General features: G+C 49.1%; 3 protein-coding genes and 1 pseudogene across 4 annotated transcripts in view; 1 reads left to right on the top strand and 3 right to left on the bottom strand.

Moving 5' to 3' along the window:
- ZNF185 (zinc finger protein 185 with LIM domain) overlaps positions 1–37,370 on the bottom strand; it is a 54,175-nt gene extending 16,805 nt beyond the window's left edge. Inside the window, exons 1-17 of the mRNA XM_063083270.1 lie at positions 37,337–37,370; positions 37,052–37,175; positions 36,623–36,688; positions 34,602–34,640; positions 34,443–34,520; positions 33,831–33,896; positions 33,223–33,315; positions 32,148–32,231; positions 31,790–31,831; positions 30,200–30,283; positions 29,640–29,729; positions 24,062–24,148; positions 21,803–21,907; positions 20,190–20,288; positions 17,932–18,027; positions 16,868–16,957; positions 11,822–12,019 (exon numbers count right to left, since the gene is read on the bottom strand). Coding sequence (XP_062939340.1) covers positions 11,822–12,019; positions 16,868–16,957; positions 17,932–18,027; positions 20,190–20,288; positions 21,803–21,907; positions 24,062–24,148; positions 29,640–29,729; positions 30,200–30,283; positions 31,790–31,831; positions 32,148–32,231; positions 33,223–33,315; positions 33,831–33,896; positions 34,443–34,520; positions 34,602–34,640; positions 36,623–36,688; positions 37,052–37,175; positions 37,337–37,370 — 1,475 coding nt within the window. The remainder of the gene's footprint in view (positions 1–11,821; positions 12,020–16,867; positions 16,958–17,931; positions 18,028–20,189; positions 20,289–21,802; positions 21,908–24,061; positions 24,149–29,639; positions 29,730–30,199; positions 30,284–31,789; positions 31,832–32,147; positions 32,232–33,222; positions 33,316–33,830; positions 33,897–34,442; positions 34,521–34,601; positions 34,641–36,622; positions 36,689–37,051; positions 37,176–37,336) is intronic.
- A 39,492-nt stretch (positions 37,371–76,862) lies between these two features.
- Positions 76,863–77,807, bottom strand: LOC134367581 (melanoma-associated antigen 10-like; annotated as a pseudogene).
- A 23,808-nt stretch (positions 77,808–101,615) lies between these two features.
- On the bottom strand, positions 101,616–130,249 carry NSDHL (NAD(P) dependent steroid dehydrogenase-like). Of its 2 annotated transcripts, none has more exons than XM_063083974.1 (8): positions 130,153–130,249; positions 122,498–122,607; positions 119,132–119,290; positions 111,688–111,834; positions 108,352–108,480; positions 105,755–105,897; positions 103,834–103,936; positions 101,616–103,031 (listed from the first exon to the last, which is right to left on the bottom strand). In XM_063083974.1, exons 2-8 carry the CDS (start codon positions 122,567–122,569, stop codon positions 102,699–102,701), a joined length of 1,086 nt encoding a protein of 361 aa, XP_062940044.1. In that variant the 5' UTR covers positions 122,570–122,607; positions 130,153–130,249; the 3' UTR covers positions 101,616–102,698. The 2 variants fall into 2 exon arrangements, with proteins under 2 accessions (XP_062940044.1, XP_062940046.1); XM_063083976.1 differs by lacking the exon at positions 130,153–130,249 and adding an exon at positions 124,278–124,340.
- Positions 130,250–130,487: 238 nt separating this feature from the next.
- On the top strand, positions 130,488–135,298 carry CETN2 (centrin 2). Its single transcript, XM_063084021.1, has 5 exons — positions 130,488–130,559; positions 131,507–131,665; positions 131,973–132,101; positions 133,956–134,093; positions 134,698–135,298. The coding sequence occupies exons 1-5, from the start codon at positions 130,557–130,559 to the stop codon at positions 134,785–134,787; spliced, it is 519 nt and encodes a 172-aa protein (XP_062940091.1). The 5' UTR covers positions 130,488–130,556; the 3' UTR covers positions 134,788–135,298.
- Positions 135,299–141,906: the final 6,608 nt, after the last annotated feature.

The following is a 141,906-nucleotide window of genomic DNA, read 5'->3' as shown; positions in this document are numbered from 1 at the left end:
TCATAGCATTCCCCTAAGCTTACTGAATATGCATGTGAACCTGATATTGAAGGCATAAATACCAGCCTTCCTCCTTTGTCCAGCAGAGTACTTATCTTCAGTCCTGCAGAGAGAGGTCTGTGCTCCCAGATCTGAACATTGCTTCTTTATGGAAAATAAAATCTCCCTGTTCTCTTCAGTGGACCCTGTGGTCCTCTTTTGTTAACACAAACGAAAAAGTCTCTTCCAACTTCAGTACCCCCACCTCGCCCCAGACACTTCCCTTCCAACAGCCAAACTCCTTAGAAAGAGCTGTGTACGTTCACTCTTGTCACTTTTCCATTCCCTTTTCACCATCAACATTACACAGAAGCTGTTAGTGCTTCTCAAACTGTGCTCAATTACCTCCCTTCCCTCATCTGTCTGGACCAACATGTGGTCTTATGGTGCAGCCCCCACACCATGTGACTTACCACAACAACCGAGCTTGTCTCTACCCTGTTCAGCAAGACAAGTCTACTGATGACAGGCTCGGATGTCCTAGCAATGTCGAAGATTATAAACATTTATAAATACTCTCAATTTCTGTACTTGTCATAGGTGATAACGAACTACTGGTGTGGGGGGGTATGTATGCAGGCTGCTTTATCACACAGATCACTCTGGGGATCATGTTCCTCTAGACATTCTTGCAGCTAAGTCCAGTTAACTTGTACAGTTGGCCATTCCCTCTCTTTTTTCTTCCACCGCAGCACACTGGTTGGCCTCCTACTTCTCTGGCAATTCCTCACTATCTCTTTGACAGACTCCTCTTGTTCCACCCTACCTATTGACAAGGAAAAGTGACATCAACCTACTCAAGGCACCTAAAATGGAGCCCAGATACCATCTCAGCTTGAGCTTCAGGCATGTCCTGACTGAGAACACTCTGAAACTTTTCACTCAGCCACATCACAAAGGTTATGACTTCCTGGATAAACAACTGCCACGAATCTACTGATCACTATTTTCTGATACTTCCTACTGAACTGGAAGGTCCCTGCCTAAAGTCCACCCTTACGGACACTACTGTTTGACATATACTAGTACTAGCCACAACTTGTGTAACTGCCCCCTCCTTTTCAAAGTCTTTATACTGTAAATACCCTGACCCTCTTTTGTCTTGGAGCACATGTCCAAGACTTCTTGAACTTATACCTCCTGGCTCTCAAATGAATCCTCTTTGTTTTTTATCTCAGCCAGGTGGTTTACTTTGGTTGACATCATAATATGGGTGCTCCTTTAGGGTTCCAACCTCTATGTCTTCTCTTCTCACTTTATGTGTGCTCCCAACATTACCCATTCCCATGGCTTCAGTTGCCACTGACGTAACAGAGGACTCCCAAATGTCTATATCCAGTCCAGACCTCGCCCCTAAGTTCCAGTCCCACTTGTCTATGTCTCTGCCTCCTGGACCTTCCTTCTTACATGTCGCATAGTAATACTACACTTAACATTCCCCAAACATATCTTCTTCCACTTCCCTGGGTGAGAGTCTGAGTGAATGGTGACGCCATTTTTCTGAGATGAGAACACAGTGGGAGATGCAGAATTTGTGCATTAATTAATTTGTTTTGTTTATTTGGTTCTTTTTGCCAAGAGATGGTGTGCTGGGGAAGACGGTTTGGACTACTGTGTTTTGGAAGGTGGCAGAAATCCACAAGGAAATATACATAGGTGAGCCTGCTGCTTCTACCAGCTATGCTTCCCCTTGTTCCTTGAGAGTCTTAGTCCAAAAACCCAGGATGGGTTATTGTCTGGAGGATGACCAAGTGTCCACAATTGTCTATTCCTTACCCTCTCCTTTGCCTTGACCAAACATTAGGCAGGCTTCTCTCCTCCCCAAAGGCCCCTGAATTTTGGCTTGCCCCTGTTTAAGCAAGCACTAAAAATGCAGAACATGCCACACTTATCAACTTAAACACAAGAATCAGCTGACCACAGGGAGACACATTTCCAGTTAGTGCCACTCAGGTTCACCCTTGCTTGCCCAACTACACCTTAAAAGTAGCTGCTAGCTCTGCTTACCTCTCCTATCAAAAAAAAAAAAAGTCATTATCTGTTTGATTTTGTGATGATTGCAAATCCTGAGGTTGCAAGGTTATTCCTATTGCAATAGTCTTTTAAAATAAAATCTCTCCTTATCTAAGTTCATATTTGTTTTTTTTTTTTTTTTTTTTTTGTCATTTTTTTTTTTTTTTTTTTTTTTCCGTGACCGGCACTCAGCCAGTGAGTGCACCGGTCAGTCCTATATAGGATCCGAACCCGCGGCGGGAGCGTCGCCGCGCTGCCAGCGCAGCACTCTACCAAGTGCGCCACGGGCTCGGCCCTCATATTTGTTTTTATTTGACACTTTTTCTGGTTCCATGACTCAGCTACTTCCCAGTTCTTTTCTGTTCGAGCAAGAAACATCATTGGACAGAAATTATCTTGGCTCTTTTTGAGTGGAGATTTAACCCCCGACTCTTTCTGTTGAGCAGGACTCTTCCCTGGCTCCTTTCAGTTTGAACAACAATCTTCTTGGACAGTTTTCTGGGCTCTCTTCCCTGACTCTCAAGTGGGAAATTCCTGGCTCTTCGTAAAGCCTTTTGCTTCTCCCGACTCCTTGTCTAGAGATTGCACAAGGCAAGCCCTTGAGCTCCTCAATGAGAATTGCACTGAGAAACCCCTTTTGGGATCCCACACAAGGACTGTGTGCAGAAATTCCTAGTGAGACTTCTTGTCCCACCGGGATCCTTGCTCTACTTGATCCTCCTCCTCCCATGGGTTACTCAGTCTACTGGCTGCCCCTCCTCCTCCTCTGTTGCTGACTATTTGCTCTGCCCCATGGCACTCATTCTGTCCAGTGTCTCCAGAAATGGCAATACTTCACAGAGAATCATTTGGAACTTCAATGGCCTCTTCAGGAAACTTGGGATCTCCACAAACTGGCTCCTCTAGAGTTTCTTCCTCTCCATCACCCTCCCCCACCCCTCTTTACTCCTTTTCATCACCTTGGACCTCCCCTTCAGCTCCCTTGAATCCTTTCACCCATCCCCCTTCAACACCTCTACCTCCTCCAGCCCTTTATTCACCCCCGCCAGACCTGTCCCTTCTAACTCCAGCCCCTCAACTGCATATAGTCATCAGAGCTTCAGGACCCCACCACCATGGAGGGCTCTTCAGGGACTCAGGGACCCCAAAAGCAGCCACCCAAGGCTGAAAAAGCCCACTGGAACCACTTTGGATATTGTATCCAGTCAGATAAGCTTTGGAGACACCCAGATGTCCACTTGATGTTTCTTTGGTCCCTCACCCAAAATTCAGTCCACATCCTCCTTAAGATTACACATCAGGGCAAAAGAAAAATCTGAAAAGTCTCCTCTACAAATATTACTGGAAAGCTTTAGCCTTCTTATTGAGCAGGTAACTTTAACTTGTCCCATCTGCCAGAAACACAATTCTGATAAAAATACAAAGTGAGGCAAAGATGAGAGCCAATGCTTTTATATAAAACAGTGAGCTTTGTATTTCTGTGCTTATGTCTGACTCATGGCTGAAAATTTAGAATGGAAGTCATAGGATCTCTGTGTCTGTTTGTATGTTTATGTATATATGTATTTTTATATGTGTAATATTTCCCTATCTCCAGATGGTATTACCAAATTAATGTACAAAATCCCTTATCCGTTATTCTAATTGACTTAGACATAGACAGGCACTTACATAAATTAAATATTCCTAAAACTCCCAGAAATTAAGGAAACAACTTACGATACTTCTAATGTAAACAAAAAATATTCTTATGAAAACTAACCCAAATGTTTCAAAATTCAAGTTCACAGATTTAGGTAAATCTTTGGCAAACAACTGGTTTAATATTGTTAGTTCAATAAAAAACAACTATGTTGTCTAAGTTATCAGCCTTACATATAATATAAGCACGTTTTTATTCTACTTGGGTATATTCTTCCCAGACAAAAATAGGTTTACTAGTCAAAAAAGCTAGGATTACATCTCCTAGATGTTTAAGATTATAAGAATATAAATGTGCTTGTAAACAAACTGAGTCATTATTCTGGAAAACTTTTTTTTTGACAGAAATTGTATTTTATAATATGTCAGCTCAAAGACAGTTTCCAAGATCTGTTTGGTAACTTAAACCTTAGATTTATGCTAAATTAAATTAGCTAAATATTCATTAAATACCTAGATCATTTCTAAGTAAGATAAAATACTTAGTTACTAAACTTAATTTTAAATTTATATATTTTTGCTTATCTTTTACGGTACAGAGAGGCTTTATTTGAATCTGTTAATAAACATGTTAATTTGTCCACACCAAAAAATTACACTTAAAAAATTATGTAACTATAGGGGCCGGCCTGTGGCTCACTCGGGAGAGTGTGGTGCTGATAACATCAAGGCCACGGGTTCGGATCCCTATATAGGGATGGCCAGTTAGCTCGCTTGGGAGAGCGTGGTGCTGACAACACCAAGTCAAGGGTTAAGATCCCCTTACCGGTCATCTTTAAAAAAAAAAAATTATGTAACTATAAAAAGTTATGAGGTGTATATTCATAAGTTTTACTAGTCTGCTACAAAACGCTGGTGTATGACAGTTCAAAATTACTTGGTTTTCTCTATAAAATAGAAGTTATTAATGGTTAGAAACTATAATCAACATACATAACTTAGACTACTAGAAGTAATAATGGCAAAGGGAAACAACTTTGTATGTAAGAAATGCAAAATATGTTTTCACTTAAAAAAAAAAAGAACAGTTTTATCCAAAATTTAAATAACTAATGGTTAAAGAAAATATGAAAGACGAAATGTAAATGGATATTTTAAAAATTATAGAAAGTTAACAGAAAGGAATTTTATTTGCTATGGCTAAAAATAACTAAAATTTAATGAATCTATAAGATTTTTTAAAAAGAGCTGTAGTATCAAATATTATACTGGTATAAAACTAAAATTTGGTTTTGTCTGTTAAAAGAAAAATTTTTTGGATCACTGGTCTGCTTTTAATTAAAGGTTATAAATGGTTTTTCCTTCCTTCTGAATAATCTACCTAAAAGGTAAAGATTTTATGTTTTATCAAAGGAATGCCCTATCCTTTATGTTAACTTTATCATGTCCTTAATTATTTTTAAAAAGTATTATCAATTTTAAAGAAGCTAAGATTCTTTACAATCATTTTACTTCCTATGTTTCCTTTAAAGTTTTTGTCACTTTGATTCAATAGATAACCAAATATTATTTCTCACTAACCCATAATTGTATTTAATCAAATGTTCAAGGCCTCCTGACAACTCCTGACATTTTGCCTTCCCCAAAATCAAATCTTAAATATATTTTACACCTATAACTGACATTGGAATTTCCCAGAGCATTCCTGGAAAACCCAAAAGGATTTGTTCTTTCACTTTGTAACAAGAAAGGTGCTAATTAATTAGGTATATTTAAATATTGTATAAATTGCATCGAATGCATTGTCAAATCGACAAAAATGTTGAGCCTTCCCCAAATTAATTTTAATGGGTAAATGTTATTAATATAAATATTTCAGAGAGTATATAAAATTCCTAGAGATTTGTCAGTGCCCTCACTGCCCATAATATGTTTCTACTTATCGCAGTCCTGATGCTGCTTTGAGTAATGTCAGACAACAATATAGTATTATCAGTCATAATTTCAACTATTTTTTTAAATGTTAACTTGGTCACGATTTTACTTCTTTAATTTTTATCCAGTGTATTCTAGGCCAGTGGTTTTCAATTGGAAATTTACGTCGCTTATCTATGAAATTTTGTTAATACATAGATGTTTAGGACCTTTCCTTCACTGATAATTTGATTTTATTCAGCTCTCAAATCTCATGGTTATAAATATGTTCTTACTACCACTTGTATGTTCTCTCAGTGGCTTGAAGATTTCCCTTATATAAAAGGGTCATTGCTACTATGATTGGTAAACTTTTGTTAGAACAAGTATTCCCCACATGGGGAATTCTACTGGTTCTTTCAAGTGACTGAGGAATTTCACTGGTAGTCATTCCAACAAGTTCTTCCTTTATCCCCGAAATTATACTGTCCGTATCATCCCCAATCACCTGAAATAACATAACTAATGGAGTATTAGAATTAAAGCTTGATAAACTCATGAAAAAGCTCAATCTCCAATGGCCTAAGGTTTTACTCTTAGCACTGATTGACCTTTGATCCTCTCCTGCCGGGTCACAGCAACTGTCGCCATTTGAAATAATAACTAGCTCACCCATGAGAACTCCCTATCCTGTCTGGGCTCTCCAGGATTCTAACCTGGTCAATTCAGACATTCTAAAATACTGACAAGGATTTTTCCTATTCTCCCTCACAATTTTGTTATCATCTACATCTCTGCAGGTTCACAACTCTGCTTCTCTCTGCCCTTCCTGGAATCCCAGTCTAGGAATCTGTGTCAACTAGGAAAGTGCACCCAGTGGCTTTCCCTCTGGTGCATGCCCAGACTTGGGCTGAGGGACTGCTTGCTACTACTAGCAGTAAGTGGTTCTTAATCCCCAGACTCACAGAGTCCAAGTGCTGCCCATCAGGTGCCACGGCACAGTTTACCCTTTCTGATGAACCTAGTCTACTGAGATGCCATGCCAGTGACCTGAAAATAGGGAACCCAGCAGGTCTGGAAAGGGGTCTTGTCTACAGCCACACACCAGAATGTTCCAGGACTTGGACCACTAGGAAGAAGAGAAGAAGGGCACTTGCAGAGTGCTGCTGTCACCTTGGAAACACAGCACTGTGTGCAAGGGCCTCCACCCAGGCCAGCCTAGGCAGGGCCTCCACCTGAAAGTCAGGCCTTGCTCCAGGCACCCTTGTCAGCTAATGTGTTTGAGCACACCGCCTTGGCTCAGCATCTGTGGACTGGGCGCATGCTCAATTGGCTCCAGGCAGCACAACGGCAGGCCGGAAGTACTTCATCCACCACCTGGGCCAGGAGACGTCGCACATTCCACCCAGTCACTTGACCCAGAAATGTGGCTTTCTAAATTGACACTTCCCTCTCTCTCACTGCTCCTCTAAGTCTCATCTGTCGCCCAGTTCTGTGTCCATCATGTTTATTTTACAGTCCTCTCTGTCCCCATCTCCACAACTGCCACCCTAGTCCAGGTGCCATCATCTCTTATGTGGAAGTATGGAACCCCTTCCTAGCTCTCCTCCCTTGCTCTGCTCTGTCTGCTTCCAGTCCACTCTTCTCACCGCCACTGGAGAGACCACTCCAGAGCACCAATCTGACCATATCACTCCCCTGCTTCAAACATTCCTAGCTCCTCTTTGTCCGCCAAGGAAAGTCTAAAGTTCTTATTATGGCATAAAAAGGTGACTCTGCCCATTTGTGTTGGGGGTTCCCAAGACTAGTCCTGGGTTTGGTGATTCACAAGGAGAACTCAGAGGACACAGCACATAGTTGTACTCAGGGCTATGGTTTATTACGGTTTATTACAGGGAAAGGATACAAAGCAAAAGCAGGGGAAAAGCACATGAAGCAAAGCTCTGAGGAAACAAGGCACAAGCTTCCAGAGTTCTCTTCCAGTGGGTCACACAGGACACACTTAATTCCCCCAGCAGTGAGTTGTGACAACACGTGTGAAATGTCATCAACCAGGGACGCTCATAAGAGGCTCAGAGTGCAAGGGTTTTATTGGGGGCTGGTCACGAAGGCACTCTCTGCGGAAGATGTGCGAAAAGCCCAGGCTCCCAGAGGCAAGCAGGTGTTCAGCATAAACCACATTGTTTATGCACACGATGTAGGCACAGTCAGTCTTATCTCTTCTCATTTAGAGAAAGTTCCATATTGAAGTAGAGAACAGTTTACTTTTCAAGTTCCTGAAGCCCAGCCAGGGCCCAATCTGTCCTTCCAGGGATAGTAATCTCAGGGCAGCTATGTTAACATTTTTCTGCACATCGTTTGTCCAACATCAACTCATCCACTCCTTCTCACCATACACTGTAGCCATATCAAGCCACAGGGTACTCCGCAAGCATATCACACTGTGACCTGTCTACTTTAGCACAGGAGACTCACTACACCTTCTGCACACCTCCTTCACCACTAGCAAACTGCTTTTTCAAGAAGATCTCCTGTCACTTCCGTGCAGCATTCCCTGATTCCACCAGGCCAGCCAACTTAGCTGCTCCTTCCTGCATGCTCCCATTGTGTCTTAGCAAAACTCCAGGTCAGCACTTCCCACTGTCAAGGGCTGTGACCTCCTTGAGGGCAAGGACCAAGTCTTATTTATTGGTATCCCTAGAGCTTAGCACGTAGCATAGCACAGGTAGTCACTAAGTACAATTTGGTTTAATTATGGAATGTGTGGCTTATTAATTCACAGGAAAAACCAAGGTGCACACGTTTTTCCGCTCACTCTTTCCCCTGCCTTCTCACCTACATCTGTCTCAGAAACAGTCTCCTCCTTCTTTCCCAAGGCTCTAGGACCCCACCATGGCCTCAATGACCCTTCTCCTTCAGGCTTGCTCACTTCTCTTTGAACAGGAACTCTCCTTATCCTGTGTGTATTTCTTCCCATGGGCACATAAACATGCCCACATTGCTCCCTCCCGTAGGAAACCCTCCACATTGTCCTAGAGCTGTGATTATTCACTCACCCCTGCCACATCCATCACACCCTCCTCAATGCACCGTGACCCAACCACAGCCTTTCCCACCCACAGCCTGCTGCCCTCAAAGCAGTTGTGAGTTCCATGGCGCCAAGTCTGATGGGCCTATTTCAGGGCCCTCCACAAACAGGAAAGTTAGCTCAGCCTGGCTTGATTTCCATGACTGCACTCTTTCCTGATTCTTCTATTTATCTAACGTTTTTCTTCTCAGTACCTCTTCACAGCTCCTTTTCCTTCTCAAGACCCTTTGATATTATTTTCCAGAATCCTGGCCCATATGCTTTATGCTTAAAACTCTTACTTTACCCCTTTTTATTTTATGGATTCAGGACTTCAGGGGGGTGATAATTCCATTTTTTTTTTCTTTTTCAGACAGAAGAAGAGCATGAAATGGAGATAAATGTCAGCTGATGAAGCAGGTAGCTTTAGATGTCCAGCCCAAAAGGAAGGCTCTGTGTCCCTGAACCACAGGGCCTTACCCAGCCGGCCCTGAGAGCTCGTGTAAAGGGGCAGAGACTGCATGCTTCACGCACACTAGCTTCCCAAGGCATGCCCCAGGCAGCCTCATCAACTCCTCTCAGTTCCAACCTGTGAGCCTCAGGTCAGATCCTCGCTCAACTCCAGTCCTGTCTACCTAATAGCCTACTGGGTATCGCTACCTGGATCCCATGTGGGCACTTCACCCTCAGCGTGGCTCCATAGCCTTATCATATCTCTGCATTGCAACACCCCCTACCTCCTTGCCACAAGCTGGTTCCTGTCACCACCCACCCAGTCGCCCAGCCCTGAAATCTGGGGAGCAGCCTTGGCTACCCCTTTTCCTTCACCTTTTCCTTCACCATTACCTTTAAGCCAACACCACCTGTAGCTGCATTTCGGCCTAAGTAAACTGGCCTCCTGCTTTGTTTTGCTGTACACCTCCTAGCTGATCTTCCTACAACTCAAGTCTGGCCATAACACTCACATGCATGAACACCACCAGTGGCCCCTGAGACCCTCAGGATGTGGTCACACTCCTCAGCCAAGCAGCAGGTACCTGCCCAGCCCTCTCTCGGTGCTTCCTGCCAAGACACCATTTAACCCTCCTTCACTGCAGCCACCCTGACTCCACATTCTCTTCGCACCTACACTTCTGCAAGCCCCACAGTTTCTCCACCGTGTCCATCTGGCAAAATCTTTCTCAGCTTTCCAAATGCAGCTCCAATCTCACCGACCTGTAAAGGAAGCCTTTCCTGACACTGCCCCTCTCTGCCCCCCCACCCCCAAAGAAGAAACCAGAACCAGTTACCTCCTCCTTCACCTATGGGCTGCACTTATTAAACCCTCTCACTACATGGCACACTGACCAGTGTAGGAAGCCATGTGATATGACAGGAAGTCCAAAGTTGTTTGCTCAGCGTCTTTGGACTGGGCCCCTACAAGGCCTGGGGCCAAGAAGTCAAAGATGGGTGAGATATTCTTAAGTGAGAAAATATGTTATCTAACAGGTGAGTCTGACCCTAAAAATAACCTCCTATCGAACTATAGTCAACCCTTGAATGTCACAGGTTTGAACTGCACAGGTCCACCTATACGCAGAAGCCATGTAAAAGGAGGGCCAACTTTTCTTCTGTGCAGGTTCCACAAGGCCAACTCTTTAAAGTACTTAATAAGGTATGTAAATGTAGAAAAAAAAACCCACACTTGTGTGTACATTACAGAGCTAACTCTGTTTTCCCTTTATAACGAGCCCTTAATGATTAACTGAGATTGTCACAAAAGCCGCTGTCCATCATGCTTGAAGACTCTACATCCTGTCTCCCCAATACATTTACCTACATAAACCCCAGCCCTCGGTTGATGGGGCAGGCAGTTGGGACTTTACTCTCTGTCTCCTGGTCAACATCTTCCAAAATAAAAAGGCTTTCAAGTTCTGCCTGGCTGGTGTGATTGGCGATGCCGTATAGCTGTGAGCACGCAGACCTACACGGGCTGGGGATCCCCCTGACTAAGTTGGCCTCTCACACAATGGCTGACAGTCAAGGAGAATCCCATGGGATTCATTCGTTACCACTTAAGTTACTTAACTACTCTTTTTGTATCTAAGTTACTTAACTACTGAAGTAATGACACGGGGAAAGTTATACTCAGATTTCTGACTGCATGGGAAGTCGGTGCCCAATCCTCTCATTATTCAAGTGTCAAATGTAATTATGGAATGTCTATGGTATAAGAAGCTCCAGAACCATGAGGGCGGATCAGTACTTTTTATTTTATCCCTGCAAGAGGAGCCACAGGCACCACCTACTCCACACAGCAGACTCCTTGCTAGACTCCACCATGGCCTGCCTGTCTTTTGGGGTGGTGAGAGTACTGGCTCTCTCCTTCTAGCATTTCTGCCTTGTGTAAAGAAATTGTTTGCTTTGACCTGCAGAAGGGGCATATGCTTTCGTGTGCACTCCTGGAAATCAATGAGCTGTTGACATGTTGGTGGCTGTGTGGGACATGTAGTATTGGGGCCAGCAGGCTAGATGCCTCCAGGAAAGCCTTCACTTAAAAACCTCACCCCCACACCACACAGTCACCTCCAGTCATGGTCATGCTTGCCCTCTCACTCGTGCACATGGACACACACCAACACATTACCAGTCACATCCCATGTCATGTTCTCTTGGGCCCACTGACACACACTCTCTTCCATTCACTCTGACCTTCTTTCTCTGCTTCACTCTGTTACTCTGTTTCACTTTTATTCTCTCTTTTTTTTCTCTCTCTCATGCTGTCATTGTCTGACATCACCATTTTACACACACAACAGCCCTCACCCTACCTGGGACCCCAACCTGTAGTACACATGTACTCTGGGAGACAGCCTTCATTCCTGCTCCATGCATTTGGAATTAGCCAGGACTTCTTACACCTGGGGACAGACACCTCCTCCTATCATAGCTGCATATCAGCTCCTTGAGCCACAGGAATTCCATTGATATTGCTCCAGGCCCAGGGAATCACTACCATGACCCCATTCACAGAGCAGGAGCCCGAGCACCTGGGTGTGCAATGTGCCAGGCATTGGCATGGGCGTGTAGCGGTTCCCACCTGGATTGTGGCCCCTGACAAAACTGCTGGCTCTGGCAGGCAGGAGCCCAGGGCGGCTCGAACCTTACCTGCCAGCACAGCATTCCAGGTCGATGAGTTGCTCAGGTCCATTGGGGCTGCTCCGCTGCTCTGGGGTGCTGGGATCTGCAGGTTGCTGAGTGGGTACAGCTGGGTCTCCTTGGCTACTTCTGGGTTCCCCAGGCCTTTCCTGCCAGGCCTCCCCGACCTTGGTGGCCACATTCTTCTCCTCACGATCAGCCGAGTCACTGAGGAAGAATGGACATCCTTATGAAGTGAGTGCCATGGACTAGGCCTCATTCGCCCATTGCAGCTGGCTGTCACCTCTCACGGACGTGGAGGGGCTCATCTCTTGGAGGATGGGTTAGAGAAGAGCCAGGCACAGCCCCCACCCCGGGGAGCAGGCAGGCTCCTCCTTGAGAGGACCCCAGCACCACTGCGCCCTTCTCGCTGACAAAGGCAACCTCCATGTGCAGTTGATGAAGCCAAAGCCTCCAATGCTTTTGCCACCCCTGAATTCAGCAAGGAGGGAGTGGCTTCTCCAGCTGTCCCAAGTAGCAAGCTCTTTGCGGGGGAGGGGGGTGCAGATGGGTCTTCCTTGGCCTCACATCACATCTGCACTGCACTCTCAAAGCTGGGTACCATGGGAAAGAGAGGAGAGGCTGCCAGCTGACCCTACACTTCCATCCCCCTCCCATCACCATCCCTGTCCCGAGATGCAAGGCACTGCTTCCAGGGCTTAGCAGGCCAGGGGAAAAGACTAAGTCAGGTTATTGATGGCATAAGCCCAGCATTCCAGAAAATGAAAATCCAGTTCACCATCACCTAAATCTTGGTTTCCTCTAAACTTGACTTTCCCAATATCATCAGCCTACATCCCATAGGTGGTGGGGCTACCCGAAGACAAGAAGACACTGCCAACTACCGCCAGCTGTGAGGCTCTTTATGAAAGTTAATCCCATACTAGGCAGGGTCCTTGCCTTCAAGCTGAAATAACAAGGGGGACGATGGCCATGCTTTTCGAAGAGTATGCCCTAAAAGCAATGGGATTCTTCAGCCTCAGGTGGGGGTAACTAAAATTCCCAAGCAGGGACAAGCTGATCACAACCTCCAGCTGCACCAAGCAATACCGCAGGCAAGTGGGTGTGACGCCACCCAATAACTATGGGGAAAACATCCCATTGGTACTGTGCCTCTCTGTGCTGCTTCCACCCTAATGGTCTGCTGCTGCCCATCCAGATACCAAACGTGGTCTGCACAGATAGTGCCAGTCCCAGGGATGCCAGCAGGATCCCCTGACACACCCACTCTACCTCTGCCTGTGACATACATGCTTGAGCCAAAAACAAACACAGAAGGCTTAAAGATCTTGCCTCCTAACTCTGGTAGCCCTGAGCTACCTTTACCACGGATTTAGTCAGAGTCTGTCCTGTCCCATGACTTCTGTAGAAACATGGTAATACAGGTTGTCCTTACCAAGTTTGTGAATAGAGCCAGGATTCTCCACAAAGAGCAATTTGGGATCCACTGCAACATACAAAGGAATGGACAAGGTTTCTTCATCGTAGGCCTTGGAGCAGGGCCACTGCGATTTTAGCACATGTAACCCATCTGGGTCATGAAAAGGAAATCTTAGTCAAACACTCACAGGAAGACTTGCTGAGCAACGTAACATTCCAAGGGTCTTATTGTCCAGGCTCCTAATGAACTGCCTGGAGTCAAGTGGTTAGAGACAGGCAAGGTAATACTGAGGGTGGCCACGAATGAGGCCTTGGATTTTTGATTAGTTGGTTTCTCTACAGTCCTTCCTTTTGCATGTAACTGAATCAAAGACCCAGTAGTCTAAAATGGCCACTGCCAACCCAACTCCTGACACAACCACACTCTTTACACAGAAGAGAATGTCCCCTTCTACTCTTGCACTACTTCCACTGGACTCCTCCACGGGTTGACAACACTTGTCAGTAGTGAGTATAAATGTGCCTAAAGTTCATCTGTTCCTCATACAGAAAACATAAACTTCAAAAGCCCACACTTGCAACATAAGGAGGAAAACAGCATGTTTTAGATGTAAAGCCTGATAACAAAAGTTTAGCGGGAAGGAGATGAGATCCTGTGTCTTATCAAATGTAATCAGACCTTAAAACTGATAAAGGGATGGGTCAGCTTTCCCACTTCCTTTGAATAGTTTTAGGGGAAGGAAGTATTCCTCTGGGGCTGACTCATTTAGCTTGAAGGCTTTATAAAACTAGCATTTGACATTTATACAGTACTTTGTGCCAGGAAATGTCCTACATGCTTTACATATACGAACCCATTTACCTTCCCTATACATGTGAGAAAACTGAGGCACAAAGGTGCTGGGTAATATGCCCAAGGCCACAGAGCTAGTAAGTGACAAAGCTCGGGTTTGAACTCATGCAGGACCAAGTTAGAATGTGGCAGAATCCCTAAAGTTTTAGACAACTGAAATTGCTTTGTAACCTAGGAAGGGAAGGCTCCATTGCTGTGCAGGACGTCACCGCCCCATCAGATCAGGAGGGAACGAAGCCCGTCCTCACTGAGCCCCACGGCGCGGCCGGCCGAGCACTGCCCGCGGGTCGGTGCTGGTTGGGGGGTCCGGCTGCGCTCCCCGCACGTCCGCAGCCCCCGCGCCCGGACAGCTCTGCCGTCCAGCGTCCGAGGCGATCGACGCTAGGGCCCCCCGCGAAACCAGCCCTGGCCGCGCGAGCCCCTCCTCCTCCGCCGGGGCCTGGGCGGCCGGCGACTGTCCACGCGTGGTCACCCGACGGCCACTCGGGCCCCGCTGCTGATCGCGCCACGGGGGGGGAGGGGGGAAGGGCAGCGAGAGCCCGGGGAGCCCAGGGCGGGGCCTGGGCAGCGGACGGGCCCATTTCTGATCCTCGCGCGCCACCAGGCGGCCGGCGTGGGCACGGCCCCAGGACAATGCCTGCCGTCGCCCATCTCGCCCCGGGCAGCCATTTCGCTGAGTGGAGCGTCGCATTTCCCGGCGGGCACCGCGCACTAGCGGCGGCTGCAGGAAATGGCGACGTGCGCAGGCGCACTTACGACGGCCACACGCCCGCCGAGACGCACATGCGCGCGCGCGTCACTACGCGCCGGTCGGGTACGTACACGCGCAGGCGCACACGTCCTGCGCCCTCTGCGCGGACCGCGGAAGGGTCGTCACACCCGTGTGCTACGTCCAGGCTTTCTTCTCCATCCCGCGTCTGTGTTCCAAAGAGATCGTGAACGCTCCAGAGCGGAGGTTGTCAACCTCAGCACATTTTGTGCCACATAATTCTATTGTATGTGTTCAGGGGTCTGGTGCTGTCTTGTGCACTGGGGGATGTTTTGCATCATCCCTGGTCTCTACCCATGAGAAGCCAATAGTAACTCCCATCCCCAGTTGTGACAACCAAAAATGTCTCCAGACACTGTTACATTTCCCCTAGGGGACGGGGAGGTCCGGGAGATGACCCTGGCCTAGAACCACTACCCTAGAACAATGGTTCTGGACTAGAGACGAGAATAAACAGGGGAGCTTTTAAAAAGACGTGGACGGTGGAGGCCCACCCTAGAAAAATTTAATCCAAGTCTCCACATGGGGCTCAGAAAGGTTTTGTTTTTTGACACTTCTCGGGTGATTCTCAAGTGCAGCCATAGTTGTGAAACACTGTGATCAAGAAAATTTGTATTGATTTTGCAAATTTTTAATCGTCAGAGGAAAGCAGTTCAGAGCCTCGGCTCTAGATCTGGCCAAATCTGGGCTCTGTTCCTAGCTCTGCTCCTCACAGGAGTACATCCCTCAGTTTCCTTCTCTGTCAAGTGATCCTTTCCCCGGTATGGGGAAGATTAGATGAGATCACACAGCATGCTTTACATGTTAACCACCTGGAAGTTACTGGTTCTGGGTCATGAGAATAGGATCCAAAAAACATTTTATAAACACTTTTGGTAGTTTCTCCTGAGGTTTTCCTTAGAGCCTCTTACCTTGGGACTCAGCTCTGCTACTTGTAAGGCCTAGGATAAGTCACTTAACCATTTTATGCTACAGCTTCCCCATCTTATCCATCTCACAGAGTTGCGGGGAAGACTGTAAAGCACCCAGCACTGGCTATACTCCAGCCATGCTATGCTTTGGAATTTGCTAAGCATGTTCCCAACAGAGGGTTATGAGGTTTGCAGTTCGTTATCTGCAGCTCTCTTCTCCATGCTTGTTCTAGAGTTGGTTCCTTCTCTTCAGAGGAGCTCACCTGAGACTCCCTCCTCCACCCACCTAAGTAGTAGCCCTCCTCACCACCATAATTATCTGAGCACTCTGGCTATTCTCTTCAGAACACTAGGTCCTTCCCAGGAGACACAGAGACCTGGATTCCAGACCTTTGTTCTTCATTCTAATTAGGCGTAAGCCTCGAGAGAATGTGGGGAGAGCAGTAGGAGACACTGTGAGTAGATGGCTGTGCACACAGTGGGCACCCCCAAATTAAGTAGCTGGTGTGATCATTAACAATATCGTAGTACAAAAAGCCAATCAGCCATAACTTCTTTGCCAAGCCTCCTCTTCCACCACTCCCCCACAAGGACCCTCATTGCTGGCCACACTCAGCTATGCACAGTGCCCAGAAAACACCAGGTTCTTTTGAGCCCTTTGTATATCCTGTTCCTTCTGCTTAGAGATCTCCTATTCACCTTTCAAGATTCAGCTCAGAAACCACCTCCCAACGAAGTGGTCCCAGGTGCCCCCTTCCCCTGCTATAGCACTGATGTGTTTTTCCAATCTGTGCGGAGTTTTACCCAATTCCCCTAGCCTGAGCGCTCCTTGAAGGCAGGGCCGTTTCTGTTTTGTCTGTGTGCTCCAGCTTCCAAGAAAGGGCAGGTGCCATCTATCCATCTGTCTTGAGTGGTCGCTGACTGAAAAAGGGTGGCCCCTTCCTGGCTGGGGGCAACAGGGCTCGGTGCAAAGCAGAGGCCAGAGGGTTCCAGGTGGGGCTTCTGCCCTTGCCGTGTGCCTCTCCTTCCCTGCCAAAGGCTGACACACATCCAAGCTGCCTCTCTCCACCCCAGAAGCTCAGCACTGTCTGCTGATGACTTACCCTTTTGGGTCTGCCTTTGTGTCCACCAGGTCTGCTGTGCTGTCACTCTTCCTATCAGCTGGGACAGCAGAGGCCAAAGTGGCACTGGAGCTGAGGGAGGAAGCACACAGGCCTGCTAAGGCCTCAGAGCAAAGGAGGCTCAGGGCCCAGGTCTTCCCTTTCCCAGCTGTCATCTCACAGGAAAGGGTGGAACTGTGTCTGCCAGGAAGGGCCAGCCTCTCAGTCCTGGCATCAGTGTAGCACAGATGTCCCTGCATCTGATATCACATCAGCCTGGCACGTGGCCTTAGCACCTAAGTTCAGGACCAAGCGCTGTCCCTGACCTACTCAGCGTCCCTGAGGAAGTCTCTTCCTGCTTTCGGGTTCCAATATCCTTGCCTGACCTACGTCTCCTGGGGATTTGTGGAAGTCAAGAAAGAGTGCTCCTTACAAAGGCTTGCCAAATGCTCCACATGCCCACAGCAAAATGGGCAGTCCCACTGGTGATGGGTAGATGAAAAGAGCTGAAGCCTACAGCCTGGAAATGCACACCCTCTTCCCTTTGCACTTGCTTGTCCCTGGAGCCACTTGCCCTTCCCAGCCACTTGGCACATGCTCCCTGGGACTGAGCCCTCTAGTGCTGGCTGGCTGACTGTCCCTGGGGTTCCTCTCCCTGATTCCCACTTGCTGGGCCAGGCTGCAGTCCCTACAGGAGAGGTTCACTGAGACCTCCAAGAAAGATCTCTTCCAAAGCTCTGCCTCCTGATACCCTCCCCTCTGCCACTGGTCCCCCCTCCACCTCAGCTTGGTGTAGGTTGGTGCTGGGCTGTCTGTGTCAGCAACTTATCACCTGTCCCTCTTCTCCCACTGCCCCTGGTGGGTGGCTCCAGCTCCAGGTTCGGGCCCCTCCCAGGCTTCCCTGTCCTCCTGTAATCACCCAATGTGAAGGTGGCATGGAGCTGAGAAGTGTGTGTGGGGTGTGTGTGTGTGTGTGGAGGAATCATGGGGTGCTGAAGCTGAGGCTGAACCCTGAAGGCTGTGTCTGGCAATGGGATTGGTCACTGGCACAGTCGCCCTGCCCTTACCTGATGGCCGCTGGTCCAGGCTTGCAGGACTGAGAATTGGCACCATGCACATCCCGATCATCCAGGAAAGGGGCGAAGGCAGCAGCTGGGCACAGCCTGTGGAAGGGAGGCCAAGCCCAGTCTGGGTTCAGGACTTTGTATGTCCACCCTTTCCTAAGAGGGTGGCTTCTGTCCCTGTGCTTGGGGCACAATACTCGCATATATCCAAAGGTAGCCTGACATCTGCAGTAGTGTCGCCTGGTGGTTAAGTGTGTGCTTCTTGGATTCAAATCACAACTTCACTACCTCCCAGCTGTGTGACCTTGGGCATGTTACCCAACCTCTTTAGGCCTGTTTTATCATCAGTGAAATAGGGATGATAATCATATTTGCCTCATAAGTATTTTTAGAAGAGTGAATGAATTCATAGATGCCAAGTACTTTGAATAATGCTCAGGCCGTAACATATGTTATTACTGGGCCCCGTGGCCGTTTGTCAAAGTAGTGCATCTTCTGAGTCCATCTGCATCCACCTACTTGATACAGATTTAGTGGGGCTCTCTTAACCAGCCTTCCCAGGGTTAAGCCATATTTTCTGTCTCTCTAAAACAGGCAGACTGATGCTCATAGCACGCTGAATGCTATGGTTTGAATGTGTCCCCCAAAAGTTCATGTGTTGGAAATTTAATCCTTCTGCCCTCATGAATGGATTGTCACTGTCACAGGAGTGGCTTTACTATTGTGCGAGTAGCTTTGTTATAAAAGTGAGCTCTCCCTGGATCTCCTGCTCTTTCTGGCGTTCTCTCACCACGTGGTGCCCTCACCAGATGCTGGTGCCATGCTCTTGGATTTCCCAAGCTCCAGAACTGTGAGCTAAATAAACTTCTTTTCCTTATAAATTATCCAGTCTGTGGTATTCTGTTATAGCAACAGAAAATGGACTAGGACACTGAGCAAGCATGCCTCACAGGGCACCCTGTTGCCTGTACAAGCTGTGCCCTCCACTTGAGTAGCACACTCACTTCAGTCCCTCTTGTTTGTTCCTGAACCTGTTCTGCCTGTTGTTCTTGCAACCATCTTCACTAAATTCCATTATTAAGTAAACTCATGAAAATGGATGGAAATGGAGAGTGACTGTTTCCATGAGAAACAACCTTTACTTTGGAAAGACAATAAAGGATTTTCTTACAAAGCATTGTGAAAAACTAAGTATAAGTAAGACGACTGTGAAAGACTGAGTTAGAAATGATCAAAATCTAGAAAATTCTTCAGATTATTTTGCAAGTTACTTCGAAGTTGGGCTTCACTGTAAGAAAACAGGGTGGAAAGCAGACTTCATTTTAAGAGGGTGCATAAGCAGGAAGGATGATATGGAATGAATATTTATAGATGAAGCAACCAAAAACCAGACCAAATCCCATTGGACTAGAAGTCTGACAGCCAACAGCAAATTGAGTCAATGTGCACCACCGTGGAGAGAGTGGCAGGAGGCAAGGCCGGATAGGAGACCAAAGTCCCCGCCATGCAGAACCCCGTGGGCCACGGAAAGGGGTTTGGGCTTTATTCTAAGGAAGGTGGGAAGCCAGCAGAAGGTTTAAGCAGGAGAGACACGGGATCTAATTTGTTTTAAGAAGGTCCTCCTGATGCCGCTCCAGACAGCACACAGGTGCAGGCTGTGCGGGGAAGGCTCTAGCACAGTTCTCATGTTAGTGGCACCTGAAGGAGCCAAGTCTCCGGCCCAGGGGCCTTTCCTTGGACCTGCTCAGAGCTGGCCAGGGAAGGGGGTGGGGTAGGACAAGGAGGCTTTAGAACTTCTGGAAGGGAAGGGATAAGGCAGGAACAAAGGGCTTCGTAGCTTATCCTCACAGTTCGGCCAAGAAATAAGAAGGCACTGATTGATCCATCATTCACTCAGTCATTAGTTGGTCCCTTCACACATTGCCCACACATTCTTCCTACCTGCCCAGTGCCAGCCCCAGGCAGGGGATGTGCCCTCAGCTGTGAATGGGGCCTTGTGTCTGCTCTAGAGGAGCTTGACAGCCAGTGGCAGAGCGTAGAAGAAGGAACAAGACTGTAGTACAGGTACTTCCAAGAAGAAGTGGAAAGCCCAAAGACAAAGAATGTTGTGGTGGGGCTGAGGAGGGCAGGAGAAGCAGTAGACAGGAGCCACAGAAAGTGCCCAGTATCCCACACCCAGCAACCTGAGCTGTTTGGCGGCTTGACCCTGGATGGTCGGTCACCAGGGACATGAGAGAACCTGCTTCCCCCAGACAGCTCACCCTTCTCTCTCAGAGCTGATGTCTGCTCCAGCCAAGCCTTCAGGTGAGGACCCCATAGCTCCGGATCCCACGCTGCCATCACTCAACTGTGCACTTGAGCTGTTATGGGAAGAAAAGCATTTGCTGACTCTGAGTGGGTTATGATCTTACCTAATGCAGATGTCCTGAGAGTTGGCCTCAAGGACCAGAAGCACAAGCCACCCGTGGCTGCCACCCTGCACTGTTCTGACTGGTGCTGAGCCAAGCCCACGTCAACTATAATAGCAAGTGTTTCTGCCTTTTTCAAGACTTGATGGGCTAGGAGCAAGAGTGGAGCAAAGAAACAGGGCAAGGCGGAAACTAAGGAGGAGGCTGGCACGTGGTGGGCTGATGGCCAGGAGAGCAAGGGGCAAGGCTTTCCCCACCATCCAGGGCCCCCTTGCCTCATTCTAAGGGCTCAGAGTGTCAACTTGGGGCTCCAGGTCCACACTGAGAAGGTAGGTCTGTGGGTTCTTATCCATTACTGGCTACCAGATTCCTACTGAGGAAATGCCCAATCAGTAGGCACTGTTCACCAGACCCGTTCTCCCCTGGTCTGGCCTGGGGACAGGTCAGTTGGATGGTTGTGTGATGACTAGGCACAACCATCCCCTCTGCAGTCATCATTCCCACCAGGGCTCCAACTTCCCATCCTTAACACCATCTCCCCAGTGTCTCTCTTTGTCCACAGGTCATCTTGGAAGTCCCTGCTAGAAGCTCTGTAGTGGACTTAATTGTGTCCCCCGAAGTCCATGTGTTAGAAACTTTACCCCCACTGTGACAGTCTTAAGAGAGTGGGAAATCCTATTGTGGTAGTTGAAAGGTGGAGCCTTGAAAAGGTGATTAGATTTTGAAGACCATGCCCTATTAAATAGATTCATCCATTGACAGTTTAACAGTCATGGGCATGGTTCTGAGGGCTTTAAAAGGAGAGCCAGTAAGGAGTTAGCTCTCCTGCATCCTCTCACCATGTGATCTGCTTGTACCCACTAGCTGCCTGCCACTTTCCGCCATGAGTAGAAGTGGCCTGAGGCCTGTACTAGATGCAGCTGTCCCAGAACTGTGAGCCAGATAAACCCCTGTACTGTATAAATGACTCAGTTTCAGCAACACAAAATGGACTGATGCATGCTTTATGGGGACCCACACATCTTTTGGTCACTGACTTCCCCAAACTGCCAGCCTGGTGGCCTGCCTTTGCCTGGCCGTGAGAAGGGCTGCTTTGCCCTGGAGTAAAGCACAGTGGAGTGGGGCAGCTTCAGGTGAGTGGAGGGGACCGGTGCAGGCCAATGGCTGGGGTGGGGGTGGGCTGGCCTGGAGTTTGGTCCTGCTGTGCAGCTGGCTCCCTGAGGGATCTTGGCAGGGGACTGCCCCTGTCCAGGATTCACTTATTTGTTCATTCCTTCATTCTTTCCACAGATATTCACTGAAGACCTGCACTACCCCAGGCACTGTGGACACAGTGGGAACAGCACAGTCCTGGTCCCAGCTCCATCCACTGACCTTGGACAGGGGCCACAGAGGCCCTCCAGCTGGGTGCCTGTGGGCTCCGTGTTCTGGGGATGAAGCTGGACACGGTCCCTGCAGTGAGTTACCTTTCAGAGTCCGTGTTGGGGCCTTTGAAGGCCTCCTCATCACCCAAGTCTCTCTGGAGCTTTCTGGAGTGGGGGACCTCCTTGTCTTTGTGGCCTGGGGAAGACCTATAGAGGAAGAAAAATGTAAGTGAACCCTGCGTCAGCCACCCAGTCTCAGGTGGGGGCAGTTAGCTCATTCTCAAATGCCAGCTGTCTCCAAGGAGCTTCAAACCTGCTATCGCAGGATTGGCTGACGCTTAAAACCTCGTTACTAATAGCTACTGTCGATTGAGGGCCAGACCCTGTTCTCATGGCTTTATATGCATGAATTGTCCACATCAGCCCCAGGATGTGGGTACTGTTTATCATCCATGCTTACTTTCCAGATGAGCAAACTAAGGCACAGAGAGCCTGCGTGACTTGCCCTAAGTCCCACACGTAATGAGAAGAGCTGGGACCTGAACCCAGGCAGTCTGACTTGAGCGTAAGACTGGTCCTGACCTCTTAACTCAACCCTCCCTCCATTCTTCTTGAGGTCACCAGGGAGCTCCATGTTGTCAAATCCAACAGATTGTCCCATCATTATCTCAGGTCGCCATCCAACACTACCAAGTCAGTACACCACTGCTGCCTTCTTGTCACCTCTCCTCCCTTGACCCTGTGACGCCACCTACTACTTCCCTGGCCACACCTTTGTGGTCTTCTTCACCTTTTTCCCCTCTCTTGCCCCTTAAATGTTGGTGTCCCCAGTGTTCTTCCCTGTCTGCATGCTCCATCACCTGCTGGGCTACCTCCTCTCCTCCCATGACATCAACTGCCACCCTGGCCCTCACCTGAGGCTTTGCTCACTCTCAACATGGCCACAAGTGGCCACCCTCTGCCAGCTGCTCTCAGAAGGAGTGGCCAGGCAGCTGCCACCTCCACACTGGGGTCTGTGCCCAGCCTGCCCACCCCTCTCCTCAATTCCCTCAACAAGAGCCCCATGTAAAGTTCACCTACCCCCAGCGTTTCAGCTGTATTCTGTCTGCATATAACATGGAAATCCCTTGAGCCCAGACCTCTCTCCCAAACCTCAATCACAAACGCTCAAAATGCCTCCTTCCTAGAAATTTTTACTTGGAGACCTACAAATAAACTCATCTCTTATTCACTCAGCAAATACTGAACATTTCTATCACCCCTCCTTGTCCTCCTGTCCCCCACCCCCAAAAGTAGAAGGTGGGAGTCAAGCAGGCTGGGCAAATCTGCCTGCTCTTGACTGTGACCTTGAGCAAGTTATTTAAACATTCAGGGTCTCGGTTTCTTCATCTGTAAAATGGGCATAGTTACTGCATCTATGCTGCCATGCAGAATCAACAAGTTCCGCCATGGGGAATCCTTGCCAGGCTGTCTGGGGCAGGGTGGGCCTTAATGAACTCCAGCTTTCCTTCTTTCTCCCTTCTCCAACTTCATTCTTCAGCTTAAAAGTGGGGGTGGGGCTCTCTAGGGTTTCTCAACAGGCCATTGTAGCTTTGCCACTCCTACATGAGCTGCTAGAGGCCTTGTCAGCTCTGGAGGTAGAGGACACAGCAGGAACTTTCTGCAGAAGCAGTCTTGCTTCCTTCTGCATCTCTCAGGGTCACTTTGCCCATCTCAGAGACTGGTCACCTTAGTGAAACCAAGGACGCAGCTTCCAATGTTGCCTTATTAGAGATATCACACTGGGTGATGCTGAGTCATTCCAGCAGCAAAGCCTCCTGCACGCCAGGCATGCACAGTTCTCAGGGAAGACCAATCTGTGCAACCTCTACGGGGAAAGCCCCTCAGATGCTGCCTCAGGAAGAAACACAGGCGAGGAAGGTGCCCCACCTTAGATGTTCCTGGGGGCTCCCCTCAGACAGGCAGGGCGACTGCTCCAGTGGACTAAGAGGGCTCCACAGACCCAGTGTCTCCATCTAGCATAGCCTGTCCCATCTTTAGGGCTCGGAAGCGCTGAGCTGTCACTTCCCAGGGGCTCCTAGTACGTGGCTCAGCCAGCACGGCGGACTGACCTTGCTCAGGCAGACAGCAACTCTGGCCAGGGAGTTCCATTCATCGCTGAGCCCAGGGCCAGGCCCGTAGCCTCCACAGACCAAGCGCTTGCCCCATAGGGATTGTTGAGTGAAAGAATGAGATAGGCGGAGATCCCAGGCTGAGCCCTACAGTGGCAGAACCAGCCCCCCCGGGCCCTATCACTTGCATCCTGCTGCTCCCTTCTCTGAGTGATGTGGAGGGAGCGAGGGCAGCAGCAGGGCCCCATACCTCATGCCTTCCAGGTCTGGGGCCACCAGGCGCAGTCCTGCCTTGGGGGTCATGATCTGCAGGCGGACAATCTCCTCGCCTCTTGAGCTGCAGACCAAAGGAGAGACCCAGGGAGCTGATGGGGAGAAAAGCCTCTCCCTTCCCTTCCCCATCTGTGTCACGAACGGATGTCCGAGGACATCCTCCCACCCCGCTTTTTTTTTTTTTGTCTGATCTCCTCTTTGGCCTTGAGCCTTCTCAGTGCTGCAGCTGAGCTTGGGCCACCAACCTGCAAACTCCAGAAGGGGTGAGAAGGGCCCCTTCACCAGTCTCCCACCTGACTTGAGCCCAGCCCTCCCTCAGGCACAGCAAGGGGCCTTCTGGGCAGAAATGGGCCCTCCCAGCCCTATCTGTAGCTGCCACCCGCCATGCTGCCAACCACTTGCAGGGGTGAGCCCAGCCTATGATCCCACTGGAGCACCTAAAGTGGCTATCTGCAAGGCCAGAGGGAACTCCGAGTTCATAGGCCAATGGGGACTGACAGGGGCGAGATGCTGAGAAAGCTACCAGCCCAAATTCGGAGTGAGAGCCAGGGGTGAGGGCAGGTGCCCAGTGCCTGTGAGCTACAGCCATGGAAGGCCGGAGTGAGCCCACCCTCAGAGGGCCCCTCTGAGGTTTTCCATTGCAGTTGTGCTCACAGCCTGGCCTGTGGGTGACTGCAGGTCACCAGGGACACCCATCCCTCTAAGTCTGATGTATTCTTTGGCCCCAGTGCAGGGCCTGACACCCAGCAGGTTTGGTCGTGGTGTTGGCCAGGGTCAGGGAGAATCTAGAGCTCCTTGGCTTTATGGGGGTGAACCCTTCACCCAAAAGCAGACCTGCCTAGGTCCATGGAACAATGCCTAAGCCAAGTAATGTCACAGCCACTCACTCCTTCCTACGGTTGTCCTGGGCTTGCCCTGATGAAGCTTCCAGCCCAGTGGCGGGGGGGGGGGGGCATTTTGGGAACTATGCTGTGGGTCCAGAACAAATCCAGTCCCAAGGGCACTTCCATGAGGGCAAGCTTCATGGAGATGTAGCTTGATCCAGGCCAGCTGAAGGGAGAGGCAGGAGGAGGAGATGGAGGCTGGTAGGGGGGTCTGACACCAGATCCAGTAAGGCAAAGGGAAGCCACAGGATGGGCTTGAAAAGGGGAGCTGACATGATCAGACTGGCACTTTAGAAAGGCCACTCAGGGATCCCAGGAGAGGAAGGATTGAAGAGGCCAAGGTGAAGGCAGGGAGACAGATAGTCCCCCACTTTAGGGGAGGCTGGGTGGCTCAGCCGCTCTCAGCTGGCCTTGGACTTGACCCTGGTGTCTAGCTCCAGCCTTGACTAGGAGCCTGTGGAAGGCTGGGCCAGCGGGGTGTTCATCTCTGTCCCTCCACCTCCACCCCAGGTGGAACCTGGAGTGCCAGAGGTGACCAGAGGGAAACAGAAGGGCTGCCAGGGACAAGGCCCATCCCGACCATGAAAGCTTGGAGGGGACCCAGTACACATGGGCAGCTCTGACTTCTGCCCATCTCCTGTCATGACAACACTGATGACATCGGTGTTGATGATGATGTCGTTTATGATGATGGCATAAAGCCCTTGGCTGCCAGCCCCATGCTGCCTCATTTAAAGCATGTGGCGCTGGGACATGCCTGACTTGGGGACGTCACAGGCAAGTAAAACATATTTTCTTACCAGCTCTCACTGGAGTTTCTTGTTATATCTGAGAGGGAATAGGAACAATGTGTCACCCTGTGCCTCTCCCTCACTGCCTTTCTTCTCCATCATCTTCCCCCTGAGCGATGCCTTCTTCAAGACTCAGCTCAAAAGCTGCTTTGTTCGGGGGGCTCTTATGGGATTGAATTGTGGCCTCCCTAAAAGATATACTCACGTTTGACTGCTGGTCCCTGTGAATATGAACTTAATTGGAAATTGGGTCTTTGCAGATGTGATCAAAGTAAGATGAGGTCATAATGGAGTAGGGTGGGTCCTAATTCGGTGACTGGTGTCCTTAAAAAATGAGGGAAATTTGGATACAGGCAGAGGGAAGGCAGCACGTGAGGATAGAGGCAGAGAGCGGAGTGATGCAGCCTCAAGCCAAGGAGCAGCAAGGACTGTCGGCAACAAAAGCTCTGAGAAAGGTGTGGAACAGATGCTCCCCTAGAGCCTTCAGAGGGAGCATGGCCCTGCCAACAACTTGATCTCTGACTTCTGGCCTCCAGAATCGTGAGAGGATGAATTTCTGTTGTTTTAAGCCACCCAGCTTCTGGGACCTTGTTATGGCAACTCCAGCAAACTAATACAGGGGCTTTCTAGCTTCTCCTCCCCCTGCAGACCCCTACCAGCCCCCCCACGGCCCCAGACCTTCCACCAAGAGAGCTCTAGTCCAATCTGAAGTCCTCAGCTGGGCTGAAGCCGGGAACACCCTGGAAGGCTGCACACCCTTGGAAGGCACTCAGGGAACACAGAGCCAGGCGTCTTCTAAAGCGCGAGGCTCAAACTGATAAGCCTACATCCAGTGTGGCCCCAGCCACCTGCAGGAATACTACAGGCAGTGGCCTGTACCGAAGAATGTGTGACTCATCCTGCCAGAAGAGGGGGATGTGGGGGAGGAGGAGGTACCACCTTTTCAGTGCCCTTAGCCGCACTTCCCTCAGGTGCCAGCAGGTGGCAATATTGGCCCCTTCCCGCATTCGCAGAAGGGCCCTGCAGATCAGCAGGAGCGTCATCAGGAGCACCCAAGGGCACCAGCGCCAGGCACTGTGCTAAGTACCTTACGTGCATTTTCCCATTTAGGATTTGGGACAGCCTTGGGAAGCAGGTATACTGAGGCGGGAATTATGAGGAGCTGACCTTTGGGTTGTGGCTAAGGGGGACAGGGCAGGGTCAGGGTCAGAAGGGGGCACCCCCAGTGGGGCTGTGCCTAGGGAAAAGGCTGTCATATTCTCCTCTCCCACTCTGCCATAAACCAGCCTTTTCTGAGGTGCTGCGAGACCTAAAGTTCAGTTGAGTGCCTGCTCCCCACAAGCTTCTCAGAGAACCAGGCAGACAGGATCCGGGTATGAAGGGACTGACAGTGGCTGCCTCGCCCAGGGCAGCACCTGATGGGGTGGGTCTGAGAAGGGTCTCCGGGACCAGGACCAGCCAGCAGCTCACCTGGAGACTGCCTGGGTGGGTTCCACATGTTTTGTGGCTGCAGAATCTGAGGGCAGAAGAACCATCTGAGGCATCAACCCAGGCCTCCTATTGGGAGCCTGGCCCCACGTCTCCAGCTTTCCTGGGCGGACCCATGCCTCCAACCTTCCTGCGCAGACTCACTGCACACTTCTGGAAAGGGGTCTCCTTCCCTCCTGACAGAGGCTGCCCTGTTGTAAGATAGTTCTGGTGTCTGGAACATTCCATATTCTGGTCCTAGTTCCATTTCTTGCCATACAGCAAGACACCTTTGTTCCCTCTCCCCATTACAGCTCTTCAGAGGCCCAAAGAAGGTGGCCATGGCCCCGAGTTTATTCTTTTCCAGGATGAGCACCCCAGGCCCTTCATCCAACCCCGATCCCCAAACTTTGGGTCGCTTTGCTAATTCCAGCGTTGTTTGCTTTTTGCCCTTCTCTCCCACTGCTGCTGATGGTTGGAGGTAGTTCCTTGGATGCCTGGAGCCACCTATCTACGGGCCACGGCCCCATGGGCAGGTCCTTCATGCAGCATGGCCTCTGCCCCAATCCCCAGTCTTCCCACCTCTGCAAATGGCACTTCCAGCCACCTGGTTGCTCCAGGCTGACATTTTAAAGTCTCTGCTTTCCTCAGCCCCTGCTGTGGATTGAATTGTGTGCCCCCAAAATTCATAGGTTGGAGTCCTAACCCCCAGCGCCTCAGGGTGTGACCTTATTTGGAGATCGGGTCTTACAGAGGCAATCAAGTTAGGATGAGGTCATTAGGGTGGGCCCAGATCCAACAGGACTGTGTCCTCACAGGAAGGGGATATTAGGACACACAGACACACACAGAAGGAAGACAATGTGAAGAGACACAGGGAGAAGAGAGCCAGCTACAAGCCGAGCAGAGAGGCCTGAGACACACCCTCCCCTCACAGCCGTCAGAAGGAATCAATCCTGCGGACATCTTGATGTCACACTTCTGTCCTCTGGAATGGTGACATGACACATCTCTGTTGCTTAAGGCCCCCGGTCTGGGGTATTTTGTTATGGCAGGCCATAGCCAATTAAGATGGCCACCTTGCTATGACAGCCAGATGATGGGCATTAAACATCCAAAGGAATTTTATGGAATATTTAAATGCCTCTCAAATCCATCATACAGCACAACGTAATTCTACTGCATTATCTTTTAAAAGCATCTGAAACCGTTCATTGCCTTTTTTACAAAAGAGAAATAAGGAAACACGATATATTTATACCATTATGGGCTGATTGGTGTCCCTGAATATTCATTTGTTGAAGTTCTAGCCCCCAGTAACTCAGAATGTGACTGTATTTGAAGATAGGGCCTTTAAAGAGGTGAATATGTTAAATAGAGTTGTTAGGGTGGGCCCTAATCCAATCTGACTGATGTCCTCATAAGAAGAGGAGATTGGGACACAGACATGTGCACAGGCATGACCACATGAAGACACAGCAAGAAGGTGGCCACCTACAAGCCAAGGAGAGAGGCCTCAGAAGGAACCAACCCACCCGACACCTTGGTCTCAGACTTCCAGCTTCTGGAACTGTGAGGAAAGAAGTTTCTGTGGTTTAAGCCCTCAGTCTGTGGCACCTTTTTTCAGCAGCCCTAGCCCCCATATCCTATCAATTGCCAATTTCCGTCGATACTGCCTTGTAAAGAGCGCTCAAATCTTCCTTTGCACATCTTCAAAGGGTCAGACAAACAGAGTTATCAGGAAAGGGAGGCAGTGAAGAAGGGGCGTCCTGGGCAGACGCACCCCAGGCCATGGTGGGAGCTGGCCTCGTGCTCCTGGCTCGCTCTGGGCAGACAAGGTCTGCAGCCTCGCGCCCAGCCGCCCTCCCCTGCTCTGTTCGTGCTGGTGCAGGTGCTTCTGTCTCCCTCCTGGCACAGAGGAGGTGGCCCCAAGAATGGGGGTCACATGTCTGTAAATGGTTGTGCAGCCTGAGTTGGTAAGGGGAGTTGGGGGTTACAGTGGCATGAGGAAAGCCAGAATGGCCCCTGGGGATCCCACGAAGGAACCTATAGGGACAGGCACTCTCCCCTTCTGGCCTCAGGGGTCTTCACGGGTACCAGGGATGTGTAGCTTTTAGCAGACCTGGATGTGTGCAAAGCTGTCAATCCAGGCAGGTGCTTTAAATAGCGACGACAGGGCGGTGGCGCTCCCTGCAGGACTTAGCACACTCGGTGCAAAGTACAAGGAGGTATTCACCGCTCTTCACCCGCAGACAAGAGAGCACCATTCTCTGCCTGAACACTCAGGGCTCAGAAAGCAGGGCAAATCATGACCCTGCCTGGAGTCAGATCAGCAGCGCTCAGCCTGCCACTACCCTGTCACCCCACTGCCATCTGACCAGCTCACAGGCTGGAGCCAGCTCGAGGCACCCACCTGGGCTCCCGGCTCCCGGCGGGGCTAGGCACGCCTGGCATGCGCTCGATCCAAATCACCTGAGACACTTTGCTTCTGCCTCCATCCGAACTGGCAAAGAAGGCGGCTGTGAGAGGCGCTGGGGACTGCAGAGCCTCCCTCCAGGGCAGGGGAGCCTGACGAGCTTACAGGAGTGCCACAAGCAAGCCTACCACTGGTAGGCTGCCGCTGCAGTGGCTGGCCCTCCCAAGCGCCCCCGAGCTTGGTACTTCCTCTCAGGGTATTGTGCCGCCACAGGACTCAGGGGTGCAGGGATTAAGGTGACACAGATAAGTACTAAACAGGCAAGGGCTAAGCGCTCTCCCCCTGGAGGCTGGGCTGTTTTGCTCTTTTCAGCCCTGGGACATCCAGCCAGATGGGCCCTTACTGATTTCTGTGCTTTATCCTGTCATTGGGCACATGGGGACACTGACCCTGAGGCTCAGCAGGGAGGTGACCTGGCAGAGGTTCCACAGTGACCAAGTGGCAGGCAGGCTGGCTGGGCAGTCACCAGCCATAGACAGAGATGCACGATTGATTACCTGCTGAAGCTGGGAGTGGACCTCGTCAGGGAAGGTGGGTCCTGGCTCCTCGCAGAAGGCCCGTCCTCATCCACCACCTCAACCCTTTGGGCAAGAAGAGAAGTGGCACTCATGGTCTTCTCAGCTGCCCTGGAGCTCGCTGGCCTCTGAAGGACACGCTTTCAATGGTCTCTAATTGGCCAGACCTTCAGGACCAGGGCCCAGCCTAGAGGCTCAGCAATTCCAGCTCAAGATAAGGACAACATACTGGGTTGAATAGTGTCCCCCTGGAACCTGTGACTGTGACCTTATCTGGAAATAGGGTCTTTGCAGATGTAATCAAGGTAAGATGAGGTCATACTGGATTAGGGTGAGTCAGAAATCCAATTACTGGTGTTGCTATAAGAAGAGGGAAATCTGGACAGACACACAGAGAAAGGAAGGCCATGTGAGGACAGAGGGACAGAAAATTGACGTGCTGCAGGTCCAAGCCAAGAATGCCCAGGATGGCCAGCAACCAGCAGAAGCTGGAACTCGCTGGGAAGGCTTCTCCCTCAGAGCACCCAGAAGGAACCAACCCTGCCAACACCTTGATCTCAGACTTCTGGTCTTCAGAACTGTAAGAGGGTCCATCTGTGCTGTTTCAAGCCACCCAGTCTGTGAGAACACACCACTCTCTGTCGCTTCCTTCGTGCTGCTGCCACCCCTGCTCTCTGCATTCCAGTCTGCCTTTCTGCTCTTCCAATGCAGCAAGCTCTTCCCACCTCCGGGCATTTGCACCAGCCGGGCCCTCCGCCTGGGACGCCTGGCATGCTGACTCCTCCTTGTTCAGTCCTCAGCTTCTTATGCCACCTCACCATGGAGGCCTTTCCTGTCCACCCAACCGAAGGTCCCTAAAATTCAACTTTCCAGAAGTTTCTTCCCTGCCCTTCCTCCAATATTTCCTGCCTAGAGGTACCCTGTCTCAACTAATGGTGTCACCCCTTCCTCACTCAGCTGGAGTGTCCTGACATCTTGATCATTCCCTGATGAACCCTGTTCACCTTTAGGGCCCATTTCCAATGTTACGGTCACCTCCCAGAGGAAGTTCTGGTGGCCCTATCCTGGTCCTGGGTGCGAGCAGAGGGAAGGGCAAGAGGCAGGAAGACTCTTGCTGGTGCCAGGGAGGATATCTCCTGATGCTTCCCAGCTGACAGAGGGAGTGAGGACACTTCCAAGGGCAGGCAAGCCAGGGGCTCCCAGTGACAAGCCTCTGGACCAGCCTGGCCTTAGTGTGGTGGAAGGGAGGGCAACCAAGTGGCTACTTCTGCCTCAAAATCCCCGAGGGCCTTGGAAATGCTACAGCTCTGTCTCAGGGGCCGACCCTGTTGGCCACTGGCAAATGGAAGAACTCGGCACAAGCTGTGCTCTCCCCACAGAATTGGCAGCTAGGGCCACACATGCCTTCACAGCCACCTAGATGGAAGCCAGCAGTCCCTCACAACTCCCCTGCTCAGGGACAGGACCCCACCCCCACACCCCATCTCCCAGTGCCCAAATGGCGCCCCTGCCGACAGGAGGCTTTGTCTATGGCCAGCAACAGGCCCCTGAGGCTTCCCTGATGACACTTACCTCTTCGCAATAACTGGGGCCTGCACCTCCTGGGGGGGACTGCTGGAAGGGAAGCAGAAAGGCAACATATTGGGCAGAGTCCATGGACAGGTGATATCACAAGAGGGTCCTGAACCTCTCTCCCATTCCTAGTACCTTACCTGCCCTGATGGCAGCAGCCAGAACCCCTCGGTTTTCTAGAAAGTGCATCGAGAATCTGAGAAGGTCCAGCTAGAAGGGCCCTTGGGGTGATCTGTCAACCCACTCTTTCACCATCCCCAGGAAGAATGTAGTCCTGAGGGAAGGGAACTGTTCCACAGCCCAGAGCCGGCTAGAGGCTAAGCCAGGCCCTGCGGGGCCTCCCTAACATGCAACTCACCCAGTGCTCTTCTTGGCCGCCGACAGGACGTAGGAGTGCTCCCGGGGGGCTGTCTTCCTCAGCACGCTGCTGGCAGCCTCTGACCTGGGACAGCACAGGTCAGGGGACAGCTGATGGGCATCGAGCTGGCCATGCTCTGGCAGCCTCGCCCAAGATGTCCTCGGGAGGACCAGGGCCAGCCCAGGGAGGTGAGGGGGAGAAGCCAGATTAGCACCTTCTCCAAGGACTATTCAAGAGAAATATGGAGACCGAGGGCAGGGCAGCCCATGTTTATCGAGTGTGTGGTGTGTGCTTGGTCCTGCCCTGGATGCTGACATCCCCACATTAGCTCACTGATGTTCCCGGCCCAGGAAGTAGGCGCTAGCATCCTCCACAATTTACAGATGAGGCAACTGAGGCTGGGGAGCTCTCTAGTGACTTGCCCAAGAGCACACCCCCGGCAGGTGGCGGAGCAGGCATTCTTTCACCCGTACCATCCAGGCCTGGGGACCCCTGCTGCTGTGGCCTCTTCACTTAGGATTGGCAGCTCTCCGGGGCCTTCAGCAAGGGGGCTTTGGGCAGAGGCCAGGGGAGAGAGAAGGGGTGACAGATGAGCCTTTCATCCCTTGCCCACGTGGGTCAGAGGGCAGGTTGGCACTAGGACGGGAGTGGGGCCACACTCCGCTGCTGCTTATGTCTGGGCCTCAGTTGGGGGTCAGGGACATTCGAAACTCTGGAGTCCACCCCTGCCCCCAGGTATGCAGGGCCTGCTGGAACCTGCACACACAGCACACATGTGCGGGTGGCTTCTGCCAGGGCACCCCACTCTGCCTATTTTGTCCGGTTTTCTCAGGACCTTTTCTAACAAGCTGATCTAACGTCTGAAAGAACTGACAAACGAGGTTTTTCCCAAGGCCGCACTACCTAGGTTTTCCCACCGACTCTCAGAATGGCACCTATTCCCTCACCCCATGGGCCACTGCTGATAACCTACATGCTGTGCATTTGGTCACCCCAACTGGTCCAATTCGTTTCCGCAGTCCGCAAACACTCAGGCCCCCGCCCCACCCACCAGGCTGCCCCAAGGCACCGCTACCTCCGCTTCTGCTCATCTGAAGAGAAGGGCGCCTCTTCCTCCTCCTCCTCGGCAGCCCCTGCTGTTGAGCTGCGCCTGACGTTGTAGGGTGCCCTGGGGGAGGGGAGGGCGGCTAGGGCTCTGTGTCCCCCTGCTCCGCGCCCTGCCACAGGCTGCCCCTCAGTGGCTTGGCTTTGGGCCCTTGCTCATGCCACTCTTCCTCTTCTTCCTCCCTGTTCCAATCCTAACTATCCCTTGAGACCCAGTTCAAGCCCCATCCCTCCCCCAGAAAGATTTCCCAGCTGCTCCATGTCACTGGACGATAGGGACAAGGGACAAACAATATAAAGATATGGGGCCCTGGAAACTACAGATGCAATCCACACCTCTGTCTGGGCATGTAGAGGAGTGGCCTTTGAGAAGGACCCCAAAAGAGCTCCAGGGGGAACCCCAGATATTTATATCCAAGAAGCAGGTCAGTTTTAGGCACATCCTGCGGCTCACCAGGCCCCCCACCCCAGGCTAAAGCCGTGCTCGGAGGCAAGGAGCCAGCTGCCCCCAGCAGGCCAGGGTGTGGGCTCTGCTTCTTGGAGGAGGGACCCAAGCTGGGTCTGGAACCGCACACTCACAGCTTCTTGTAATCCTCGGTGGTCATCCTGTAGCCGGCACCAGCTGCTCTCCCCAGACCAGCGGCACTAGAGAGGCAAGAAGTTTCTGTGTGCCCACCGCAGGCCCTCTCTTGCCTCCAGATTTGCCCAGCAGGCACATGACAGGTGAACCAGGGGCTGCTGGGAGCCTTTCCTCTACTTTCAGCCCTGCCACACACCCAGAACTACGCCACCCTGAGTAGGGCAGCCGCTCCTGCCATAGACAGAGCCAGCTGAGCCTTAGATGAACAGACTGCGGGCTCTCACTTATGTCTTTTCTTCTTGTCTCCCAGTCCCCTTGGCCTTTCCTTTGTGATGGAGCCCCAGGTTCAGCCTGATGCCGAGGTGCTTGTACAGTATGCCACCTCAGCCTGCTGGGCAAAGGGTGGACTAAAGCATGCAGCTCCATGCCATCAGCAAGTCAAGGGTGCCTATCTCCTCAGGTGGTCCCTGCACTGCTCTCCAGCGCCCTCCCCTACACACAGAGAGAGCTGCCAGCCCCCACCCCCAGACAGAGCACTCTTTCTGCCCTGAGCCTGGACCAGGCCCTTGCACCACCCCACTGGCTGACTGGCCAGCACCCCATGTACATACCTTTTGGGAGCTCCGTTGGCCTTGGGGAAGTGCTGCTGGGGCTGGGATGAGCTGTCTATGGGCTTGGTGAACACACCCCTAGAAAAGAGCCCAGAAGATGCTGGTGAGCTCCCTGCAGGGGCTGGAAGAAGTCAGGGGATGGTATGGGTGGTCTCTTACCGGATGATGTAGCCGGTGGGAGCCCTTGTGCTCGGAGGCCTGCCAGGGGAAAGGAGGCATGAAGTGAGGCCAGGCCTCACTGGAGGGTTCAGGCCGCCCTGCTTTACCCTGCCCCAACTACAGCAAGGGGGACAAGTTGGTGGCATCCCCACCCCCACCCCCTGCAGCCCTAGCCCAGGTGGCTGCTCTGCTCTGCCTGTTTCTCTCATGCTCCCCAGGAAAAGTGCCCATGGCTGGTTCCTGTGTGGCCAGATCTCGCACGGCCGAGACTCACGGCAGGTGCCCAGAAAGGCGTGCTCCATGGCGGGGCATTTGCTGCAGATGTGTCCCCTCCAAAGTCCGGCTGCTCCCTGGCTGGCCAGGGAGAGCTCTTCTCGGCTAGCTGACAGCCCTCCCACCCCTGACCTGACCGCCACCACAGCCACCACAGCGAGACTGTTCTTCCCTTCCCGCTCCTCTGAGGCCTCCCCACTCTGGCCCCTTACATGCCCACATCACAAATCTGCGTGGGTGCTTGAAGCCAGAGGGCATAGCCAGGGTGGGGTCAGTGGCTGGTAAACATTAGGCTCTGGGTGCTGGGTGCCTCCTGCTTGGCAGCCACCCAGGGAGCTCAGGGGACTCAGCAGGCAGGCCAAGGGGGCAAACCAGGAGCTGACAGTGAGGGGTGGTCAGAGTGTAGTTCTGGGCTCAGGGGAAGAGATGAAGCCCCTCTGTCCAGCAATGGAAGGGCTTGTGCTGCAGCAGTGGGAGTTGGGTCTAAGGGCAATGCAGAGCCCCAGCATTCTCCATCGCCAAAGACATTGTCTTTTTAGCAGGGGACAGCCTCCTGGAGGTGGCCAAGTTGCAGGAACACTTGGGGTGAGATCCAGGAAAAAAAGGTCACTTACCCCCATTCTAGCCACATAAGCATTTTTGATTGAAATACCTGCGGACTGGTGAGGCTAAGGCCGTGGCCCTTGGCTGGGCCCAGGCTGCCCCAGGAGAGGATGAGAGCCAAGGCTTTATGCAGATGTCGAGGTAGCCCTATTCTGGGTCGTGACTCAGAACACCCCAGGATTTGCTTTCCAAATGCACCACAATGCAAAGCGCATCCCCCGAAGATAAAGAAGCTTTGCAGCCAGGAGACTGTCTTTGGACCGTCCCAAAGCTCTTGCCAACCTCACCAACCGCATCTGTCATGATGCACAATTCCGTCTTTTGTATTAAGCTCTTTCTCGGGTCGTGCCTGTGTCCTTTGTTGAGACATCAGTTCCCTGAAGACAGAGCCTGTGTCTTGACCACTGCTGTATGCTCCGTGCCCAGCACAGCATGGTTACTGGGGGCAGCCCTGCGGGCCAGCAGTGAACTTGGCCCTCCCTTCCAGCTGCTGCCACCACCTCTACTGCCACCTGAGAAGCCCTCCGACTGCACTCACTGCCAAGTGCCAGCTACTTGGAGCAAGGAACAAGCCTTCTCTCTCAGCAGTTCCTCCAGATGCCAGCAGGAGGTGCCCATGCTTCAGAGCCCCCCCAGACACTGTTCTGGAAAGGTCCTCGAAATAGAGGCCAGTTCCCCTTGGCCACCTGTCAAAATATGTCATTCTGAACTTGGAAAACAGTTGGAGCAAACTTGTGAGTGTCCCCTGGCATACTGACTACCAGTGTACTCGGCAATCAGGGCGACCTGCAGGAGTGAGGCTCATGTGACTCTCATGGCCACCCAAAGCACTTCAGAGACATTGTCTCAGTGCCTGCGGGGGATGGGGGTTCAGAATACCAGTTTTCTTACTGAAAATTTCGATCCCAGTTGACAGCTGGAGCCATGGAGGCCCAGCAGGGAAGTCACACAGCAAGGCCAGGGCCTTCGTACGCTGCACAGCAGAAAAGCCCGTCCTTCCTGTGGTTTTTAAACCACTCGTTGCAGATCCTTCTTGTCCCTTCACAGCTCGGACTCTCTCCTTGTCCCCTGCGTGGACTGTCCCCCCCACCCCTCCCACTGCAGGGCTGGCTCCACGCTGTGGGAGTGTCTGGGGCCCATCTTACCTGGCCTTTGGAACGTCCCCAGCTGATGAAAAGGATACGGCACGACTCCGGCCTGAGGGCAGCTCTCTGGGGAAAGAGGGGTCCTGAAAGATTGGCTCCCAGGCTCCCTGCCACCTGCCAACTCCATCTTGCCGGGCTGCACCATTCCCGCCCCGCCTCCTCCTGCCCCTACCTACTTCCACTGGTGCACGTGCGCATGCACCCCCACCCCACCCCCAACCCCAACCCCACCCCCGCCCCTGGGGGCTGCCCCCTGCAAGAGTTTGCTCGGTCTTGCCCTGGGCTGGATTGCCTTTCCCATGCTCTGCCCTCCCTGGCAGGCCTGTGGCCACACGGCCGGCCAAGCTCTGAACGGTGCAAGCCGCTCAGCAGCCCCAGTTACGGCTGGTCCTCCGTGGATCGCACGTCCTCCCGGCCTCCTGGACTCACATGGTGCGGCCCTCCGACTCATCCCGCTTGGTGATCCAGCTCTTGTCCCCCTTCAGCGTGGTGCGCACTTTCATCTGCTTGAGGACGTTATTACGCTCCTCCTCGCCTGGTGGCAGAGGCTTCCCTGTTGGGAGCAAAGCCCAGCGCCTCAGCAAAGCCGCAGCCAGGCCCCTGGGGCCTGCTTTCCAGCCCTCCCCATACGCTCTCGCCTTGCTGACCAGGGGACAGGCCTGGAAGGACGCAGCCACATGCGGGACCTGGGGCCGGAGGGAGCCCAGCCCTCACCTTTGGTGCTGCCTCCGAGAGCCGAGATGCTCATGGTGTTTGCTCTGCACAGCCGTTCTCAGTTGATTCAAAGGGGTTCCTGGGGACAAAAGCAAGTGCACACCTGTCACTTCATGAATTTGTAATGGCTTGTGGGTCACCGTGTGGTCCCCAGGCACATCAACATCATCCAGACTCTGCTTTAGGCGTTGGGGGTGGCAAGCGTTGGTGGAGTCCTGGATGGAGGACAGAGGCCAGGGAGCAAGCACACCCACCAGGCTGCCCAGGACTGCTCACCTGGAGAACATGGAGCTCATGGGCTGCTGGGCACTGTCTGTATGAGGCACTACTGATAAGGGCAGGACCTAAACCCTCCTAGAGAACGCTAATGGCCACACTCCAGGCCAGGGGGAGTGTGGAGGAGAGAGCCGGCAGCAGGGGAGCCTCCAGAGTGCCACCTGTGCACTGCCTGGCACAGCAAAGATCACTGGGCAGTTGGACAGGAGCTGAGTAGCAATGACTCTCAACCCATCTTTGCTGGCAGGAGTGTCAGTGGTCCCCAGTCAGTAGAAGGATAGTCTTGGGGTGTGCAGCCCTATTTGGATCAGGTGTTGGCTCCACCTCCAATGGGAAAGCCAAGGGCCCCATTCTCAACTCATAGTGGCCCTTGGAACCAAGCGAGTGTGGAGATCTGGTAAGGGGGCCCTTTGTTCCCCCTGCCCACACCTGTCTTGCTCTCTGTTTTCTGTCTTCTTGCCCCGCTCTCCCTCTTTTCTCCCTCTCTCTTTGTGGGCACAGTCCCGAGGCAGAGCCACCTTCCCCTCCAGGGCCTGCCACCCTCTGGGCCCCTCCAGCTGGCAGAGCCTGGACATATTTCCATGGACGTCGGGGACACACCAACACAGGCAGGGCAGGGGACCAAGAGCAAACCAAATTAGCCACGTCAGCAAGAGCTGGTTCTCCCATAAACTGCAGCGAATGAGCAGCCCAGGCAGCCCAAGCCTGCTGCGTGCCAGGAACGGCTCCTCGTCACTGCAAGTGGGAGACCCGTGTGCCCAGGCCCTGCACCGAGGCCACCACGTCAGAGCTCTGTTGAGTGGAGCTCATTCCATAGGTGATCCTAGGACTGCACAGGCCCAATTGTCCCCTCCCAGCAGCCTGTGGAGTAGCCCCACAGAGCAAGGCACATGGGCAGAGTCAGTGCCTGTGGACAAGACTACGCAGCATGAGATCTTGTTCGCTCTGTCTCTTGGTGCCACTGAATGTGAGACCTTGGAAGAGTCCCTCACCTCCTCTGGGCCTCAGCTCCTCACCTGCAAGAGGGGGACCTCCTACTATCTGGTCTTCAGGTTCCTTCTAACCTTGCTGGGCCATACCCCCTAGTATAACTTATTTTGTGCAGGGCACCACAAAGACATACTCCTTTCCAGGGCCTCAGGGACTATGACCAACAGCCTCCACACATGAACTTGGCAAGGAGGTGGAGGCCATCCACAGCATTGGGAACCAACTCCATCCCAGGCCCGGTACGAAGCCCGGGAACTCATCAGCTTCCCTTGACAAACCTAATGGCCACGTTGCCTAGAAGTTTCCTGCCAAATCAGAACCAAATAAGCTGCTTCCAAAATTAGGGCGGACTCACACATGTGCAGAATGACAGAGGCAGAGGGGCCACTGGCAACTCCTGGGCCAAAGAGACAGAGACACAGGCAAGAGCCCACAGTGAAATCCCAGTCAGAAGGCACAGGGCTGCTGCCCTCCACCCTTGCCAGACAAGGACGGGGGCTGGTGACTTTTGCATTGGCTCCTTTCTTCAGGCCTGGCTGTGGCTCAGAAATCAAATTTCTTTTTGGATGGAACAACAAATCTGAAAGAGTTAGAGCCCTGCCAAAGTAGAGTCATTCCACAGGACTGAAGAGTACAGCAGCTCTTTGGGACAAGGAGCCTTTAAAGTGATGAGTTTGAATCTGCGTCCCAGCTGCAGAGCTGGCTTCTCCCTCCACTTTACCATCCCCCTCACCCCCCAGCCTCAGTTCAGGCCACCATCACTCCTGACCCCTCCCTGGTCTGCCTGCCTCCATCTGCGCCACCTTCCAGCCACACGCAACGGCCCCTAATCCCACTTGGCCCACATCAGCCCTCGCTTCTCACTCAGCTCTTGACAGATCCACGCCATTCTAAGCCTGGAGGCAAACTCACCAGTGCCCTGGCCCAGCCTGTTTTCCCACCAACCCCCCTCAATGTGACACCATGCTCCAAGCTCACCAGGTGCCTCACAGTCCCTGGAAGGTGGCTCTGCCAGGGTAATCCCTGTGCCTTTGCTTATGCTGGTCCCCCCACCTAGAATGCTCTCCCACATCCTCCTGCCAAGCTAAGCCCTGCCTCTCCCTCCATACTCAGCCCATCTAAGCCACGCCTGCTCCTACTAGGGGCTCCCTTCCTCTAACCCCCACCACCACAGACCTGAGCACCCTAGTACTATTGACGAGGACAGGGCCCAGGCCACGGCTCACACTGTCAGCACACAGCCACTGGGGAGTGACAGCCTGTACTGACTACCCCTCTTGGGACCCAGGTGTCCTCTCAGACTCCTGTCGCCTCTCCTGTCTGGCCCTCCACGGAGAGCAGGACAAAGTGACCCTCCAATCAGTGGCAGCCAGGAAAGTCCCTGCTGCAGATGGGAGCAGATTTGGAGGGTGGGAGGTGGGCCACTCAGGATAGGGCTTCCTGGGCAGCTCTCACGTGCTCTGGGTGGGGAGGTAAAATAAATCAAGGCGTCTTTTTGAAGGACAAGTCTCTATGTCGCGAAAGTGTTAGGGGCAAACTTGTCACTCCAGCCATTCCCCCCACAGTGATCTAGCCTAAGAAGGAAGTTGCACAAGTAAAACAAAGATGTATACGAGAAGGGGGGTCTCCCCACGGCTGAGTGTGATGGTGAAGATTTGGCAGTAATATATGCCATGCTGTGTTCTGCTGTGCCAGGTGGCCCAGGCACACCTCCCACCCACCGGCCACCTCTGCCACCTCCTCCAAAGCTGGGTGCTTGGCCTCAGCAACCAAGTCTCAACCCCGGGAGGAAAGGGACTCTTCAGACCTGGGCCAGCCACACCTGCCTGCTCGTCAGCCTGGCCCAGCCACTAAGGTCTGCTGGCCCGTGACCCCAGAACACCCCTGGGGACAGCAGCCTGCCCACCCCTGCAGCCCTGCACTTTCCGAGTCCAACACATCAAGCTCTCTCATGCCTCAGGGTTTGTGCCTGAGATCCAAAATTCAAGGAAAGTTCAAGAAGAAACTGAGAGAGAGACGTGCTGTGACTGAGCAGTCCCTACACCTTCCCACTCACCAGGCGAGAAAGTGGAGAGCAAATGCTCTCTCTCCTGCTGCCTTCAAAAGTGGGACCAGGGACCTTCTGCCCGCCTGGGCCTTGCAGTGTTCCTCTTCCTCTGTTCATGTCTCTGCTCCTCTTCCCTAAGTGGTCTCATGTGGCTGTGGTGTCCCATTCTCCGAGCCTAAGTCTCCTCGTGTGTAAAGTGGCACAGAGCCACCAAGCCTGTGGACCTGCTCACTGAGCCTCCTCCTGGTGGGACACCCCCAAGCTAGAGCATGTGCCCCTCTCTGGAATTTTCCATCCTATGGCATCTGTGTCAATGCCAGTGGGTGTCCTCATCTCCTAAGTGGCTTGTCTGAGAGCATTTCTAGTCAGGACAGCCATTCCATGGACCTTTTCAGTACCAAATCCCCATTTTTACCTTGATTGGGAAAAGACTTCTGGTTCCTTGGGAATCACCATATCTCCCTGCTCAGGGACAGGCCTGGGCCGCCAGAGAAATGGTCGGATTATCCAGTATGTTCCACACAGCTGTCCCTCATGGTGGAGCCCTGGAGCCCTGGTAGACCTGGCCACCGTGTAGTGCCCCTCCCAGTGCCAACTCTGAGCAAAGCCTACACTCCTGGCCCTTCGTCCCCTTCTTTCTCTTCCATCAACTTGCAGATGTCTCTTGGGACAGATGGGCTGAGAGGTGGCAAAGAGGATCATCAGGGGAAGCGACTGGCAGGGCTGGGTGGGGGAGACGGGGACAGGCCTTCCCTGAACTCAGATGGCTGCAGAGTAACAGTGGGCATTCTCTCTCTCCACCTTCCACCCTGCTACCGAGGGCGTCTCAAGGCTGCCCAGCAACCCCCAAGGGAGGAGCCCAGGCCCTGATTGGACCGGGAGAAGTGAGGAGCCAATGAAGTGGCTGCAAGGAGCCTGCTGTCGTCAAAGGCCGGTGAGTGGAGTCAAAGGCACGCAGGAGCTGATGCACACAGAGGCCCGGTGCGGGAGGTGGCAGAGAGTGACGCAGATGTGGCGAGGGCGTGCGGGGGTGCGGACAACGGAGACAGAAGCAGCAGGAGGGGGGCGCCCTGTCACACCACAAGGACGTGCTCTGCCTCCGAGCACAGAGAACCAACTCAGAGAAAGTTCTGTAGAAAGGCCCCCCCTGCTTGACTCCCCTCAAGTGCCACTGCCCCCTGGCTCAGGGACACGGCTGAGTCCCACTCTTGGCCACAGTGCACCAAAACTGGAAGGAAGAGGAAACCACAGGAGAGAAGGAAGGTGTGTCCAGGGAGAGAGATCAAGTGGCCTGACAGAGCGGCCATCCTCCTTCAGACCAAAGCCAGGCCTCCTCCTGCTCGAAGCTGACCCCAGCATGAGCTCCCTGTGGGGAGGATTTGCCTTTTCCCACCCTGGGTGGCAGGGGAATAGGATGGCTCCCAAATCATGCAGAGGGGGTGCTGGATGCCAGGCAGAGGCCTCCTAGGTAAACGGAGGGAAGAGGAGCCAAATACCCTTAGTGCTGCCTGCTGGGAGCACCGGACATTGCTGCCCACAAGTGCGACGCAGCCAGAGGGCACAGATGCTGGGGCCTGTCCGAGTGCATGTGTGCTGAGCGCGGGCCACCATGCTCTGTGCCCAGCCCTGCTTCCTCACCTGTACCAACCTTCTGCAGGGCCCAGTACCCCAGCTCATCTGGCCCATCGGCTTGCGGGGATCACTCACTGCTTCATCTCTCGTAACCAGAGCCCATAGCTCAGCTATGGGTGGACCCCTTATGTGTGGGTCAGGAGTCAGCATGAGGAAGTCACAGGACATGCAGCCAAGCCCAGTGACTAAATATGGACGTGGCAAGTGACATCTAGATAAAGCCATTAAGATGGGCTGCCCAGTGCAGGGGCCAATTGCTGGGCCACCCACAGACCATGTTTTGGGAAAGCTCTGTCTGCAAGCGTTTTCGTGTGGCTCTGGGGCAAGGAGCCCTGACGGACGCAGAGGTCCAGAATACGGCTTAGGACAAGTGCTTAGTCCCCCGCCCTAGCACCTTAGCAGACATAAGTGCTCCCATCTACTCATAGAGAAAAAGGCAAAGTGGTGATAACTCCCTTGTCTCCCTGGAACTTGTTCCTGGAGATGGATGGACCCAGTCAGCACCGATCCCGCAGCTGGGTGCTGCCAGGGGTCTCAGAGAAGGCAGCCGGTGTGCAGGAAGGAGACTGCATTCCAGTCCCAGCTGTGCCACCCTGGGCAGATCCTTTCTCCCCCCATTGGGCCTTGGTTCCCCACCACTGGATGAGGGTTCCAATGACTAAACCAGGAAAAAACAAAATCTGCAAGGGAGACCCTAGGTGCTGTTACACCTGTCCCCTCTGTCCCCTCTACAAGAGCCTGAATTGGGCTTTACAACCCCAAGACTCCAGGTTGCCCGAGCCCCAGAGTCCAGCCAACCCAGGAAGCTCCTCTAGCCAGAGTCCCTCCACCCCTCCCTTGTAGTCCAAATCAACCTGGGGCCACCACCACCAGCAACAAGAGGGTGAGAGGGAGGCAGCAAGGGCACTTCTTCATGACCCTCCCAGGCTGTGCCCTCCTTGCCTGTGTGACAGCTTGATTCGCTGGAAGACTTGCCCTGGTAATACATGTTTATGTAGGGGGGTGCGGGGGGAGGATTCTGGGTGTGGGGTGAAACTCCTGCCCATTTCTCACTGTAAATGTTGCCTTCGGACAAAGAGCCTCCAATGGCCCCCGTATCAGGGATAGAACTCAAAGAAAAGTCCCTGTGCCTCAGGGGCACCTTCCAGCATAGACAACTGGGTCCTCTTCAGGTGTGTTTCAAGCAAATGCCTTTGAACTGAGGGTGATGGTCCTCCCCTGTGAAGTAAGTGCCTTGCAGTGTCATGAGCTGCCCCAAGAACAGGGTGGTTTGAATGACCAGGGGAGGGGTGACATTGAGGTAGTCAAAGCCACTTGCTGGAGAATGCAGCCACTGAGGAAGGGGCAGCAGGTGGCTTCTCCCTCCTTAGCTTCCCTGTCTGCAGCCTGAGCCTGGAGCTGAGAGGGCGATGGGAGCACTGCTCGTTCAGAAGGTTCAGAGTCAAGCCAGCTGTACCCCCTCATCTGTCATGTCACAGGAGGGGCACAGTGCTGCCATCAGAGCTGTGCAGGGCTTGGTCAAGGCCACAAAACCACACAGCCATGCTGTCTCTTCCAAGTCAGGTGCACAGGAAAGAGCACTGGACAAGGAGTCTAAAGACCTGGGTTCTAGTCCTGGTTCTGAACAAGTCATTGCACATGTCATGTACCCTCCCTGGCCTTTACTTCCAGCCTTCGAGGCTGAAGAGGATGCTCTGTGCCAGCAGGAGGGCTGGGGGGATGGCCCTAAAGAGGCACTGTTTTCTAGGGCTGGCCCATGGCTCACTTGGGAGAATGCAGTTCTGATAACACCAAGGCCACGGGTTCGGATCCCATATAGGGATGGTCGGTTTGCTCACTGGATGAGCGTGGGGCTGACAACACCAATTCAAGGGTTAAGATCCCCTTACCAGTCATCTTTAAAAAAAAAAATACCCCCTGCCCATGCACCCGGTCCTGTGGGGAAAGTGTGGGCTTCAGCACAGCTCCTCTGCTCATCACTGAAGCCACAGGACCCCGTTCAGCACCACTTTAGGCACAGGGTGGGTCAAAAGCCCTGCACAGCAGGGACAGCCTGGCCAAGGCACAGGACTCCAGAGGCTGCAGTGGTAAGTGCAGGACAAGCCGAGAAAGGCACTGGGGAACGCTAAACAGTCAGGGAGCACGACCTCCACCCCTGTGTGGGTGCCCTCGTCCAGTCCTTTCTCAAGGCATGCATTTGGCTGACTGTGTACATTTGGACCCAGGCCGACCTCAGCCAGCACTCACAGCTGGCCTGATTCCCTGGCCAAACAGGCTGGACTGATGAAACGCCTCATTTTAGGAAGGAGCCTCCTGCGGCCAGGTCTCTGAATCAGGACATTCTGGTTCCTGGTCTCCTGCACTGGAGTCTCAGCAGTCAGGGTACGTCCCTCCAGGAAGGGGATGGAGCCTCTGCCGCCACCTTTGCTGCTGCTGCTGCTGTTCCAGGGTTTGCCGGGATCCGGAGGGTCTTCGCAACAGTGCAGGGGGAAGGGACCTTTCAAAGGTGATTTAGAGACCTTGGGCAGAGTTGGGCCCGCCAGAGCAATGGCTGAGCAGCTGGATCATGTCTGAGTCCCCTACTCTGCTGCTCAGCATGCAGCTCCCAGGAACCCCAGGCTGGGCCCCTCTTGCCAGAGCAAGCAGGAGACCTGCCTGTGATGCTACGTCCCAGGGGCTCCTGCCTGAAGGCCAATGCGGCAGCAGGAAGGAGGTGCACCAAGTGGAAAAAAGAGCTGGAAGAGACTTGGGTTGCAGAGGGAAAAAAATGTAATATGGAAAAAGAACACATGGGGGGGGGGTGATATTTGTAAATGTGCTTTACAGGTAAATGACTTCTGCATGAAAGTCTGGAATTTCACCTCCCCGCATCCCACCCCTAACACCCCAGAATCTAGACTTCTTGGCGTCGGCACTGGAGGGCCCTGGAGGCAGATGTCTGAGGCAGACCGGCCAGCTCCCTCCCAGGCTGTGGGGAGCTGAAGCCCGAGGCGGGAAAGGCAGCCACCGCCACTTGCCACTCCAGGGGGCCCAGGGTTTCTCCCAGCTCTCCTGCACCCATTTTCTAGCTCTCAGAGTGTGGGATACAAGCAACTGCTCAGGGGGACTGGCCATTTCAGAGATGGCTTGACCTCAAGGGCCAGGGAGACTGTGGGCAGGGCCCTCTGAGACGTCTCCGTGGAGAGCATGCGGCTAGGTAGGACCAAACTGTTGTGGACAGTAGAGCACAAACAGGACCCCTGGCCAGAGCCCCCTACGTGCGCTATTCCCATTGTTACCGTAGCCTGTCTCTCCACATCTACCATGAGAAGGAGCCCCTGCAGGGCCCTGGCTGTCTCTGCCCCACTCTCCCCACAGTTGTCTCTGCAGCCTGGGAAGCAAGGTGGTCCTAAGCCAATCCCAGTTGTACAGAGATGCTATCCCTATCTTCAGAGAAGGCAGCCAGTGGGTCAAAGGGGCCCAGGGGTCATGGAACCCATCCCCCTCACCTCACCCCCAACTCTCCCTCTGTCTCTCTTCCCTAGAAATACCCCACACCCCCACTGCTGCCACCCATTCAGCCTTTGCCAGAGCTGGGCCGGCGACAGCAAGTCACCTCCACTTGCCCCTGACTAACATTGGCCAAAGCTAATTCCTTTTACCCTAGTTACGGGTGATCACTAGTGAGGATCAGAAAGAAAAGAACTGCACAGCCACCCTTCCCGCACCCAAACCAAACCAAGCCCCGAGGCTGGGCTCCTCTTCTCTCTTCCTTTCAGGCCCCTCCTTAGCCTCCTTCTTTCTCGCCTTCCTGTCCGCCCTGGACCCCCAGTCCCCTCAGCTCCACCCTTACCTCTATCACTGTCCTCCTTTTTGGATAAGAATATGGAAGCCCAGAGAGGAGGAAGCATTTGCCCAGGGTCACATTTTCATTTCTGCAACAAGCACTTTCAGAGAGCTCACCGCCAGGCCGGGGGCTGCGGGCACTGCCCGGGCGCGCACTTCCCAAGGAGGCGCCCTTGGCTTGGGCCCTGAGGAATGAGAGAATGAGTAGGAGCTTGCAGGGCGGAAGTGGCGAAGCAAGTCCTGGGTTTTTTGTTTTTTTCGGTCTGAACCAGACACTGCCCGATGTAAGCATTCTCACCAGGGATGCCCGTTCTTGTGACTGGGATCCTTGAGCCTGCCCTCTCCACAGCAACCCTTTGCCACATCAAGCTGTCTGGGAAACTACCTAGTCATCAGAAAGTGGCGTGCTGAGTCAAAGATCACAGAGACCAGACCAAGGGGGCTGGACCGAGTGCCCGAGGTGTGCCCACAGATGGGGCCAAGGCCGGGACCACCGGCAGCAACCACCAGTGGCTTGGGGACTGCCTGCCTCTAGCCCCAGAGGCCAGTTCTCCTCTGCAGCTCAGGGTGTGGCTCCAGAGTTCCCCAGCTATCTCAGCGCCACCAGTAGCAGCCCCAAGAACAGCTGTGACTGAAGAGGGGTGACTCAGTTGGGGTTAATGAATGGGTGAGGAACTGCCCTCAGGCTGGCCTGCACCCACCTCCCTGCTTGAGGCAGGCACTTGCCCAGTTCCCGGCTCCCTCTTGAAATGGGAGTGAGCTGCTCCCCACAGGAAAAGCCCAGACAGTGTTGCTGAGAGTGGCCTCTGGGTCCCCGGACAGCCAAATCCCCTGGGACATGTGCTGAAGCTGCAGATTCCTTCCTTCCTCCCCACCTCCGAGGCAGAGTCTGCATATGAGACTTTGAGAATGACACCCACAGGGTCTCCTGTCCTTTTCTTTCCCAGTCTCTTCTCCACCCGGACCTGCCCCTCTAGCTCCTGCCACCTCTGTGCCTCAGCACCTCAACACAGAAAGATCAGAAAATACCTGCCAAATGCTGCACTGTGTATCCATCAGAGAAGGTAACCTGGCTCTACTCCTAATCCTCAAATGACACTTGAGCAAGTCGCTTTCCGTGCCTCAGACTCCCTTTGGAAAAATGAACTGACCCCACACTTGCCCACCCCCAACTCCCCCCCCCATGGCCACAAGTGAAGAAAACCAATCAGAAATATGGCAAAAGGTTAACAGCGAGAATTCAGATAAGGCTTTCAGGAGTTCTCTGCAGGATTTTGACAACTTTTCTGTGAGTTTTAAATTAATTCAAGATAAAAAAATGTTAAAGATAAAAAGCAAAAGCAAAAAAAGTGACTCAGACTTTAGTAGGTGTCAGAAATGGCCTGAAGAATGAAGTGTTCCATAGCAAATCATTTTAGCAATGGTAGACACCATGTGCATCATCAGTGCAGACAAGCAGTGAGTTTTAAACCGTTTTCCTCAGGTGGGGGCCCAGCCCCTGGCCAGCTTTTCCCTCCCCACCTAGCGCCACCCGTGGCACTGTGGCCCTGGCTCGGCAGCCCACCCAGACCGAGGGCTGCCTCTGTGTCAGGCGCCAGCTGCTTGCGGCTATGAAGCAGGTGCCCATCTGCCCAGGTGAGAAAACCGAGGCCTCGAGAGGTTGCTTCAGTTTGCACAACTAGATGGTGGCTGAGCTGGGGTTTGAACCCTGTTTGACCACTGAGCCTTTCTCTTAATGACTAGGCTGTGAAGACGCTACCCTCACCTACCACACACCCTACTGGGTACGAGACAGCTGACGGTTCATCCCCGGCCCTGCGTCACAAGTCTCTGGCCAGCTCTTGGGCTTAGCAAGCAATGATGCCAACTTCTCCCAAGCATCACCGTCAGGCGGATGGGTCCCGCATGCACTGCCCTTGTCCTGGCATCAGCCAGTTTTCTGTGGGCACAGTAGGAACAAATACAGAGTCCCTGCTCCGGTCCCAACCATGGGGGACCAAAGGCTTGGGGTGCCACGTGGGTTGCTGCTCAGAGCTGCAGAGCCCTGGGAAGCAGCTTTCCCCAGCACTGGTCCTGTCCCATGCCACCAGGAGACTGGCAGTGGGAGCAGTCTCAGGGCTCAGCAAGGAGAAAGAAAACTTGTGCTACACGTGACCTGGCACCTGATGGGCTGTGGCTTGAAACAAAGTCCAGACCAAAGGTATCAATCACCTGTGAAGGCCTGAGTGGGGAAGGAGGGTTAGGGTTAGTGCATCGAGGGAGAGGCTTCTTAGCATGCAGCTGAGCCCGGTTCAGGCAACAGGTGCTGATGTCTACCGTGGCCAGGCCCCGGGCCCAGCACTGGAGGCCCAGAGTTCCCGCCCTGCTAGATCTCAGGAGGTGGTGGGGACACTGGGCAGAAAGGCGAGGAGCACAAGGCGGGCCGAGGGACGTTGAGGGGAGGCATTGGCTGCCCGTGGGATCACTGCCCTCACGTGCGGAGGGTTTTGTCTGGAGTCTAGACTCGAGCTGAACAGGAAGTGAGGTGGACAATCCCTGCTCCATTTTGATTCAGATGGCGGATCCTGACTGAGTGGCCTGTCTGTCTCCCCAGATATACTGTCACTCTTCAGGGGAAAGTGTGGGGCTGATTTCTCTCCAGTCCCCCATTGCTGGGCTCTAGTGAAACATATGTGGGGGCTCAGAAAGAGCTGGCTTTGGTCATTCAGGAATTAGGTGGAGGCCAGACTCAAGCTGCCCTGAAGGAGGTGCAGGCCTTGACCTGGTGGCTGTTGAGCTCCTCCTCCTGCTTCCAAGCCCCCTGCCTCCTCCAGGAAGCCTTCCCTGATCTTCCCAGCCAGGGGTGCTTCTCTGCTCCAGGAATGGGGAGCCCTAATGCTTTTATGCCACTCAGAGCCTCAGTACCCTATGTGATCATGGGCCACCTCTGTCACTGACTCGTGAGTGCCCAGAAAATGGAAATGCACAGATCTCAAACAGGCTATGTGTCTGGCCCTGCACTGGGTGCCTTCTGTCAGCACCACGCAGCTGAGCGTAGAGCCCCCCAGCCAAGGGTGGGAATTGATGTAAAGAGGAGGGAGGACAGGTGAGATAGATCTGTTCCTTCCCTTCCTGGAGTGGCCTGGGGATGATGAGGGGCGACAGTACAAAAACCAAGGCCCACCACGAAGCTGGTGCCTCGTCTGTGCACAGGCGTCCTGGCCGTTTGCTGGCCTCTGAGCTGCCCCAGGTTTTTCAGGTGAAGCAGTGGAGGCGCTGGGAAGGTAGGACCTACCCCAGCCTCCTTCTGCAGCTCTGTGTGAGCTGGGCAAGAAGGAGTGGGAATGAAGTTGTGGCTCTCTAACCCAGAGCCCCCTCCCCACTTTTCAGGCCTGTCAGCCTGTGAGACCCTGCTTCCTGCCCCCAGCCAGGTGCCACAACCAGAAGTCACTGTGAGACCAAGGCTAGACTAAGTCCAGGTGCCATAGACCTCGGCCACTGTTGCATGAGGTGTGGGAGGCTCTCAGGGTTCACAGAGTAGAGGCAGAGCACTCGCCCTCTAGCAGCTTTGGGTCCTGAGGTGCCTCAGCACAGCCCTCCAACAGTGTCAAGGCTAAGTGCAAACGGCTCAGTGAGAACAGAACTCCTACTGCACCTCAAATGTTCCAAACTCCAGGCAAATCCCCCACCCACCTTATCTGAGCCCCCAGCAGCCCTGGGTGGGAGGTGGCCTCAGACCAAGGGAGCTGACCAGGTGCCCCTGGCTTGGAAGTAGCAGAGGAAACAGGAGGACCTGAGCTTTTTGCCTTTTTCTGAGTCAAGGTATCACTCTGCCTTTCCAAAGAGGACAGGGCTACTGGCTCCTCCTGCCCCCATCTAAACAATCCAGCCACAGAGCTAGCGCACTGAAGATCCCATCGATAACACCGTAGCGACACTTGATTCGGCGCCTTCTGTCTGAGCATGAGCAGCTCAGTTCCCCACGCCCTGCCAGAGATCGCCCTCTGCCCAGCACATGCCCATCACACGCCACTAGTGAGTCTCCTGCCCTAGGCTCCAGGGCAAGTGACGGGATCTTCAGGGTGAGCCAGCCTCTGGATCTCAGTTTTCCCATCTCTGAAATGGACACAGGGGAACTGAGGGATCTGAAATTCCTTAATTCTTCCTGGCCTGATCTTACAATCAACTCTCAGATCACACTGGCCCCTGGCCATTTACTAACAATCTAAGTCTCTTCCAGAAAGGTCAAGTACAGAAGGAACATGCCAGTGAGGGGGCCACCTCAGTGTGGCACGCTGGCCTCCTCTGCCCCTCTGTTAGTCTCAGCACTCCACAGTGAAAACCAGAAAACCAAGCACCGCCTTCCCGGGGTAACCCCGGGAGGGACGCTTGAAGCAGGTAAGGAGTATGGATGGGGAAACTGAGGCCCTGACTTGTCCCCAGCTGGGCACGCACCGGGTGCCCCCCCTCCCCCCACTGTGTCCTTGCCGAGCCACGTCCGACGGCGACTCGACAGCCCTACCTGGCACAGGTGCCCGGCTAGTGGGGCGGGCGGAGGGTCGGGCGGGCGCGGGGCGCGGGCTCCCTCGGGTGGGCAGCACCCGGCCGGGCGGGGCCGGGATGGCAGGCGCGGGGCGCGGGGCGCAGCGGGGAGCGCGCGGGGAGGCGAGGAGGCGCGGACTGGGCTCCGCCCGCAGGAGAACAAACAGGTTTTCTCCGGCCGCCCGGAGCCTCGCCCCTCGCCCCTCCCCTCGGCCGGCCCCTTCCTCTGCCCTCTCCTGGGGTAGGTAGATGCGCCTGGCACATTCCGCACATTCTCCCGCCAGGGTCCTCGGCCCGCCCTCCCCTTCTCGGCCCCGCCCCGCGGGGCTCCCCTCGCCGAGCCCAGGGCGAGCTCCAGAAGGCTGTGCCGCGGGGGCAAACTTCCAGGCCAATTCGTCCGGCGTCGCGGCCCCCGCCCCGGGAGGCCTGTGCCACGTGAAGGGCCTCCGCGGCCCAGATGCGCCCCTGCCCGCGCCCGGCGCGGTCTGGCCCTGGCTCGCGGCCAATGACTTCCACAGATGCGGTCGGGTTCCTTCTGCCGAGAACTGCTGCTCCTAGATCCATTTTACAGATGGAGGTCCCAGACGGGGGCGGGAAGGCGGGCGGGGGTGGCAGCGGCTGAGATCATGCAGGAAGTCCCGGAGGCACGGACGGAGGAGAAGAGAGTGACCGAGCCCCACCGGGACAACTCTCAGCCTGCAAGGCCATGTCGGGGGAACTGGGGCTCCCAAGGCACGGCAAACGGGGCCACCTCACAGTGTGGCCAGGGAGACACTCCAGTCCTGCAGAGCCAAGGCAGTTTGATACGTGTCGGTCATTCAAGCTTACTGAGTTTTTGCGCCCTTCATCATGCTCATTGGGGACTTACTATGTGCAAGGCAGTGGGCTGGGGGCTAGGATGGAGGCAGCATGAAGAAGAAGCCCCTCACCCCACCTGTGAGGCCAGAGAGGCTCCCACGTGAGGGGATGGTCAAGCCAGCCCAATAAATGGCACAGTTGGCCAGGAGCTGGCCTAGCAGGATGACAAGGTCAAAAGGATGGACCCAGGGATGAGTCAAGCAAGGCCCTGCCCTCCCAGAGCTCGCGATCTGGAACAATAACGGGTGACGACCACTGTGCCAGATTGACGTTGCCTGCCAAGTCTGTGGCCCGATGGCCCTCAAATCCATCCACTTCTCTCCATGCCCACTGCCACCACCCTAGTCAGGACCGCCCCACTAGCCTGGTCCCGCAGGGCCAGCACCCCGCTGTTTCCCGGTCTCTGGTCTTGCCTTCTTTCCCACTCAGTCTCCACCCAGAGGTCACTTTAATAGTTTATCCACGCGAAGCTGGTGAAGTTGTCCCCCTGCCTACAGCCCTTCAATGGCTTCCCATTGCTCCTCAGGATAAAAGCCAGACTCCTTAAGATGGCCCAAGGAGTCGGCTGTGGCCAACCTCTCTCTGCGGGTCCAGCCACTCTCCCCCTCTGTTCATGACATTCCAGTCACACTGGCCCCCTTCTGTCCTCTGAATACATCCCATGTCCTCTCACCTTGGGGCGTTTGCTCCTGGTACTCATACTCCCCAGAATGCCCTTTTCCCTGCCTCTGCCTAGTGAGCGCTTAGTCATCCTTCAAGACTTTGCTCAAGTGTCCGTAAATCCTCCCCTGCTGACCACCCAGTCCTGGTGATCGCTTCCTTCTGGGTACTCCCCGAGTTCCCTCAGACAACGTCAGTGTGGCACAGTGGTCATCACCCATTATTGTTCTGGATCGTGAGCTCTGGGAGGGCAGGGCCCTGCTCGACTCATCGCTGGGTCACAAAGAGCAGCACAGGGAAGCTGAGGAATTTGCAGAAGGAAGGGGTGCAGGGGTGATGGAGACTCTGGAAGCTGTCCTCACCCTTTTCTTCTTGGGATTCATCAGACAGGGAGGAGGTGACCCTGTGTACGCTTGGGGGGGAGGGGAGGGTTAGATAAACTCCCTTCAGTTCATCTCTGTCTCTTGTCAACAAGTGTTTTCCTGCTTCCAGTACTGTGTTCTGCAGCCCGGTGGCCGGCATCTAGCACCTCTCCTTCCCCACTGTGGCTACTCGTGCCCGTGGATTTGGCTTGGCCTCCTAGCTCCTAAGCATACTCACTATGTGACCTAAGGCGTGTCACACCCCCGCTATGGGTCCCTGTCCCCTTCAAGAGCTCCTAGCCGAAGACGTAGAATGTAAAGGACATAGCGATGGATCAGGTGTAGGAGTGAGGAAGAGGATGGCTTTTCTGTCCCAAGGCTGCCAGTGGGGAAGGGCAACTTCGCTCCAGGGCCCTAGGTCAGAGTGGTGTCCAAGGGCACAGCCAGCCAGCGAGGGCTGCCCCAGGCTGGGCTACCCCGGGCCTCGAGCTCTTCCCGTGTCCCAGGTGACTCAGCCCCTGCCCAGGCCAGATCCGTCACGAACGCTCCAGCCAAAGAGACCAGCATTTCCTCAACTCCTCCCTCCCTGCCAGGCCGCCAGGCCCTGCAGCTGATCTTGCCTGCAAACGGGTTTGACTCGAATGGTAACTGCCCTGCCCTGCCCTGCCCTGCCCTGCCCACCTGTTCACTGCCCCAACAGAATCTCCCAACAATGCTTTCCACCCCCACCCACTGCCAGGGCCACCACCAGTCACCTCAGACAGGCTTCCAGACCCCTGCCAGCTTCTTCAGCCTCCTCAGACATCAGGCATACCCAAATGACATGGGCCCAGATATACCAGGTGCTCTAGTACCACTGAGACCCTGCACAAGAATCTCCCGTTGTTTGGAATGACATTTCCTCCCTGGGAACAACAGGTGACCTCCCACTTAGTCTCAGTGGCGACGCTGTCTCCTTCAGGGACCTTCCCTTGGACCCCCTGAAGTTCTAGGCCAAGGCTCTGGTGGCTGCTGGCTGCCTCCCACACTGGGCTTTACCCCCGCCTAGCCTGAGCATGGCCCTGCCCCTCCCAACTCTCACTTCCTCTTGTACCTCAGCCCCTATCTCCAGCTCCAAGACTAGCCAGTGCCCCTGGCTCTGGCAGAGTTCTCCTGAAGCCCCCTGGCTTAAGCAGCAGTGTGACCTCCCTGAGGCAGGGCAGTCTCTCTCCACCAACAAGTGGGCCCTCAGCAAGGCACTGCTCTGAGGGCGCAGGTGCTGGCTCTAGGCAGGGTGGGCTTGAGGATCAGGCAAAAGACCTGGAAGGTAGAGGCAGGGAGTGGCAGGTGCTGGCCCTTGTGCTGGGGGGTGGGGGGGGACAGCTCATGAGCAGGCCATGGAGACAGATTCTATGGGAGACCAGACTGAAGCAAGCAGATGAGCAAGAAGACGGGGGACTGGTTGGCAAGAACTGGCCAGCAGTGTCCTAAGCTCTGGGGAGGCCGCATTTTGCTCTCAAGGGCTGGGAACAGAACTCAGGCAGGCCTAGAGAGTTCCCACGCTAGGGAGGGGAAAGATGGGCGGGGCCCTGAAAGCTGTCAGGCCCCAAAGCAGACCCATGCGGTGTTCCCTCACCAGAGGGGACTGGAGACAAACCACCAACCAGAACCCTGCTATTGTACAAATGGGGAAATAAGAGGCCTGGAGAGGGATGGAATCCAGCTAGGATCACACAGCTAAAGGTGGGCCTAAAATCTGGGGCTCTGGTTGCTCTGGATGGAGCCCCCACCCAGCGGATAGAAGCCGGAGAGCTCAGGGTCATGTGTGGGGAGGGTCAGGCTCCTGCTTGCACCCTAATCCCCTCCTTCTCTCCCTCCTTCCAGGGTCCCGCCCTGCCACCTCGTCCTCCTAAGCTCTTCAACCAGTTTCCACTTGCTGGGTGACTCTGCTAACTCCAAGCGGCATGGGTCCCGAGGGCTGGGGTCCCCAGGTGTGGCTACACCTAAGATGGGTCCTCTAGAGCTCCAAACTTGTGAGGCCAGGCTGCTGTGTTGGTAACCAGCTGCTCTGCTCAGAGCTGGTCCAACTCTTCAGCATATGAGGTGGTCCCCCGCCCACCAGTTCTTGCCTTTGGGGCCCACACTGCACCCTCAGCCTGTACTCACACTATCTGCCAAATGCCCCCACTGTGCTACCATCCTCACCTTGCCCAGAAACCAGCCAGACCCAGCACCAGCCTGGAGCAGCTCCCAGTCTGGCGGGGAAAGCAGACCAGTTCCACTGCAAGGAGCAGCAGTATCCATGCCTAGGGAATCGTTTGCTCTGTGGGCAGTGGCCCCATCTAAAGTGAGGAAACAGGGGAAATCTTGCACCTCCTTAGAGGGGACACGTTCTAACACCTCCCACCCCTGCAGCCTTGACTCCCCACTCTCCTCTGAATCCACTGCTTTGAATATGCCCTGGAAATACTCTGCCATCAGTGCTGGTGTGTGTGACCTGATGCCCCGGAACACAGACTCTGCCTTCAGTCTCTGGCTTGAAGCAGCCCCAGGTCAGGCCTCCAGAGCACGAGTGCATGAGGGAAGCCAAGGCCGCGCTGGCAGATCATCCCCGCATGCCCTGAAGAATGGTTTTTTGCTGCTTTAGGAATCATCCGCAGATCGGAAAAAGAATGTTCTAATTGGAAAACCTCCCCGCCATGGTTTTCCGGAGTTTTAGTACAGTTGGCCGGCAAGGAGGCTCCTGGGATGAGGAGGAAGGGAAGTCATGAGGAGGAGACAGTGGGCTCCCTGCCCAGCGCCCCCTCAGCCCCCAGCTCAGCTCAGCTGCTGCCGGCGAGAGGCCGCGCCGAGGGCCCGGGCCTGGCCTCAGCCTGGGGAATCTGGAGGCTGTCTGGCCTCAGCTGGGAGCTCCTCCCCAAGCCAGGTCCAATGCCGCCCCCCAGAGGCCCTGCTGCTGTCTGAGAAGCAGCCCAGGCTCCCAGGACGCCCTGGCAGGACTGATGCCCACTGGGCATTGTGAGTGCGGGCTGGGAGAGGAAAGGTGTGGGAGCTGCCGCCTGCTCAAGAAACGGGAAAGCCAGAGCTGATGGTGGGATCTGAGGCGCCCCCCAGACCTGACTGGGCCCTGGGCTGGGAGATCTGGCAGGGAGAATGCAGGCCGCACAGGAACACTGACTTCTGAGCAGCTAGATCTGTCCCGTGGGGAAGGGAGCTCTGACTCAGTGGCCCTGCCAAGCCTGGCCCAACTAAACCACTGGCTGACGGAACCAAGGCCACAGCAACCTGAGGGTCTGTCCAGCTCCAAGAGTCGCAGATTTGTTACTTTTGGTTGAGCACTGCCCTTGCACTTGGGAAAGGCCCACCTGGCAGCGGGGACATGCAGCAGATCCCTGAAACTCCAATGTAAATCTGCGTCCTCTTCACACAGGAAAGGGCAGGTTGCTGTGACTCACCTCTTGTGGGCTGTATGCTTCTTTCTTAGTCTTTTCCAGAAACCTCCCTGGGTGCTCAGCTGCCTTGATTTCCTCAAAGGGAACAGCCTCTGAGAGACTAGAGAGGAGAGCCAGTGAGAGGCTACCCTCTTGTTCATCTGAGCAGGACCCTGGTCCCTGACCTTTCAAAGTCAGACCTGCTGCTTTCCTCCTCCTTTTGCCCAAGTTGCTGCTGGCCAAAGCCCCTTTGGTGGAAACCCCAGCACAGGGGGAGGGGCTGGCTCTCAGCACAAAGACTGAACCAGCCAGCTGGGGGACACGCCTGGCACCTGTTCCCCGCGTTTTGTCCCAGTAACCTGTACTTGGGGACCATGAACTTGCCCAAATGGCTTTAGGCTTCCTGGCATCCTGCCATCTGCTCCTCGCCCCTCTTCCTCCCCCCCTACCTGTCCCATCTGGAGCCTTGGGGACTGCAGCTCCTTAATTCGTAAGCTGCCCAATTCTCTAGAACTCCACTGGTTACTACAGGTGCCGCTTGCCACATGTAGCTATTTAAATTTAAATGAATTACAATGAAATAATATTCGAAATTCGTCAGGCACACTGGCCACATCTCAAGTGCTGGACAGCCCCGTGTGGCCAGTGGCTACCGTGTCAGACAGCACAGTTTGAGGACACAGCCAACATGGCAGGAAGCTCCAGGAACAGCGCTGCCCTGTGGTTCCACTTCTCCCGCCTCCACTTCCTCCTCCACTGAAGCCAGGCTCCCTCCACTGAGTGAGGCCCCCCGCAGCCCTATCCGGGTGGCTCTTCCTCCTCCCATATCCCACCTACCTCTGCAGAGACTAGTCTGTCTTTGGATGAAAACCTCTCCTCCTTTCAGGCTCAGGCCAACTGGCTATACCACCCACCACTGATGTCCAGGCTGGGCTTTGTGCTGGATGTGGGAAAGTGACCAGGATGGGCGATAGCAATGAGGTGGTGCAGTGAGGGTGTGACTTCAGGATCCCTAATCTCCAGGCCTCCCAGTTTTTCAACCTTGACGTCTTCAGGACCCTGTCAACTCCACCACAGCCACCTCTTCCCCCAGGTGCAGGCTGCATGCTGTCGCCACTTCCAGAATCTCTAATGCAGGCCTTTCACTGTCTCACCCAGACCTCCTCTCTTTCCAGAGGGCTTGTTCAACGATTTCTGCAACAACTGTCCTCCAAGCTCTTGAGGACCTCCCATTGACTCCTCCACTTTCTTTCCATCCGTTAGCCCTTCCTCTTCTCATTTCCCTCCCGATCCAGCTCAGAGTCAATGGTCTGTCACTTCAACTACTGTCTTGTCAACATCCTAATCTTCCTGTCACCTCCTCCTGATACAGCATCAAATCTGGACAAATCTAAACATCTGCTTTCTCATGCCTGCCCCAAGGTGACAAACCATGCTGGCAAAGGTCATACAACTGTGCAGAATGGTGCTGGTATAAGTTCCTGGACATCACCCCTTCTCCCCCTCACAAGGACTTCTGTCTTTGTAATTATCCCTTTCTCTTGTCTCTTTCACTTGCAGCATTCCCATTGACATTTAAGAAAAAAATCTTGACCTACTCCCACCTCCAGTTACTGTCCATTTGTCTACTGAGCAAAACTCCTTAAAAGAAAGAGTTGTCTAGACTCACTGTCTTGACTTCTCCCCCCATTCTCTGATAAACCCATTCCCATTGGGATTTCACCCCTACCACTCCCTTAAAATCGCTCGTTACCAATGATCTCCATGTTGCCAAACCCAGTGTTTATATCTGTGCCTCACTCACCTCTTAGCCGCGGTTGATCTCTCTCCCTCCTTCTGGAAAAACTTACTTCTCTTGGCTTCCCCGATGCCTCACTTATCTGGAAGTACAAAAATTAGGAACACAGACTCTGGAACCAGACTGTCTGGCTACAAATCCCAGCTGTGCCAGTTAATTGCTGTGTGACCTTGGACAAGTACTTGCCCTCCCTGGGTGCCAATTTCTCACCTGTATAGTACAGGTGAGAGCGCCAGCATCTACCTTTGCAGGTTGTTGTGAAGGTTATAAGGGACAGCACATATAAAGTGCTTAGAACAGAGGTTGTTACACGGTGCTGCTCAATGAATGTTTGCTCTTGCTACTATTATTACTCGAAATCACCACATGTATGTCTAAGAGGCAACTCAAAACTAAACATGTTCAAAACAAAACTCTTGTTCCCCTATCCTTTGCCCTCTAAACCTCTCTTCCCTTGGTCTTGCCCATCATCATTGTCACCTCCCAGCGGTGCAGGCCTAAGGCCTACATGTTTAGCTGGATTTTCTTTCCTTCCCTCATCCCTCCCATGCAATCAAGAACTAAGTCCTGATTGCAGCCCCGCCTCCCAAACACACCCACTGCCACCGCAGTCGTGCCTCACTCACCTGCTCCCTGGTCTCCTGGCTTCCACTCTTGCCCCACTGCATCTACTCTCTGCAAAGCAGCCAGAGCCATCTCCCCACTATGCTCTCTGTCTGGGTGATCAGGTGACTCCATTTCCCACTGTCCAAGCTGGCAACAGGGGCACCACCTGAGACTTCTCCCTTCTCCCCTCCAGTGCCAGCTGTGGCTCCAGCCTCTTCAAGCTCCAAGCTCCTGTCATACTGAAGCCATACTGGACTTCCTGCTGATCCCCACATAAGCCTCACTCCATCTCCAGACCTTAGTGTTGACCAAGGTCCCCCTGCCTTGGTTAACTCCTACCATATTCAGGTCTCAGTGTGAGGTTGAGGTCACTGCCTCTAGCAAAGTCATTCCTAACTACCAAGACCCAGCTGAGTGTCTCTTCCACCTCCTTCCTCTATCCTTCCTTCCCCTGGATGTAGGCTCATGCTGAGCAGGCACACAGGAAACATATGCCACATTAGTAAAGGAAGGGATACCAGTTCATTTCAAATGCAGTGTGTGATCAAGGTGGCATTTCAAATCAGTGGATTGAAAGTGTATCATTTAAGAGATGATGTTGGAACAACTGGCCACTTGGAAAAATAAGCTGGATTTCCTACCTCACAGTCCACACCAAAATAAACTCCAGATGGCTCTGAAATTTAATGTAAAAAAAATGAAACCATAAAAGTACTAGAAGGAATCCTGGGGTGGAGACGGCCTTTCTAAGTATGTCATGAAAACCAGAAACCATAAAAGAAAAAACGGAGAAATTAAAAACTTCTGTATGGCAAAACATACCGTAACGGTCATCAAACAAATGACAAACGGGGAAGGGTTCTTTGCACTGCGTAAGACAGTGAAGGGCATAATCTTCCTGAAATAAAAAAGGGCTCCTTTTAAAGCAAGCCAATAGTAAAACGGGCCGGCAAGGGAGGAAGCGAACACTCAAGGTAGATTTGAGTCGGCCATTCACATCCTAAAGAAATGCAAATGAAGTCGCCGCTCCCCTTCCTTCCCCCCACCCCCGCACAGGTATGTAAAAGTTAAAATGGATTTGCAAAGCCCTGGGTTACCTGGGGCGTAGGAAAATGGGCACCATCAGGCCCCAGGGGCCCTTGGAGTTGGAGCATAATTCAGCGAGACCTCCTGGGGTGGTGATCTAGAAATGTGTAACAAGATGATGATGACTCCCTTTGACCCAGCAATACCCACATTTAAAAATTCTTTTTATTATTTGATATATATATAGCACATACTCATATTTATCCAATGTTCTATAAAATGTGATGCATATAAGCATCTAGGTGCTGGCCAGCATCATTATCTATGCATTCTGCCCTCTGTCCTGATACTCAAGTATGACCCGTCCTGGCTCAGATGTGTCCTAGAACCCATCACCTGCCACCTACTCAGGAACATTCTCTTTCTCCGGGGTCATCAATTACCCCCTCTGCTGTAATTCTTCCCACTATACAAAGCCAACTCTCTTGACCCCATCTTTCCTCCAGCTACTCTCCATTTATTTCCCTGCTTCCTTTACAAGAACAATCCTTGCAAGAATTATCTACGCTCCCTTCTCTCTTTTGCTCCCACCATTGCACAGAAATGGCTCTTGTCAAGGTCACACTGATGCCCTCTATGTTGCTAAATCCAACGGTCAGTTTTCAGTTCGCATTTTACTGGACAGGTCAGCAGCCTGTAACACAGGAGGTCACCACCTCCTTTCTGGAAACACTTTTCTCTTGTCTTCCAGGACATCTCACTCCCCTGGTTTCCTTCCTACCCGACTGATGGCTCCTTTTCAGTCTCCTTTGGCCCCTTCTCATCACCCCCCTCCCACCCTCCTAATAATCTCTGTATTAGTCTGTTTAGGTTGCTTATAACAAAATACTTGGAACTGGGTATTTATAAAGAAAAATGAAATTTATTGCTTACAGTTTCTGAGGCTGGGAAGTCCAAAGTCCATCTGGTGGCGGCAACAGTGAACCACAGGTCTTATATTGCAAGATGGCAGAAGCAGAGAGAGCAGAGAAAGACAGACTCTCCTCTTCTTTTAAAGCCCTCAGAACCACGCCCCTGACCACCATTTTTAATCTATTCACTACGACATGGTGCTATGATCCTATCACCTCCTCAGCTCCACCTTTCAATTACCATAATAGGATTCCCCATCCTCTTACCAGTCACAGTGGGGGCCAAGTTTCTAATACATAAAACTTGGGGGACACAGTTCAACCTTCAATGAGTTTTGGGGGGACATAATTATAATTCAACCCACTACAATCTCTTAACTTTGGAGGGGACCAGAACTCAGTCCTTGGAACTCTGCCTTATTATACTCACTTGCATGGTGATTTCAATCCATCTTGTAGCTTTAAGTACCATCTGGAAGCTGGTGCCTTCTAAATTTACATCTCCAACTCAGGCCTTTTCCCTGAATTCCAGATTCCTATATCCCACTACCTATTCACCATCTCCACATGCACATCTATTAGGTGTCGTATGCTGTGTCCCAAACCATACTTCTCTGCCCTTCCAAACCCATTGCTCCTGCAGCTGTCCCCACCGCAGTTGATGTCCACACCCCCCTTCTAGTGGCTCGAGCCACAAACCTTGGCATCATCTTCGACTCCTCACTTTCTCTCATTCCCCACATCCAACCCAACTCTACCTTCCAAATAAATCCAGAATCTGACAACTTTCCCCCATTTCCATTATTTGGTGAGCAGATAAACTGTTTCTAGTTGTTTTACTGTTACGTACAAAGCTGCTCTGAACATTCTTGTACACATCTCCTGACCACATGGGCAAGAGATTCTCTAGACCAGGGGTTCACAAACTTTAGTGGGCACCAGAAACCCTGAAGGGCTTGTCAAAACCCAGAGTGCTGGACCTTTCCCCCAGAGTTCTCCACTTGGTGGGTCTGAGCCAGGACTAAGCATTTGCATTTCTAACAACTTCCCAGTGGCTGTTGATGCTGCAGCTCTAGAGTGTATTGTACCCAGGAGCATAATTGCTGGGTCATCGGGCATGTGCATGTTCAACCTGACAATAGAACACTCATTTGCCTGCTTAAGAGTTCCCAGTGCTCCACATTCTTGCCAACACTTGGTGTTGTCAGATGTGTTGTCTTGTCAACACAGTGAATACTAAGTGTTAGCTCATTGTGGTTTTGAGTCGTGTTACCAGTACTCCCACATTGAGGCATTTATCCTCAGGTTATAACTGCATGGTAACTGCATGGGGGGACTAATTATGAGTATGCTCATTGCAACATTGTTCACGATATTTAAAAAACTGGTTACAAGCTAAGTGTCTATCAGTAGGTACATTACTGGGATCCAAACCCTTGACCTCAGTGTTACAAGGCTGTGCTCTAACCAACTGAGCTAACCAGCCAGCCAAAATTTATAATAGGATAATATGTGGCTGATCAAGATGATGATTTTAGATCTCTAGTTATGGACATGGAAAATACCTACCATATATTGTTGAATGAAATAGAGAAAAAGCAGTTTGCATAAAAGCAAGATACCTAACAGCATAAATAGTGTGATTTCATTTCTGTCAAATTGTCCAAAGGCATCGAGAAACACCTCAGACAATATTAACACTTGCTAGCCTCTAGGAGATGGATTTTGAATTAACTTTTCATTGTTTTTGGGTTTTTTGTGTTTTGTATTTTCTGTAATGTTTGACTTTTTAAAAATGTGTACATCTCTTTCTTTAAAAAAAGCAATTTTCAAAAAGAACATTCTTATATTTCTCATACTTGTATATGTGTAGAAAGTATCTGGAAGGTTTCCCATGAAACTGATCATACTGGCTGCCTCTAGGAAGTAGGTTTGTGTGGACTGAGTGGGAAGGTACTTCCAGTTTTTTCTTTATTCCTTTCTGTACTCTTTGAATTTTTATGATAGTCTATTACTTTCATAATAAAAAAAAAGCTAATAAAAGCAAAAAAGAGCTATTCCTAACACCCAAGCCAGCCCTGCCAGCCCTGCCAGCCCCTACCACTGTAGGCCCAGCCCACCCAGCCATGCGGAGGCCCCTCTCCCAATGCTTCCCAAGGAGCCCACTCAAGACATGCCAGATATCCGCTGGCTGGGGAGCTTTGAAGCTGCAGAGCTAGTGCCAGTTATTGGGCTGCCCAGGAGAGAGTCCTCCTGCTTCTGGGTGCTGCCTTGAGCCAAGAGCAATGTGTCACACCCATAAAATGTGTGGCCGTGGGCTCCTCCCCACTCTGTGCTGGAAGGCGAGGCCAGACCCCCAGAAGGCCCAGAAAGGAATGATTGATACAACCAAGGAGGCAACGGGCTGTCAGAGGCCAGAAAGCTCTAATAACAAACAACCTGTGTTTCTAATAAAGCACTTTAAAGTCTGTAAAGGTGAAAGCTGGGAGGAAATAAAGTCTACAAAATCAGAAAGGTATAGATGCGGTGAACATGAACTTATCTATCACATCCTTGTATGACAGCATCAGGGGCCACCCTGAACTGAGAAACAATTTTATTTAAAACAAAGACTTCACACAGCAGGTACTGAATGTACGAAGTGACAGTATATAGGTGTAGTTTCTGAGAAGCCACTGGAAGGGGAAGCTTCCTCCTCACGGTAGCCCTTCCTTGCTGTTGGCTCAGTCCCTTCATGGGGTGCATCATGTGGTTGTGATCTGGTTTTCCTCTGCCTTCCCCATAGTCCATGAGCTCTAGAAGGCAGACAGCAGCTCCCATTCCTTCTGGAGTCTGCAGCAGCAGGCATGGCACGTGGCGTACACCAAACTCTCATGTTTCTAAAGTTGAGGTGAACCGTCACAACTGGATGTTTCCTGGCTTTGCTATCCAATGTGCAAGATGGCAAAGCCTGCTAGATTCTAGAACAAGACAGTCTCCTTGGACAAATGAGTCCTTCCCAAGGGGGTGCTTTGGAGGAGGCAACACTTTCTTGAATGTATATGTTTTGGCCTTTAATAAAACAGCAACACAAAATTGTACAGGACTATATGAAGTCACCCCTGAAGGTGCTCCCTGAAGTCCCATTCCTGGCCCCTCTCCCCATGATACAGAGCTTCAGGCGGCCCACACATGTGTCCTGAGCACCTGCCTTGAGCCGGGTCCAGATCCCAGAGGGCTCTGTCTGATAGGGGAGAAAAAAATGTCTAAAAGGCTCAACAAGCCACGGAGTACTGGGGCAAAACTAGTGCCCAGAGGAAGGAGGAGATGCTGGGACAGGGGTGGGAGTCAACGGAGGAGGCAGATGGATATTGGGGGAAAAATAGAAAGAGATGGTCCTCAGAAGAACAGACTGGAAGGGGAGTCTGGATACATCAGAGACCACACCCATTTAGAACGGATTTCCAAATCCTTTGATCCTGAGGCCTCCTCTATAGCTTGCATCTTGGTATGGCAAAATGTTTTACTTGGGTGGCTGACAGCTCCTTCAGGTCACAGGTATTGGCTCCTGTCTGTGCCCACAGGGGCAGCTCTGTCAATGTTTGGAAAAAGAGCAGGGGTGGGGGGGGATGGAAGGAGGAAACAGCCTGTCAGTGAAATGCTACCATCAGATCAAGGCTCTTTGTAGTTTTTGACTCACAGCAGTTTTTTCCAGATGAATAAGTCTTTATTCTTTTATTATATTTCCCAAGGGAAAAAGGTGGGTGAGGGAATGAGGGTCGGCATGGGCTTCAAAATAATAGAAGGTAGAAGGAAGAGATTAGAATCCCAAATGCTGTTAAGTCGATCCTAAATAGGCCACTGACCTGGCTCCGTGAGCCTGGGAGGGAGAGGACGGAGCAGGAAAATGGAAGGGGCAAGTCCCTCTGTCCCTATAAAGTCAGCATTCCACATAAAGCACAGTAAACGTCCATCACCTATGAGCACGTCTTGTGGCCACTTTGATGGAGGTGTCTTGCGCCAGCAGAAACTTTCCTTTGTGGCTGGGATATACTTTCATCTCCCCTTTCCCCGGCCTCCACCCCCAGCTTCCACAAGAGAGGCCCCAGCCAGCCGTCTCCCCCACCCCGGACTCGGGGGTTAAACTGTTGGCTCATCCCCACACAGAAGGGCAGGTGTTTGGTGCCAAATGGAACAATTGGGGGAAGGGAGCAGAGCAGGGATCCCGTCTTCAGGACTGCTGTTCTGAGGGAGCAGCGAAGCTGGTGTGGGAGACAGTGAGGTAGTGAGGTGGAGGGGCCTTGAGACAACCAAGTGGGAGAAGAACTGGCACCAGGACATTGCGGGGCTGGGGCTCAGAGGCACCGTCCAGGGTACAGGCCAAACATGTGGGGGCAGAGGCAGCTCGTGATGGCCCCTTGAGGCCACAGGAGGGCATGGCATCACCTAGGTGGTCTGGGAAGGGTTGAATGTGTTTAGACTGATCAGAGAAGGCCAGGGAGGAGCCATACTCAGCTCTACCAAAAGAGACCCTCCACAAGGAAGGAGAAAGGAGCTTGTGAAGGAGAAGGCATCAGCAGTCACCTTTGTCAAGATGCATCTGGATGCAAAGAAACCTCAAGCCCCCAAGAGCCCTTGAAAGCTCTCACCTCCCCCATGAGACAGCCAGGTCAGTCCTTTCGTTTACCCCTAAGAGGATGGGGTGGCAGGAGGGCCTCCGAGCAACCAGGGGCTCAGAGAGGCTGCACGGGGTTGGGGTGGGGGGAGAGAATTAAATCAAGTCTGAGGCTGGCCAGTTAGCTCAGTTGATTAGAGCACAGCCTTATAACACCAGGATCACAGGTTTGGATCCCCTTACCGGCCACCTGCAAAAAAAAAAAAAAGAAAAAAAAAAATTGAGTCTGAGTTGAAATTTTCCTCTGGTCTAAGTTTTAATAACCACAAGAGACCAGAAACTTCTGAGATCTGCCCAAGATTCTGTTAGTGGATGGGCAAGGCCGATTTGACAAAGCCCTATGGAAGGGAGTGATTAGAGAGTACAGTTAGCTGATGTTTATTTAAATACTTTTAATCTCTGGCCCTGTGCCAAGCACTTTACAGAAATCATCTCATTCCATCCTCCAACAGTCCTGTCAGGTAAATACTACTATTATCCCCATTTTACAGATGAGGAGACTGAGACACAGAGAGGTAAGTATAGTGCTCAAGATCACACAGCTAGTGAGTGGTGGAGCTGGGATTTGAACCTAGACTGTCTCGCTCTTAATTCCATATTTATCACTCCATTGGGTTCAGACTCTTCCATTAGCTACTTACATGTAGAATCTGGGGTCGTCTGTAGGAGCTGCGCTAACAATGCTAATAATGAAGCTAATGTTTGTTGAGGACTTGCTATGTGTTAGGCATGATGCTAAGTACCTCTTTTAGTAGGCATCCTGAGAAAATCCTCCTTGGGGCCTCGGCCCCCATCTTTTTGCTACTTTGTAAGAAGGCTTTCTTCCTTTGGTCAAAATTAAATTGTTGGAATACTGCAGGCCTCAAATATAAGAGAGGCTGATGCAACCTGTTGCTCGTGCCAGAGTTCAAACATCTGTGCAAAGTGCCACATTGGAAAGAAAGTGTGTGATTGGCTTTTAGCAGGATATTTCTACCAAGATCAGGGGCGACTTGCACTTGGCAGCCCCACCTCAAATATTTGGCTGCTGGCAATGAGAGCGAGGATTCCAGCTCACTAGCCAGCCCCCAGTAGGAAATTCCTCATGGGTCTCTCTTTCAGGGAGATGTGAGCTCAGCCCTCCTGCTGCTGTTGCCCCTGCTGAGACCCCTGGCAGAAGGACGGCTCCTCCCAGGGCTGAGCAAGGTCGAGGTGGTTCTCCTCACCCCACGCTGCCCAAAGGATATCCAATCTTTTTTTTTTTTTTTTTTTTTGTCTTTTTGTGACCGGCCGCACCGCGCTCAGCCAGTGAGCGCACCGGCCATCCTTATATAGGATCCGAACCCGCGGCGGGAGCGCTGCTGCGCTCCCAGCGCGGCACCCTCCCGAGTGCGCCACGGGGTCGGCCCAGGATGTCCAATCTTGCTCCCCACTGGCTGTTGCCATGCAACACCCTTGGGATATCGAGGAGCAGAGCAGTGACATCATTTGCCCAAGGCCATGCAGCTGGGGAGTGGCCGAGCCTGGACAGCAATCTAAGGCAGCTGGAGTGCTTCAGGAAAGTGAGTCTGCTGGGTCAACTAACTTGCCCCGGGAGACAATTCACATTTGTAACAATTGTCCCTGGAGACTCAGGGGTGATCCGAGGACTGAGGCCCATGGCTCCCAAGTGAGGTGGGCAGGCTGAGGTGGGGAGTTCCAGGAGAATGATGCAGGGTGGAGCTGAAGCAGTTGTGGCCGGGAAGCTTCCTCAGACTAATTTCTCAGCTTTGGGTCCTGGGGCACAAAGGTGTCAAGGATAATGAAGATATGAAATAATTGCAGGATGTGGACACTGATTTAAAGTGCATTTCATTCAAAAGTTGGGCTGTTGGCCTGCCACTGTTCTCAAATTGAATCCCACCCTTTACAGTAATATGGGTTGGCCCAGCGAAACTTGCTCTGCAATCACACCCCTGCTCCCATCCCAACTTGGTCCTGGTATAAGACCCTCTTACTAGGGCCACTTGGCTAAGGTGTTATTTTGTTTTGGTTTTTGGCATCTATGTTCGTGAGTGAGATTGGACTGTCATTTCCCTCTTTCGCTCTGTTCCTAACAGTGAGTGATTGGTAGAATTCACTGCTGAAACCATCCAGGTCTTATTTGAGGGGAGGAGACATGAATCAGCCAGGCGTCCACCAGAGAAACAGAACCAGTAGAGATCTATTGCAAGAAATTGGCTTACCTAATGCTGGGGGCTTGCTACGAGGCTCAAAATCCATAGGGCAGGCCATCGGGAAGGGCAGGCTGGAACTGTTGGACATGCGCCGAAGCTGCAGTCCACACACACAACTTCTTCCTCAGGAAAGCCTCAGCTCATCTCTTAAATCCTTTCAACTGATTGGCTGAGGCCCACACATGATCTAGGACAATTTCCCTACTTTAAGTCAACTGATGACAGACTTTAATCACGCCTGCAAAATACCTTCAGAACAACACCTGCATCAGCACTTGATTGAATAACTGGGGTCTGAACTGGTTTTGGCTGATAACATTTCTGACACCAAATGCGTATTTTCCTCCATCCAACAACCGATTCTCCAGTTCTCCGGGCACCAACCGGTGTCCTACATTCATGTCAATTCTGACACTAACTACCCAGAGTTAGCACAGAGCCCACAAGTCTGCTCCCACTGAAGATGTCAGTCGCAAGTCTCAGGTTGCCACCTGTGCTTCTGACCAATGGCTGAAAATTCCAACCCTCTAATCACATGATTGGTTCCTCTGGCAACCAGCTCCCACTCTGACGCTATCTAGGAGCCCACAAAGAGTCACCTCATTAGCACAAACTCAGGTGTGGTTGAGAGGGCCTCACTGTGAACAACAAAAATGCTCCTCTCACTCTTACTTGGGAAGTTACAAGGGTTTTAGAAGCTCTGTGTCAGACAGTGGGGACAAAGACCAAATATATATTTCTTGTTATCACATGGGACCTGCAGCCTAGCCAAGCTGACACCTAAAAATGACTATCACAAGGGACACAGGGAACTTTTAACTGCTAATTCAATTTCTCAATGGTTCTAGGACTATTTGGACTTTTCTAAGTTGCAATTTTTTATCAATTTGTATTTTATTTCAAATGTTCTATCTTTTTGACATAAAGATGATTGTAATCTCCTCTTATTAGCGGTTTAATTTCTGTAGCATTTGTAGTGATGGTCCCCTTTGCATTCCTGTGCCATCCCTCTTTTTTCTTGATTAGCCTCGTCAGAGTTTTGCTAATTTTATTAGTCTTCACAATGAAAAAACTTTGGGTTTTTTGACCCTTTCTAATTTTACTAATTTTTATTTTTACCTTCATTTATTCAGTTTTTCCTTGGGTTTATTTTGCCCCTCTTTTTCTAACTTCTCGAGTGGATGCTTAGCTTGCTAACTTTAGCCTTTTCTCTTTTTTTACCATACACATTTGTGTCTAAAATTTCCCTCTGGATATGCACTTGACTGAGTCTCGCAAATTTGCATATCTTCCTTATTTTTAAATTCAAAATATTTTCAACTTTCCATTATGATTTTTTGCCTACTTTTTAGGTATTTAGAAGCATGTTGCTTCATTTCCAAACATATCAGGATTCTCCAGTTATCTTTTTCTTGTCAGTTCGTAGCTTAATTTCATTGTTGTCAGTAGATATACTCTATGTGATTGCAATCCTATTCCCTGTGGATGTTTTTCAAGTTTATCATTCATTTCTTTAAACATCATAAATATAGATCATTTGTATTATGTATCTGATAAGGGACAGTATTTGGGGAGCGACAGCTACAGGTGAGCCTGGAAAGATGGGTTATAGCTGAATTGTGGAGGATACTGAATTGTGGAGGATACACTGTGGAGCTAGGACACGCTATTGGAGGGCAGGATGGCCCAACCTTTAGTCACTTGCCTGCTACTTTCACCAATTTTTGACATATCCAAGTACCACATGTACAATTATCTGCTTAAAATATATTATTTAAATTGACTCACTTTTTAAAACTCACGTAGATTTACATTAAAGGTAAACTGTATATTACTACTGTAAATGAAAAACTAGTATCATTAGTCATAGATAGAAGGTAACCATAAAAAGAAAGAGTACAATGAAAATCAAATAATATATTATTTAACTATTGTTGCCTGTTGAATGCTTTGAAGCAAGGGCTGCTCTCTTATTGTTAAAATGGGAGATTTAGCAAGTATTCGGGAAGCTAAAGATACACCAGCACCACAGTGCAGGGGAAAGGATGGACTTTTCCATAAATAATGCTGGGTTAATTAGGTATCCATATAGAAAAAAGTGTCTATGGATCCTTACTACACATCAGATAAAAAAAATTAGTTTCAGATAGACTGTAGATCTAAATGCAAAAGGTAAAACAAAGCTTTTAGAAGGAAAAACATAGAATATCTTTGTGAACTCGAAGCAGCCAAAGATTTCTTAAACACGACGTACAAAGTGCTATGAAAGAAAATTTTTTTTGATGTTTTCTGAATGAGGGTTTTGTTGGATATCCAAGCAAACTCCTACAGATCAACCAGAAAGACAGACAACCCAACAGAAAAGCGAGCAAAGGATGCGAACAGGTGCTCGATCTCATTAGTTCTCAGGAAAATGCAAAGTAAAACCATGAGATCTAAAATTAAAAAGGCAGAAAATACTGAGTGTTGGCAAGGATGGGGGACAATTGGAACACTCATAGTTTGCTGGGGGGAGGGTACACTGGTACAAGCACTTGGGAAAACTATTTGACCGTGTATATCCACTGAAGCTGAATGCGCACGTGCTCTCTGACCCAGCAATCCCACTCTCAGGTGTCCCCTCGACAGAACAGCCTACATGTGTTCCTCAGGAGACATTCAAGGACTCTCCAGAGCAGCGCTATTTGTAATAGCCCAAAGCAACCCTGATGCCCACTAGAGTAGAAGAAACAAGGGAGTTGCAGAATCATCACACAATGTCATGCTCTACAGCAATGAGAAAGAACAAACTCCAACTGCAAACATGTGGATGAAGCTCACAAACGTAATGCTGAAGGAAAGAGGCCAGACATGCAAAAGCACATGTTGAGTGATTCCATTTATATAAAATAGAAAAACAGGCAAAACTGATCCCTTCTGCTAGATGTCAGAGTAGTGGTTACCCTGTTGCTTGATCTGCACACTTTACCTGGATATGTTTTCTCTGCGAGTAGTCCTGCAGCTGCATATTTATGTGTGATATGTATTTTTTTTTAGTGCATATTATGCTTCAATACAAAGTTGAGAAACACGAGAGCACTGGACTCGGAGGTTTGGGGATTTTCTCTTTTTTTATTTATTTTTTCTCATAATCTGAAGGATTGAAAGAGAATTGAGCAGGGATGGCCTTCCTTTCTTTGTTTTTGAACAAAGATGGTCTTTGTACCACCAGTGAGGTTCAGGTCCATCCACTGAGACACACAGGTGAGGTTTTCAGTGGTTAGTGCCAACAGCAGATCTGCCTCGTGCACGGTGCTCCTGGCCACTGGGCAGAGAATGAAGGGGAGACCGCATGGAGTCAGGGAGACCAGGGACAGGCCTGTTGCCATCATCCAGGTGAATTAGTGGCAGAGACCAAGGCTGGACTCGAACCCTAGTCTTCTGCCTCCATCCACCACAGCATGCCCACTGAAGACCGAACATGCCCCTGCCCCTCCTCGCTGTGCCCTGCGGCCCTTGGTCTGAGCCTCTCCCAAGTGTGGCTTCTGGCTCAGGCTGCCTCTGACTTCTGGCAGGCTGCTACCGCCAGGCCTCGCAAGCAGCTGCTTGCCCTGCTCAAGCAAAGCCCACACCCTGGGGTCCTGAGCGTAAAGGAGAGGGATTCTTCTTGGCTCTGCAGGGCAGGAACTGCACAGGCCCTGAGGGTCACAGGGGCTCATTGTGAGGAGTATTTGGAAGTACATGGGTTTTTGTAGGCTTTTGTTTAGAACTACCAATAAGACCATTTTGGTGATGTGTGGATGATGCAAGGGTAGGTGGTTAGCACGCACGCGCACGCGCACACACACATGCACACATGCACACCCCCTCACACACGCACGTGCACGCACACACACATGCTTAATCACGGCAGCCCTTTGTGTTGTGTGTGCTTGATTGGCCAAGTGTGTCCGCAGCTGGCCATATGCTGAAGCCCTGGGAGCTGAGGTTAGCCGAGGGCCCTCCTGGGCTGTGTTCCGTGGGGTGGCTGTGAGAGGCGCAGCATGTTACCACAAGACAAAGCTCATGGCCCAGCAGTCACCAGCCTGTGCTTGTGGCTAGATCTGGGCATGGAATGGAGATGATGTCACTAGAGCTGCATGTTATTTCATCCAATTAACTGGGAGTTAATTAGTATTTCCAAAGTGCTTTGAAGATGAGGAGCACTGTTTATTCCCAACTGGGGTGGCGGCGGCAAGCCAAGGGGCAATGAAGGGAGCTTCCAGCACCCTGCAAGCACTCATGTGAGCTTGCTGGGCTGCTGGTGTGTGCCACCACAGACTGGGTGGCTTGAAACAACAGAAATTCTCTCAAAGTTCTAGAGGCTAGAAGTCTGGAATCGAGGTGTCGGTAGGGCTGGGCTCCTTCAGAAGCCACTAGGGGAGGATCCTTCCTTGCCCCCTACAGCTTCCGGTGGCTCAAGGGGTTCCTGGGCTTGTGGCTGCATCTCTGCAATCTCTACCTCCACCTTCACATAGCTCTCTTCCCTTGTGTACCTGTGCTTCTATTTCCTCTTCTTAAGAGAACACCATCACATTGGATTAGAGCCCACCCTAATGAATTCGTCTTAACTTGATTACATCTACAAAGACCCTATTTCCAAATAAGGCCACACTCACAGGTACTAAGGGTTAGGGCTGCTACATATTTTTGATGGGACACAATGCAGTACATACCAGTGCCCATCTGATCTCCAGCGGCCAATGTGCGCTTTGTTCCTGTGAGTCTCCCTTCCTTACTCCTTCTTTCCCCAGCACAGGAACCTGGAGTGACTGAGAGCCAGACACTTCTGGAAGGAGCTGGACAGAGACTCCAGCAGGGGATTGTTGTTGTAACAGCTCTTCTTTCATGAATGGGCTTTTCTTGAAAGATGTAGGACAAATCTCAGTCCCTCTCTGAGTCTTGGCTCCCTCATCTTAACAATGTGGGGCTGGCCTGGGTTCCCTCTTAACCTGCCCCCTCTCAGTACTAAACACATAATGAGGAAGATCAGGCCAGGGGCTGCTGAATTCTGGCCCAAAAATGGTGCTGGGCAGGGCTCGCCTCATTTCCAGGCAGCTTGGGTTCTGGAGGATTCCTTTAGCCCTGGGTCATTACTGTTTTCTCATTATTGTTGGGTTCTCATGCTAATGGCCTGCCACAGTGGAGGCCTCCTCTGGCTCAGCAACCCCCCGCCCCCCCAGGTAGCTTCTGCCTTCTCTTCAGTTCTGTTAAGCTCAGTTCCATGGAGCACTCATGCGGGGCAGGCTCAGGGTGCCAGTTACTGTGCTGCCACTGCAGGGTCACAGGGAGGCTCCAAGCAGTCCTTGCCTGTGAAGATTCCTTAGTCTAGAGAAATCTCAGGCTAATGCGATGGTGGAGGAAGTCGGGGACAGCACAGAGGGAGCTTCACCTGACCTGGCTGCTAGCCCAGTAGAAACATGTGGGAGTCAATCAGGCAAAGAGAACAGAGGCATTCCAGGGAGAGGCCCCCAGTCTAGTGAGAGTCCCTCTAAAGCTCCTGAGCAGGCTTCCCCTGGAGATTCCGGCCCAGAAGGGCCATAGCTGTCAAAGGTTACTGTGGGCCCCTCTGCACCAAAAGCAGCCTCTCTGCTCCCCAGATTCTAAGCCAGAACTGGCTTTGCAGAAGGAGAAATCAGACAATCAAGCTAATAGGACAGAGACCTCAGAAAGCCCTTAGTTCCACAGTGGCACGGGCCGCCCTCACCTGAGCAGCCTGCAGTGCCCTTGGGAAATTGGGTCTTGCCCCTACCTCTCTCACAGGGCCCAGTCACTGTGGGCATTGTCTCAGTGCCAACTAGGCCCATGTGGGAAGCCCCTTTGGTTGGTCTGTAGCTAGATGGCCTGTGGCTGGGAGGCCTTAGATCAGCTTCTGAACTTCAATCTTGTAAATGCCAATCCCACCCCCAAAAAGGGCACAAAGGGGCACATCCAAGTCTGAGTCCCTCCCCTGCCAGGACCCTAGGCCCAGACCCAGGATTGGAGGTCCCAATCCCGAGCCCCGGAGGCAGTGCTGGGATAAGCACTTGCTCACCTGGGCCACTGGATTCTCAGGCCTTTTTGAACCCTCCCTTGCAGATCCACCCACATTCCCTTAGCACTCACTAAAGTCAGCACCATCCTATTGGTGACCTCTGTACATGTTTTACAATTACTGCTTGGTGCCGAACTAGCCCAGTGAATAATCTAAGTAGTTTTGGCAGGGATGTAGCACAGTTTGCTCTAGGTCCCCGGCCTGTTGAAAGCCAAGCAGGGTTCCATGTGAGATAGGTGGGAGCACTGGGCAGGCAGCCCTTTGGCACTTTATCTAAGGTCTTGGCTCTCTTAGCTAGCTTGACAGGCTGCCCCACCCTGGATTGTGGCAATCGAACCTATTAGGACTTGCCTGAACTTTGGTCCCCCTTGCAGCTGCAGGCCAGCTTCCTAACTGGGCCCCAGCACCTTCCATGCCTCAGCAGCTTGCTCAGCATCCTCTTCTGTCTGCATCTCCACATAGTGACCAGGCTACAGATTCAACTCTATTTGGCTCCACCATCTAAGCTAGTCCTGTCTCCCTACCTTGTGCTCTGGTTCAGATAGAACCTCATGTCTGACTCGTTTTGCAAGCAAACCTTAGAGGACCAGAACATTCCTGCCCTGCTGCTCCACCAGCCCAGGCGAGCCCCTTTTGAGTTCTTGTGGTGGATGAATAACAGCCCCCCAAAGGTGTCCACGTTCTAACCCCCAGAACCTGTTACTGTTACCTTATATGGCAAAAGAGACTTTGCAGATGTGATTAAGGTAAGGATCTAGAAATGAAGAGATGATCCTGGATCATCTAGGTGGGCCCTAAGTGTAATCACAAGTGTCCACATGAGAGGAAGTCAGAGGGAGAGTTCACTACAGAAGAGGAGAAGGAAATATGCCCATGAAAGCAGAGGTTGGAGTAATGTTCTTTGAAGATGTAGGAAGGGGCCACAAGCCAAGGAAAACAGGTGGCCACTAGAAGCTGAAAAAAGGCAAGAAAATGGATTTCCCCCCTCAGATCCTCCAGAAGCAATCAGCCCTGCCAATAGCCTGACTTAAGCCTAGTGAAACTGATTTTGGATTTCTGAACCCCAAACTATAAGAGAATAAATTTGCATTGTTTTAAGCCACCAAATTGGTGTAATTTGATGCAGCAACCATAGGGAATAAATACATCCAGTGTTCCCATCCAGTGCAGAGGCAAGGGGTTCAGTCCACTGAGGATGATCTGGAGAGAGTAGAAGGCCATTGGGGAAAAGGGTTGGGGTGGAGGGTCACCAGCCTGGGGTCGAGACCCCACTCGACCCTTAACTAGCTGTTTGTCTTGAGAAAGCCCCTTTCCCTCTCTGAGGCTTCAGGTTTCCTTATAAAAGATGTATTAAAACTAATTGGCTTATTTAATAAATTAGACTATATGGGAAATCATTGTCAGTTCTAAAGGTGTTATGGATATGTGTTCCAAAATCTTGTAAGGTTCCTAAATATCTGTGTCTTGATATAAATGCTACCAGTCATAATCTTGGTTTAATTATAATTTTAAAATGTTAGGTCTTCAAATATTTCATGAAAAACTCTGATAGGTACAGTTTCCTGACAAACTTTGAGTTCATAGCTTTAAACTAAAGTTCCAAAATTCTAATGAAAAAACCGGTGAGTTTGTAAAATTGTTCACTAAGGTCAAAACAACAAAAGTTAATTGGTAAATTAATTAAAAAGAATTAAGGGTCTTTACAATTTCCTTATTTTAAAACACTGCTGGTTCTCCTAATGTTTTCCAAATGTAAGAAAACTCTCTCTCTCTCTTAAGCTATCTATAACTAACAATGGTTTGGTAAAATGTCATTTAAAACAGAGATAAAAGCATTTGTTTTCTCCCTATTTGATCCCCCCCAAATTTAGTAACTTTAAGTATTCTTATGATTATTATGGCAATATGTCTATTTTTATAAGTTCAATGAAAATTAACTCTCTGTCTCTTTATAACAGGATATAATTTAAAACTTTGGATATAAGATAGCATGTCTCACTTCCAAGTTGCTGATTTCTCTTTCATGTTTGCTGTAATTTGGCCTAAACTGCTGCTTCATCCTGCTGTTCATCTTTCCCCCCGACGTGGGACAGATCACTGAAAGAAAGTGAGCCAAGATGCTTCTTTCAATCACCACCTGGGAAAGAGCCTTCCCAACACTGAGAGATTTAGACATAAAAAAGTAAGACCTTTTCAATCAAGATATTGACCATCAATGCTTTTATGAGGAATGCCTTGATCATAAAGGGGGAAATAATGCCTTCTCTACAAAAGCAGTTCTCTAACTTTTCCTGGCCTTAAAGAGGGTGTTTGTAACTTGGATGAGACATCCTATTCTTAAACATAAGATGTGTAATTGATCAAAGATTTTACAAAAGACTAGATGCTTTGAAAGCAGTAATGTCCTGAGCAGGTGAACTAATAATAAGAAACTCTCTGGAATCAGAATCAACTATTATGTGGAGCAGAATCCCATTCCGGAGTTTCAACAATTGGTAATTACACCCAATTCACAGCACCTGGAGTGATGCCAATGCAACAGCTCTGTGATGATGACATCACCAGTCCTCACCTGAAGTAAATTGAAAGGACTTGCCATGCTAAATGGTACCAACTTTGCTTTAACAAAATGCTTTTATCTTAACTGTGCCAACCTGATCTATAGCTTTTGCTTTTTCTTTTAAATAAATAAAACAGGGGAGATGTGGAATATTCTATAAAGCAAATGTACCTCACAGGGCCTGGTTTTCCAAAGCCTTGCAGTTTCAAATATTGACCTTGCGGAGGACTGGAAATTTTCCTCAGGCTATAAAGTCTCTGTTGCAAGATAAGAATTGTGGCACAGCAGGTTGCTGGCTCAAAGACAGACTAGTCACTGATTGATATCTAAGTTGCTGGAAAACTGTTAGAGGGAGAAGGAATGTTTGCTAAGATCAAGCTTTTGTTGACAGCCTTACTGGAATGTCATCTGGCTTGTTTCACTGAAAGTTACCAGCCTATGCTGTTAAACTATAACCCCACCTATGTTCTCTTCCTGTAACTTACTGGTCTGGAAAATAAATGCAGGAAGAGAACCCCAATACAGGGTTAATTTCCCGAGGAAGGGATTTCTCTCGCTTGAGTGTTCCCAAGGGAAGTTAACTGCTTCAGGGTCTCTCACTGCTCAGAAGAGATGGGCTTTGAATAATCCTTTGTGTCTCCGTCATCCAGGGGAAGTGGGGTGACAAATCCGCGGGGGGTGAAGCAACACAAAGCAACATAAGGGGAAAAGGAAGCAAATATTAATCATTTCTTACTTTTTTCTCTATTTCTTGACCTCATGTTATTTTATTAAGTTTTTCATATCTCCAAGTAAATTCCTATTCCAATGCCATGCTATCTTGTTCCAGACCACAAAATAAGATGGAAGGTTTTCCAATTTGTTTTATGAAATAGCAGAATTTTACTCCTGAACTGGATAAACAGTAATAAATATGTGATCAATGTCATTCATAAACTTAATTTTTTAAGCTAATTAAATCTTCCATTTAAAGGAATAACATTTGAAAAATTCAAAACTGAAAACAAGACAAAGCTCCAAGTTACCCTTGTAGAACAGGAAAGCAACGCTGTGATTCACTCTATTTCCCCTAGCCCCACACTACCTTTCTACTTAAAACAGTGACTGCTATTTTCAAACACAGTGAAGAATCTACCTTAGACTTCATTTGGGGTTAGAGAAACTTTAACATGTGCCACTAGCACTGGTACTGGCCATGGCAGAAGTGCCACTTGTGGTGGCAATTCCGGCCTGGGCTCTCTCTTCTTCATCTCTCAAAGCCTCCTCATAGGAGTATGAGAATAAACTGGGGATGGTACTACTGAACTTGCCCAAATACTGCAGGACCTTCATCTTGGTGGTTTCAGCGTGGGCACGCGGGCCCCACAGGAACTCATAGCGTGCAGGATCACTGTCGGTCACCTGCCGGTACTCCAGGTAGTTTTCCTGCACCCAATCTTCAGTGATGAGCTTCCTGGGCTCCCCATAGATGGAGTGCTCACTCCCAGCATACACCCCCAGCACACTCAGCGCCTCCCACACGATCTCCTCGGAGGTGCTGTTGCCCTCCATGAAGATCAAGCCCAGGATGATGATCAGGAGGCTGGTCTTGGGCAGGCTCTGGTCATCACTCTGCATCCCATCGTAGGTGAGGCCCAGGCAGATGCTGAGGCTGTAGGCATGGCCGGCAGGATCCACTTCCTTCACTTCAATGCCATAGACCAGCTCCAGGCACTCAGAGACTCTGCTGAAGATGGCAGGGAATTGGTCCTCGTAATTTTTGAGGACACCATTCAGCATTTCTTCCTTTGTGATCGGCTCCTTCATTCGATACTTGAGGAGGAGGAAATTAAGCAAATCACTCAGCTTCTCCCGTGGTACATCCTGGAGCAAGGACTCAGGGACTTCCGCATCCTGCGAGGTGCTCGGGCCCTCCTCTCCTTGGCTACCGGGGCCCTCATTTGACTGGCTCCATGGAGTGGAGGCAATGGCAGTGGGGGATGAGGAGACATTCTGAGGACTCGGGGGAGGACTTGGTGTTCCAGCCGCAGGCACCTCCTCCGGGGTGCCCGGGATCAGAGGAGAGGTGGAGGCAGAGGAGTTGGAGGAAGAGGAGGAAGAGGAGGAGGAGGAGGTGAAGAAGATGACCTCCGCATCTTCCTCATCAGCAGGAGGAAACACATCCACCAGGAACAGTGACCGTCTTTGGGCCGGAAATCCGTCCTCAAGCTTGCAGAGGTGACTCTTCTGACAATGAGGCATCACGACTTTCCCTGGGGACAGAAGACAGGAGTGTGGGCTGGAGTTGGGTGATGGGGACGCACAGGCCTGGGGGAGGGAGGGAGCAGGTGAGCGGCCTCAGCCTAGAACCACACCCTAGGGGCCTGTGACAAAAGCCTACTCACAGGTCTTGTCTTTAGGTGGTGCTTTGGGGCCTCACGGAGCTCCTGTCCTCCTGGTCGGCCTGTCTCCTGTGGACCTGAAGGGGGAATGAGACGGTTCCTCAGGGTGCAGCCACCAGAGGTTGAGGCTCCGGCACTGACAGTATTGTGGGTGGGGCCGGGCACTGCGGGGTCCCCTCTGTCCTGGGGCCGGTTGGGCCCTCGGTACTCATGCAGGGCATGCCCCTCACCTTGACTCCTGCACTCTTCGGCTTTCTCTGCTGTGACCTGAGGACACTGCCTCACACCAAGGTCTCACCTCTCAGTTCCTGGAGCTCCTGTAAGAGGAACAGAGGAGGTCCTCAGGCTGCAGACTGCAAGGACACCTTGGGCTCCCAGTGCTGACAGGAGGGGTGGGCCGGACTCTGTGAGGTCCCCACTGTTCTGTGGTGAATGAATGGTCCCCTCCATACTCACTCGGAGCCCTCACCTTTCCCCCGGCAGGACCCAGACCCAACCCTTCTGCAGGCCTGAGAAACTCAGAACAAGAGCTCACACCCTTGATATGGAACAAAAAGCAGTGAGGGGCCTACATCTGGCCACACCTGCCCAGGGCATCCCAGGGAGGACCGCAGGAGGTGCCCAAATTCAGTGGGATCCGTGTGTCCTGGAGGGAGGGGTCTGCGTGATATCACCTTTATGTCTGGCAGGTCCTGGGACTCGCCCTCTGTTGACCTGAGGCCACGTGCCTTACGCCAAAGCCCTAATCTCCATGAGACACCGGAAAAGGAAGTGAGAGCCAAAGCCCCCACTGTTCCCTGGGTCTTCCCATGGCTGACAGAAGGAGCAGGGAGGGGCTGGGCTCCTGTGTGTTCTGGTGTGGGTGGTCCCCTCAGCCCTCACCTTGACTCCTGGTAGGTAGGGCCTGGGACACATCTCTGTTGATCTGAGCATGGCCCTCTCAGATTAAGGTCCTCTACCCTCTGAGACCCCTGAGCCAGAAATGAGGCTCAGTCTGAAGCTCTTCCCAGAGTCTCCTGGGCTGACAGCAGGGCCATAGTGGACATTTGTGGGACTCTCTTTATGTTCTGGGCTGGGGTCACCTTCAGTCCTCACCAAAATCTCTTCCCTTGACAGATCCTGGGATCCCTCCTTCAGCTGATCAGATGTTTCTCCCGCTTCTGATCCAATCTCACCCCTAAAACCAAGGCCCTCAGCTCTCTGAAAAGGAAGTGACACCAAGCCAGAAGTGACAAGGTGTCACATCCTGGGGTTGTCACCCCTGCCTGGGGTCTCCGAGAGTTGAGAACAGGGGACCACTGCATTCTGTGGGGTCCTTTCTTTTATGGTTAGGGGCTACCTTCACCTAGGTCTAACATCTTGACTCCTGGCTAAGCCTGAGAGGACTCCTTCTGTGACCAGATGTGGCTCTCTCTGCTGACCTGAAGTTGCCCCTCAGACCAAGACCTTTATTACCCTGAGAGGCCCAAGATAAAAGTGAGGGTGCATCGTATCTGGGCACCTTTGCCCAGGATGTCCCAGTGCTGACAGGAAGGCCTCGGTCCAGACTGTTTGGGGTTGGGGCTTCCCTCAGTCCACCCTCTGGGTATTCACCTGTAATCCTGGCAGGGCCTAGACCAACCCTCTGCTGACCTGACATCACCTCCCTTAGCTCAGGCCAAGCTCTCACGTGCTTGAGGACACCCTTTCCCCACCATGGTGCAGTTGACAGCATGCCACACCCTGCTGCCCCTACCTGGGTCCCCTAGAGGTGGAGAACAGGGAAGCTGGAGTCTGTGGTGTCTTTTCTGAGGTGGGTAAGTACATTTAGTCTTCACTTGGAGTACTTACCTCGACTTCTGAAAAACCTGGGACTTGTCCGTCAGCTGATGTGAGGCTACTCCCCTCAGAGCAAAGTCATTTCCTCACTGACACCTTCCTCAGGCTCAAGTCAGAGGTCACCACATCCAGCCAGGCCTGCCTGGCTCCTCCCAGGGCCAACAACAGGGGTGGGGAGTTGTTGGGTCCTCACTATCTGGGGTGGGAGGTCCCTACATTCCTCCCTCTGTGTCCTCACCTGGGTGTTTGGCAGGGCCTCGGACTCTTTCCTATGCCGACCTGAGGCTGCAACCCTCAGACCAAACTCCTCACCAGCCTCAGACCCCCGAGGCAGCAGTGAGGGAGCATCATATCTGGTCACCCTGCCTGCAGGTTCTAGGGCTGACAGTGGTGACAGAGTGGGTTTCTGTGAGGCCTCTGCTGTTCTGGGGTGGCAGTATCCCTAGTTCTCCCTCAGGCAAAGGTGTTCACCTCCCTGACACCCCAAAAAGAGAAGCAAGGACGCAACAGTTCTGGCAACCCTGCCCACATTCTCCCATGGCGGGGCTGGGCCCCATTTTACCTGGGGTCCTAGGTCGCCTGAATCCTTCCGTTGACTCCAGGTAGGTCCTGGGCCCGTTTCTCTGCTTACCTGAGGTCGTGCTCCTTATACCAGAACCCTTCTCTCTCCCAGACATGGATGTGGAAGTCAGGACACGTGCCCAAGTCCCCCCAGGGCTGATAACTGGGGCAGGCTTCTGTGGCGTCCCTCGTTCTGGATTCTAATGCCCCCTCTGTGTTCTCTCTGTGTTCTCACCTCCCTACCTGGAAGAGCCTTGGCCCCCTACTCTCAAAACAAGGCCCTCACCTCTTCCCCATTTCAAAGGCAGAAGTCAATGTACGTCATTTAGGGAACCATTCCTGGGGCTTCCGAAGCTGACAGCAGGGGTGGAGATGGACTCTGTGGGTCTCCTCAGTTCTTTCACAGGGTCCCGACATTCATTCCTGACAGGGCCTAGGCCCGGCCTTAGTCAAACCTAGTCACCCATATCACACAAAAGCTCTGACTCCCAGAGTTCCCAGATGTGGCAGTGGGGGAGGGGGGCTCAGCCTGACAATTATGTCCCTGAGTGGTTCACGGCTGACAGCCGGGGCACAGGGGAATGATTCGGGGTCCCTCAGTCCCCTCAGAGTCTCACCTTGACTCTAACACAGACCAATCTCAGTCCCCTCTGCTGACCGGAAGTTTGCACCTCACACCGATGGCTCCTCTTTCTCAGACCCCCAAGGCGGAAGTCAGAGGACGTCACTTCCGGCACCATGTCCAGGGCGTCCTGGGCAGAAATGGACTCTGTGGGTCCCCTTACTTCACCCTCAAGGTACTCAGCTTGACTCCTAGGAGGACTGTGACACCTCCCTGGGCCTACCTGAATATGCCCGTTGGACCGAGGTCCACACTTCCCCGGTTCCTTGAGGTAGATTTGGACTTGATAACTTAACCCTTGTGTAAGTGAAAATTGGGGGAGTGGTCACCCTGACACCTCTGCCTGGGTTCTTCCAGGGTTTACAGCAGGGTCGACATGGATTCTTTCTGTATGTTGGTGGCTGGCTGGTAAGGGGATCCGAACCCTTGATCTTGGTGTTATCACAGCACTCTCTAATCAACTGAGCTAACCAGACAGCAGGAGATGGATTCTTTGAGGTTGCTTTGTTTTGGGGAGAGGACCCCTCCGCCCTCACTCATGAGGGCCCTCATCTTGGCACCTGGCTTCATGACCAAATGCTTTCTTGGAGATGTCCTCTCCCCGCCACATCTGAGAATTTGTCTAATTGCAACCCTTATGAAAAATGACTCCAAGTCTGGAGCTGCAGCAGCTAAGACCAGTGGTGGACAGTCATATCCGTAGTGTTGTCTTATAATCATCTCTCCTGCTTCTATATTTAGTACATAGTTTTTAACTTCTATTGTTTGTTTATGCTTTTTTTCTTAGTAATTGATCATCTTTGCCAAAAATGTCTATTGCATAAGTATTTTCAAAGAACTGGCTTTTGTTAGTAATCTCTGATATCTTTTTCATTATTAATGCATTTATCTTTATTATTTCCTACCTTCTACTAACTTAGATTTAATATTGTATTTATTCCCTAGCTTCTTGATTTGCCTGGGTGTTTTAAATGTTTTTAAATTTTCTAGTACATTTAAGGATATACATTTCCCTCTGAGTATCTCTTGAGCTGTATCACACAGTCAGTGGTAAATAGCTTTATGTGTATTGCTTGAACTTTTTACAAGTTGAATATATTACTCTATTACTTATCCTATTAATTTTTTCCATATATATCCCCAAATAAGGGGGTGTAAAATTATTTTTGAGAAGAGTATGAAAAGGTCGAGAGGGATAGAATGTCAATTGGAGGAGATCTCAGGGTCCAGGGGCATTTGGTTTTCTTTCATTTTTGTTATTAGTTATAGAAGGGACTTAATCATATTCAAATGCTGTTGACAGAGTTGGGTTTATTGCAGGAATGCAAAGAAGTTAAACACTATAAGATCAATCAATATAATTGACAATGTGTAACACTCGGGGGCAATGTGTAACAGTCAGGAAAATAGAAACCCCTCTAAACATTTAATACAGAGGGAATATAATGCAAGGGACTGGTTACATATGTGTAGGAGAAGCCAAACAAGGGAGAGTTGGAGAACCCAATAATTAGCAACAAGGCTCTCACCTCTTCCCCACCGGAAAGGCAAAAGTCAGTGGAAGTCATATATGGCACCATTCTTGGGGCTTCTGAAGCCTGACAAGTCTGCCCCCGAGTGGTCTATGGGGAGCAGCAGTGGCAAAGCTGAATGATTCAAGGTTTCTCAGTCCCCCTGCAGCGTATCACCTCACATCTATCACAGTCAGATCTCTGTCCCCTACACCAACCCGAAGCGTGCACCTGAGACCAAGGGTCTCCACTTTCTCAGAACCCCAAGGCGGAAGTGCGAGGATGTCACAACCCGGCACGATACCCAGGGCATCACGGGCTAAAATGGACTCTGTGGGTCCCGTGAGTTCACCTTGAGTGGCCTCACCTTATTTCCAGGCAGAGCCGGGCCTATGTCTCCTGAGACCTGAGTCTGACCGTCACACCAAACCTTGCCTCCAGAGTCCGCAAAGGTGGCAGGGGAGAAGGGGGTTTGAGCCTAAGTCTGCCCCCGAGTGGTCTGTGGGTGACAGCCGTGTCACAGCTGGATAATTCTGGACCCTCAGGACAGCCTCAGCATCTCACCTCGTCTTTAACACCAACCGATCTCGGTCCCCTCCGTCGACCTGAAGTGTGCAACTCACACCAACCGCTCCTCTTCCTCAGACCCCCAAGGCCGAAGTGTGAGGACGTCACAACACGCACCATGCCCGGGGCGTCTTGGGCTGAAATGGACTCTGTGGGTCCCCTGAATTCATTCTGAGAGGCGTCACCTTGGTTCAGGGCAGAGGCTGGACCCCTGTGCCCTGAGACATGATTCTGCCCTGTCACACCAAGGCTTGTTTCCCAGAATCCCCTGAGGTGACAGTCGGGGAGGGAGGCTCTGACTGACAATCTGCCCCCGAGTGTTCCACGGGTACCAACAGGGGCACAAGCTGGAAGATTCTGGGTCCCTCAGTCCCCCCTCACAGTCTCACCTGGACTCTAACACATACCGATATCTGTCCCCTCTGCTGACCTGAAGTGTGCACCTCACACCAACCGCTCCCCTTTGTCAGACCCCCGAGGGTGGAAGTCGGGTGACGTCACTTCCGGCACCACGCCCGGGGTGTCGGGGCAAAAATGGACTCAGCGTGTCCCCTTAGTGCACCCTCAGGGGCCTCAACTTGGTTCCAGGCAGAGGCTGGACCCCTATTACCTGTGACCTGAATCTGCCCATCACACCATGCCTTGACTCCAAGAGTCCCCAGAGGTGGCAGTGGGGGAGGGGGGCTCAGCCTGACAAGTCTGCCCCCAAGTGGTCCATGGCTGACAGCCGGGGCACAGCTGGATGATTCGGGGTCCCTCAGTCCACCGTCAGTGTCTTACCTCGACTCTAACACAGACCGATCTCTGTCTCCTCTGCCGACCTGAAGTGTGCACCTCACACCAACCGCTCCCCTTTGTCAGACCCCCGAAAGCGGAAGTCTGATGACGTCACTTCTGGCACCACGCCTGGGGTGTCCGCGCAAAAATGGACTCAGTGGGTCCCCTTAGTGCACCCTCAGGGTCCTCAACTTGGTTCCAGGCAGAGGCTGGACCCTTATCACCTGTGACCTGAATCTGCCCGTCACACCAAGGCTTGACTCCTAGAGTCCCCAGAGGTAGCAGTGGAGGAGGGGGGCTCAGCCTGATAAGTATGTCTGGGAGTGGTTCACGGCTGACAGCCAGGACACAGCGGGATGATTCTGGGTCCCTCAGTCCCCCTTCAGCATCTCACCTGGACTCTAACACAGACCGATTTCGGTCCCTTCTGCTGACCGGAAGTTCACACCCGACACCAACTGCTCCCCTTTGTCAGACCCCAAGGCGGAAGTGAGAGGACGTCACAACCTGCACCATGCCCGGGGCTTCCTGGGCTGAAATGGACTCTGTGGGTCCCCTTACTTCACCCTCAAGGTACTCAGCTTGACTCCTAGGAGGACTGTGATACCTCCCTGGGCCTACCTGAATATGCCCGTTGGACCGAGGTCCACACTTCCCCGGTTCCTTAAGGTAGATTTGGACTTGATAACTTAACCCTTGTGTAAGTGAAAATTGGGGGAGTGGTCACCCTGACACCTCTGCCTGGGTTCTTCCAGGGTTTACAGCAGGGTCGACATGGATTCTTTCTGTATGTTGGTGGCTGGCTGGTAAGGGGATCCGAACCCTTGGTCTTGGTGTTATCACAGCACTCTCTAATTAACTGAACTAACCAGACAGCAGGAGATGGATTCTTTGAGGTTGCTTTGTTTTGGGGAGAGGACCCCTCCGCCCTCACTCATGAGGGCCCTCATCTTGGCACCTGGCTTCATGACCAATGCTTTCTTGGAGATGTCCTCTCCCCGCCACATCTGAGAATTTGTCTAATTGCAACCCTTATGAAAAATGACTCCAAGTCTGGAGCTGCAGCAGCAAAGACCAGTGGTGGACAGTCATATCCGTAGTGTTGTCTTATAATCATCTCTCCTGCATCTATATTTACTATGTATATTTTAACTTCTATTGTTTGTTTATGCTTTTTCTCTTAGTAATTGATCATCTTTGCAAAAATGTCTATTTTATAAGTATTTTCAAAGAACTGGCTTTTGTTAGTTATCTCTGATATCTGTTTCATTATTAATGCATTTGTCTTTATTATTTCCTACCTTCTACTAACTTAGATTTAATATTGTATTTATTCCCTAGCTTCTTGATTTGCCTGGGTGTTTTAAATGTTTTTAAATTTTCTAATACATTTAAGGATATACATTTCCCTCTGAGTATCTCTTGAGCTGTATCACACAGTCAGTGGTAAATAGCTTTATGTGTATTGCTTGAACTTTTTACAAGTTGAATATATTACTCTATTACTTATCCTATTAATTTTTTCATATATATATCCCCAAGAAAAGGGGTGTAAAGTTATTTTTGAGAAGAAGGTGAAAAGGTTGAGAGGGATAGACTGTCATTTGGAGCAGATCTCAGGGTCAAGGGTCATTTTGTTTTCTTTTATTTTTGTTATTAGTTATACAAAGGACCTAATCATATTCAAATGCTGTTGACAGAGTTGGGTTTATTGCAGGAATGCAAAGAAGTTAAACACTATAAGATCAATCAATGTAATTGACAATGTATAACACTCAGGGGCAATGTGTAACAGTCAGGAAAATAGAAACCCCTCTAAACATTTAATACAGAGGGAATATAATGCAAGGCACTGGTTACATAAGTGTAGCAGAAGCCAAACAAGGAAGAGTTGGAGAACCCAATAATTAGCAATATGAAGTAGTAAATCCCAGCTCTAGGCTGAGAGGAGAATATGTTACTGGAGCCTATGTGTTGAGTTTCACAGGATCTGAAGTCATGGCGAGCCAACGTGATGGTGACTGGAGCCAAGGAAAATGTGTATCCATTGAAGGAGAAGCCACCTGATGCAGAGGAAGGAGAAAAACTGGCTGCTCTGTCCTCCTGGGTTTATCTCCTGTGGGTTCCTCCAGTTGTCTGAACCAAACTGTCAGCCAAATGTTGGTGAGCTTAGAAGTTGTAGCCTGCAGGGCTCAATCCCTGTGTAGTGGAGAGCAGAGCAGGAGAATGAGTGATGGGTCTGTGGGCAAATCGTCCTGAGTCCTAAATAAGTCCTGGCTAACTACGTTAACATATTGAGTGAGAAAAATCACATCTAAATTAATCTTAAATGTATTTAATACAAATTAACATACATTAGTTATAAAAGAAATGTTAGTCTCAAAGTATAAAATGTAGAGCTATGAGTTGATACTGATATAAATGACTGAATAAATAAAGAAATGGAGAAGAGTAGACAAATCTCCTGTGCAGAAGAATTGCAGATCATTTATGCAGATATTCTCTACTCCTTAAGTGTGGGCTGTGCATTAGTGACGTTCTTCCAATGAGAGTATAGTGTAGATGGGGGGAATAGAGTAACTTTACAGCAGGGAAGCCTGAAAAACACCACCTGGCGAGGTGGTCACGATTAACATCAACAGTGGTAAGTCACTGTGAGTAGTATGTATCCTTAATACCACGCCATGAGAATAGCACTTTACCTCTGTGGTCTTCCCCTTCCCAAATTCGCAACCCCAGTCTAATCACGACAGGATCATCAGAAAAATTCCAAAAGAAGGTCATTCTACAATATGCCTGACTAGTACTCTTCAAAACTGTCAAGATCATCACAAACAAGGAATTCCTGAGAAACTGTCACAGCCAAGAGAGGAGCCTAAGGAGGCATAACGGCTAAATGTTCTGTGAAATGATGGGTGGAATCCTGGAACAGAAAAGGGATATTAGATAAAAATGAAGGGAAATCTGAATAAAGGGTGGATTTTTGATAATAACATTTTATTAGTACTGGTTTATTAGTTGTGACAATTGTGCTGTCCTAAGATGTTAATAACAGGGGAAATTGAGTGAGACATATGCACCTTCTCTGTACTATCTTTGTAATTTTTCTGTAAATCTAAAATTATTCTAAAAGAAGTTTATTTAAAACGGAAAAAAGAAAATTGAGCCAACTAGATGAAGAATACGTATGAAAAACCTGCAGCAAAAATTACACTTACATGGGGAAAAGTTAAAAGCTTTTACTCTGAAATTGGGAATCAGACAAGGATTCCTGCCATCACCATTTCTATTCAACATTTCGGTATAATGACTATTCAGTGCAGTAACAGGAAGCAGCAGAAGAAATAAGAGATAGGGATCAGAAAATTTAAAAAAGTGTCCATGATTAACAGATGATTAGACTATGTGTGAAAACATTCCAAAAGGACTAAAGTTAAACTATTCAATCAATAAAAGTGTTTATGAAGGTTGCTAAGTGTAACATCAATATACAAAAAGTAAACTTTCTTTCTGTAGCAACAAACACTATGAAATAAAAATGAAAGTAAACAAAATGCAACTTGTAAAATATTATACAAAATATCAAATACTTAAGAATAAATATAGCCAAAGAACGTTTAAAAACTTTATAGAAAAAATATAAGAATGCTATTTAGATAAATTAATGAACACCTACATAAATATAAAATCTAATATGATCATGGATATAAAGATTTAATATTGTAAACATGTTAATTATCTCTAAATTAATCTACAGATTGACTGCAATCTAAATAAAAAGTACAAATGGCTTTATGGGTGAATGTGTGTGTGTGTGTGTGTGTTTATGTTCATGTGTATGTGAAACGTGACCCAATGATTCTAACGTTTCAATTGACATTCAATAGGCAAAGCACAGGCAGAACGCTCTTGAGGTAATAGAAGATAAGAGGAGTCACCCTACCAGGTGAGTAAGAATTATTAAAATGCTATACTAATTAAGTCTGTGATATGGGTACAGTGACTGACAAGTAGACCAACAGAACTAAGTAGAGTACTGAATGGACCCTTGATTTATGAAAAAGGTGCAACTGCAGAGCAATGGGGAAAGGACAGTCATTTTAATTTTTTTAATTTACTTTTTTTTTATTATTTATTAAGAATATTCATGAGATACAAAGCTAATTGTCAACCCCCATGCCCATGATGTGAGGGCCAGATTCATACTGGGGGCATACCCATTGCCAGAGTTTACTTTTGTACCCAAGGACCGTCATTTTAATAAATAACAGTGAAACTGGATCTCTAAATAGAATAGAAAATGCAACTGGAACCCTCCTGATGCTATCCAAAAGCCAATTGCAGAGGAATTAAAGACCTACTTTTTAAATTGTTGTAAAAAATGTCAGCCATACATGAAATTATATAGAATAGTAAAGTGAACCTTCATATATTTCTATCATCTAGAGATCTAGCAGTATGGGTCAAGAAGGGATTGATAAAGCTGGAGGGGAAAGGACTGAAGGAGGCTGGGGACACTGGGCAGGTCAGTGTCAGAAAGGGTGCAGATGATATGAGTGGGGGAACAAGAGAGGAAGTGGAAGCTCCTTCTGCCCCTTGTCTCCAACATAGATTGTCTTGCCACCTTCATGGGCCTTTCTTTTCAAAGAGAAGAATCTGGAATGTAGAGGTGGCTTGAGAGAAAGCTACCTGGATCAATGACCCGTTCATTCCACCTCCCACAGCATCCCCTGCTGAAATCTGGAGCCCTGGAGCTTCAAGAAGTATGGCCTGACAGCACGATTCAGAGACTCGTGACAAGGGATGTTGGGTGACACTCTGAACAGGCCCAGGAGGACTTTACCCCCCTGGAGGCAGTGCCAGGTTATCCACATGTGACAGGAGCAGGGTCCTACCTCCTTCCTCACCAGGATGTGAGCTCTTAATGGGAGGAAGGGTTTCAGGGATTTTGCTTCCTTCATTTTATGCTCATTTCAAGGTGTCCTGCAGATCCTGCTCTTTTGTGGGAAACCCTCTCTGGGGATCCCCACTACTGGGACTTGGAGTACTTAATGGAGCAAAGGAAGGGGTCGCTCCTGAGGTCAGAGGTACTGTAAAGGTGGAGAGGATAGGTATCAAGGGGTGACCCTGAGCTAACAACAGGAGGGGGCCTCCAGGGACGGCAGTGGATGGGCTTTCTCCACTGGCACATCAGCTACCACCAGTCTGGGCAGGACATGTCATGGAAGTCTTAATGAAGACCCTCCACCATTAAAATAGGATTTGGTGGTCTTAGTTGGAAAGGCTTCAGGTTAGCAGTCGGTCTCCGAATGAGAAAGGGGTCACCCAAACTGGAGCGCCAGGTGATGGACTGAGAAGGCACTGCAGGAGGGAAGAACGCCATCTTGATTACCGCATCCGCCCGTGGATAGTTGCTGGCCCAGATCAATGTCTGCCCCCACCTCTGCTCCACATACTTCCTCTCAGCTGTCCTCACTGTTTTTTTTTTTTTTTTTTTTTTTTTTGCATTTAAAAGTTGGGTTATATTATATTTTGCTTTATTTTATTTTAAATATTTTTATTTATTATTAGCATATTCATTCTTACAAATTGTGATATTTCTTTACGCCCTTTTTTGGCTAAGATCAAGGGTAGTGCCCTTACTCTTGACAGGGCCCTCAGCGGAATTCAGGAAACTCAAGATTCCACACGTGGTTGAACTGTGGTTTTGTCAGAGATTTCACTGAAGGTTTGGGTCATCTCCAGATCTACTCTGCCCAGGAGCAACTCAGCTGTTGTGGAGTTTGCTTTCTTCCTCAGCTTTGGCTATCAGTGTCTCCGGTGCAGTTAGCCTCTCTTGTAGCCAGAATGGGGTACACAACCTCAGAGGTGAAGGTGGAAAAACTTGGGTGTTTATTTCACAATGGTTCCTCTTTGCATCCCCCGGCCAGATCCACAAGGAGATCTTTCTCAGATCTTCGTTTTGACAACCTATTGGGGTTTGTGGTAAAGCCCACAGACTTTACCCTAAAGCCTGCAGCCCCAGGTAGTTTATTATTCTCATAGTACCCCACACTCAGCCTTCAGAAATTCATCAGAGTTACCATTCAGATATTCTTACCAGGTTATGGCTCTAGCGGCTTTTGCTCCAGGTACGCAGATCTTTCCTGTGGCTCTTTGTATGTACCTGTCTCTCTACATTTTGGGTTGGTGGTTTGCCCTACAATCTCAGTTCTCTGATGGGTGTAAGAAAAGTAGTTAATTTTTCAGTTTGTCAAGCATTTTGTTGTTGTAAGGATGGGAGTGTCGTATATATGTATGCATAGAATATATACATAATAATATACATATTATATATGCATATATCTACATATAAAATATCACAGTCTACTGTTGTTTACATTTTACCAGTTTACCTCCTTTCATGTCTTTTTACCCTTCCCAATTTATGACTTGATTGTCTTAAATATTTCTTATATATACATTTAAAGCCACATCAGTATGATAATTTTTGCTTAAACTGTCAAACATAACTTAGAAAACTCAAGGGGAGAAAGAAAGTCTATTGTATTTACCCACATTTTTGCTTACTATGTTCTTTCTTCCTTCCTGATGATCCATTTCCTCATTGACCCTTTTATAATTTTTATTTCGGTGTTCAGGGAACTTCCTTTACCCATGATTTTAGGGCAGATCTCCTGGTGACAAATTCTATTAGTTTTCCTTCATCAGAAAATGTCTTGATTTCCCATTCATTCCTGAAGGATATTGTTACTATATGTAAGATTCTGTGTTGACTCTTCTTTCCTTACAGTATTTGAGAGATGTGCGTTTTTCCTACTGGCCTTCGTGATTTCTTTTGAAAAATCCACTGTCATTTGAATTGTTTTCCCTCTGTATTACTCTGTAATGTGTAAAGAAACAATATTTATTGCTTACAGTTTCAGAGGCTGGGAAGTCCAAAGTGCAGGGAACACTTGTGGTGAGGGCGTTCTTTGTGATGACTTCAGTGATGCAGGGTGTCACATGGTGAAATGGTGGATGGCTTCAACAGAGAGAGAGGGGGCTTTTCATGTGCTCTCCTTTTAAAGCCATCGAACCACACCCATGACCACCCACCAACGGATTAATTCTCATACAGTCCTCAAAATCTAATTACCTCTTTAAGTCCCCTCCTTTCAATTATCGTAATAGGATTTTCCACGCTCTTAACATTGGCAGTCGGGATTAATCTTCCAATACATAAAACTTGGGGGGACACAATTCAGTCCATATCATCCTACAAACTGAGGTGTGGTTTCTTTCTTGCTGCTTTTAGGATTTTTTTTCTTTGTCTTTAGTTTTCAGAACTTTGAGTGGTGTGTCTTGATGTGGATGTTTTGGTTTCTTTTTGTTTGTTTGTTTGTTTTTTGGTTTATACTCTTTGGGTTCATTGAGCTGCTTGAATTTGTAGGTTTATGGCTATTCTAAATTTGGAAAGTATTCAGCCGTTATTTATTTTGGAACTTTTTTAGCCCCATCCTCTTTTTCATCTCTTTCCTGGACTCCAGCGACATGAATGTTAGATCTTTTGTTATAGTCCTGTAGGTCCCTGAGGCTCTGTTCATTTTTATATCAATGTATTTTCCATCTGTTGTTCAGACTGGGAAATTTCTATTCTTTCAGTTTACTGATTCTTTCCTCATTATCTCCATGCTGATTTTGAGCCCATCCAGTGAGTTTTATTGCATTTTTTCATTTCTGAAATCTTCACTGGATTTTTCTTTGTATGCGCTACTTCTTTGCCTGGACTTTTTATTTTTCCCACTTGTTTCAAGTGTGGTCATAATTGTGTGTTGAAACATTTTTATGATGGTTGATTTAAGATCTTTGTCAGATAATTCTTACATGTCTGTCATCTTGGTGTTGGCATGTATTGATTGCATGTTTTTATTTGTTTAAGATCTTCCTGTATATTTTTGTTTTGTTTAAGATCTTGTTGCTTCTTGTTACGTGAGTGAATTAAAATTTTTATTGAAACATATTGATTGTATATGTTTATGGAGTACAGAGTTATATTTCAATACATGTATACAATGTGGGATGATCTAATCAGGTAATTAGCGTTTTTATCACTGCAAAACTTCATCATTTCTTTGTGATGTGCCTCTCTGCTAGTTGTTTGATAACCTGTAGTAAACGATGGTTAATTAAAGATTCGTGGGTCAACTGCATACCAATAGAATTTATTTTTCCTACCAAGCTGTATTTTTTTGTCCATTAAGCAGCCTCTCACTGTCCTCCTTCCTCCCTCCCCTTTCCCACCTCTAGTATCCACAGTTCTTCCCTCTCCTCTTAACTGTGCAATACATTATTTATTTGTTTGTTTGTTTTTAGCTCCGACACATGAGTGAGATCACGTGGCATTTGTCTTTCTGTACCTGGCTTATTTCACTTAATTTTCTCCAAGCTCATCCATGCTGCTGCAAATGGCAGAATTTCATTCTCTTTTATGGCTGAGTAGTATTCCCTCGAGTATATATACCACATTTTCTTTCTTTTAATTGAAAGATAATTGATTATACATATTTGTAGGATACAGAGTTAAATATCAATACCTGTGTAAAATATGTGATGAGTAAATCAGGATAATTAATATATCATCATTACAAAATTTGATCATTCTTTGTGACCCTTAACCAACTTATCGCTAACACCCCTTCCCCTTTCCCTTTCCCACATTTAGTAATGAGAGTTCTGTTCTCTCCTTTTGAAAGTTCAGCATATTCTTGTGATTGTTGTTTCTTTCTTTGTTTTTTATTTGTTTGTTTGTTTGTTAGCTCCAACTTATGAATGAGAATATAAGGTATTTCTCTTTCTGTGCCTGGCTTATTTCACTTAACAAGATTTTCTTCAAGTTCATCCATATTTCTGCAAATGGCAGAATTTCGATCTTTTTTATGGCTGAGTAGTTTGTATATAATTCCATTGTGTATACATACCACAGTTGCCTTATCTGGTCATCTGTCAATGGACATTTAGGTTGGTTCCATATCTTGGCTATTATAAATAGAGCTGTGGTAAACATGGGAGTGCAGGTGTCTCTTTGACATGACAATTTCCATTCCATTGGGTATATACCTAGTAGTGGGATTGCTGGATCATATGGTAGTTCTAGTTGCAGTTGTTTGAGAAAACCCCATACTCTTTTCCACAATGGCTGCATTAATTTACAGTCCCACCAACAATGTACAAGGTTTCCCCTTTCTCCACATCCTCACCAGTTTTGTTATTCTCAGTCTTTTTAATAATAGCCATTGTAAAGGAGTGAGATAACTAAATGTGGTTTTGATTTGCATTTCCCTAATGATTAATGATGTTGAGCAGTTTTTTATATACCTGTTGGCCATATGTATGTCTTCTTTTGAGAAATATCCATTCACCTCATTTGCCCATTTTTAAATTCGGTTATTTATTTTTTTACTATTGAGTTGTTTGAGTTCTTTCTATTTCCTGGATATTAGTCCCTTGTCTGATGCACAGTTTGCAAATATTTTCTCCCATTCTGGAGGTTGTCTCTTTGCTCTGTTGATTGGTTCCTTTGCTGTGCAGAAGTTTTTAGTTTGATAAAATCCAATCTGTTTATTTTTGCTTTTGTTGCCTGTGCTTTTAAGGTCTTATTTGTAACATCTTTGCCCAGTTCTACATCATGGAGTGTTTCCCCTGTGTTCTCTTCTAGAAATTTTATAGTTTTAGGACTTACGTTTAAGTCCTCAATCCATTTTGACTTGATTTTTGTATATGGTGAAAGATAGGGGTCTAGGTTCATTCATCTACACATGGATATCCGGTTTTATCAGCATGATTTATCGAAGAGGCTGTTCTTTCCCCAATGTTATGTTTTCAGGGCCTTTGTCAAAGATCAGTTGGCTATAAGTACATGGATCTATTTCTGGGTTCTCTATTCTATTACATTTTCCATGTATCTATTTGTATGCTGGTACCAGGTTGTTTTGGTTACAATAGCTTTGTAGTATATTTTGAAGTCAGGTAGTGTGATACCTCCCATTTTATTCCTTTCACTCAGAATTCCTTTGTCTATTCAGGGATTTTATTGTTTGTTTGTTTTATATGAATGTTAGGTTTTCTTTTCTTTTTCTTTAAAGAATGTCATTGGTAATTTGATAGGGATTGTGTTGAATCTGTAGATCACTTTGGGTAGTATGATCACTTTCACATTAATTCTAGCAATCCATGAGCATGGAATATCTTTCTGTCTTTTTGTGTCCTCTTTAATTTCTTTCTGAATTGATTTGTAGTTTTCATTGTTGAGATCTTTCACCTCCTTGGTTAAATTTATTCCTATGCATTTTACTTTTTTTTGGTACCTATTATAAATGGGATTGCATTCTTGATTTCTTTTTCTGCTAGTTCATTGACAGTGTTTAAAAATACTACTGATTTTTGTGTATTGATTTTATATCCTGCTACTTAACTGAATTCTTATATCAGCTCTAACAGTTTTTAGATAGAGTCTTTAGGTTTTTCTGTATATAAGCTCATGTCATCTGCAAGCAGGGACGATTTTACTTTCTCTTTTCTAATATGGATGCCCTTTATTTCTTTCTCTTGCTTAATTACTCTGGCTAGAACCTCCAGTACTATGTTAAATAGGAGCGGTGAGTGTGGGCATCCTTGTCTTGTTCCAGTACATTTAGGAAAAGCTTTCAACTTTTCACAGTTCAGGATGATGCTAACTGTGGTTTTGTCATATATGGCCTTTACTGTGTTGAGACACTTTTCTTCTATGCCTAGTGTGTTGAGAATTTTTATCGTGAAGGGATATTGAATTTGATAAAGAAAAGTTTTTTGGGGGCAAGTGGGAACCGACCACAGAGGCATGCCCCAGAGAGGCCCAAGATCCGGGGTAACCACTTGCCCTGAGGCACCAGTGACACCGAGCAGGTAGGCATTGTCGCCACTGGAACCCCCCCCCCACACACACATTGGGTTAGTGGGCACTGACCAGAGAGGCCCGAACCTTCCACCCACAGACACTGAGGCAGCTGTGCCAAATTGGCAGTCCTGGCAGGATCCTAGCCAGACAATAGTGTCGAACAAGTGGACCATGAAATCCCTTGCCACAATGACTAAACACCAAATGAAAGTTACCAGAAATATGAAAAATCAAGAAAGCACACCACCAAAGGGTAATAACTCTCAAGCTCTAGATCCTACAGAACAAGAAGCCCTTGAAATGTCTGACAAGGAATTTTGAGCAATAATTCTAAGGAAACTAAATGAGATACAAAAAACTCAGCTAGACAGCACGATGAAATGAGGAAAAGTATACAGGACCTGAAAGAAGAAAGGTTCAAGGAAATCAATGCCCTGAAAAAGAATGTAGCAGAACTTGCTGAGCTGAAGAATTCATTCAATGAAATAGAAAATACAACAGAGAATTTAACCAGCAGACTTGCAGAAGCAGAAGAGAGAACTTCTGGGCTGAGCCCGTGGTGCACTAGGGAGAGTGCGGCGCTGGGAGCGCGGCGACGCTCCCGCCGCAGGTTCGGATCCTATATAGGAATGGCCGGTGCGAGCGCTGGTCACGAAAAAGACAAAAAAAAAAAAAAAAAAAAACAGAAGAGAGAACTTCTGACCTTGAAGATGGGCTGTTTGAAATAACACAAGCACACACACAAAAAGAAAAAAGAATTAAAAACACTAAAGAAAATATAAGAGAGATATCAGACAACCTTAAGTGCTCAAATATCCAACTCATGGGTATTCCAGAAGGGGAGGAAAAAGGAGATTGCATTGAAAACATATTCAACAAAATAGTGGCAGAAAACTTCCCAGGTATAGGAAAAGACACAGATCTTCAGATTCAGGAAGCTCAAAGATCCCCAAACATATTCAACCCAAAAAGGTCTTCTCCAAGACATGTTACAGTCAAATTGGCAAAACTAAAAGACAAAGAGAGAATCTTAAAAGCTGCAAGAGAGAAGCGCCAAGCCACCTATAAGGGAGCCCAAATCAGACTAACATCAGACTTTTCATCACAAACCTTAAAAGCCAGAAAGGAATGGGATGCTTTATTCAAAATTCCGGAAAACCATCACCATAGTCAAGATAGTAAACATATCCATTACCCTTAAAAGGTTCCTCCTAACCCTTTGTAATTCCTCCCTCCAGCCCCTTCCTGTATCACCATTCCCAAGCAACTACTGATCTGTCTGTCGTGATAGATTAGCTTCAATTTTGAAAAGGTTTATACAAATACTTGAGAGTGGGATGGTTGCATTGTACTGTAGGGATATGATTAACTTTTTAAGAAACTGTCAAATTGTTTCGAAAAGGTATCATTTTATATTCTCACCAGGTATGTATGAAAGTTCCATTGTTTTATATCCTTGCCAATCTTTACGTGAGATGATTCTTTCCAATTTCAGCCATTCTAATAGGTGTATAGATATCTGATTGTGATTTTGATTATAATTTTCCTAATAAATAGTGATGTTGAGCTTTTATTAATGTGACTATTTGCCAGCTTTATCCCTACATAATTCTTATTTTCTAAAGGTATTTTAAATGACACTGTTGTCTATTGTAACTTCCAATTGTTCATTGCAAGTTTATAAATCTACAATTAATTTTTGTATATTAGTCTTGTATTCTTCAACTTTGCTAAACTCAATCATTAATTCTAGTAGCATTTTTTTTAGATTGGTAGAGCTTTTTCACAGACTAACTTGTGGCCTGTGAAAAATAGCTTTAGTTCTCCTTTTCCAATCTGGAGGCCTAATATTTTCCTTGTTGCACTGAACAGAATCCCAAGTAAAATACTGAGGAATCCCCCTCCCATCATAAATTTATTATTCTTGGATAATAGTTTCCTTCACGTGAACATCCAGCACAACTTCTGGCATGTAAATATCTGCCTCACCCCTGCACACACACTGTTAAAATCCAAGTCTTGGTTCTACACCTGTTGAGATAAGCAGGTCCCCCAGATTTGAAACAAGACTAGGATACGCAGAAGAGCAAGTTTATTTACTGAGTCTGACAGCCTGAAGGCAGTGATTTCAGACTGGAAAACAAAACCGATGGGACCTCTGTGGACACTGGGAAAACCAAGTAGGATGGACTACTTGATCTATTGATGGACACTTGGGTTCTTTCCACCTTTGGGCTATTGTGAGTAATGCTGCTATGAACATGGGTGTACAAATACCTCTTCAAAACCTTGCTTTCAGGGAACACTTCGGGAAATAGGACTGGGCAAAGATTTTATAAATAAGACCCCAAAAGCACAGGCAACAAAAGAAAAAATAAACAAGTGGGATTCTATACAACTAAAAACAATCAACATAAAAAAGACAACCTATAGAATGGGAGAAAATACTTGCAAACTATCCATCTGAGAAGGGATTAATATCCAGAATATGCAAAGAACTCAAACAACTCAACAGTAAGGAAAAAAGTAAGCCAATTTAAAAATGGGCAGAGGGGCTGAATAGACATTTCTCATATAAAGATATACAAATGGAAAACAGACACTCGAAAAATTCTCAACATCACAAAGCATTGGGGAAATGCAAATCAAAGCCACACTGAGATGTCACCTCAGTCCAGTTAGACTGGCTATTATCAAAAAGACCAAGAATAACAAATGCCAGTGAGGAATTGGAGAAAGGAGAACCCTCCTACACTGTTGTTGGGACTGTAAATTGGTGTAGCCATTATAAAAAGTGATATGGAGTTTGTTCAAACAACTACAGATAGAACAGCCATACGATCCAGCAATCCCACTTCTGGGTATGTACCCAAAGGAATGGAAATCATCATGTGGAAGGGATACCTGCACTCCCATGTTTACAACAGCTCTATTTACAATAGCCAAGATATGGATCCAACCTAAATGTCCATCAACGGACGAAAATAAGGAAAGGATAAGGAAAATGTGGTATATATGCACCATGGAATACTACTCAGCCATAAAAAATCATGATATTCTGCCATTTGCAGCAACATGGATGAACCTGGAGAAACTTATGTTGAGTGAAATAAGCAAAGCACAGACAGAGAAATATCACATGTCCTCACTCATAACTGGGTGCTAAGAAAGAGAGATAGATAGCAAGATAGAAAAAAAAGACCACAATAATGTGTTGACCTTCCAGAAGAAGAGAAGAACCTAAGAATACTAGAGACGGGGGGAGGGAGGGAGGAAGGTTGGGGAGTGATTGGTCATGTAAGGGGCATAGAAAATAATTATGATTTGTAATAACAAATTTGCTAATAATAATAATAGAAAAGAAAAGTAACAGAAAGACAGAATAGAAGAAAATATGTGCGACCACAGAGAAAGGTTTGGATGACTATGCCCCAAATTGTTAAAAGGCTATGGGGGGGGAAGGGTGTACTGAGAAGGTGATATTAAATTATTTTTAAACAAAAATAAATAAATAAATAAAATGTTAATATTAAAAAAAACCAACAACCTTTCAATTCTTTGGGGTATGTACTTGGAGGTGGAATTGCTAGATCACACAGTTGTTCTATGTTTAGTATTTCTGGGAAAGGCCACACTGCTTTCCACAGTGGCTGTACCATGTTACATTCCCACTAGCAGCACACGAGGGTTCCAGTTTCTCCACACCCTTGCCAGCACTTTTTTATATAGTAGCTGTTGTAACGGGTATGAGATGATATCTCATTATGGCATCAGTTTGCACTTCCTTAATGATTAGTGATATCGAGCATCTTTTCATGTGCTTGTTGGCCTGTCAGTCACTCTTAAGCAGGGTTGGCAAACTTTTTCTGTGAAGGGTGAGATAGTAAATATTTTAGGCTTAGTTTGCCAGACAGTCTCTGTCATAAGTACTCAACTCTGCCATTGTAGCAAATGGCAGCCATAGACAATATATAAATGAATGGATGTGGCTGTGTACCAATAAAACTTTATTAACAAAGCAAGTGGCAAGCAGGATTTGACCCCGAATTAAATAGTTTGCTGACCCCTGCTCTTAAGGCAAGGAGCACCGAGTTATTAATTTCTGCATTTCATTTCTTCTGTGGGACTGTGAGCTCTGAGGGCAAGGGCTCTATCTTGGTCACTTCTGTATCCCTTTGGATATATCATGGGCCCATTAATATTTTCTGAATTGGTGTTGCTCCCCTCCCCATGGAGAACAAAGCCGGTGGCATGCGCATCTCCCAGGACCTGCTGTAGTGGGCATCTTGAAAGAGTTGCTGGGAGACAGGCTGCGGTACAGGACAAAAGCTGAGAGGCCTTTGCTCCCTTTCCTCCTTTTCTCCCCTAACCAGGTCACTCGAGAATGTTCTCTACAAAATTCTCTGGGCCAAAGCAGCAGGTGTGAAGAAACCTTCGGGGGCTGAGTGGGTAAGAGGCCAAGCTGGCAAAGGGAAGGCTCCATCATTTGGAGCCTTTCATGATCAATGACTAGGCAGTACTGATGAAAAGTGATGCATACTGGAATGGAAGGGTCTCCCTGAATCTGAATGGGGAACGTGGGGTGCATTGGCCACTCCCTTCCCAATCCAGGAACATCTGCACACAGGGACACCAGGAAGTCCTCTGCCCCTCAGCTTGTCTCTCCTGGACCCCACTTTGAAAGCAGGCTTCCCCACAGCTCTGGCCCGGACCCCACAGGCTTCCAGTTTTAGTTAGGCCACAGTCCTCTTTGAAGAGCTGGTGAAAGTTACGTGCCCTCTCCCATCAAAAGACACACACTCACAGACGCCCCAAAGGCTGCATCCACTTTATGGAGTTCACATACCTCCCAAATCTACACATGAAAGCGAGTTCTAGAACCTCTGCTCCAACCCAGTCCTGCTGACAGCTCTGATCCCCATTGCCTAGGCTGTTTTGTTTTGTCACCATTGTTGCTCTAGGATTCCAAGCCGGGGAAGTGATTACCATGTTTCCTGAGCACCCACTTGGTGCTGTAGGGACACTGGTTGGCTCTGACCTCAAGGAGCTCCTGGCCCTGGAGGGTGAGCAGGGAACAAAACAAGGCAAAGATCACGAGCCACAGGTTGGGAATTCAGGGAAAAGAGAAGGTTCCCAATTGAAGGATCAGGCCAGGCTTTTGGAGGAAAGGGAGCTGGCCATTCTGAACACCAGGACACATAGGGAAGAGGACACTGCAGGTAGCAAGGACAACCTGAGCAAGGATATGTATGACAGGACGTGTGCAGGAAAGTGTGGCTCAGTTGGGCTGCAACACAGCAGGAGTGGAGCCCAGTGAAAAATCTCGAAAGGTGGGTTGGGAGAAAGTCGGGACCCGCTGAAGCACTTTCGGCAGAGAGCCAGGATCTAGGTCTGTTTTAGGCAGGACACCCTGGAGGCAGAGAGGCTCGATGGGAGGAAAGGGAAGAGAGGAGGCAGGCAGATCAGCTCGGCTGTCCCAGTACACCTGACCTAGGTGCAGACGGGGCCAGCTGCTGAACTAGGTCGGTGTTGATGGGGAAGGAAGAGGGACTGCAATGAGAGATCACCCCAGTGGATGTGCAGGACTTGGCAATGGGCTTTTAGCTGTCCCCAAGCTGGGAGAGATCTGCCTTCCCTTGGCCATGATTCTCAGATGGTCCGGGCCCCGGGGGAGAGGCCCAGGCCTGGGGCCATGCTCCAGGGTGCCACTGTAAGCCGTGTGCTGCAAGGCCTCCCACCGTCAGGGAAGAAACAGGTGGGGATGGCCCCCAGGACTTGTGACCTGATGAGCTCTCAGGGGTACCGAGGCTGTGGTTTCCTGGCCGATGGACTTTCTCCGAATGAGTGTGTCTGTGTGTAGGGGACGAGATAGGTCTGGGTCAGGAGTGTCGGGAAATACGAGTGACCAAAGCACTCACCAGACAGGGAGGGTGTCTGCTTCCACGACAGCTGCTAGCACTTCCCTGAGCCAGCTGTAGGGACGGAGCCCAGGGCAGCAGGTCTGCCAGCCTCGCTCCTCCAGCCCGAGACCCTTCTCTGGCAGCCCACCGCAGCGGATCCCCCCTTTCTGTGCCTGGCCTCCTTCCCGCTCACTCCCCGTAGGAAATCAGGCACTGAGCTCTGAGTCCTTTCCAGGAGCTTCCATTTAAGGCTTCATTTCTACTCCACTGCTCTGTCATTGCTCAGACCTTCGTTACCTCCTATCCAGTCCCCCAGGCTCCACATAGGGCAGCTGGAAAGATTTTCTCGGTTCTTGCCCTCCATTGCCTAAAAGATAAAGCTCATCACCTTGAGCTTGACATCTGTGCTGACTGACCTCCCATGCTCCCTGCCCCCCACCCCACCAGGTCGGTCACTTTTGTCCTTCGCTGAATCTAAGACACAGCGTTATCTCATGTGCCGCCAAAAAACACAACATGCTAATTAAACTATGCACGACAAGCAACTGAATGGGAGACTGACTTCTTTAGCGTGAAATGCCAAGTAGGGTTTACACCTTCTGCCTGTGTATCCATCCCTCCAGGTTCAGCTCAATGTGTCACCGCCTCTGCAGAAGCCACGTTTCCTTCCTTCCTCTGAACTTACCCCACATGGTCTTAAGTGTGTGGATCATTTTCTGCCCAGTATCACAGGGGCCTGTGGTTGTTTCTTAACTCCATTACTGTATGTGCTCTGCCCTGTCAGCCAAGTGCAGCCTCTCCTCAGTCAGGGGTAACACTCCTATAACACAAACTGCACCGCACGTACAATGCCTTCACTTTATTCTGGTATCCCCAGATGCCTCCCCACCCTGGGACAAATGCAGAGAAGAAAACAGAACTCTTTAAGATTACATTTCAATTAGTCTGAGAAGAAACCAGGCTCTGTAGGCAGACCATCACCAGAAAACAGAAAAAGCTGAATTATTAAATGTGCTATGCCCTTTGGAAACTGGCCTGGAGGATTCTATGAGCACGAGCTACAAGGATCCAGCCCTTTCTGGATCACGTCATGGAGTTTCTGCCCGAACTCCGAAGAGTTAAAGTAGGCTCTCTCCTCCCTGGCTTACTGCCAACCAGCCTGATGTCTCACCTCAGGAGAGGAGCTAAACAGCTTAAACAGCATGTCACAGGGCCAGATCACCTTGCCACTAAAAATGACAACAGGACTCTGTTGATTAAATGTTTTATGAAAAAACAATGCAGGCAGGCATGCTGACAGTACCTGAGAGCGAACATGGAAGCATGTAAGGAGTTGATCGACCAGAAGTTTTCTCCCTAGGGACTGGGGGGTGATTACAGTTGTTTTAAGCTTTTTTAAGTTTTTGCTCCAAATTGTGCAGATACGCAATGTACATATGAAGTCTCACCCATGTGTTTACATCTTCTGATTTTTTTCTAGGACATTTTTAAGATGTAGTTCCTTGAACAGGCTTCTAATTGCACAGAAATGGTTCCCTGCCTCAATTAGCAGATGGGTTGCCTCTCCCTACCGTGTCCTTGATTATGTACAAGGACACTGTAACAAAATGGCTGACTTCACAGGTGGTCTTTATGCTAAGGAACCCAGAAGAGAGAGAGGGGAGACAGATACACAGAGACAGAAGAACAAAACAGTAAAACATGAAGCTGCCTGGTTTGAGAAATCCAAATCCAATCCTATGAAAGAGGAAGTGTCTGCTGTTTTGCCATCCTCAGAGTCATGGAAGGGGCAGGCTGTGCTCTCATCTCACTAGCAGGAGGACTCACAGCTCAGAAGGAACTCGTTTGAAGGATGTTAGTCCTTGGTCCACAGGGGAAAGACTTATTGGCTGGGGAATGCATGGAGAGAGCTCAGTCAACGGATGCCTCACTCAACCTTCCGCAGGTGCTGAAAGCTCTGCACGGTCCTCTCCACGGCGTCATCCATGGTGACCAGCGGCCGGTAGCCCAGGACCTTTTTGGCTCTCTCGCAGCTGTAGTAGTGAAATGTGCCAGCCAGTGCCACCCGCATCGGTGTGAAAGTGAGCTGGAGCTGGATGACAGGACTGACCACCATCGCTAGCAGAGACAGCAGGAAGGCCAGGTAGTAGGCCAGCCAGTAGGGGATGTGGTACTTTGGGGCCTCGTAATTGAGGCCTGTCAGAATGCGGGACAGGAACGTCCAGAAAGGGATGGGTTCATCATTGGTGATGTGAAATGCCTGGCGAGAGAACAAGATGTTAGAAACACCTCCCTGGCTGGAGGGGTGAAAGGGTCACGCTCAGAACTCGGAGCTCAGCCACAAGCTACTCGCTCAGCCTAGAGCTGATATTTTGGGAAACCAGCGGCCACTCCCTGCCTGCCTGGCTGGCCCAGCTCTTTTGCAGAGCTACTCAAAAGTGAGGCACACGAGTATGCAAAGGCCATGCAGACTGCATCCTCATGGGCCTCCTGAACTCCGCAAGTGGGCAGCGGTGCGGTGTAGAGAGGGCAGGCAATGAAAGTTTTCTCTACGGGCCAGGACTTGAAGTGAAGCTTCCTTAATGTAATCACTGTCAGTACACTGTTAATCACAGTAAAACCCATCTTATCTTCACATGCAATGAGTGGATCATATTACATTTCTCCAACATGCTATGTTTGTTCTAAACCAAAAGCCACACCAACCCTACTCCCAACCGTCCTAAAAGTTACAGGTGGGAAAATAGCAGAGGTTTAGGAGAATATAAGAGGACCAAGCCACAAGGGGATTCCAAAGCTAGGGGTGAGAAACAAGGAACATGGAGGCCTGGGGAGTGGAAGGAGAGGTCCTGAGTCTCTGTCCAATCCCAGCTCATCGGCTCTGGGCCCCAAGTCACGTGATGCTGCAATGATATCGCACTCTCCCTTAGAAGGCCTCGATCTCGGCACAAGGGGCAATGTGCTAGCAAACCCAATGGCAGGGAGAAGAAGCCGAAGAAAGGCAGTGGTGCAGGCAGGATGTGGCGGGCCAGCTCTGCCCAGCTGGGAGGCAGGTGCCTTACCTTCCCACCCAGGGCCGCGTCTTGGGAGAGGTGCTCTGCAGCTAGGATGTGTCCGTGGGCCACATTCTCTACGAAGGTGAAGTCCACCAAGTTCTTCCCATTTCTGCAGGTGCACAAGGAATGGTTCAATCTGTGCTGGGCATGCTCAGCTGCAAGCCCAGTGGAGTTCCTGCACGTGGGCCCAGCACTTGAGAGACAGCTACCTGCAGAACATTGCTACCTGCCTTGACAATGTCAGGCCCTGGTACAGCTAGACACTTATAATGGTTAAAGACGTGCAGTGGGCCAGGACTCCTGGGGCCCTCAGGGCTAGTAGAATATTTACAGGTCAACCAATGAAAGCTCGAATCCCTGCCCGCCGCATTCCAGCACGGCCAACACTGGTGTGGTCTGCTTCAGCTCCAATTTGGGCAGCAGCTCTTCCCAGGATACACTGGACCAACGCCTTGCTCTGGTCTCACATTTTCCTACCAGTCTCTTTGTAATCCCTCAGAGTGATAAGTCAGGGCAGCAGTGAGGCTGAGTAAGAAACGGGAAGGCAAGGCACAGGAATAAGAGGGGGAAAAGAAAGAAAGGAGAGAAGAAAGAAATGTGGTCACCTGCAGAGGCGCCACCTGCGCTTTCCTGGAGGAGGAATGTAGCACCCCCACCTGGACACCAGGAGAATCGAGCCGTGGCCCTTCACCCTGGCCCAACTGCTTCTCCTCTGAGCCTCAGTTTCTTCATTCAGTTTCCAAACAGGGACACAAATATTTTCCCAGACTACCTGCAAGGGTGCACTGGGTTGAAAATACTCTCCCCAAACTCCTATCTTTCTGGAACTTGCGAATGTGACCTTTTTTGGAAATAGGTTCTTTGCAAATGTAATTAGTTAAGATGAGGTCATAATAGAGTAGGGTGGGCCTTAAATCGAACAACCGATGTCTTTGTTAGAAGAGGGAAGTTTGGACACAGAAACCAAGGAAGACAGCCATGTAAAAATGGAGACAGTGATAGGAGTAACGTATCTGCAAACAAGGAATGACCAGGATTGCCAGCAGACACGAGAAGCTGGAGGACAGGCCTGGAACACATTCTCCCTTAGACACTCCAGAAGGAACTCACCAGGTCAGCACCTTGATTTTGAACTTCTGACTTCCAGAACTGTGAGAGAATCAATTTCAGTTGCTTTAAGCACTAAGTTTGTGGTGATTTCTTATGGCTACCACAGGAAATGGATAAGAGAGCAGTAGAGAAGGTCACCGCTATGGTCTGAATGTTTGTGTCCCCCCAACACTCATACACTGAAACCTAATCCCCAGTGCAAGGAGTATTAGGAGGTGGGGCCTTTGGGAGGTGATTAGGTCATGAGGGTAGAGCCCTCATGAATGAGATTAGTGCCCTTATAAAAGAGGCCTGAAGGGCTGACCCGTGGCTCACTCGGGAGAGTGTGGTGCTGATAACACCAAGGCCATGGGTTTGGATCCCTATATAGGGATGGCTGGTTGGCTCACTTGGGAGAGCGTGGTGCTGACAACACCAAGTCAAGGGTTGAGATCCCCTTACCGGTCATCTTTAAAAAAAAAAAAAAAAAAAAAAAAAAAAATTAATTACTTAATAAAAGAGGCCTGAGGAAGCCTGTCTACCCTTCTGCCATGTGAGGACACATAGCAGGCACCATCCATGAGAAACAGGCTCTCACCAGACACGGAATCTGTGAACGCCTTGATTTTGGACGCCCCAGCCCGCAGGACTGTGAGCAATCCATTTCTGTTGTTTATAAGCTACCCAGTCTCAGGTTTTCTGTTATAGCAGCCTGAACAGATTAAGAGAGCCACATAAGGAAAGAGCTACAGAGCTGCTTGGCTCCTGAGATAGTGCCCTCTCAGTGTGAGGGACCCTTGTTACAGGGGTGGAGAAGAGGCACTGAGGGCTGACTTACCCAATCATGAACTTCATCTTGCCCTTCCTGGCTGCCTCGATGAGGACGGGGACCAAATAGGGATCCTGTGGGCCGAAAATGCCATGAGGGCGGATGGCTGTGGTTAAGAAATTCCTCTCAGGATCATTGGCACCCAGGACTGCCTAGAAGAGAGCAGGAGAAAGAATGTGTCCACTGCAAACTCATTGGCCTGAGCCAAGACGGCCCCTCGCTGGGGCCAGACAGACGACGCACTCTGCTGGTCGAGATGTCATGGCCCGACAGCCCACATCAATCACTGATATAATTCCAGGCCACCTCTCTATCCCCATCCTCTCTCCCTGACCCACCACAATCTGAAAACACAGGAGAGGCAGCTGGGGAAGAGCCAGTAACATCAAAGAGAAAGGCCTGGTTTGGGTTCAAAGGCTAAAATGCACACATACAGCCAAGAAAAGATGTGCCTTGGCAGCAGTTTGTGGAAAAGATCCGAGGGTTCCAGTTAACAACTTAGCCGTGAGCCTCCGGTGAGGCTGCTGCCACCAGAGGGGCTCCTGACTTAAGCCACATGTGCTGACTGCACGTTTCCACCAGGCCTGGGCTGTTCCTGTCAATTCTGAGTACCACCTCCTAGGCAAGAACTCTGATAAATCCAAGTGGGCCCAGAAGAGCTGTCTGAGAAGGTGAAGGGGCTGAAGGCCATGTCGTGGGAGAAACAGGGCAGCAGCTGGGGAGCGAGAGAAACGAGCTGATACTTGGAAAGGCCACAGAGCAGTTACTAAGCAAGGGCTCCAGAAGCGGCAGCTGCTCTTCCCATTACTACTGTCAGGCAGAGAGAAGAGATATCCTCTGTATGGCTTAATGGACAAACTAGAACTGAAGAGCTTAAAGTATACAGAAACAGGTTTTGCTTCAAAAGTAACAAAACTTCCGGAAAAATCTGTGACATCGTTGGTAAAAATGGAGATCACAAAGGTACCTACCCTGATGGGGCTTATCTGCTGATTGAACGAGATGACCCGTGTCAACTGGTTCAGTAAATGCACATACACTTTTTAAGTATAATTACCGTTGTATCATGTCACCTACGACTTCTACCCTATGGTGGCAACATGCTTGTGTGTGTTTTGGTCCCAGCAATTTCGAGCTATTTGCTGATTGAGTTTATAATGATCAGAGCTGTCCAACAATGGAGAAGCTGCCTCTTCAACAGATTCCCAGAGCTGCCACCAGCCTCTGGTCCCTGTGGCAATGGGGGAAATGACTAAATAAGTCTTCCAATGACCTCTATGAAGGATTATTTCTATTATTAAAGGGAAGAGCTGAAGGGGTCCTAGATCAACACCACATTTGGTCTCTTATGAGTAAGGTTTTAAAGCCAACAGCGGGTATTCATTGCCTGAAAGGAGGCTCCAGATGAGTTACTGCTGGAGTCATTTATAGGCCTTGCTTATTTCCAGTTGAGGACCCAAAAGTCAATGTGAACAAGACACAGATGGTCTGGGCCAAGGCTGCCATTTGAAGCTCCTGAGCCTACATGTGCTCAAGCCCTGGGTGGGAGTCCCAAGCACCTTGGAGGAGTGTGCGCAAGTCTCCGGGATAACTGAAGTTCTTACAGTCAGGAGGAAGCTGGCTGTTGGGCAGCACAGGGGGCCTCACGCCAGTCCAGTGCTGAGCTCCAGTTCAGTAAGTACTGGCTTTGAAAGAAAAGCTCAGCAGGTGCGATGCACTGCAAACACCTGGGCGAGGTAAGCTCTCAGCTACCCTACCCAAGCGAGCTGTCTGGAGCTCAGGAGCACCCCAGTCTGCAGCTCAGGAGGGCCTCAGGGTGACGTCCTCGACCTGGATCTGGCAGCTGTCAGGATCTCCAGAGCTCCAGCAGCCACACTAAAATCAGGTGGCACTTGATGAAGCTGGTTGGCCAAGTGGAAAAGTACTTTTCCTTGAAATAAAGCCAGATCTTTCCATTGTTTATTTAAAAAATAAGGGCGGTGAGCAAGAGTACCACAAGGAAGGTGTGTGCAGCTGAAAAAAGCCACTCCTTGTGCATTCAGCCCAAGTCATGCCTGCATGCCTGGGATCACTGTGAATTGCTCCTGACTTCTGATTCCCACACAAAGCGAGGAAGCTCGTGTGGTGTCGGCTGAGCGCAGGCTCTGGAGATCAACTGCCTGGGTTTGGCCACCTGTAGCTGCACGGCCTCAGGAAGGTTCTGAATCTCGCTGCGCATCAGTGTCCTCCTCTGTAATCTGGTGACGGTAACAGTTCCCACTTATGGGATCATTGTAAAGTTTGTTTTTTCTTTTATTTTTTATTTTATTTTTTTGGTAGCTGGCTGGTACAGGGATCGAACCCTGGACCTTGGTGTTAATCAGCACCGCACTCTAACCAAATTGCTGTGAAGTTTAAACGAGGCAGTTCCTGGAAAATACTCTGAACAGTGCCTTGCCACATGAAGCTATTCTGTTATGTTTAAAATTTAATTTCACCCACAAATTTTACTTCCCAGTTTAGGTAGTTAGGCCTCAGAATACTAGCTTCATATGTTCCTAGATATTTTTCTGAAGCATCTAAACCCTCCAGATGCCCACTCGCTCAGCCAGTTCTAAGGTACGCACTCTCTCCTGCAAGATCTTAGTCTCAGTGTAGTAGTCAATGGGGTTCACGGCATAAGGGAGGTCTTCGGTTCCATTCTTGATGTCGATGCCCTCAAAGATGACACTGGCACTGCTCGTTAAAATGAATTTCTGGCAGAGGAAGATTAAACAAAAAGACACAAGTCAGGAATTATTGTTATTCAAACAGCCCGACGGTCATGTGTGACAGAGAATCAAATGGCCCCTCTTCAGTACCCTTGCATGTGAGGCGCTGTACAAGTTCTTTGCTACAAGGCCTTCATTTTTCATGCCTTCTCAAAATACTCCAAAGATCACCATCTTTTGCAACAATGTGGATTCTGCACACATTATGGTATTAGATTCTAAAACAGTAGATCTCACATTTTTTTCTATCACATCACACCTGAGACATAGAACAGATTTCCATTTTTCTTGGTATCTTAACACAGGAGTGATTCTCCATGGGGGAAGGATAGTTCACATCTAGGGAGATGTCTGTTTGAAAAAGATCACTGGTTATTCTGCACCAACCTTGCCATGTGAACACACGCATGCACACGCACACGGCCATGTAAGAAACGCTATGCTGAAGGGAGATGCTCTCTTACGAGGGTCCCCAGCTTCCAGCCCTCTGGTTAAGAGCAGCTCATCCAATGCTGGACACCATCAGCCTGAATCACATCTTTACCACTTTTATTCAACATTGTACTGGGAGTCCTAGCCAGAGCGGTAGGATAAATCAAACAAAAATTTATAATGATTGGAAAAGAAGCTGAACTGCCATCATTTGCGGAAGACAGAGACGTCTACACAGAACACACAGGCGAACATACAGAAAATATTAGAGTCAGAGTTCAGCAAAGTTGCTGAATTCAAAATCAATATACAGAATTTAACTGTATTCTTATACATTAGCAATAATTGAAAATATAAAATTATTAAATAACGAAAAATGAGGTGCAAAACCTTCATGAAGTAAAGTAGAAAACTCTATTGAAAGGCATTAAAAAGATAGATAGAGAAATATCCATATTTATGGACAGGAAGACTCAATATTGGAAAGACGTTAATTCTCTCAGAAACTACCTACAGGCTTAATGAAATCACAGTAACAATGTCGAAAGACTTTACCTAGGAGCTCGACAAGCTGATCCTAGAATGTATGTGGAAGACCAAAGGGCTCAGAATAGCCAAGTGCATTTTGAAGAAGTTGGTGGGGGTGACCTGTCCTGCCAGCTACTGAGACTTCTACCTCAGTGAAGACAGCACAAAGAGGCCAGTGGAGCAGAGAGAGCCAGGAGTAGGCCCCTGGAGGATGGAACCCCCACCACGTGCTGCAGGTGGTGCTGAACAGTGGGGAAGGGGTGGACCACACAAGAAATGGTGCTGGACAGGTTATCTGTATGGAAAATAAATGAGATCTCTCCCTCACTGCTGCCGGAGTTACAGACTTAGAGTGGTAACACTTCAAACCTTTAAGGAAAAAACACATTTAGCAATCTTTTGATCTTGGTGTTGGAAAACATTCCTTAAATGCAACAGGGAAAATCGTTTTCTGCACCCTTACCCACTTAGCATTCTGCCCCCTCACTGAATGAACTAGAGCTATAGCAAGATGGATAAAGCTAAAAAGCTTAACACTGGGGAGAATAGCAAGTTGCAGGAGGATATGTTCAATATGATACCATTTTTATGAAGTTTTATAACATGCAAACACCACCTTATATTGGCTGCACGTGGAGCGAGAAGAAATGGTAAAGCCCCAGTCAGAACAGTGTCCACCGCAGGTCCAGAAGGAAGGCAGTGGCGCCGAGGATGGGCACCCTGGGCGCTGCAACCCCACCGGCCCTACTGTTTCGTGAGCACTGGCCTGAGTGTGTGCGTGCTGCATTGTTCTCCCACCTTTTCCTATGCCTGGCTCCTTCCCTTGAACAGGATGGTTACGCAAGCATGGGGGAGTGTGGAGTCTGCGATTTGGCATCAGAGGATCCGCTTTGGATCCCACCTTTCTCATTAATTAGCAAAGAGACATCACTTAGCACCTGTTTACCTAACGAGGAGCAAATTAGGTGATAACTGCCACAGAGCAAAGTGTCTTGTCAGCTGCCAAGCATAGGGGTCACTATCATTACTGATCTTTCCAGGGCATGGGGCCCAGAAGAGCTCCCTCCCCACCTGTTCTTGCTGGGCCAGCTGGTGAAGCTGGGGACTGGCCATCAGTACCAAGGACGGTTATTGGGAGAGGAACCCCTCACCCCCCTCTCCAGGCTTTTCTCTCGTTTGCACAGTCCTGTGGCAGGTGGCACTGATAGGGAGCAGTTTCACCCTGGGGCTCATAAAGAACAGGCTTTATAACAATGCAGCATCGTATCCCCTCAGGTCTGAGTTATAACAAGTTTCTATTGGCTAAAAGTAAACTCAGTTTGTTTTCTTTTAAAATATAAGCAAGGTTTAGGAAATAGTGTAGCACTTTCTCAAAAGTTTAAACAGAGAATTATAGTATGATCCAGCAGTCCCACTTCTGGGTCTATCTCCGACAGAACTGATAGCAGAAACTAGGACAGATATCTGTGCACTCATGTTCACAGCAGCATATTCACAATATCCAAAAGGTGAAACTAACACAGATGTCCACTGAGGGAGGATCGGAGAAACACAATGTGTCCATCCATGCAGTGGGGTATTTTTCAGCCTTAAAAAGGGAGGAAATTGTGACACATGTTACAGCATCGATGATCCTTGAAGACATTGTGCTCAGTGAAGTGAGCCAGTCACAAAAGGACAAATACCGCGTGATTCCACTTATACGAGGTTCCTAGAGTAGCCCAGTTCATAGAGACAGAAAGTAGAATGGTGGGTGCCAGGGCTGGGGAGGGGGATGGGGAGTTAGTGTTTCATGGGAACAGAGTGTCAGTCTGGGAAAATGAACAAGTTCTGTGGGTGGATGGTGGTGACGGTTGCACAACACTGTGAACGTGCTTAATGCCACTGGACTGGCATTTTTTAACATTTAAAATGATTAAAATGGCAAATGTTATATTATGTATATTTATCATAACAAAATATATAAACAATATCTTAATTTTATAGCCCTTTAACCAAAGACTGATAGGTCTCAGGGTCCTCAGATGGTCCATTTGACGCAGTTAGAAAATTAAAATTCAAACTGGCCTTGGCAAGAAGACCTGCATAATACCTAGTGACTTGTAGGGCTGAATTTCTAAGATCTTCACAGTACTTTAAGAAGCAACCCTGGCTAGGCCCAGGAAGGCAGCAAGAACCCTTAGGAAGAGCCACACACGTTCCCGACAGCACTCACTACAGCTTTCCCCTTACCTGAACCCCAGCCTCTTTGCAAGTTTCAATGACATTCTTCATGCCAAGGTAATTCACTCTATAAAAGAGTTCCTTGTTGTTACTGGATGGCGGGGGCGATGCACAGTGGAAGACTGTGTTTACACCTTTCAGAGCTGGGTACAGATCCTGGAAAAGCAAATGAAAACAAAGTAATCACTCCTGCTTTGGACAGGTCAACAGTCTTCTCACATTCTCGCTCTCCAATCTGGGGTTTGTAGGTCTCTTGCCCTTTATAATTCTATAGTCAACATGGAAATACATTCTCGTAAAAGATTCAAACAATACGGAAGAAGTACATGGGATATAAACCATGCTGTCCCTTTACTTGCCCTCTCCCCATTAACTAGTCCACAATAAAAAGGGGTTTGGGGCATGAGAAGCCTTCTGGGTGTTCAAGGCACTTGGGGGGTAAAACTCTTGGGGAAGGTGAGCTCACAGACAGAAATTATGAATCACGTGAAAAAGTGCCATGCCATTAAAGACTGTAAATACCCAGTTAACAGGCATATTCCTTCCTGTGAAAATAGACATAATCCAGCAACCCAAAAGGGATTTTTAAAAAGGTATATTTAATTTACCGCTAAAGGGAACCAGAGCTCCCGAGAGAAATGACTATGATCTGGGGCAGGAAAGGTCCAAGATGAACCAGGATCACCTTGTCATACCAGAAAGTAAGGAAGCCAGCCAAGACTACTGAGGTCACATTAAAAGGACCCAAGAGCCAACATGAAGAGTCTCTCACTGGCTAAAGAAGGACAGTCTGATCACCATTAAGAATAAGAAGTCTTTCTGATACTGGTAGATAAAGGGTAATTAAGCATTTAATCTGCATGCCATACAAAGATCTGGGCTACTAAATGAAGAGAGAATGACAGCATGTCACTATTTTGCCAAACCTCAATTAAGTAATAGGATCTAGGTGTGATTCACGGTTGACACCAAAAAAAGAAAACAAAGATAACCCATGACTTACGTGCCTGGATTCACCAATTAATATTTTGCCACAATTTTTTCTCTCTCTACACAGGGACATATGAGGTTTTTCTGAAACCATTTGAAAGTTGCAGACCTCATGCCCCTTTGCCCCTAAACTCTTTACCAGGCATCTCAGAACAAAGACATTCTCTTAAGTGACCACAAAACAATGATCACACTCAAGATATTCAACAGATGATCCTCTTATCCAATAATTAGTCTGTATTCAAATTTCCCCAGTTGTCCCAATAATGTCCTTTATACCTGTTTTTATTTTTGGGTTCAGGATCCAATCATGGATCACACATTTAGTCCTCATGTCTCTTCCATCTCTTCTAATCTGCAACAATTCCCCATCTTTACTTTTTTGTCTTTTCTAACACTGCCATTTTTCAAGGGTTCAGGCTGGTTATTTTATAGACTCGCTCTCAATTTGGATTAGTCTACTCACACTTACAATTAGATTCAGGCTTAATAGTTCTGGCATGAATACCACATCAGTGGTGTTGTGTCCTTCTCCGGGCATTACCCTGGATGGAGCAAGTTTGTCCCAGTGTTGGTGATGCTAAGTTGGATCACTTGGTGAAGGTGATGGCTGCCAGATTCTGCCATCAAAAAGGTACCTTTTCCCTTTTGCAATTAATAAGTAATCTGCAGGGCGATAATTCCACTGATTGATTTCAGCATTTATTGAGGGTCCTTGCCTGGAGCACTATTCCATGTACTGGTAGCAAAACGGCAACATTCCAATTGTAGCATTCCTCTGTAAAGTAGAGTTGCCCCTTTCCTCTACCCTAATTTTTCTTTTCAGAATTCCATGGATGCATGGATTCTTTTCTGTTTCTTTCTGGAGTTTTTTGGCAGCTGGCCAGTATGGGGATCTGAACCTTTGACTGTGGTGTTATAACACAGCACAGATTATTTTTTTGTTCAATGCATTACAGTCCACTATTATCTTTGAGGCTCGAAATGCTCAAAATGTCCCAAATTTGGTCAGTGGAGGCCCTTCAGATTGGCTCCTGTGTCCTTTTGACATGTCCTCATTAATTCTTTCCTAAGAAAATGTTTTAGGCTCATTTTGTACTACCCATGCCCTACAGTTCTAGAATAGGCTGTTTTCCCAAGGAGTCCTAGGTCCGTTTGTGGGTAATGGTATATAGTAACCAAAATCTGAGCACTAGGCATGCTTATTTCTATTGTGGTATCAACCCATGATGACCCAGAGAAAAAAACTGACCCAGATTCAGATCAAGTCTTTAGTCCAATAGAAATATAATATAAGCTACAGATGTGACTTTAAATTTTGTAGTAGTGGCTACATTAAAAAAGTAAAAAAAAAAAAAAAAAAAAAAACTGGTGAAATCAATTTTAATATATTTTATTTAATACACCTATAATATCATTTCAACATGTAATCAATATAAAAACGATTAATGAGATATTTACATTTCTTTTTTTTTCTGTACTCAGTCTTTGAAATCTGGTGGAGATTTTACTCTTACAGTGCCTCTCAATTCAGACTTGCCACATTTTAAGTGTTACCATAACCACATGTGGCTAATGGCTGCCTTACTCAATGGCACTTTTCCAGATTTGCCAGGAACTACCAGGGGACTGACGGGCATGTTAAACAACACCATGGGGATGCAATCAGCAACATCCAGACCATGGGAAATACTCCAGAACAATAAACATGGGTTCTACAAAATACCAGTTATTCAGCAAATAGACTGAAGCTTAAAAGGATGAAGGAAAACTTATAAATTAAAGGAGACAAGCATTTCAACTAAATAGTCTTGACCTTGTTTGGTTCCTTTTTTAAAAAAATGACATGAAAACATTTATGAGACATTCAGAGATATTTGAACGCTGGCTGGACGTGAAGGAACTATTGTCCATGTTTTTAAAATGTGATCATGGAATTGTGTGTGTATGTGTGTTAAGGATTCTTCTCTCTTAGAGACAAATACTAAAGTATTTATAGATAAAATGATATGGTATCCAGGACTGGCTTCAAAATAATCTTGGAGGAAACAGATGAACCTTGATTGGCCAGAACAGAAGAAGTCTGAAAAATTGCAGAGAAAGAGAGAGAAGGAATGCATGAAAGAAAGGCTAAGAGATATGAAGAATATAACAAAAGACTCCACCGTATGTCCAACAAGGCTTCAAGAAAGAGAAAAGAGAGAATGGGGAATAGAGTCAATATTTGAAGAATTTTCCAGAAATGAGGAAAGACATGAGTCTTCAGATTGCAAAGTCCCACTAGATGTTGAGTAAGATTTAAAATCACAACTAAAACTCAGGCCTCGATATATTCTCTACAGACTATAAAGAACAAAAAAGAAAATCCTAAAAACCATGGGAAGAAAAGCCAGATGACCTACAAAGGAATAACGATCTGATGAGAGTAGGTTTCTTGTGAGCAACAAGACAGTGGGGTTATTTTTAAAAGGGCCGTAATATAGGGCCAGCCCTGTGGCTCACTTGGGAGAGTGCAGCACTGGGAGCGCGGAGGCCGCTGGTTCGGATCCCATATAGGGATGGCCGGTGCACTCACTGGCTGAGCGTGGTGCTGACAACACCGTGTCGAGGGTTGCGATCCCCTTACCAGTCAAAAAAAAAAAAAAAAAAAGGGTAATGTAATATATATTGAACTACTGACCACGTAAACACATTCTCAAAGTCCTTCCCTGATGTGTCCTTTCTCCACGTCATATCCACCCTGCCCTTCTTAGCTGAGGCTTCATGATCCACTGTTATAACCTTTGCCTTGGCCCTCTCTCCCCTTATCAAATTTGCCTGGCACACTCCAGCTCTGGTTAAATGCAACTTGCCCCTTCTCCATGCCTGCACCTGAGCAGCTGAGCATAGCTGGAGAACAATGCATGGTGCTGGAGGCTCTCCCTTTAAATTTGCATTCAAGGAAAGCTGGAAATAATGTCCTAGCAACAACATGGCAGTTGGGGGAGCATTTTGGAGAGAGGTGCAAGCTTGCTAAGGACCCACATCTCCTTTGAGGGGACAAAGCAGTGATCAAAAGAGACAAAATTCCTGCCTTTGTGGAGCTTGTGTTCCATGGTGGAGGGGGCAGACAAACAAATAAGTAAATAGAGAGTACTGCCAAGTGTTACACAGAAACATAAAGCAGAGTGAGGGACATGGGGGGCTTGCTGCTCAGCATAGGGTGCTCAGAGACCTACAGGAAGTTAGGAAGCAAGCTCTGGGGCACACAAAGAGCATTCCTGGCAGAAAGAGTAGCAAGTGCAAAAGTTTTGAGGCAGAACTTGGTTGGTGAGCATAAGCAGCAGGAAGATGGCTGGTGCGCCTGGAGCAGAGCAGCGAGGGGAAGGAGGGAGGGAAGGCGGGAGGCCAGAGAGGCAGTTGGGGCACACCATGCAGGTCTCACGGGTGATCACACAGTCCCATGTCATTTGCTGTAAATGGGACCAGATGTCACTGGAGGCTTCTGTACAAAGGAGTGATGTGATCTGATTTATGCATTAAAAGGGTCCCTCTGACAGCTAGGTGAGAGGTGATGGTGGCTTGAACCAGAGTGTAGCAATGAAAAAGTAGTTGGCTTAGGGATCTCTTTGGATAGTTGAATCAACAAGATTTGCTAATGAATGGGATAGAGGGTATGAGAGAAAAAGCAATCAAGGATGAACTTGAGGTTTTTGGCCAATACAACTGGTAAGACAGAGTGGGCCATTTGTAGAGATGGTGAAGACTTCAGCAGGAGGGGATTTGCTGTGATGGGGGAGGGGCTTGCATTAGGGACCCAGGGGCTCAATTTGGATGTGGCAAGCTTGAAATGTCTGTTAGATAAGCAAGCAGAGATATCCCCCAGGCAGCTGGACATATAGAAGACCAGAAGAGCTGTGGGTAAGATGTCAAGGTGGAGCTTGGCAGCTTCTAGATAGTATTTAATCCACCAGATGTGATGAATCCATTGGGAAACTGACTGTACTTGGAGAAAAAAACAGACCCAAAGAATAAGCCCTGGGGCCTGCAGAGTTTAGAAATTCCTGTATGGAGACAAGGCAGAGTGAGGGTGGCACCCTAGAAGGCAAGCTGCTAAAGGGTCAAGTTGGACAAGGACTGACACTCAACCAGGCTCTCAGGCGGCTGTGGCAGACGTTGTTTGGTGAAGACCTAACTGCAGAGATTTCAGGAGGCAATTGAAGGAAGGAAGCAGAGGCAGCAAGGGCAAATGGCCTTTGAGCTCTGCTGTAAAGAGCAGCAGCTGGAGCGGGTTGTGGCTTTCTTGAGCTTGGTGACACTGCATTATGTCTGTGTGCTGATGGCTATGATCCCCCAAAGAAGAGTATGTTGCTGATGCAGGAGAGAGAGAGAATTCCCTAGTGGAACCACTGAGCTGGGGAGAGGAGATGGGTTCCAGCTGGTACTGACATGGGAGCTTTTGGAGGAACAAGCCACCCTCAGGAGGAGCGGGGGAGGCAGAGTGCAGGTGCAGATGCAGGCAGGTCTGCAGATGTGTGCTGGGTGGTGTGGCCGGGAGAAAGCAAGCAGCAGCTCGCATGCTCTTCTCCAGTCCTGTTCAGCTGCCCAGAGATCCAGAGGGAAGAGACAGAATTGGATTTAACCAGGACTGGGGTTAGAATGTCAAGTACAACGTGATGAGGACTTTTATGTGTCACCTTGGCCAGGCTCTAGTCCCTAATGGTTCCATCAAATATTAGTCTAGGTGTTGCTGTGGAGGTATTTTGTGGTAAAGAAGATTATCTTGGATAATCTGGGGGAGCTGCATCTGATTAGTTGAAAGGCCTTAAGAGCAAAACTGAGGTCTCTGTAAGATGAAATTCTAACTCAAGACTGCAGCACCAACTCCTGCTTGAGTTTCCGATCTGCCCCACAAATTCCAGACTTGCCCAGCCAGCCCCCACAATCATGTAAACCAATTCCTCAAATGAAACCTCAATCTCTCTCTCACTCTCCCTCCCTTTCTTCTCCCTCTCCACACAGACACGTCCCCTCCTGGTTGTTTCTCTGGAGAACCCTGACTGATTGAGAGCAGGTGGTGCTCAGAGCAGAATGCTGGCAACTCAGATGGAGAGGACCCGTTTACTGGTGATGACAAGGTCCAGGCCTAGGAGATGACAACAGCAGTGGAGAACAAGACCATTGGGTAAGAAGAGGCCAAGGAAAAGAGAGGTGAGGGTGTTGGTAGGGTCATCTACGTGAATCCTGCATTCACCAGCCATAATGCCAGAAATGTTGGCGATGAGGCTGGCATCAGTCAGGAGCTAAAATCACTAAGGAATGAATGAAGTGGAGTCACCTGGGAAGGGGCGCAGGTAGCTGTGGAGGCTGCCACACAGAAGGGTGTCAGGGTCTGTACAATCTGATGTATCATCTTCAAAGTTCAAAGGAGTTAGTTTAGAGTAAGGGAGAACAGTTTAAAAGAGGCATGACAAGCAAGGAAGGCTTCCACCCTATTTCTAGGCCCAGAGGTGTGACTTTGCAGGGGAAGCAATGGCCTTAAAATTCAAATTAAAAAAAAAAAAAAAAAATAACAACTGTATGGCAAATGACACTAAAGCCAAGAATAAGAGTCTTGTGACAGGCTGAGGGAAGCCACCCACAGTATGGACAACATGCAGAGGATTACCATAACAAAGAGATCAATAATGAAGAAAAGCTGACCCCAGAGACACACGGGCAAAGATCACAGACAAGCACTTTACTCTGGAGGAAACCTGAATGTTGACCAACAAAGGGCACAGGGGCTGGACGCCTGATCAAGGACACATGACCCTGAAATTCACCAAGACACTGTGTTACATTCTTCAGAATGGCAACACTGAAAAGTCTAATTATGCCCAGTGTGGTAAGGATGTGCAGCAGTGGGGATTCCAACACACTGCTGATGTCCACAGAGGCAGAAAGCAGCTGAGCTGTCAGGGCTGGGAGGGAAGAGAGCGGGTGGGGAGTGACTGGGGACAGGATTCCTTTTGGGGGGATGAAAATGTTCTGGAATTAGATAGTGGGGGATGATCACACAACTTTGTGGATATACTAAAAAGTGCTTAATTGTATACTTTAGAAGGTTTTATGGTATGCAAATTACATCTCAATTACAAAAGTGAATACCCTGGGGCTCAGTACTTGTACTTTTGGGTGTACACCCTGGAGCAGCAGTTGGCATATGACAGCCCATGGACAACTGTCTTGGTAAAACGTTCTTGGTCCAGTTCAAGTGTTGACCACACTGCTTTTGCCCTACCATGCAGAGCTGAGTTGTTGTGACAGAGACAACACAGAATCAACACCTTCATTCTGGGTGGTAAAAATGTGGGGCGTGCTAAATTCTTTCCTGTAATTTAAAAATTTTTCAGAATAAAACACACTTTTCCAAACAACAGTTTGGCTGGCCTCTGAGCAGGGAAGGATGGCAGCTGCTGTGTGGGGCCTGTGTGGTCCATACCTGCCGGCTACAGAGGTCACCCAGAAAGAAGTGCACCTGGGGATTGTCAAACCCTTGCTGGATATCGAACACATTGACGGCGTAGCCTCTTGCCAGCAACTGCTCCACTATGTGCTGCCCCAGGAATCCAGAGCCTCCGATCACTGTGCATTTCTTTGCCTGTGGAAAGAGGGGTGGTGGGGAGGACCAGAGTGGTGAGAACCAGAAGCTAGAAAGAGGCCAGACTTACATGTCATGAGCCACGGCAGTAGCAGGTACATTTGTTTGTTTGAAATTTTTCTTGAGCCAAGTTGGAAGCTTTATCATTCTGCTATTCTATCACCAGTACACCTTCCTCTCCTAGGATCAGAAGGAGGCAAGAGAGGTAGCAAATGATATTGAGATACCCTTTGGCTGGCTTTGATGACAAGATCCATGCTTTGTACTTCGTGAAAGAAAATTAATCCACCTATGATCAAAACTGGACAATCTAAAAACAAAAACAAAACTGATACCTTCTTGCTCCTGATATCTTTATTCCTGGACACTTCTCTAACACACACACCCACACACACGCACACAGCCAGCCATCTGATAGTTTGCACTTACGACATCAGAAGGAAGAAAGCACAGTCTCCACACTCACAGGACCAAGTCAGTCCCTTCTCCTCCCTGACCATGACAGGCTGGGGGCCTGTGGCCTTGAGCTTGTCACCTACCCCCATCTCGCCTCAGCCTAGCGATCTAAGGCCTCCTTGATGGGATCACCAGGTAGGGGGACTGGTGAGCTGCTCATTGCCCAGGCCCAAGGCTCTGCTTCCCCTTCCCTGAACTCTGAGGAGCTGAAGAATCAGGGGAGAGCTGTGGCATTTATATTTTGGCCTCCAAAATGTGCACACATTCTTGGCTAAATTCCAACTTGGGCAATTGAGGATAAGGGCAGGACAGGGTGCCACATGCAGGTGCTTAAATATTTGGACTCCACGATGTCAGTGCGAGATTGTGGCTGCTGCATGCTAAATAAGCTGGCCACGAGTGTTCCCACAGGAGGACCTGTGGTATGCCTCCTCCCTAGGGACCTTCTAAAATGCTATCTGGGCTAACTTAAGATGACAAACCCCCATTTTCCTTTGCTCACATGTAGTAAATCAAAGTTGGGTATGTGGAAACTAAAGATCTTAAAGAAATTCTGCTCCTGATGAAAACACACAAATAAACAAACAAACCTCCCTACTTATTCCTTAAACACTGACACAATTGAGCTATAGAAGAGACTCAAGGGATGCCAGGGCCAGATGCCTTCCACAGATCCGCCTCCCTCTCGTTCTGGGTGTCTCGTCTGAAACTTGTCCCGAACTCCTCCAGGCCCACCTGCACACGGCGCTGTAACTTTTGTGTCACTTGCTCCCGTGTAATCTACTGGTGTAATCAGCTTCACCGTTCCCCCCACCCCCCGCAAAACTAACTTTTCAACCCATTCTTTTCTATGCTCTGTTCTGATTATTTCTGTATACATGCAATCATACCAGGCTAAATAATTTGCACCTTGCCTGAAATTTATAATATTTCCTCAGGTCACAGCCAAATTAAATATAAAACTTCCCTCAATGCCTTTTCCAGCAATCCCTTCCTTTTCCCCTCCACCCAGGCAGCTGTACCGGCAAACTGCAGCCATAGAGAATAATTCTGAGCCTCCCTATTTCCCAACCTGGTTTTTCTTGATTTACTAAGTTTGGTCGAGCCCACACAGTGTCAGAACTAGACATGCTTTGACAGCATCCTGAAGGATTTCAGATTCCCTCATTTACATTATCTGGCATCTCTAGTTACCGGTACTTCAAAAGATTGATAGTCAAAATTTTTCCGAAAACAAATAACCTTGCTATTATATCCAGTGAAATTTAATTTCTCAATTTTAAATGTGACTAATCAGTATTCTACTCTTGGACAGGATGACATGGACTCTTTTATTATACTGAAATTTTGCACCAATATTGCCTGGGATTAGTGGGCCAATGGCTGTTCTGTAGAGTTTTATCGTGATAGGAATCAGCCAGAGAAGTCACCTAGACAAACTAATTAACTGCGATATAATCTTGAGATAAAGTAATGGTCTAGGCCACTGGGTTTTTTTCCAACCTTTTCTGTTTTGCTTTGTCTTTAGTAGTGGGAACCTTTTGTCCAGAGAGGTCTTACGTAGGATGTATATATAAGTTAAGACAAAAGTATTCTTTTTATTTTAGTAGTTTAAATTTAGAAATTTCACTCCCTATCGAGTTAACCAATGACCAAAAAAGAGGGTCATTTGAAGAATATCAAAATATGAAACTAGATGACAATGGCACTTTGCTATAACCACTGGAATCAAGATTTTTTCCCCTTGCTGCCAAGTAGCAATAAAATCCTAATTTACACAAACAAGGAACTGCAGATAGCAAGTGGCTTCAACCACACAGGCCCAGAGGAAGCTTTGCTCTGAGCTCCACACCAAGCCAGGGTGATCTGTCAGCCCATGGGAACCTCTTGGGGAACTTTAATTTAAGATTTGATATACACACATTCTACCTTGGTGTGATTACATTTTTGAAGTGTAACATTCATTAAGAGTGAATCAAAACAAATCTCTGCAAACCTACATGAAGAACCTCCAGGAGGCCTGGGCTCAACAATTCTTTCAAATCCCTCCTGAGACTTGTGATTAGATTTCACGAGGCCTTGAAACTGCCGCTGCTGCCCTCTGAGAAGTCTCCTGCCATTCCTCCAGGAAGCCCAGTCTGACCTGCTGGAGGACACGTGGAGGCGAACCAAGGTGCGCAGCTGACAGTTACGACAAGAGGCATGAGTGAAGCCACCCGAGAACAGACAACTCAGGGGGTCTGCGTGTGTCTGCAGCTGCGTAACTGAGCCCAGGAGAGACCAGCCAAGGAACTCCAGCTGGGCCAAGCCCAAACTGCAGAGCCATGGGCAAAGAAATGGCTGTTCTTAGGGGGGAGAGGGAAGATTTGGTAAAGGGCCACGAAAATCAACTACACTGTATAATGATAATTAAAAAAAAAAAAAAAGTCGTTCTTGTAAATCACCATGTTCTGATAATGTTTGTAAAACCGCAATAGGTAACTGATAATGTTAAATAAAGATATATATCTTATATGTAAAAAAAATACCCAACATGGATTGATTTAATAAATATATTAAACACAGTTTTTAACCCACAGGTAAATATCAGGGGCTTGCTGGTATGTATGTGCCCAACTTTTACCTTATCTGATTTTGGTTACCTTTTTTTTTTTTTGGTGGCTGGCTGGTATAGGAATCCGAAGCCTTGACTTTGGTGTTATCAGCACCATGCTCTAACCAATGACTAACCTTTTTTATGTCAGTACTCACTTTGGGAATGTCCTCTGTCAAATGCGGCCGTGCCACCTGGTCTCTCATTGGCTCACTGACTGCTCCTTCCATTTTGGCTCCAAATATGGTCCTATCTGCAATCAACTTTTCTGCAAGACATATTTAGAGACAGATGTTAATGCTCTATAAACCACGACATTAGCTTTAGCTGTTAGTGTTTGGGTGGATGCCATCCCCCAGTGAGCCGTCACAAATAGCTGAACCACAGCTGTAGCTGTTCGTTGAAGCACTCAGCGTAACGTTGCTGTGATGCAGGCTGCCTAACTGGGCCCGGAACTCACCACAGACTTGGATCAGAGGCAGAATGGGAAGCCAGTTAAATAACTTCATTCGCCAGTTATGACAAAAGAGCATCTTTTGAATTGCAGCTTTTCCCACATCACTCACGAGCTTCCATTATTCTCGATTTCTCTTATGGTGCTCAGTAGACTGGGTTCCAGTCCTGGCCCTATCATAGACTGTGTCAGTCTGCTCCAGTCACTTCTCTTGGCTGCAGCTCAGTTTCCCCATCAAGGAAATGGACATGAGTGCTCTTCCCCGTGACGCTGGGGCACAGGCTGCTGGGCCAGGGGGCGGGCAGTGTGTTGGGGGGCGGAGCTCGCCTGTGTGCTTAAGTAAAGGCCATGCTGACTGTGCGTGGAAGAACTCAGAGTATGTGGGGCCATCACAAACCCTCGGGGAGTGGTCAGGATATGGTGGGGACTGAGAGCTTCACAATCGGGAGACCGTAGTGACGACATTACCAAACAGGAGTACAACTTTTGTGACAGCCCACGATACTGGACTGCAAACACAAAGAAGCCATTTAATTGTGAGGTACTTGGTCTTGGATCTGTTTCCTTGGTAGTGGCCAATTTCCTCGGTCATGGATCCTCTAATATGTGGAGATGGCGAAACCCATGACAAAGAAAAGAGTCTAAGTCTGTTCGTGAAAGGCTAGATTCAGAGAACACCGTTTGGTGAGGCAGGCAGCCAGTACCGAGGTCTCGAGAGCCGTGGTTGCTCTGATCCAATCCCTCACCTCGAGTTTCACACTCCCCACTTTTAAAAAATGGGCATGTGTCCCTGTAGGAACTGATTTTGTGGGTGTACTGAAGGCCAATATGGCACTGAAACGGTAAGGACCCTCAATATCTGATGGGGCCATTTTGGAAGAACATTTTTCTGAACTCATAATGGAACGTATCAGGAAAATATATTTCAAAACTTGACTTTTCGTGGCCCTTTTTAGAATGCATACAACGAAGAAGCAAAGTCAACCTGTAGTTTTGTGCTTGCCCCATCCCTCTCTTTAGCTCGCAGTCCCCTTCACATCAGCAGAAACCCCGTCATCTGTTCGCCCTAACCAGGTGTGGCAGAGATTGGACTCATCTGGCCCAATGTGTGTCAGGACCAAAGTAGCTGGGGAACCAGGACTTTGGCACCTCGCACACAGAGTGTGAGTTCCGTCTGTCTTGCTCACTGCTACATCTTGGGCACAAAGCCCAGTGCCAGCACAAAGTGGGCACTATTGCGGGGCCCCTCCTGCTCTCCATAGCACACACACACATACTGCCGTCTAAGATGCAGGAGCCTCCCTGGGCAAATGGCTCAGTTATTTGGCTGGTGGTACTACAAGTCATGAACATCTACTCCTGCCGCCTTACTCAGTTTCCCCAGACACTCAGGGAAATGTGAGCAAATGAAAAGGCAGACGGCATCCATGGGGACAAGGAGGTCCCTCCCATCTGGCCTCTGACCTGCCAAGGCCATCACTTACCTCTGCTGACAGGGGGTCTGCACCAGGGCTAGCTTCACTTTGACATGTGAAAACAGTTCTCGAGTATTGCAGTGAGCTGAATGGTGGCCCCCCAAAAGATCAGTCCTCTTCCTTTTTTTTTTCTTTTGGTGGCTAGCCGGTACAGGGATCTGAACCTATGACCTTGGTGTTACCAGCACCATAGTCTCCCAAGTGAGCTAACTGGCCAGACCTAATCCCTAGAACCTTTCAATGTGCCCTTATATGGAAAAAGGGTCTTCGCAATTGTAATATAGTTAAGGATCTCGAGATGGGGAGATTATTCTGGTGGGCCCCAAATCCAATGACAAGTGTCCTTGTAAGAGACAGAAGAGGAGAAACACACAGAGGAGAAGCCATGTGAAGATGGAGGCAGAGATTGGAGTGATGTGGCCACAAGCCAAGGAATGCCTGGAGCCACCGGAATCTGGAAGAGGCAGGAAGGATCCTCTCCTGGAGCCTTCAGAGGAAGTGCAGCCCTGCCCACACCTTGATTTCAGACTTCTGGTCTCCAGAACTGTGAGAGAACAGACTTCTGAAAAAAAATAAAAACAAAAACAAAAAAAGAAAAGTAACGGGCCGGCCCCCTGGCGCACTTGGGAGAGTGCAGTGCTGGGAGCGCAGCAGCACTCCCGCCGCGGGTTCGGATCCTATATAAGGATGGCCGGTGCACTCACTGGCTGAGTGCGGTGCGGCCGGTCACAAAAAGCCAAAAACCAAAAAAAAAAAAAAAAAAAAAAAAAAAGAATAGACTTCTGTTGTTTTAAGGTACCCAATTTGTGGTCATTTGTTATAGCAGATGCAGGAAACCAATACAAATATCCTTTGCAGTCCCCAAGCCCAAATAGCAGAGCTGCCAATTCCACAGGTACCCTTGCACTACTAGCAAAAGCACGAAGTCTTAGAGCCTATTCCCCTCTGTGCTTGCCACAGGGGGGTATAGGAGGTGAAAGAAGTAACATGCTCTGCCCTGTTGGAGCTGGCTGCTCAAACAGTGATCACACAATTCTCAGCAAGCCAGCCTCTTGTCAAAGCAAAGCATACTTTGTCTCAAATTATATACCAATTCTTCTTTAAGATAATTTAAAAGTAAATAATGAGTCAAATAAGAATTTTGGCAATAGCTTAGCTGTCTCTAGGGGTTGGGATATCCAGGACTAGCCTCGAAAATGAGTCAAATCCCACTGGCAACCCTCTTACCCCACCTGCTCACCTAGATCCACTGTGTGATACATACCAAGGTTAAATGAACATCAAGAAGAGCTGATTGAATAAACACTTCTCCAAAGAAGATACACTTTACAAATGGCTAACAAGCACATGAAAAGATGCTCAACATCAATAATCATCAGGGAAATGCAAATCAAAACCACAGTGAGATATCACCTCACCCCCACTGGGATGGCTATTATCAAAAGCTGGAAAACAGAAAATAACAAGTGTCGGCAAGGATGTGGAGAAACTGCAACCCTGTGTACTGCGGATGGGAATGCAAACTGCTGCAGCTGCAGTGGAAAACATTATAGCAGTTCCTCAAAACATTAAGCATAGAGTCACCATATGATCCAGCAATTCCACTTCTGGGCATATACCCCTGAAAAACTTAACGCAGACTTTGTACACCCGTGTTCATAGCAGCATTATTCAATACAGCCAAAAGGTGGAAGCAACCGAAGTGTCCACTGGTGGGTGAATGGATAAACAAGGTGGCCTAGCCACACAGTGGGATATTACTCAGTCATAAAAAGGAAGTCCTGACACATGCTACAACACGGATGAACCGTGAGGACACTGTGCTCAGTGAAATAAGCCAGGCACAAAAGGACAAATACTGTACGGTTTCACTTACGTGAGGAACCTAGAGTAGTCAATCCCATAGAGACAGAAAGTAGAATGGTGGTTGCCAGGGGCTGGGGGAAGGCGTAGTGATTGCTAAAGGGGCAGTTTCAGTTTTTGCAGGTCTGGAGGCGGATGGTGGTGATGGCTGTACACCTAAAAGTGGTTAAAATGGTACATTTTCTGTTATGACTATTTTATCACACATACACACAGAAGAATAGCTCTGCACTATTGAAAATAAGACCCCAAAGAGCAACATTCTAGGGACTGGTGGATCGTTAGGGTTCACACATCAGAAGCCTCTTTTTCTTTTAAAATGGTAGGTCTTTGAATCCATTAAAAACCAATATGTGTACCCACTATATACAGTGGGACAAAGTCTTAGGCTAAAAGACTGTAGGAGAAGAGACCTATCTTCTGCTGGGGAAATCCAAGCACCTCACTCCACTACTGGGCAAGGGGAGAGAGCTGCAGACAGGATTCCATGAAGATAGAGTGAGCCAGTCCAGAGCCTCCTGGGACAAAAGGAAGGGACAGTCTGTCCATTTCAAACCAGATAGAGAGATGAGCACCCCTTCCTTCTAAAAAGTGGAAGTGTGGCCCCTATGTGAAGAGGAAAGGCCATCAGAGCCCTGCCTTCACGGAGTCGAGTGCAGGAAGCTAGAGCGTGGCCTCCAAGTTTGCCTATCCAAGGTAAGCAAAGTAACGTTTTTCAGACCTCTCCTGGGAATCCTGACGTGGGGAGCTGAGCCAGGATGATAAAAGAGTTTCCCTGTCGGCCATCACCAGGGGCCTTAGCTCACCCCCTGCACGGGCTGGGTGCGATGATCTCATGAGCAGGTCAGGATCCACCTGATGCTGCCACATACTTCCATTATGGTTACATTTCTTTGAAAACCACTGTAAAGGGGAATCCTGTAAAAATCAAAGTAAGGCTTCCTTTTCAGAATCCAAAGATGTGATATGGGGAAGAAAGTAGGACCAGTAAGGCCACTGGACAGGAGACTGTTTCTCTTTAGGAGTCTCTGTTTGGCCCTTATTATGCTGGGGCCATCCAGCTCAACCTTGTCCTTTCACGCAGCTGCAGTGTCTTTATGTGTCTCTCAGTCATTCGTCTCTTTGCTTGTCTATTTACTTTTAGGACACAGAAAGTCCCTAGCTTTGAATCTGTGGTGGGGCCACTAGGAAAGCCTGGGAGCTTAGCTTATGCTGTCCCCCCTGCCTGGAAGACCTTCCCCCTCCTCTCTGTGGAAAGTTCCTCCTCATCCTCCAAGGCCCAGCTCAACCACCCCCTCTGTGAAGCGTCCTCCCCACCCCAGGAAAGGAGAGCTGCCTCCTCAGTGCCTGGCTATGCTCTCAGCCTAACACTTAACACACTGTATTATACTTTCTTCATGGCCGTCTCAGCCCTGTGGGTTGTGACCCCTGGAGGCCCGGCAGCGAGCCTGTGAAGGAGTCAGGTTTGAGTGACCGTCTGCTCAGTTATGCTGTTGCTGCTGGTTAAGAGGCCTCATCTGTAAAACAGCAATCCTTCCTGCCTACCTCAGAGCTCTGTGAGGCTCGAACAAGCCCCAGGGTTCAAAGGGGTGCTGCAACTTATAAAAGAACCCCCGGTGTTACCTCATTCATTCATTCATTCCCTTGCTCACGAGTCACCAAATGTGGGCCACTGTCAAGCAGAAGCTGAACAAGACACAGTGCTGACCTTCCAGGAGCCCACCATCCAGTGCGGGAGACAGTGAGTTAGCAAAGAATCGCAGAAGTGTGTCTGAGTTCCGACGAGAGTAAGCCCTCAGCACCAATGCAGCGGCTAGTCAGGGGAGACTGCCTGGAGGAAGCGATCCTAAGCTGAATTCTAAAGGCCTCAGAGGAGTGAGTTAAACAGAGGGTATGGTCCTGAAAGACACATTGCGGCCAGAGGTGGGAAGGACAAGGTGATGGCACATAGCCAGCATGTTCTGGTAACTGTGACAAGTTGTGTCATACCAAGTGTGAAGCAAGCTGGGGAGCAAAGTTGAGAACATGCAGGGGCTGTGTGCCAGGCTAGGGAGTTACCCCGGGGAAGACAGGGGAGACCCTGGAAGTCATAGGCAGGGGTGAGTGTTACTTACAATCAGAAAGATCACTCTGGCTGGTGTGGAGAAGGGATTTTAGCAAAGCCTAAGGCTCTGGGCATGCTAGATAAAGGGAATGACAAGAACAGATCAGAGAAAAGAACTAATACTGTCTGAAGACCTGCTAAATGTCAGGCCCTTTCACATATGAGTACATTATCCCATTAAGATCCAAAAAGCACCCAGTCAAATTGAGGTTCAGAGAGGTCAAGTGACTTACCCAAGGTCACACAGCTGGCACACAGTCTGAGCAGAACTTGTGTTTGTCCCTTCTACTCTGTCAGGCTGCCACTGTGCAGATGACTGGGAGGCAGGGTGTGGAGGGACATGAAGCTAGAAAGGTTAGAGGAGGCAAAACTGGGCAGCAGACTCATATGCCAGGCTAAGGAGTCTGGACTTTACTCTGTAGTCATCGGAAGCCTCTGAAGGTTTAAGAGCAGGTGGCTGACCTGACCAGAGATGTTCATGGGGCAGCTTAACCTGGTGGAGCAGGGGGGACTAGATAGGAGAGAGGTGGGAAAGAAGAGGACTACTCATCAGTCAGTCGACCAAGATTTACTGAGCACCTCATATGTGCCCCTCTGCTGTACTAGAGCACCAGCAGTGAACCAAACACGCCGGCCCTCAAAGAGCCTGCCTTCCACTGGAGGAACAACAAAGAACAAAAGAAATAAGTCAAGTCTACAGTAGGTTAGAAGGTGATAAGAAGGAAAAGAGTAGAGCAAGGAGAGGGGCTTGGGTGTACTGGGGGCTGTAGTACTAAATAGGGGGCTTAGGGGGGCCTCACTGAGAGGGTGATTGCCAAGCAAACACCTGGAAGAGGAAAAGATGCACGCAGAGGGGACTTCTGGAACAAAAGTTCGAGGCAGGAATGTGCTTTGGGGCTGGAGTGAGCCAGGGGAGAGGAGGTGATGGGAGGGGGCGCATCATGTCAGGCTCCACACTAGTTGGGAGAGGAGCAGCAGAGGTGGGAAAGAGAAATGAAACGGCATTTAAAGTGCAAAACTGATGGAACTTGGAGGTTGGATATGGGGGAGGGGACAGAAAAAGTCAAATATGAGTGAAAGGTTTTCAACCTGGTTCACTGCTCAAAGGGGAAGAGGGTAAAGGGCAGAAGTTCCATTTAAGGGGTGTTAATAAGCCTAAGGCTTTTCTAAGCCTGAGAAACCTTTGCTCTGTCCTCTGCCTCCCTAAATTGTAGCTCCAATGCCTGCAGGAGAAGCTGGTGAAGGTTGAGCTGGCTAAGGAGGGCGAATCCTGGACCTCCAGCTCCACTTCTGCAGCCCATACCCTCGCACATGCTCCCTTTTAATTTTCCAAGCATACCCCTCATTTTCAAAACTCCTGTGACTTTGCTCAAGAGGATGTGTCGGCTTGGAATGCTCCTCCCTATCTGCCTTGAATGTTTGAGTGTCAAAAAGACGAAAGACCTCTCCCCACCCCTCTTATCTCCTTCGCTCCCTTCCAGGTCCGTTCCCAAGGTCCCCAGCTCACCGTCCTGGGGTCTTTCAGCCAGGTGAGAACTAAAGCGATCCTCTCTTGGAACCTGCTCTGGGACCTATCATCTGGCTGGGGTGCTCTCCAAGGGACACCCTCCAAGAAAGCCTCGGCTGGATTCGGTTTCTAAGCCCCAGCCGTCCGAATCTCTGCGACGACGTTCGAACGCTCCTTCCCCTCTCCGGGTCTCAGCTGCTCCTCGAGTACAGTCCCCACTCCAACACGCAAGGTCACGGCTTTCTCCGGCCCCTCCGATGCCCTCGGTCTCTGATTCAGTCCTAAGCCAGACCAGAAAGCACCCGCCCCGGGCCGCCCCACCCAGCCCGTCGCCCTCCCGCCCTGCCCCTGTCTCCTGCCCTGTGTCGCCGACAGAAGGTGGCCTCCAAGGGGAAGGCCAAGACCCTTACCCGTCTGGTTGTAGGTGCCCCCCGGCCGGCCTCAGATCGCCCGCAGCTGCACATGCAGTGAGCCCCAGTGCAGGACCGCCACCCTTTTCTCCCTGCCCGCGTGAGCCGAGAATCGCCCGAGCTTTTTCCAACAAGGGGATTGGCCCAGTGTGGCGCCGGCTCAGCCAATCACCGTCCGCGGCGAGATCTTGTCCAATGAGGTCTGGTCTCGGCCGCCAGCACACCGTTCTGGGCGTGAGCTTTGCCAAGTTAGTCCCACCCACTCCGACTCTGCGCCAATGGAGAACGGCGGCGGCCGCGGACGGCCAATGGGGGGCGGGGCCGCGCGCGGGGAGCGGTGGGAACAGCGCCCAATCAATGTGTACGTCGGTTGCCGTAACAACAGGCCCTGGAGTCCGTCTGTGATGGTGAGTGCTAGCCACCTTGGGGCGCCTCGCGCCCAGAGGTCAAGCCCTTCCCAGGCTCCATCCCCGGCCGGGCCACGCTGCCTCTCCTGCCCCTTTTCCGGCTGAGCGCCCCTGTCCTTCCTTTGAGCTCTTTCCCGGAAGGGGAGGATAGAGACGCCAGCCACCCTGCTGGGCCTGCGCTTTGCCGCTGCCTCCCCTTTACCCACAGCCGGCCCCACCCGTCCGCTCCGGCTCCCCTGGCCTTTCTCGGCCCCCTCGGTGACCCTCCCTGGGCAAAGAATACTCGCGTTCCCTGCAGCCCCCTGCCCTTCTCAGACCCTGGCCGCCTCTCCCTGTCAAAGGTTCCTCAGAGAGCTGGGAGGTTTATTACGTTCTGATTGTTGACATGTGTTTTACAATTGAAATATAGGGACATTCAGGAGATGCTTTGAGCTTCTTGGAGAAGGCACGAAGGTGCCATATGGATGGAATATTATTTATCTATACTGACAGAATATACATCTCAACAACTTAGAATTTTTGGCCAAATCTAGAAGTAATTGGGAAGTCGGAGTACTTATGGGGAAGTGGAATACTGCAAGTGGTGCCGTAAGGACACTTCCAGAACCAGGGTCCCTGCATTCAGGGAGAGCTGATTATCTCTCGTTATCCACAGTCAGTTCCTTGGCTAGATCTCTTTCGGGATGATTTTGAATAAGAGGTGTCCAAAAGAACAAGGGATCTTCTTGCTTCTAGGAACAATAGTAAAGAAGAGGGAGGAGTGGAGGTTCATGGAAAGATTCATTGTTCTTTTCAGTAAACCCCGTTATCTCTCTTGGTAAGCAAAGCTTTGGAATTGGTTGGTATAAACTATTTAAAAATTAGATATGAGCGTCTGTAGCCGTCTTACGTAAAATGTGGACCATATTACATAATATTGTGCTCATGTGTTTGTATAATGTCTAAAGGCCTCCAACTTTAAGAAGGCAAACATGGCATCAAGTGCCCAGCGAAAAAGGATGAGTCCTAAGCCGGAGCTTACTGAAGAGCAGAAACAGGAAATCCGGGAAGCTTTTGATCTTTTCGACGCCGATGGAACTGGGACCATAGATGTTAAGGAACTTAAGGCAAGGCTCTGTACATTCCTTGCCTTTTTTCTGCCTATTCCTTGTCTTACCCCTGTCACCACTCTACTCCTTTTGCCCTCTTCTCCCTGCAAAAAGTAACAGGGTACTGTGCTGTTTTCCTATCTTATTTACCTCAAGCGTTATTAAAATAATTTTTTTTGCAAATATCAATTACATCAATGTTATACTGTTCCCCAATCATTTTAACATGATTGTATCAGATGCTGGCTTAGTGCTGTCACCACTGTCATTTCTAGTCCTGCTAGGTTTAAATGTATATATTGAGACAATCCTGTTTTCCTTGTAGGTAGCAATGAGAGCCCTGGGCTTTGAACCCAAGAAAGAAGAAATCAAGAAAATGATAAGTGAAATTGATAAGGAAGGGACAGGAAAAATGAACTTTAGTGACTTTTTGACTGTGATGACTCAGAAAATGGTAAGTTAGCTAAGATGATGAGCATGTTTTCCACCCATAATGGTAGAACAATTTGAATCTAGATATGAAAATGACTTCATTGAAGAAAAGTCAATAAAAACTGGAGAGTTCACCTGAGTATTTTTGACTGAGAATTACGATGCCTAAGTTCTATTTGGGTTTCTTCAAGGTCACAAACTTTCGGAAGTCATTTTACCCTCTGTAAAGTAGTAAAAGCACTACTGCTGTTGCTTTTGGGCTATTATCTTTCTCCAACTGATACATTGATGTGATAACTACAAGCAGTAAAAGCTGTGAACACCAACAATTTAAAAATGTCTCTCATTTTGACAGTACAAGGTCCGTACACTTTAAAGTTCAAAATTCTTCTCCCTCCAATTTTTTATTCTGGGCAGCCTCAGCCTGAGGGGTGGTTACTTCGGCAGGTGTGCTTTTTGCTGCAGTGGGGATATGATTTTTCAGGGCTTCTAAGGTTGAATTCTTCCATTTCCTAAGCTCTCAGGTGTCACTCTTTTAAATAGCCCAAAGGGTCAAGAGAACATGAGATATCACCCCACCAGGAGGTCTCTTCCCATTGGGTCAGCATCTAATTTCATTGGCCTCTTGGCTCCTTAGTGTGGCTCATCTTCCTTCTGCTTACCTGTAGAAAAGTAACTCCAGTAGTGGCCCAGGTGTGTTTCGCAGGGCACAGGCCATACTTGTTTCCCTGCTCTTAACAATTGTGTTGATTTGAAAAAAATCTAATCATACCTATGTTTTCCTTTGTGGACCAGTTTAACAGATGAGGAGGCTCAAATTCTGTTCACCTAATAAAACTATCCCACATTCAAGGTTGGTTCCCAAATTGCTCTTACGAGGGGCTTTCTCTTTCTTCAGGTACTGGAAGGTGCCTTTCAGGAATATTTGGGGTTTGAGCTCTTAGAGATTTTACTCTCTCCCTCTGCTATAATACTTGGGGATCCAGTAACTCTCTGTGACCTAATAACAAGTAAAAGCCCTCTCTTTTCTCCCTGCCTCCCTCCTCCACCAAGAGGATCCCTCTTTCACCAGCTTAAGCAGTGTATTTGCCCCAATTTTAACTCTACCCACTGTTCCTGTATTTTAGGAATGAATCCAGTTTCTCCTTGGTTTGTACAGATAGAATATTTTAGGTACAATCCTTTATATTTCCTTTTTAACCTCTGGGTTTGTAATAATTTTATTGAGTTTGTCATCTTTTGTGATCTAGGACCTATGTCATGAAGGCCATCACTGAGACCATGTGGCGATGTGGGGGCAGAGTGGAATGGTTAAGCAATGAATCCAAAAAGCAGGTTCCCCCACAAGTTCTCCCATGGCTTCAGAACTGGAGGAAAAAGAAGACAATTAGGGGCAGCTGATGTGGACATCTCATAATACTCAGGGCTGCACATTGAAAAGCTAAGCCCCAGTCTGCTGCAGAGGCCCACGGCCTTTGCCTGTTAAAGCAGTCATGTGACCAGACAGCAGGGAGGCAGCAGCTGTACCAAGAGGCCTCCCCTCCCCTCACATTGCTTTGGGCCCCCAAAACAAGTTCTTGTGCCTATTTTTCAAGACTTCTTGGTTTATGCACCAAGCAGACACCCCTTCCCCCTAACTTCTGAACCAGTTATGAAATAGATATGAGATAGGGCAGTAGATTGGGAGCAAATGTCACCTTGGATTGGAGAGCCTGGCTTGGCCCCGAGGCCAAAATTGGCTTCCTAACACTTGTCCCAAGTCCAGACTCAAGTTATGTTTTTGAAAAAGAGAGGGTGACTGGGTAGTGGCAGGGCACGAGGACACGAGTAACTGTGGTGTTTCCCTACTCATGAGTTTTATGTTCTACTTGTTAAGTCTGAGAAAGATACCAAAGAAGAAATCCTGAAAGCCTTCAAGCTCTTTGATGATGATGAAACTGGGAAGATATCATTCAAAAATCTGAAACGCGTGGCCAAGGAGTTGGGTGAGAACCTGACCGATGAGGAGCTGCAGGTTTGTAATATTCAGAATTCCCACCTTTGAGCCCTCTCACTTTTCTGAGTTACATTTTCTCTGGTGTGGGCACCTCTTTGAAGGAAAGCTAGTATACTCTCCGTCTGCTGGCAACTTAATTCTCCTTTGATAGTCTGACAAATCTATGAATCTGCTTCCAGAAAAATGCACACGTACAGTTTTACTTACTATTTTAGGTTTCCGGAATCCCTCTATTCAAGGTGATCTTTGAGCTCCCTTCCAGGTGATATGTATGACAAAGTATGACTTAGTTTTCAAATAACTTTTCAGGAACTGAGCTATTATAAAAAGTGGCAGATTTGCATTGGGTCCAGTACAATTGTCTATTCATGTTGCTACATGAATTATATTAAAAGCCTATTGCTGGGCTGGTCGGTTAGCTCAGTTGGTTAGAGCACGGTGTTATAACACCAAGGTCAAGGGTTCAGATCCCTGTATTGGCCAGCCACCAATAAATACATAAATAAATAAATACAAATAAATAAATAAATAAAAGCAGTCCTTAAAAAAAAAAAAACGACCTACTGCTTACCACCTTTTAGTTTGGTTTATGAATCTAACCTGAATTCTTGCTGTCATGCAGGAAATGATTGATGAAGCTGATCGAGATGGAGATGGAGAAGTCAACGAGCAAGAGTTTCTGCGCATCATGAAAAAGACCAGCCTCTACTAAGCTCAGCATCTTCTTTTCTACAGCCTTTATCAAGCTCAGTGTAACTAGATTTAGTGCCTGCCTTTGTGTGAAATCTGGCTTTTGAGAATACAAACTATTTTTCCCCCCTGACCTCCTTGTATAACTTCAGTAGCAACCTTGAATCCATTTTAGACTTTTGGAAGTGTTCTTTGATATTAAAGTTCTTTGCAGAATGACCTGCTGATTACATTAATTCTCAACAGCAGAACGGAAGCACGTTTGAGTGGAGAAAGGGCCTTAAAGTGGTGGCCACCAGCCTTTCTGCCTTGCGTTGCTTCACTCCTGTCATGTGTTTCCACATTTGTGTGAACACAGAGCGACTTCTTAGACAAGCACATGCTGTCCCCATGTCACCGCAAGCAGTGGTCATTCTTCAATGGTTCCAGTTTTTAGTTGACAACTAAGTGCAGTTTTCTCTTTTATAAAACGCAGTGAGCTCTTGCACTAGCATTTGGATATGTGTTAATGCTATTTGTTTTGTCTTAAAAAATAAAACCTTTCATAGTTTGAACTTTTGTTCTCTAAGGATGAGTTCTTTCGCCTTGACTGTGAGTTCATCTTCTAAACCACTGTGTTGAATGTAGCTTGGTCGATGCAAAACTTACCAGCCTCGGGACAGAAAATGAAATAATCCTTTAATGCTTTCCAGGCATGAATTTTCTTTTTTTTTTTTTGCCTTGGGAACTCATGGGTTTGTAAAACTAGTAAAATTTCCGTTTCACCCAAGTCTAAATGATGCCCTAAAAATATTTTTGGCAAAGCGTAAGACTGAAAAAGAGTCTCGTTGGTGATTTGTGCTTAGAGCGGGGACAGCCGGGCTAATTTGCCAATAGTGACCTTGTCCAGCTGCCCTCCTGGCCCTGCATGTGATTACCTGCAAGAGAAGCCCTGTTAGATGGCATTAAAGTCTCTGTTCTGGGGTGAGGATGGGGAGCAAGCAGGGGTGAGGGGGTGGAAAGTGAATCATGCATCCACATGCGGAGAGGGAGAGGACCAAGGACCGGCTTTTAAACTTCTGAGGTCATCCCGGCCCCCTGGGGATAGGGTTGCCTGATCTAGCTAATAAAAGAAGAATGCCTAGGAAATTTGAATTTCAGATCAACAATGAATAAACAAATGACAAAAAGTCCAAATGGGATATATTTACACTAAAACTTCATTGTTGATCTGACATCCAAATTTACCTGGGCATCCTATATTTTAACTGGCAACTCTACCCGGGACCATGTTAGAGGCGTGGCCCTGGGCCTCATCCCTGGACCCTGGCATCCTGGAGGACTGAGGGGTCCGGGAATATGGGCTTTACCATGCCCCACAAACAAGTCTCATGCGGAGGGACTGCTCCTTGAGAAACGGGGAACAGCCAGACTAGACTCAGCCCTAGGTTCTCACATGGGTTCCACCACTTCCTGGCCAGGCAATTTGGGGCTACTTCTCTAGTTGCCTCAGACCCCTTGTCTGTGCAATGGGGAGAAGAGTTGTGCTCAGCTGGGGGTCAAATAAAAACTGACATGAAGGACCTGGCTTTTCAATGTTCAAGAATGAGTCATTGCAGAGATGTTCAGTTTCACTTTCCTTCTTTTGTTAGGGTTATCACATAAGCTTTTGGTTAAACGTGAGTCCCTGAAGCTTTTATGATCAAGGTCCCCAAAGTCAGTTGACAGCATTTCCTGGGGGATTTGACCTATGTCATGTTGCTGTTTCTAATAAAAGACATATGATCTAATAAAAGACATACAGAATTGGAATGAAGTGAAAAGTCTGGGTCTTGCCTCTCATTTTACTGTTAATGGTAACCCTGGAAACATTTTTTAAAAAATTATTTTTAATTGACATGAAAATTGTATATATTTACTGTGTAAATGTTTTGAAATATGTGTACATTGTGGAATGGCTAAATTGAGCTAATAAGCTACCCTTGAAACATTCTTATATCCCATAAATGAAAAGACTGCTGTCGGGGGATGTGGATGGAGAAGGCGCTGAGGTCAGTTCATGTGGAGCTGGACTGAGGAATGGCGGGGTGGGGGCAGAGAAGAGGTTAGTACACGTGGGGGTGGCCAGAGAGGTGTAGGGGAGTGCGGGGGAGTGAGAGCGAGCAGGGACTAGTTCAGGTGAGGATGCAGCAGAGTTTTGTGGGAGCGGTGGTGGACACAAGTTGTGGGGGAGTGGGGGGGAATTTTGACATAGAGGGGGCAAGGACAGTCCCCTGTGGGGCTGGCTCAGGGAGCTGGAGGGGAGTGGAGGGGTGGTGAGGACGTAGAGATAGCGGAGATCTGTTCTTGTGGGGTGCACCAAGAGATGCAGAAGGATGGGTGGGACGAGGTGGGTGAGGCAGTTGAGATCAGTTGTCGCGTGGCTGTACCAGAGAGATGTAGGGGCGGGGGAAAGGAGTGGCCGCAGAGATCAGTTTTCTGTGGCCGTATCCACAGAGGTATCTGGAGTACGGGGCAAGGAAAAGGACAGGGAAAAGATGAGTTCACATGTAGCCGAGCCAGACATGTATGGCCTGGGAGGGAAAGGAAAGGAGATGGAGCCGAGTCCATGTCATGTGGGGCTGGAACAGAGAGAGGTAGGGGGTGTGGCTGGGCAAGTTCTAGGGGCCGTGGAGATGGACAGGCAGTGGAAGGCAGGGAGGGTTGGCTCCTGCGAGGATGATGCAGAGCTGGAGGGGATGGGCAGGGACAGAAAACTAGCAGAGGTCAGCCCGTGGCGTGGCCCAGAGAGACGTAGGGGAGTGGAGTGGGGTTTGGGGTGGAGAGGCAGCAGAGGGCAGTGCATGGGGGACTGGTCCAGAGAAACATGGGCTGGGTGTGGGGATTGGGCTGGAGAGCAAGCAAAGGTTAGTTCCTGGGCAGCTGCAGCAGGGAGCAGTGGAGGGGCAGGGGGTGACAGGAGGGGGAGGGAGCAGAGAGCAGTTCATGTGGGTTGGGACAGAGAGCTGTAGGGGACTGGTTCACGTGAGATTGAACCAGACAGTTCAATCTGAGGTGGGGGAAAAGGGGAGGGAGACGGAGCCCAGGTTCCTCACGCGGGGCTTGACCAGAGCTAAACAGGTGGCGTGGAGGGGCGTGGGAAAGTAGAGGTAGCAGAGGCTAGTTCCTGTGACGACAGAGCAGAGACGCGTAGGGCCTCAGAGCATGGACAGTGAAAGAGGTGATTCGTGTTGGGCTGGGGATTGGGATGTTAGTTCATCTGGGGCTGGGCCACAGGGCTATAGGGGAGGGGGGTGGAGAGCGAGCAGAGGGAACTGTCCCCTGGGGCCTTGCAGGCCTCCTTAATAACAGGGATATACTGAGTTTCCTTGAAAGAACTGCCCAGTGAATAAGTCTTTTCTTTGCTCCAAAGTGTTAGAACTGCTGTGAACAGCTGGATTCGTCGGTAGACATACTTGGCCTTGATGTAAGTAGGATCTATCTAAGGAAATTATTTAAGGAAAGGAGGCAGTTCAGTTGCTGTCCCTGTAAGATGTGGAAGAGCTGCTGGGCACGGAAGGCTGGCAGAGCATCAAAGGGCTGAAGTGCAGACCGACTTCCCCAGGGACCGACTCGAGGTCTTTTTGCCCACTAGCAGATTTCAAATTCTTTCTTTGGGGCTGTCTTGCTTTTTTAAGTTATATGATGATCTGGAAGACAGGAAAGAACACACGTTTACCATTTTTCTTGGTTAACCTTCCTCCTTGGGAAGCCTAGTAGTTAGACCATGAGGTTAGACCCCAGTCTTTCAGGGACCACGTGGCTTGCAGCTGGTGGTGTCTGCACCATCTGCTGGGGAAAATGCCTCCAAAGTTAAATCTGGCTTCTGAGAGTGTTGACCTTCCAAACACAACTTCAAGTGCCAGGATCTCTGGCTTTCCTTTGGCCAACCTCAAAACTCAATCCCAGGCCAGCTCTTCTCTCGAGGGAGCTCCTGCTTTCAATGACGACTGTATGCCAGGACTGCTCAACTTTTTATGTTTTTGTCTCACTTTCAGATACTAGAATTTTGGCAGCACACTCAAAGGAACTACTACACTCAAAACAACAGTTTAATGACAATTGCAACTTAGTCATCACTCCATGGAAAAGGGCCGGCAGTCAGCCCACGATAAGCTGAGTCACCCTTCAGTTTGACGAGAACTGCTTGCTGCTGGGATGGTGCTTACTCACAAAGCCACAGTCCCCCACAGTCCAGGGACTCCCCTGTTTTGAGCCCTGCACCGCAGCCTCGCATAGAGCCAATCCACGCCTCTTGGCCACTGACGATCACTATCCATTAATTAGCCTGTTTTCCTTTTTGCTCTAATTTGGATGCTCTGTTCTTAATAAGTGCCTACATGTGTTGCCTTTGATTTAGGGTTAGTTTCAACATATGTACTCATGTTTCTGCCATCGTCCCTATTGAAATATTGTCCCTTCATATTATCCTCAAATCTGTGTTCTCCTTATGAAATTCCTCAGAGCTCCCTCCTTCCAGAAAACTTGCGTTTGAGAGTAGAGAGGACTTGTGGTCTGCTTCCCCGCTGGAATTCTGGAAGACAGCAATCTTGCTGATACGTCCCTTGCCACTAGGTGGGGTGCTAGGACAGAAAGGCCCCAAGGCTGTGCCACTGAATCATCTTGAGTTCAGCAGTCTTTTAAGCTGGATCTTCCTGGTGCCCCAAGAGGGCTATGGTCCTCAACAGCCTTGGAGCACGGCAGAGAGGGTGACACAGTGGGGAGAATCCTGGCGGGGATGTGGACCCCTTGGAAAGGCCACAAGGCATGAGCACTGATGGAATGATAGCTCATTCGGATAGCTGCCCCATTAAGTAATTAAAAGAGAATAAAATGACATGTTTGCATTTCTGCGTGTGTGCAATCAAAATTGTTTACCTGCTACATGGACTTATTGAGACTCCCCAACTACACTGAACACGTCTCAAGGGAAGAGCACAGGTGTGCATTTGATATTTTATATCCATGCTTGTGCCCGGTACAATGCTCCGTCCATAATCAGGGTTACTCATTTACTAAGTTTGGAGGTCCTATAGCAAGAATTTATTTGTTCATTAAAATTTTCTAGCATTCTGCAGCTCTTTTTTACCCCCCTGACCACTATGCCTGGTTATGGGTCTCCCAAAATTTCTATGCTGAAGTCTTAATCCCCAGTACCTCAGAATGTGACCTTATTTGGGGCTAGAGTCTTTAGAGAGACAATCAAGTTAAAGTGAGTTTATTGGTGGACACAGAGACACGCATAGAAGGAAGACAATAAAGAGGTGGGAGAAGACGGCCATCCACTAGCCACGGAGAGAGGCCTGGAACACATCTTTCCCTCATGGCCCTCAGAAGGAACCAACCCTGTTGACACTTTGATCTTGGACTTTCAGCCTCCAGAACTGGGACGCAATAAATTTCTGTCATTTGAATCTCCCAGCTGTGGTATTTTGTTACAGCAGCAAACTCTTACTTTCCTCTCTCTTAGTGAAAACCTTCCTCTATTCCCCCGAGTGTCCCGACCAGAAGCACACACAGTGATGTTAAGGACACAAAACCTGGACTTGGAATCTATGCTGTGGAACTCATTGCTGCATGGTCACTGGATGGGGCCTCTCCTGAGATCCGTGAGCACCTGGGGGTGTGCAGCATCACCCCCCAAAAAGCCAAAAGCTTTTTTCCTCATCCTGGAGTGTGAGCTTGAACATGTATGTGAGGCCATCTCCTTGTGAGATGTTGGATATGGGAAAATACTTGTGCAGTCACTCATACAAATAAGTCCCGAAGGTACACTGATGATTAAAAAACGAAGTCAGCAAAGCATAGGAAAGATGGATGAATAGAGGCGGGGGGACAGAGCCTCGGGATGTCCTTGGTGGTGGGCTCGTTGTTTCTAACCTGCTGTATATAGTTTAAGAGACATGCTTTCAGGATGAACCTGGCTGTCTGAAAGAACAGACACCAATCTTGTGAGAGGCATCGTGGGGTCACAGTGAAATGTCTCTGGAGCTGGACTTCTGGGGTTCTATTACTAGCTATATCCCCACTAACGAGTTTGTTTCATCTGTGTGTGTGTGTGGCGGGGGTGGGGGGATTAATACCACCTATCTCAACGGCAGTTTTGAGAATTAAACTAGTAAGAGGCTACTTCAAAAGGTTCGTGGAAAGATTCAAATTATCTTGTAATTCTATTTTTCCGTGAACTTTCTGAAGCACCCTCCTGCCTCTGCAGAGTTTAGAACAGGGCCTGGTATATGGTAATCATTTAAAAAATATTTGTTGAATGAATAAATTCAGAATTTGGCTGCACTCTTCAACTATAAGGTTCAGCAGTTACATTGTTAATCCCAGTGTTGAAATTTAGGAATATACCTTTACAACAGGGGTTTCTAACCTTGGGCAGTTAGACTTCAGGAGTTCATGAATCACCAAGATGTTCCTAAATCTCCTGAAATAATGTGCACAATTTGTGGTTATGTATAGGTGGGCAATTTTTACCAGACATGTTCAAAGAGCCCATAAGCCAAAAAAGATTCAGACCCACTGCCCTGGAATTGGATGTCACCATTTGGGGCCTGGAGAGAAATATACAAACCCATAGCATTTTGCCATAGTAGTGTCTGTGCATGTGTGCATGTGTTTATGTATGTGTGTGTTTGTTTGAGGGGGTACTTGGTTTTGAGATTCTCTGTCCACACAGGCATTTCCTTAGATCTGCTTGTTTCCTGGACCAGCCTGAGGACATGCAATTGCTGCTTCCTTGCTGCTCTGGAGGCTGGGGATCTCTATGACGCTGTCTCTGTCCCTATCTAGATGTTCCCTGCAATCATTTGCTCCTTGGAACCTCTGGGATCCAGCATCAGCCTGGATTTCCCACTCTAGCTCTTCCCCCACCTCCAACATTTTTAGCTTGAAGATCAATCTTCCTGAAGGAAAAATGCCAACGAAAGAGGATTTATTTTCTCCCAAGTAATTGTTCTCTCCCTTCTTTATGCTGACTAAAACGCATTTTACTTATCTGTATTCAGCATTTTTTGAAAGCCTCAATTCATTTTCAGCTTTAGCCTTCCAGAAATTAATTATTCTTTACCCATCATTCAGTCTGTTCTCTCCTTCTATCTTATGCATTCATTCATTTATT

This window comes from Cynocephalus volans, chromosome X (assembly GCF_027409185.1).
Source record: "Cynocephalus volans isolate mCynVol1 chromosome X, mCynVol1.pri, whole genome shotgun sequence".
NCBI lineage: Eukaryota > Metazoa > Chordata > Mammalia > Dermoptera > Cynocephalidae > Cynocephalus > Cynocephalus volans.
This window is presented reverse-complemented; position numbering and strand designations above follow the sequence as displayed.

What these genes read in the sequence shown, in the direction of transcription:
- CETN2 (XM_063084021.1), top strand. An exon ending in TAGATGTTAAGGAACTTAAG is followed by an intron (nt 131,666 to 131,972) that starts GCAAGGCTCTGT and finishes TTTTCCTTGTAG; the next exon opens with GTAGCAATGAGAGCCCTGGG. An exon ending in CTGTGATGACTCAGAAAATG is followed by an intron (nt 132,102 to 133,955) that starts GTAAGTTAGCTA and finishes CTACTTGTTAAG; the next exon opens with TCTGAGAAAGATACCAAAGA.
- NSDHL (XM_063083974.1), bottom strand. Translation starts at nt 122,569, where the DNA reads ATGGAAGGAGCAGTCAGTGAGCCAATGAGAGACCAGGTGGCACGGCCG. An exon ending in TGACAGAGGACATTCCCAAA is followed by an intron (nt 119,291 to 122,497) that starts GTGAGTACTGAC and finishes CTCTTTCCACAG; the next exon opens with GCAAAGAAATGCACAGTGAT. An exon ending in AAGATGAAGTTCATGATTGG is followed by an intron (nt 103,937 to 105,754) that starts GTAAGTCAGCCC and finishes GTGCACCTGCAG; the next exon opens with AAATGGGAAGAACTTGGTGG.